This window comes from Myxocyprinus asiaticus, chromosome 50 (assembly GCF_019703515.2).
Source record: "Myxocyprinus asiaticus isolate MX2 ecotype Aquarium Trade chromosome 50, UBuf_Myxa_2, whole genome shotgun sequence".
In the NCBI taxonomy this organism is placed as follows: Eukaryota; Metazoa; Chordata; class Actinopteri; order Cypriniformes; family Catostomidae; genus Myxocyprinus; species Myxocyprinus asiaticus.
In genome coordinates, this window is record NC_059393.1 from 12,560,825 (window position 1) to 12,682,720 (window position 121,896).

Sequence of the window (121,896 nt, forward strand, 5' to 3'; positions counted from 1 at the left end):
ACGGACATGCTGACTTGTTTTATGTGGAAAGGGCTTGGTAGGCCGAAGGGGGCCTGTGGTCTGATTGTAAAACATTGAAGAGGAACATGTTAAACCTATTGATACAGCCACGTCAGGAAATCCCCCCTGGAGGTTGTCCTTAGTTTTCGCATTAGTTTCCATTAACTGAAGCCATTATGGTCTGGTTTTGCTTCAGCTGGAAAAATTAGGCCTAGTGTATATCAGGTGAGTCATCAATATGCAACAGAAAGCAGGGGCTGTTCACACACTATGCATTGTTTTTCACACTCCGTGTTTTTGCATCCTTCTGTGCTGTTTTTAAATGTTTCTCTATGTAAACATGCACTCAACGAACATGTTTTACTGTTGTGTCGCACGTGAGTGTTTTTAAGACACCATTTCAAGTTAAAAGAACTTTGACTTTTAAAAATCTAGAGTCGAGACATCTTCTGTTCCATTTGTTGCGCTGTTTTTTTGTTTGTTTGTTTTTTACAAATAAATATGATCTGTCTGAAGATGTTAAAATTAAAATAGGAACATTTTTAATTATGTAGCGAAACAGTCATTTAAAGCATGAAAATAAAAAGCAGGTCTACTTCAATGAAATTATTTGTTGTTCTTTGAGTCAGTTATGCACAAATGAATTGCACTTTTTATTAATTCAGGAAATGTAAGTTTTATTATACCTTTGAATGTTAGATCCACACAGGGGCCAAGTTTCCAGAACCAACCCAGTCTCATGAAAATCCTTACATAGTTTACGAGTTGGCTGTTTCGTATGATTTCGTTCATATAAATTTGTATGATTTCATCACGTGCAAATGCCCGGATGTCTAATGAGTAAGTAAGTGTGAGTTTCGTGCACGAGGTGTTTAGGACATGCTTATTAATATTATGCCCTTACCCAAACCCCTTATCTAAACCTAACCGATCAGGGTGTAAACATGATAGGAAGCTGTTGTGTGTGACAGAAGCAAGTAATTGTCGAGTATTAGATGGAAACGACGTCCAGCGACGTCATTGACTTTAGTGAAAGTCGTACGAACTCATACGAGTGCAGTCGTACAATACCATACGAATTAGCCCAATTTAGAAAAGTCATATGAATCCTTACGATTTCACCGTGAGAGTTTGTAGCCAGAACAGGATGCTATTCTCACTAGTCTGCATCAATCAAAAGAGTTCTGACTGAAAACAATAGACCCTTGATGAGAAGGAGAGAACCTGAAAGAAACTACTTTGAGAGTTGTACCCATGTAGTTCTGGAGTCTTCAAGAGTCAAGGTAAAGAGCCCTATTACTTCACAGCCTATTTCATGGATGTCAGTGGATATCATACCTTTTGAGGGATGACTCAATTTGTTTTCCTTTCTTCCTCTCACCAAATCTATGTTTTTCCATTGTAGCTATGCTTTGTATGAGATTTGGATACATTGACGCAAAGGTAATTCAGCAAAGAATTTTACCTGTGATGTTCTCAGAAACAGAAACGGATAGTTTGATAAATTCCTGTTGCACTTTATTCTGTTTTGAATACTATTCTGATGCTAGTGAAACTTTGTAATACGGCACTTTTCATACCACTGTCTCCTTAAGATGATTCGCTTGTGTTTGCCTCTTTTGTAAGTCGCTTTGGATAAAAGCGTCTGCCAAATGAATAAATGTAAATGTAAATGTAAAATACTTGTAGGAAGTTCAAATTTCCTACATCTAAAACTCAATGGATGTGTTATGTGCTCACAACCCACATATTAAGAGACTGTATTCTGTTTAAATTTAGCACCAACCATCCCCATTTTCTGTGCTGTATTGCGTAATCACAGCTCTTTTCTGAGAATATTTGAGTGTGTTAAAGATTTTAAAAGAGAGGATACTGGTGTGACCCTTGGGGTCCATGTACAGCTGAACAGGCTGTGTACCTTTTCCTGTTTGGATCCATTTATCTTGTCCAGTGTTATCAGGTCATCAGCTGTGTCTGCGTCCTTTTCGCTCACGCCTTACAAAGGTGTACTTCAGACATTTTTTTTCATATTTTACACCTAGACTTAATTATAACATTTGATCACAAATGAGATTCTATGCACACTGTAAACCAAAACAAGTTCAATGCATTAATTCATTACCTCAAGGTAATTTAAGTGATAGTTCACCAAAAAAAAAAAAAAAAAGAAAGAAAAAAAAGGTCCCACTTTATAGTAGGTGTCTTTGACTACTATGTACTAACATTAAAATAAATACAATACAATGTATTTATTGTGCATCTACATGTTCTGCAAATTTCTCATAATATTCACATTTGCTGCTACTGAGGTTAAGGTACAGGTAGTTTTAGGAGTAGGGGTAGGGTTAGGGGTTATGGTTTATGGCAAGGGTTGGGGTAGGGTTAGTTTTAAGGTTGGGGGTAAGGTTAGCAGTGTAACTACAGATGTAAATATAGCTGCAAGAAGTGATGACAGGACCAAGCACAACTGGTCCTTTTCCACCCGGTTTTGGAAACAATGCAACGTGGACATGCATTTGACATTTGACATTATTCTAAACAATTTTGAAGCAATTTGGGTATATACAAGAGGACTATTTTAAACTCTTTTGTAAGAGCCACACTTCCTGCTGCCAGGTGGTGGCGCTATGACCGTGACCCAAAATAGTCACATCCATGTGATTAGCCCCCAAGATTAAACATACGTCTCAAGTTTTATCTAAATCACACATTTCACACAGAAGATTTGAGACACTTCCTGTTTCCCAATTTTCACCATTAATTTAATGCCTCGTTATGGCAACACCGTTCGATATATCCAAATCTGTTCGCAATTTAGCATCTTCAGTGTATTGGCATAATGTTGCCTAAATGTGGTGACAGTCTCACAAATCACCTAGGAGAAGTATTTAAAAGTTCAGAGACTGCAATATTCAAAAAATCCTTTTGGGTGGACCTAATGACTATAATTATGAAAGTTGTCTGGTTTGATGAGAACTATATATGTACAATTTTGGTGACTGTAGGTGAAAATGGGGGTGCTACAGAGGCCATCTTACATACCCATTTGAAAGGGGGCGCTACAGACAACACATACTGTATGGACACAATAAGTACATTGTATCAAATGCTTAAGTACATAGTCATTAAAGACACCTAATATAAAGTGGGTCCAATGAAAATTGTGTCATTATTTACTTTGTTCCAAACCCTTCTTTCTTCTCTGAAACACAAAAGGAGATGTTAAGCTGAACGTTGGACTCAGTCATCATTCACTTTCATTGGATGTTTATATATATATATATACAATGGAAGTGGATGGTGACAAAGTCCCTTTCAAGGCAAGTCAGTCTACTTTGTGGCCATCATGGAATTTCCTATTTTCTAAGGAATACAAGCGACGTAAAAGTACAGCTTGGAAAGACCGGAAAGACCGAAATCTCCAAAACTGTTGGTCCACATTACAATCAATGAATATATTTTAAATCATCAGTAATATCTGACTACAATGGTATGATAAATTGTGCCTTTTTAGTTCAGGTCATGCTAAAAAACTAGATTTTTTTAGGCTGGTCCAGCTAATGCGCATTCACGCTCTCGAGTTAACTAACAGGCAAAGTCTGTATCGATTGGCTCTTTTAGCTGTAAGGAGGGACCCCGTATTCTACACCCGTCATATTGGGTGTTTCAGCTTCTCCCATTCATTTCAGTACAAGTGCTCCTTCTCTGGCTAAACAGTCTCTGATGGTGACTGAACCTATAATTAGAACTAAATTCTAGAAAGTAGTTTCACCCACAAAAAGAAAGTTCACCAACATGAACATCAGAATGTTGACTTTAAATGTAACACCTATTTAAATAAAACTAAGTAACACTAAATAAAGCTAAAACTACTGATTCTAAATTACAATTTACACATCCCCTTATTAGCGCTCATGTTTTATTTTTAGATTTATATATATATATATATATATATATATACAGGGTTGGGAGGGTTACTTTTGAAATGTATTCCGCTACAGATTACAGAATACATGCTGTAAAATGTAATTTGTAACGTTTTTCGTTAGATTACTCAAGGTCAGTAACGTATTCTAAATACTTTGGATTACTTCTTCAGCACTGGTAGATTTTTTCACTTGTTTTGATTATAAAAACTCTGCCAGTACAGTAAGACAAAATACACGTTAAAAATACATTCTCTGAAAAATCTAAATATCTTATGCAGTGTTGTTTCTAAAACAAGATAAATCAAACTGATCTTGTTTTAAGGATTTTTAGATATTTTTACAGGAAAACAATAAAAAAATATTATCAAGAATATGATTTTTGCCCTAATATCAAAGGTTTTACTAGAAAGAAATTATAATCCAACGTGAATTTTCTTGATAGAAAAATATGATCGTGCCTGGTAACGTGCTTGTAAAATGGCTAGAAATAGCATTTTAGTTTAGCGTAAAGCTGACAGTTTACACAAGGTTTATTTCTATTTCTTCTGCTCCAAACTTACTTCAAACTTACTTCTCTGTCTGCTCGTATGAATGTAACACATCATAAGAAAGTGTTTCACTGCTGTTCAAATGCACTTTGGATCACATCATTTATATGTATAAATGTTTACCATCTGAAAGAACTAAATATTAAATGAAACAAATGACAATAAAATGCAAAGTAATCTCTTCAGTAATCTAAATACTTTTTGAATGTAACTGTATTCTAATTACCAATGATTTAAATTGTAACTGTAGTGAAACAGTTACTTATATTTTGTATTTTAAATACGTAATCCCATTACATGTATTCCGTTACTCCCCAACCCTGTATGTATATATATATATATATATATATATATATATATATATATATATATATATACATATACATTTGCAGCAGCCCTATGGGTCAAATTCAATCAGTACGTGTCCTCAACTCTGACAAGTTAAGCAATAAACAGCATGGAAAACAGTACATTTTGGAGTTTAATTGACACATTAAAATGTTTAGTTTTGCATTTTTAAACCTCATATTATACACTTCTTTAGTAGAACTAAAAGTGAATATTTAAAAAATATATATATATAACTACATTGTTGTCATACATAGCACATCGGGGTTTATGATGTAGATTCAGAGGCACCAAAAGCAGCTCTTCACAAAACAAGGTTTAAATGTCATCTGCTTTGATGGATAGGTTCCCATTGGTGTCCCATGGGTTACAGAGGGGAAGGCAATGGGGGAAGAGTCTGCCCCCGGTCTCCTCTGATGTCTCAGTAGAGGGATGAATGGAGCTGAACAATGGAGGAGGAGAACCCTCGGTGAGTCTCACTTGTACTGTATATACGGCTGCATGTGGCATTTGCAGGAAGCCAAGACTACAGGGTGTGGGGCCATGCTCTCTGCAAAGATCAGATTTCCACATTTTTCCCTTCTGCCACACCTAAGTCCTTAATTGCATGGCCAAAGACAAAGTATTTTGAGACCACACCATTGCAGCCAGGACCTGGATGTTTGATTTGGGCCAGAACCAGAGTTTTGGTTGAGATCGGTTGAGTTGCGTGCAGCCGTTCTCAGGAGGAGGGAAAGAAAATGGGATTATTTGGAAATCCGTGCTGGCGACTGAGAAGAATAGATTAAACATTCAGTAGAAGACATGTTTGAATGTCATTCGAAATGTCTGGAATGCAACGAGACAGGCTTGTTCTTTACTTGTCTGCAACTGATCTAACTATAATACATGTATATCTTGCAATGATTTTATTTTTTCACAACATCTCCATATTGATATCACCCTGAATGTGAAATATGAGTGTGAAGTGGATTGCGTAAGATCGTCTTTTTCATATAAATGCAAAGGAAATAGTGATTCAAATCAACACATCAGTATAATCAGATAAAAAGAATATAGGGGCTGTATACATCTTGCATGAGAAAGCCTTGGTTCCTCAATGTGAGTAGCTTTCATCCAATTCCTTTACCTGCATGTCTTTGTTCCTGCACTCCACTTGTTTCTGATCAATAAAGGTCTATTTTCTCCCACACAAGGTTTCCCATTCAATACATCTGCCAGAGGTTTTAAAAACATAGAAGCATGATCCATGTATTATTGGCTGTTACCATGATCTATCTTCCCAGATACCTGCCATTAAGAATGAGTTTTTTTTTATTTCCTGTATACACCATTTATTGACTGCCATTGGTGAATGGCACTCAGTCATACTCTGCAAGATGTGTGTTGAGAAGCACCCCACCATCATCAACCAATGAGAGTGGCTTTTGATTTGGACCATGAGTTTTGAATCTACAAGCTATAAAAAAATAAAATAAATAAATAATAATAATAATAATAATAATAATAAAAAGGCTATTTTAACACTGGCTGTCGTTATGATGGCGTAGCAAAGCCTACTGTTTTTCTACAGTCATGGTTTAAGTTTTTTTCCAAGTTCCCTAAACCAAGCTCAAAATAATCAATTGTAACTCCAGAGCTTTATAGCTATATGCACCAATGTTGGCACAGACCTTCGGAATGTTCTGACTTGGTGTGATGTATCGTTCCTTACTGGCAGACAATCTTTGAAAAATCCCATTGACTTACATTGAAGGAATGTTCAAACGGGCCAACGGAATGCTTGTTAATCAAAATACAACTGTCAAAATTTCTAATGTAAATTGAAACATGCAAGGCCATTAATCTTTAAGGTGCTCTTTCTCTTTTTCTTGCTGTTCTTTATCTGTCTGTCTGTCTGTCTATCTGTCTGTCTGTCAGTCAGTCCACCTGTCCATCCATCCATCTGTCCGTCCGTCCATGTATCTATCTGATGGTATGTCTGACTATCTATGAGACAGTCTGTTTGATCTATTTAGCTTGCTTGCTGGCTGTTGGTCTAACTATGATTTTTGCATAACCATCAAACTTTAAACATTTAAAACTACTTTAAACTTTCAGTCAAGGCTTTGTCAAGTTATCATCAAATATTTTCTTGACAAATTTTACCTTTATTTACCAAACTCTAACTTCTGGTCTAACCACTATGTGGTTGAGAGGAATTGGAATAGTCAATGCCTAATAAAATTTGTCATGGTTGATTAGACGGACAGGTTTGACACTATTGTGAAAAATGTGATTTGAATATTTAATCATGTACTGTATAATATGCTGACCTAAACTGACTGGTCAATACTTATGTAGCAGAACCGCCGATTTGAATGAGAGTCAGCAGTTAACGAATATCCTTCGTTCCTTTTGGGACCTCCTACACACTATACATTTTATTTCACTGGTGAAGAGGTTGTCTTTGTGGTTGGCAAGCTTTAACACATTTCACTGTATTCTGAATAATTCATGATTTTATTATTAAGAATTGTTTTTCTTTAAGAGAGCTCTATGTCTGTATGTCTGATAAACCACTTCATTCATGCATTCAAAGCTAATTTTTCATAAAATACATCCCTAAGACACCACAATTTTGACATTTAAAGCGAACAATTAAGCCATACATGTTTCTATTACAATTACTAAAATCTGATAATTAAATCAGAAATGTAGTATTGCAATTCCTCCATTCATTTTGCCCAGAGGTCTTGACTCGATCACTTGCAAATAGGTGTATTGACTACATGAAAATATTCAGAAGCCTGCATCTCCTGAATGTGCTTAGCAGTAAGGTTCTTGACAGTCAGCAGAACAAATCGGGAGCGTTTTGTCCCTGTGATAAATTGAGCGCTCTGACAGGCCACTTCACCCCCCCTGCCTGAACGCCACAATTTGTTCCCTCCAGAGGCCGAGAGACGAATCTCTGCAGGTGACAGATTTATTGGTATCCACATGAGGCAAAACACCTCAAAGTCTCTGTAAAGGCTTCGGACCACTGCGAAGAGGGATTGAACCCCCATTTATATCAAGTTAAATATTTAATTCATTTCATCAGCAGGTAGGACTGAAGACCTGGAAGCCTGGATTTTGTGAAGAACAACATCATTTTCATTGAAATAAGAAATTTGAACCTATAATAATAGGCAATAAATGCCCTTAATGGATTTTTTTTTTTTTTCTTTTTTACCAAATTATAAATGTTGCAGTCAGTGGCAGAAAATAACTTTTTAATTAAGTGGTGATATTACATAAGAGGTTGAATTTTTGTCTGCTAAAATTGGTTGCATTACATAATCAATTTACAAGTTTGTTCAACCACGATCAAATTATGCGGTAGCTCAACTGATAGAGTGTTGCACTTGTAATAAATAGAATACCAGGTGACAAGTAAATTTAAAGTGTCATAGAAGCATCACAAAATGATATGGATGCTTCAGCAGTTGCATTTTTCATCTGACATTATTGGTTAGGTGGTAAGGTTTAGGATTTAGGGTAGGGAGGTCATTTTTGTTGATTTAAATCTTAATAGAGCATCATCCCATGTAAAACCCTATGTTTGGGAGAACAGTTAACTTATTGGCATTTTACAGCGGACTGCCACGATAAGTGTAAGGAACTACGTATATCAATGTGCTAAAATATCATCACAGTTCAAATTTTTTATGAGATCAGGCTGTATTATTATCTTAACCCTAAACCTAAAGCCCCAAGTATTCTTCGGTTTTGCATGAACGCTAGACATATGCGTACAGGGCAAGTGATGTAAATTTCGTCATCAGCAGAGTGTTCGAGTGCAAAACAAAGTCAGAATCAATTAATTTAAATATATTTCCTATAATATCTTAACAATTATGACTGTAAATAAAAAACCACTTCTGTCACTTTCAGTGGCATTTTTGCCCCAAGTCCTGAGTGATTTTAGACCCTGGTTGTAGTAGCATGTCAACAGCGCAAGGCGCAGCATACATTTGAATTTTCATAGTGTAGAGAAACATGAAAAACCTATGTGGAGGATTTCTGGGTGTCTGCAGAAGCTGGAAGTGATTTTTATTGGGCACTGGAGCTCAAATGAATCAGTGTCCTTTTTTTCATGCGTGTTGGCCCACTTTTGAGTTCACAGGTGTCCCGGCCACAGAATCCACCTCTGAGCATGGCTCTAATTAATGGTGGTGGAGCGCTCTTAGAGAGAAAGGACATGGGTGGTCCTCCTCACGCCACCTCAATCTGTTCCCAACAGCCACGCAGCTCTGAAAATATACAAAACCCTCCCCAACCTTTTGGACCAAGTTACCCAACTCTGCCAAGCATCTCCCTTACTAAGCCCAATTTACATTGAGATCCCTTGAAATTTGTAGTCCAAACTTCCGTCAAACCTAGACCACATCTCAATCTACTGTCTAGAACTTGTCATGCCAGGGATTTGAATCTGAGGGAGGGAAAAATGTGATTGTTTTCTTCGTAAGGCCAAATTGAAGACGCATGTTTGAATGGGGAGGGTTTCCAGATCTAGAAGAACGGGTCTGCTGCCAAACAGGAAGAAGAGGCTGTGGAGAAAAGGAAGAAATAAGAGTGATCCTCAATGCAATGCCTGCCCATTTGAGCCAAAACAAATACAACCCCACGAACCTTAATGACATGATGTCAATAGTGTGGCTCTTCAGAATAAGCCTCCATGAAGACGAGAGAACATGATACTTTGTATTTTATATAAGCATGTGAGGTTTCTGTCAGAGCCAATTGGAAAATGACTATTTTTAATTTACAAATGAAATATTCCACAGCACGTAAAAAGTAATTGAAATCAGTTAATCTACCTGTAATGTATGTAGTTAAATGTAATACTCATGTTTATTACAGCTGAAAATGTAATGTTGGAAACTTTTCTTACAGTGCATATGGGTAGCTGACATAATTGTTTTGGAAAGTTGACATGTCCCATTGTGTGACGTGCTATACTCCATCTAAATGATTTTAACAACATTTTGCTAATTCTGTTCATTCTTCGTATATTAAATGAAATTACAAAGAATACTTGCACTTCTACTATGCAAAATTGTCTCATTTTCCAGTAAAAAAATATATCAACAAGACGCAGAATGACATAAGGTATTTTTTGCTTAAAAAAAAAAAAAAAAAAAAAAAATATATATATATATATATATATATATATATATATATATATATATATATATATATATATATATATATATATATAAAACAAGAAAATATTACTTAGGAAGATTTTGTATTTTATTTTATTATTATTTTTATTTGTTCAAAATCATTTGTCACACTCCAGGGCCTATTTAAAATGAAATACCAAATTTATAAAAATTTTGATATGAACATTTATAAGAATTTGAATCTAAAATCTTGATGTTGATTAAAAAAAAGTCCACAGACACATTCTCCATCAACTCCCCATAAACACTTGAGCTTGTAACTTCCACCACAACTGTTAACATCTCTCATAATGAGCAAGGCTTTGCACTGAGACAAACACAAGACATTATGATATGTCTCAACATCTCCCATGTGTCTCAGAGGTTTGCAGTAAGCATTATGAGGCAAGCAGGAGACGCAAATCTCCCAGGGCTTTCGTGTCTCAGAAAACCTCCTAGAGAGAGAGAGAGAGAGAGAGAGAGAGAGAGAGAGAGAGAGAGAGAGAGAGAAAGAGACGTTATTCTAATGGGTTAATGATCGGCTTTCAAGTTAGAGTGCCATTAAACGCAGGGCGAACTGTATCTCTCTCTCTCTCACACACACACACACATTTTCACTCTATCCTGCTAATTGATGAAGATTCTTCCCTATCAAAATGGCCCACCACCATAAATGTCATTGCAGTGTGTTGCACTGTTCAAACAGTGGCCCTGTGTTAATGGTTAGGTAGGAGTATTTGCTGTGCATTAGTCTGTACCTGAGCCGGCACAATAGTGACCCTTGATGATAGAGGAAGCAGACAAAGAGAGGATGACTAAATGAGGTCTGAGTGCTGCAGAAAGTCTTGTCAGTGCCGTCCCTCAGGAAGAGGTCAGCAAACAGAATGTTTCAGTACGTTAAACACAGATCATTTCTTGATGGTTGTAAAAGAAAGAAGTTCATCTGTGCTATAATTAATCAATAAGGTACAAGAGGCCATGATATATTGTAAATATCGTTGTGGATGAAGGGCGGACAGCATACAGCAGACTAAGTGCATTGCAAAAAAAAAAAAAAAAATAGAATAGAATAGAATTAAATATAATAGAATAATATTTAAAAAAATTAAATATCTTAACATCCTTAAAACAAGATAAATTTAATTGAGAAGCATAACACTTGTTTTCAGCAAATATGTCTTCAGTTAAAGGAATGTTCCGGGTTCAATACAAGTTAAGCTCAATCAACAGCATTTGTGGCATAATATTGATCACCACAAAAATAAATTCGACTCGTTCCTCCTTTTCTTAAAAAAAGCAAAAATTTGGGTTACAGTGAGGCACTTACAATGGAAGTGAATGGGGCCAATTTGTTTACGTTAAAATACTCAAAGATATTATAGTTTCAAATGTATAGTCACAAGACATAAAGGATATGAGTGTAAACATAACTTTAGTGTGATCAAATTGCTTACTAACTTTTTCTGTGTAAAGTTATAGCCAATTTTACAACTTCGTTACCATGACGATGTAATGTCAACAAACCCTAAAACCCTAAAATGACTGTAAAAATGACAACTTAAAAACTTTACAGCTCAAATAATATGAGTATAACATAAGAACTAATGTAAGTGCTTTTATAAAATTATAAGCTTCACATTTCTGTGTTTAACCCTCCAAAATTTGGCCCCATTCACTTCCATTGTAAGTGCCTCACTGTAATCCAGATTTTTGCTTTTTTAAAAGAAAAGGAGGAACACGAGGAAATTAATTTCTGTGGTAATCAATATTATGCCACAAATGCTGTCGATTGAGCTTAATTGTATTGAACCCGGAACATTCCTTTAAGTTTATTAATTCAAGATGTATTCTCTGAAAACATGCCTTTAAATGCATTTTTGCTTTTCAAGTATATTTATGTTGTTTTAAGAATGTTTCGATATTTTACAGGAAAATAAGACACAATAATGACTAAAATCATTATTTTTTGTAATGTACAGCCTTTTATAAAATGGTTACATACTGTACAAAGACATACATTTTCATTATTAATTGTTAATAAAACAATTCTTTTATTAAGAAAAATCATTGCTACAATTTAAGGCACCAGTTTAAGAGCACTATACCATAAATTATAAAGTCTGTGCGCATGGCCATTAAGTTTTGGTATTTTTGTGCAAGCATGTGTTAGGTCTAGGCGCAAGTGAGTTTGGCGAATTCTCACGCCCAAAGCGCTAATGGGCTGAGTCAAGTGCACTTTAATTCTGAGGTTCTTCTCCGTTTATTGAACCATCTGTGTCCTATTATATAGTCCATTCTATGTCAAACACCAGCGATATAATCAAAGACAGCACATTCTTAAGAATTTTGTAGTGTAAATGAACTGTATGCAATGAATTAGAAGAATAGAAATATTTCTATGACAGTGACACGCTCCTTTAATAAGCATAGAAAATGTGATGCGGATGTACGTTCCGTTAAATTACAGAAGTGTAATGTTATTAATAATTTTTAGCAACTGAGTCACAAATCATGGCTAGTACTAACAGTGATTGTATTGATATGCTCTTCAATTCTGCTGGTCGATTTTGATTTTGAAACATCACATTTTTTACCAAAAATATTTCTAAATTCAAATTACACTTAAAACGAAACCAAAATATAATCAAAATAACTAAGTGATCATAAAAATCATACCAAATCCTAACATTTTACCCTCTCCACCGGCCTCTTTTGCAGTGAGTTTGTTCAGTGAGTTTGCACATGAACTTTATTAGTACTTTAATCTCCAAAATGAGTTTAGACATTGCGCTGAAAACAGACATGCTTTTGAAACGTCTTAACGCAACTACCTATTTCTCAGGGAAATAGCAAATTGCGCTTTGCGACACTTCATTTACACACAATACACGTTTGCGTGCATACACCCACAGATAGTGCAAACACTCCCACTCACACTCACTTGCACTTTGTGCTGGCACGAAAATTGCACTTAAAATCAGCCCTCTCACCAAAATTGGATAAGACGTTGAACATGGGCTTTGCATGCAGCGCTGCGCTGCGCTTTGCACACTTTGCACGCTTACAAAAACAGAGCCCATATTCCCTGAAATGTAAACTTAGTGCTCTTGTTTTAATGGATAGTTCACCTAAAAATGAAAATTCTGTCATTATTTACTCACCCTCATATTGTTCCAAACCTGTATGACTTTCTTTGTTCTGCGGAACACAGAATGAATTAATTTAATGAATGTTCGATGACTGAATTCAATACAGTGGCAGAAAATAGTGACTCAATTTAACTTTTAATAAAGCAAAAAAAGTGTCATAAAAGTAGTCCATTCGACTCATGTGTCTAATACCAAGTCTTCTGAAGGCATATGATCACTTTGTTTGATTAACAGACCGAAATTTAGTTCTGTTGAAATCTCGTTATTCACTCTCAAATCAAATCAAATCTTTAAATAAATCTATAAACAGAGCTAAAACTGCAAATAGCGGATACATCAATAGCATCAACATGTAAGACACATACAGCAAATGCAGCGTACAAATTAAAAAATTTGCTGCTGTTAACCTTGCAAAGTTACTTTTGTTGGTGTAACCTAATGTAGTAAGGTTGATTCAGTCATATTATATAAAATATTAGAATAAAACCAGTTATTTTAGATGTTACCACATGAAGAACCTTTTTAAGGTTATCTGACAAAACATTTTTACAATGCAAGAACTATCCATTTTTAAATTCTTTTTAAAAGCAATTTAAATATGCTTTAATAGATTCTCAATACAATCAACATGAAGTGCTAACGAGAAGCCAAATAATGCATAAATGCGTGTTGCCTCCACACTGCAAACCTAATAAGAGGGCACGTCTTGCCACCTTCCCTACCTTATTGATCCCGGGCTGTTATGTGCAATTAGCTTTTATTAGACCTTACAGTTGACACAAGCAAATATCATTGAATATGACAGAATGGATTTACAGTATTGGCAGGGTGATAATTGCCCTACTAGGCGTTCGCAATGCGAGTCCTTGGGAGGCAACAAAAAAGGAATATCTTAATGTTTTCCTGATGTGAGCAGAGGAGACTTAAGAGGCTTCTAATAGCTTCCTATCAGCTCTGTGTCATTAGCAGAGTGCTGGATCAGGCTATTGTGAGGGTGTAGGATGAGGCTTTCATGCATCATCGGCTTGGATTTTCCATTCTGCTCTGGCTGGTTCAGGAAGGGAGAGATGGGGTGGGTTTACAGGGGACTATTGCCCTGCTCAGGGGTCAGGTAGAGGTGACTCGGCGGCCTGTCAGAGTAGCTCATTCAGGTATGATTTAAAGCAAACATGGTGACATTCAGCAAATTGGAAAGGATTTGGCCTGTTGAGTTGTTTGTGTGTAGGCCTATAATTGAATATGTAAAGTGTTTAAGGGTGCTTTCACACTAGAACTTTTGGTGTAGACCAGGGCTATTCAATCAGAGGCCCTCAAATAATTTTTATCTGGCCCTCCATTTCATTTTGATAAAATGGCCTCGCAGTCTGATCATCAGAGTGCTCTCAGCGCAAAACTCAGCGGTGAGTTTAACAACATTCAGCAGCATGTGCAACAGCATTCAGCTGTCATCATTTAGTGTACAGATCCGGATTGGAGCGTGCATGTTCAAGCTTTCCTGGCCATAGTTCAATCACACTGCTTTCCTGAACATAACAAGCACAGTTTAGGTGATCATGTCTTATTCATGTCTTATTCAATATATTTATGCAAATTGCTTAGCTGCAGTGTGGAGTTCGATCAAATCTATAGATGTAAAATATATCACCATGGCAGTTCATATTAAACAAAAGAGAAATCAATGATGAAAAGCAAACATTCAAATAAAATGCACAGAAAAGTGCTTTTATTCTCCATTCTTAATGTGTTAAAAGGGTGTTTTTCATCTGATCAGGGTCTGTAGTGCTTGAAAAAGTGACAATTTAACTGCATACATTCATATATCCTGACTTTTTAAAGTAAATCATAACCTATTTGTTAGTTATGAAGTCATGTTTGTTCTTCAGCCAGATTTTAGAAGGAATTTATGGCCAGACTACCCCTGACTGTTTAGATGTAAAAACACACAGTATTTGTAGTGTTTAGTTTTGATTTTCATGTTAACATCATGTTACTTACACCAAAAGTACTTTCTAAGGTAAATACGGAAAAATGTTTGGCACCCGTCACGTTTTCATTTGGAAAATCTGGCCCCCGCAAGAAAATATTTGAAGAGCCCTGGTGTAGACCCAAATCTGTTTGACTTTAGAGTTTGGTGTCCAACATGACACCATTCATACAGGAAGTCGACAAATTGGTATGGAATGTTCCGGTGCTTGACAATGACCCTATTGTGACGAGTTACTGAGAAGTGGCATCTCCCATCAGACATCTTTGGATCAATTCAGATGTTTTTACTTTTTCCTGTGGTGCTACTGATAGCGTGTTACGTGAGAAGCCTCAGAGACATGGGTTCTGGCCCCACAGAAACCAGAAATTTTCAGTGGGACCAGTTCACCTAATCAATGATGAGTGCGACTCTGATGTTGTATTTCCCCTCTAAGATTAAATTTTTACTTCACTGATGGTTAGGTTTAGGGTTGGGGTTTGGGTTAGGGCGTATGGCGTTACATTCATACGAGCAGACAGAGAAGTCAGTTTGAAGTAAGTTTGAAGCAGAAGAAATAGAAATAAACTGCGTGTAAATTGTCAGCTTTACGCTAAGCTAAAATGCTATTTCTAGCCATTTTACATGCACATGTTACCAGGCACGATCATATTTTTTTATCAAGAAAATTCATGTTGGATCATAATTTCTTTTTTTCTAGTAAGACCTTTGATAATAGTGCAAAATTTATTCTTGATAATAATTTTTGTATTGTTTTCTTGTAAAAATATCTAAAAATCCTTAAAACAAGATCAATTTGATTTATCTTGTTTTAGAAACAACACTGCATAAGATATTTAGGTTTTTCAGAGAATGTATTTTTAACTTGTATTTTGTCTTACTGTACTGGCAGAGTTTTTATAGTCAAAACAAGTAAAAAAATCTACCAGTGCTGAAGAAGTAATCCAAAGTATTTAGAATATGTTACTGACCTTGAGTAATCTAACAGAATACATTACAAATGACATTTTACAGCATGTATTCTGTAATCTGTAGTGCAATACATTTAAAAAGTAACCCTCCCAACCCTGGCCGTATGTCTGTTAGTTCGACTTTGCAAAAATTGGACTGGTTTGATTTCAGTTGTACTGAAGCGTTTCAGTGAAATTTTAAAAAGACAAATTATTGTTTTTGTCTGACTGAAATCGAACTATTAAAGTGCATGTAAATGTACCAAGTGAAGCTTCTCCTGGTAAGGGAACACTGGAATCAAATTCAGGTTTGGACCAAGCAATTGAACCAAAAGTGACAACAGTCTAAAGTGCCTGTTCAATATTTTTAAAATTATTAAACATTTGTGTGTTCGCAATCTCAAACTTCAGCTATTTGAAAAACTTTTCTTGCTTTTTTTATATAAATCTATTCTATTAGTGGATTTTTGACAAATTAATTGAGATGAGAGTAGCAAAAGGACATGAAATGATGGCGAATGCGGATTGGAAAGTGTCGCATGCCAGATTCAAATATGCATTGCCCACATGAGCACCACAGTTCAGTGGGTTTTAGTATAGACTAAGCTAGGTCTCAGCTGTATTCATCTCATAATCAGGGAATTTTTCACTATTTGTACAACCTTTCCCATAATGTGTTCACAAGGGAAAATGGTCAAAATCATCACAACATCTTTGAATGGGAATTTTCACTCCCACACACAACCTCAGCCTGTTGATCCACCTCTACACTCCAAACAATTCTCACTATTCACTTGACATTCCATAAAGCTAGTATATTCTTCCTTTTTCCACGTGCCGTTATGTTTTGCGTACGATCGAGCAGTCTAGCCTTTTAAAGTATACACTTTTGAACGCAAACCGATATGGACGCATTTCACACACGTGGACTATGACTGCTTTGAATGCGGCAATAGCACGCAAATACGCAGGCTGTCGGATGACTAGAAAAACTGGGCTGCACGTGGACGGTATGCACGTACTGTGCTAATGACCAAATTTATGTCACACACTTTGTGCGAGATGTAGAGGCACACAGAAATTAACCTTACAAAATTACTTTTGTTGATGTAACCTCATATATATTGTGTACATATGAGATATCTATCAGTCACTATTCAATCCCAGGATCATGATCAAACCCGATTCCACATGTCGTAGTTCAGACAGTAACTGTGGTTGGCCCTTACTGTGATTCTGCTTGTCGAACTCATTTTGTTTTGACTCCAGCCTCACACTTACTTTGTTTTGGTCTTCGTAGCGACTGCAAACACCTGACAGAACCACAAGCACTATTGTTCCACTAAACTCTTGAAAATAGAAGCATATAGGAAGCAATGAACAATGACTGTTGCTTGACCCACTAATGGATCTAGCAGCGGCACAGTGTTTTCTCTTTTTTCTCGTCCTCTGCCAGAGACGACAAGAAGAGAAACTGAGGAAAACATATGGGGTTTAATTAAACAAAGGACAGATAAAACAGGACAGATCCGATCGGAGGGGAGCACACATTCCTTTTGCTGGGAACATGTGTTCTTGGGGTGTCATGCTGCAGGAGTACAGGGGAGGAATGCTAATGTAAACACATGGCAGGTAGAAACACGAAACAAACATGATAAGCAGACCATATGACTCAGAAATGTCGTGGCACACATCCCAGCCCTTTCCCAGGCTTTTTAGGAGCTGTTTACTCTCACGACAATACTCGACAACACTCACTCTCTCTGTCTCGACTCTCGGTCATCCTCTGGATCTTACCATTCATTGACAACAGCCAGGGAAGGTCAACAAAACATGGTTTTCACACAAACCAGTGCGGATTATGATGGCTTCCTCCACCCTAACACACATATACACACTTCTCACTCATCTAATACTTCACAAAACAAAGCATAGTGCTGTCATGGCCAGGAAATATCTACTGAATTTGAGCGTCCCACGCCCTTTGGCTTTTTTTTCTTCTTTTTTTCCCCCCATGTAGCTGATTTTCAACAGTTTTGAAATGTGTGAAAATTTAGTTCATGACATTTTACGCTTCTTTGTAGTTTGGGCCTGTCAACATTTTATCATACACAGCATTTATGGATAATCACAAACAGATTACTTGGAGAATTACACATTGACAGGTGTTTGGATAAAGAAGCGCACAGCTGTGGAAATGATTTCATAGCTCATCAATTAATGACCCATAAGTGGCCAGTGCTGTAATTTTAACACATTTGTAATAACATGGAAATACAAGTGGGAGATAGCAAAAAGAAATATTTTTAACTGCCAATCATTGAATACAATAGATACAATAGAAGTACAATAGATTAATTAAATCAAATGACCAGGCCCTTACATAATCAGCAGATTTTTATTTATTTATTTATTTATTGATGCATTCTCTGTTGATTTTTTATTTGAATATGCTTAATTAATATATTTAATATCTTACTATTTAATATTTATTTAGTATTTTAAAATATTGAAATATGGTAAAATGTGTTGAACAGTGCTCTACCCTCTTACTGGTAGCTTTACTACCTGCAGATCTTTATCAAAAATATATAAGTGCCACACCTTTTGTTTACTAAATTATAAAACAATCACATTTTGGACAATGATTTATATAGAAAAATACAATTTAAACCACAGCAATAAAAATAATTTACAGCTAGATGTCACATGCCATTGTCACATTATTTTTATATTCTTTTTTTTTTTTATTTTTTAAATAAGTTACTTTATTAATTAATTCAGTAACATACTACTTCATTCTATCTATCTATCTGTCTATCTATCTATCTATCTATCTATCTTTTCAGAATCTGAAAGATCAATATCATATCAAAAATATTTCTACTGAATAAATCTGACTTTACTGTATTGCACAAATGAAAGTCACATTTTAGAATCAGATGATCAGATCATGTAAAAATAACTCCTTAACTGCATATTTAATTTTTTACAGTGTAAAAATTAAGAAATTGTGCAGAACACCACATTATTTGAGTAAATGTAAACATGTCTCAACCCAAATACATTATTGAGCATGCCTGGCAGTCAGAGTGCAAGATTTCATTAGCTCCAAAACCCCTCTCCTCCACGACTGAAACCTTGACCCGAGCCGCGTTATACTTAACCATGTTTTATTCTGCTGTAAAGAGCTCTGTGTTCAGTGCAGGGGTTCATCCAGCATTGTAAAACATGGCTGAGGGGGAGAAAAAAGTGAGCGGGGACAGGGGTTAAGTTGACAAATCCCCTAGCTTTGAGCCTCAGTGGGCCGATAATCTCTCTGGTAAGCAAAGAGCTCTCAGGTACCCCTTCTGTTATCAGCGCACGTCCACTTATGGTAGTCAAGATAGCCTCACTCTGTTGTCTTCTCCCTTGTAGCTGCTGTGGGGCAGTGACATTAGGGTCATTAGGTCCCTTTGCTTCAGTCAACAGGCCTGTGTTTGCCAGGCCACTTGTCCCGAGACACTTTGTCTTTTGACGCCAAATTTAGATGGCTTTGTTGCCCCTCACCTTGCACGAAATTGCTCCTTTGTGTTGAGTGTCGTACATCAAGTGAAAGAGAGAGCAAAAGAAAAAGAGAATAATAATTAAAACTTTGACTTTTAAAAACTTTCAAGAAAGTGCAATAGATTTTGAATTTGATATTTAATCAGAAAACAGTTCAGTGAACAACTTTTAAAAAGGAGGAGAATAAGTTTCCAACTGTAGATCTTTTGTTGTTGATGTCAAAGGCTCTGCATCCAACTCTACAATATTTTTAAATGTTATATTAACATGCTGGATCTACACTTGAATGTAAAATCTTTGTCCTGAAGGAAAACCAAATTAGAACCAGTGATATAGTCTAAACTTAGGCCTCAGAACCAACTTCTAATGGGTATTATAACGTTTAACATTTAAAACAATGTAATCTGTTAGATCTAACTGTCTCAAAGGAATATTCCAGGTTCACTATACAAGTTAAGCTCAAACGACAGAATTTGTGGTATAATGTAGATTACCGCAAAAATTAATTTTGGCTTGTCCCTCCTAATCGATCCAAAGGAAAACATTTGGGTTACAGTGAGACACTAACAATGGAATTAAATAGGGGCCAATTCACAAGCGTTAAAATACTCACTGTTTTAAAATTATAGCCACAAGACATAAACAATATGTGTGTAAACATGATTTTAGTGTGATAAAATCACATACTAACCTTTTCTGTGTAAAGTTACAGTATATCCAATTTTATAACTTCGTTGCCATGACGACGTAATGCCCTAAACCCTCAAACGACCTTAAAAATGGCAATATAAACTGCTCTACAGTTCATATATTACATGAGTTTTAACAGAAGAATTAATGTAAGTGCTTTTATAAAATAATAAGCTTCACATTTCTGTCTTTAAACCCTCCAATAACTGGCCCCATTCATTCCATTGTAAGTGCCTCACTGAAACCTTCATTTTTGCAGGAGGGACGAATAGAACTATTTTTTGTGGTAATCAACATTATGCCACAAATGCTGTAGATTGAGCTGAACTTGCTTCCAGCCAATAAGTAAGTGCAATATCCTATGAGTTTGTTTGCATTTTTAGGGATGGCCTGTCTCTCATAACATCCTGGAACATCTCCAACATGAATTAGAAAGCATTATTTTAGTACAGTAATAAAAGTCTCTCATACATGAAACGTTTCAGAGTAAACTAAATCCTGCTGAGCACACATGCCCATCCTGATACTTACAGAAACAATAAAACACGCAAACTGTGTGTGCTAGTGTTTTGTCAGTATAGTTCAAAGTTTGCGCCTGTTGATGTGTTCTTTTGATCTTGCATTTAACCACCTTTCTTATTCCATTCAGTCACTGGTGTGGACGGCAGTTTCAAGTCTCTTCTTTGCCGGTTAATCATTCCTTCGTTACTATCTGTCCGCTCTGGCTTATCTATCTGTGTGTCGCTTTATAACTGGCTGTTATCAATCTGTCTGACTCCACATGATCTAGGCAAACCTATCAGCCCCAGAAGTTTTGAATATTGTAGATTAGGTGAGATATGACTGCAGGTTTAGCACAGGTCACAGTGAGGGGGGTACAAGAGGTGAGTGGCATGTACGAGAGTAAAGGGAAAGATGCCAGGGTGGTGGTATTGTCCAAAAAGACCACTCTTTTCATAACGGAAAGTGAACGTTTAGTGGTAAACCTTACAAAGTCTGATCTTGGAAAAGAATGGAAGACTTTTATGGAATATAGTTTCAGAGGATTGCTCAGGTGGACGACCTGCTGTTGCTCTAAGTGTTTTTTGTTTTTTTTTCTCCCAACTATGTCCACTTGTTTTAAGAGTGAATTAGGACAACGTGACTCCTGTAAAGACTTGGGTAAGGGGTATACTTGTTATCTATTTCCTCTGTTGAAAGCTGTAAGAACCTATGACCCTGGTACCTGCTTACAAAAGAGTAGAGTTAGTTGGTAGTAATTACATTATGAATTTGTCTTCAATATAATATTTAAAAGTTTCTCAAAGCACATGGCCAGTCAGTGCCTCTCAATACTTAAGTTGTGACTTTTCCAATCCTGCCTATTATTGGTGTCCATTTGACAGATTTGAACTGGCCTTGCTGTTTGTTTATTTTTTCTGGCTTTGAAATATGTTGAGCTTACATTGAGCTTAAGATGTTACATGCCTGTTGACAATTTTGTTTTCTTATTAAGGTCTTTATTACTACTTTTATTACCGTCTTAGGGCTTTATTTATTTATTTATTTATTTATTTATTTATTTATTTATTTTAACCAGGATGCAGTTTGTTTTTGCATGCTAGCACATAAATGTCTTTTTTTTTTTTTTTTTTTTTTTTTTTTTTTACTGATAAGACGGCAGTCTAGCTGAAAATATAGCGAATATATATTAATAATACTTTAGGCTTAACAATTAGAACATTATTTTTATTATTAGCCTATTGTCATTATTATTATTATTATCCTATTATATTGCGGCTATGTGTAGCCTATATTTCTACCACAAATTTCATGGCTTTTAGCGTAAGAGAGAAAGAAAGAAACCCTTTAAAATAATTATCCAGGACGGAAGTTCCACCTCAAAAACGTTCGACCTCGGAAAAATGATAAATAACATTAAGTAGGACTAAAACAATTAATACAAATGTTTTCGTGAATGGTCAAAAGTTTAAAATATGAAGGAAATAAAGTGTGTGAGCTTGACGTCGAAGGGAAGGAAAAATAATAATAATAAAAAATAAATACAATCGCAAAAAAATATAAAAAAAATAATAATAAAAAAATAAAAATAAATAATAATAATAATAATAATAATAATAATAATAATAATAATAATAACAATAATAGCCTAATAATAATCGCGACCGTTGTAGCAATGTGTGTAAGTTTGTGTTGTGGCGGGCGTAGTTATAAGCTATTAAGTGATATTGTTTCTTTATATACGACAATTATTTTCGTTATGTCTGACCGACAATGCTGTTATGTTATGTCTATCGTGTTTTTATGATTTTATTACATGACTTCAGCTCTATCCTCACATCCAGATTTCATATTTAGGCAACAGTGCATTAAGCGGCGTTTTATCAGTATATACATTTTATTTTTATAATATTCTTGCAAAATAGCCTATGCGCATAAAATGTTATTATAGCCTAATAAATACAGCCACAAATGTATTCTTCCAATACTCAAGGCTTTAATTCTTACATTTGTGGGTTTTTTTTTTTTTCTTCTGCCGTGAATTCAGCCTTAAATGTTATTTTAAGAGCAAAATTAAAATTTGATAGCGAAAAAAAAAAAAAAAAAAAAAAAAAGCGTCTAAAAACCCTTTTCTGCGAAAAGGTGCAATTTTATTCACGCATTGCATTAATTTCTTATAAGCACTTATTATTGTATTAAAATGTAGGCTACACAGAGATAAACACCTAACCCTCCGGTATATGACCACATACCTCCCGGTGTTCCCGTACTCAGCGCTGCCTGTCTCGTAATGTTCAACTATATTCGTTTTTTCCCTCTCTGTTTCGCGGCGCTTTGAGCTCCACGGTTAGTTTTATTAAACAGCTGTTGTCGCGCAAGTGAACTGGAGGGCAGAGGCGCTGATACTCGAGCGCGATTCTGATTGGACAAACGAGTGACGCGAGCGCACTGATCGCGGCGCTGATTGGTGGAAGCGCTGTTAGTGCGGCGTAAACAAAGCAGCGAGGAGCGGTTTGAACTTCATATCTCTGACATTATCACAGAGCGCGCGCGGAGGAGGGGCTCGCGCAAAGTTCCTGACAGTTCGCGCAGTCCGGTTTAAAGACCCGCTTCATATTAGCTGCAACGACCACCCGAATAGATAGACTCCGCTATAGTTCAATTAATCGTCAGTATGGATAGAAGTGAGAGTTTTAATTTGCTACATTTCTGTCTGCGTTTTCCAGCAGGTAATTAGATTATATAGCCAACGAGCTGCGTTTTAAATGTTAAATTAGTTGTTATATTTGCGGCTGCACGTGACGCGTCCATAAAATGAACTTACACAGCTGGTGCGCTTGTAAACAAAACTAATAAAAGAAGCGCAGTCAAATTCAACACGTCTAGTAGATCCACACACGCAGGATTTCATTCGGACGTCTGGACGGTGTTTTTAAGAGTGTCTGGTGTTCCTCTCGCGCGCAGGCGGACCACCGGACGGAGCGGCGCGTGCTCATCATCGGCTCAGCAGAGCTGTCATGCTGCCTAAATTCGAGTCAGAATCTCTGGGACTCGCTCGATCGCATGGGGAACAGGGGCATATGCCTGGAAACATGCAAGGTAAGGGATATAGCCTACCATTGCTTTACATGTCACGCTATATGTGCGCCATCATGTATGCGTATAATTGCACGAGGCCAAAATAAGCTTCAGTTTTGCTGCAAGTGGGCATTCGCTTACTTGTTAGATATTTTGTTGACGAACATGCATAACTTTGCATGCAAAAAATAGCCTATAACTTGCACTCGCTCTGTTTGTAAACTCTTAACTCATCTGTCCCTGAAATTTAGCCCCTTAAATATATATCAAATGACCAAAACCTAATTTAAACACAAAACAAACGTTTAACATTCCAGCGAAATAAATATTGTAATAGAGAGCTGACTCAAGCTAAATTAAGAAACAGCGTCAAATGTAGGCTAGTGTATAAGCCTACACATTGAGCTTCAAATGATTGGGTGAACTATTCTAACATAACACAACATGATCTCGAATCACCTGCCAGTGAATTTTGTCCTATATAAAACAGAGGGGAAAAACGAGACCTGGACAAAACGAAACCATAATAATGACTATGACAGAGCTCAGCTTACTAAACATAAATCTGTAACTAGTCCAAAATATCACATATTAGTTAAACGGCAAAACCGTCATATGTTGACCAGAATTCGTGCACATAAAAATCACATAACTGCATTTTATTTCCATGCAGCCTGCAAATGAGTGGCTGGAACAGTCGCTTATATGCTTATGCTCCATTATTATGATTGGGGAGTATATTAAAATGAAAAGTGAGAAAGACAGTGAATGCGAGACAGAAAGAGAGAGAGAGAGAGAGAGAGAGAGAGAGAGAGAGAGAGAGAGAGAGAGAGAGAGAGAGAGAGAGAGAATTTATGCATGCATTTGCAGAAGTGTTAAGATACATTGAGAGAACTTCAGCTCAAGAATTGGTTCTGTATTAGTAAGACCTTTAAAAATAAGTATTTTTAAAATTCAAAATTCAAAAGATAAAATTCTAAGTTAGGTTTTATGCTGATCACACGTCACAAAACAAAGAACGGTTATATAGGCCTGTAACGATTTTTTTTTTTTTTTTTTTCTGAATCAAGGAACTTTCCCGCCTGGCATGTATTACAGCCACATTTTAAATAATAATAATAATAATAATAATAATAATAATAATAATATATATATATATATATATATATATATATATATATATATATATATATATATATATATATATATATATATTTCAATTAATTAATTAATTAAACCGAATAGAGAATTAAGACAATGGAAATGTGGAATTGTTGCACATATGTTTAAGGCAATTGTGCAAAATTATTTGAAAGCACTTGTTGCATTCCGTTAAAGACACTGGGGTAAAGAAAAGAAAAAAAAAACACAGACACACACACACACACACACACATACACACACACATCGAAATAGCACAAATAAATCATGCACTCCTGACTATATTAGAAAAATAAGGAAAATTACTAAACGAAAATCTGAATGCATTTTGTGTTAGGCCTTTCCTGAAAGTTTTGCGTTGATTTGCAACTGATCTGACTGTTTATTTTTCCTGTGGAAAGAAAATCTATGTCGACAGTATTTTTTCCCTATTTAAAAATAAATTCTCGTATGCTGTAGAAATTGATGGTTTATTTTTTTAAGCTGCCACAAACTGCATCACTTTCGCTTAATGTTAATGAATAAGATTAAAACGGAATAATTGCAATTAATAGATATAACCTATTTATAAATCCTTTGGAGAAAAGAAAATAGTCTCAGAGATGCCCCCTCCAAAATAAAAAAAAATAAAAATAAAAAAAACACACGATATACAGTATTTGTTTTATTTTGGTAGCGCACAATGCTCCTATATTTAAATGTTGTTTTGCTTTTATTCGCCTCGTGGCTAAACGTTCAGCTCCAGCGCGAGACAGCAGCATCTCTTGCGCTCCCACACCAATTTATGAGCCATCATGAATATTAACCAGATCGAAACTGAAGTTTTGCTCTGTCTGCGAGACTGCGACCATGCATCCTCCACACCCAACACCAAGCTTCGGCTATTTCCCAGGGACACTCGTTTTTCTCCAAACTGCATATGTACACTTTCAGAAAATTCACTCTTAAGGCTACGATTTAAGAAAGCTTACAAATGTTGCCTCGTGATTCCTCTATTTTTATTACAGACTTGTTTGACAAACTGCCGGCTACATGTAGAAAGTGTCGAAAAGACGGTTCAAATAAAATATGTGCACATTAAGTCAGTTTCGCTAATTAAAATGAGTAAGTACTGAGTAATATTCATGAGGATGTGTAACTAATGCGTAGTTATTTTGTAATTACACGTTATTAATGTTGTCATAACATAGTAATAAATTATAATAACCCATCATGTGTATAAAAGACACTGTAAAACTCAAATTTTGATTGTGATTTTCAGCCCCCCAGTTTAAAATGATGGACTACTCCTATGATGAAGACTTGGATGAAATGTGTCCAGTGTGCGGAGACAAGGTGTCCGGATATCACTACGGGTTACTGACCTGTGAGAGTTGCAAGGTGCGTAAAATCATCAACACCTAACCTATGCCATTTATTTATTAAAATCCAATTTTTGTTCATAAAAGTCAATTTAATGCGGGCTTGCCAGAGTGTATTGCAGAATAATAATTTAGTTTTATGACTGGCTGCATATTTACTAGAAGAAATATCAAGATTTGGTGGAATTAGTTTTTGTTTTTGTGCAATTGAAATCTGTTTTTTTCGGATGCTGCCAGAGGTTTGGAGATCAGAAACTGCATGGACAGTTTGGAAAATGTAGTTTCTTTGTCTCACACACATGCATATACACTGAATCACATTGTCCCCCTCAATGGTGATATAAGCCTAGACTTTCTTTTTTGACAGATCTCAACTGCAAACATCATGAGTAAATTACTTGCGATGTAAAACCGTGTCTTTGAAAGTTTTGATTCTTAGGATTCCTTTTATGGTTTTGTTTTTGCATTGTAGGTAACCAATAATGCTTGCTCCTTACATATTTCATTTCAAATTTGACTTGTTCTAATGATATAGGCTACATTCAAGGTTATGCACTACATGAACTCCCTGCACCATGTTATGGGCATGTGTGTATTTGTCTGTATAAGTGTGTGCTTTAGTGGAGTTCTGTGCAATATTGATCCTTTTAAGTTTTAAATGGGGCAGAATCTCAGCGGTTTTGATCAAGAATAAGTTAATACCTTTCCTCGTTTGATTCTCTCCTGCCCTGAAAATGAATTCAGAACTGTTGCAAGTGGAATCGTGGAATCCTGCTGCTGTAATTTATGGATATCATTTAATGGATTTTTTCAGTTGCTGTTTTTGGTTCTGTGGTATAAATAACGGGATGGGAGGCTGGAAGTTCGACAGGAATTCGTTTTAAAGAAATGTAGATATTTGATACTTTGTTTGGAGGTTCCACTAAAACAAAAAGTAAATAATAAATATATGTTGTCTGTACTGTGTTAAAGCAGTTGCTGCAAATGCAAACTGACAAAACCTTTCAGTGGAAATGACACAAATTCTGACTTTCCTTTTGAAAGATCTTGTGGGGAATGTTATTAAATAGTCAACGCTGAAATCAAATAGCTTTATGGAAAGCAGAGCCTCTGGTTATAATTACTCTGAGCTTACTCATGGAAACATGTAAAATATGTTGTATCAGTATGTCATAAAGCTAAATGTTGCTGAAATGCATCTTAATATTAAAGACGATATCAAGTGAGTCACTAAAAGTGAAAGTAGCTCGAAATCGTCATTTTGTCCAACTAAACTCTCTGTTTAGTTGATCATGCACATTTCGGAATCTGTTTGCGATTTTCTTTCCAACCTCGTCCTGTATTTCTGTTTGTTCATGTCAGTGTGCGTGTGGGTGCACATGTCAGTTTCTGTGTGGGTGAGTGTTTGTGCATTCGTGTGTGTGTTTGTGTTTCTACAAGTGAGTGTTGACTGCTGAGGGAGCAATTCTCTGCCCGTGGCTCTACTTTTATATGTGTCTACTTGTGTGGCTGTGTGTAACACCTCTTTTTTTCAGTGTGAATGGATATGAGCGTTCGTGTCCATGTGTATGTGTGTGTCTGCAGTTGAATAGCACATTAACAAACAGCGGAGGTCAAAAGTTTGACATCTTCATTCACCTTACTCCGCAGGGCTTCTTCAAGCGTACGGTGCAAAACAACAAGCGCTACACATGTATAGAGAACCAGAGCTGTCAAATAGACAAGACCCAGAGGAAACGCTGTCCCTACTGCCGCTTTCAGAAGTGCCTGACTGTCGGCATGAAACTGGAGGGTAAGAAATCTTCTCAATGACTCTGTTAAAGTGAGAGTTCACCCGAAAAATGAATTGAAATGATAGAATTTGCATTTTTTGGGTGAACTATCCCTTTGAGATCTCAGTTTCTGTGCATTTCTAACTAAAAAAACACAGCTTTAGCTCTTTAACCGTCTAAGAATTCTACCCAGTTCTTTGGAGTCCTTTCCTCTCAGTATGTAGATATACAGCTCCAATGACTATTAATTGTTTAATTGCTGGAGGGCAGAATTTTGAGCACTGTCTTTTTATAGCTAGCTGGCTTTGATTTGCTGGCGCATGCTACCAACAGGATACAAGGCCCTCCAGCACCCTGTCAGACCATCCAAAGAAATGAGCGCTCGCTAAGGCTCGTTTTGATAGTGAAGGAAAGCTGCAGAAATGGAAATTGGTGGCGAAAATGGTGTTTTGAGTACAAACCACACTTGTACGTGTTATTTGTACTGCTCAAATCTGAATTACAGCTAAAAAAAAAAAAAATACAATCAAAATGATTTCTAACATAATGTAATTAGGTAAACCTATAATATTACTGGTAATAAAAAATACAAATAAAAATCTGAAAATGTATAGGAGTGTATAATTCATGCCTATCATTAGTACACTGGGGGGGAAAATTAATGTTTACCAGAAAAAATTTGCTTCATGTGGTAGCACCTTAATTAACTGGTTTTGATTTAAATCAAAAATATAATTTAACATCAATAAAGTAGCCTGAATACATTCGGTTACACCAACAAAACTCATTTTAAGGGTTAGATCAGGTAAAAATTGCTCATTACGGCAACAATTGCAGGTTTTTACCATGTATTTTAGTGTGACACTCCCTTTTAGTGGCACACATTTGTTTTGACTGCATATATTTATGTCCTAAGTTCTATAAGAGTGTGCTAAAAATGCTAGTTAACACACTGTAAATGTGAAAATTTGGAATTGTTACCTTAGGCACAGTTATTTCTACCTAATCTATTTCAATTGGTGTAAATTCCACCATATGATATTTTTGAATAAAATCTTTTAAGTTAGATTTTACCACTTAAAGTAAAAATTGTAGGTTATTGGACCAAACATTTGTATAATTCATGCTCAAAACAGTTATGCTTTGTGCAAATATGAAGTTGTGATTGCTTCCTAAATAGATGGCTTGTGTCAAATCTTTCTTTATGCATTATCAGAAGCTTACAGCAAATAGATCTGAGGGCAATACTGGGCATTACTGAATGACTAGCAAAACAACACGTCCATGTCAGTGTGACATAGACAAGTGCCCTTCTATGTCTCCATGGAAGTTCCATTATCAATACAGATTAGAAAAGGCTGTTGTTTTAAAGTTTTAGAAAAAGCATGGCGAGCTATCTTACGTGTTATGTCTTCTGAGGAAGGCCTTTAATAGTCTTCCCTTTATTTATTTGTAGCTCAGACAGTTACAGATTAAGAAAGATAAAAAAAAATGTTACCTTTAGGTTTAGGTTAGTGCAATCAGTGTCATTGCGGACGAAGCCGAGGAAGTGAAATAGACTTGCCTGTGCGTTTATTCATTCCATATGAGTGCAATGTTGTGCACAGTGGAGCGTAAAATACTTTAGATTTCATTAAGTGTCTGTTATTCATATTAAGGACCTTGATGAATCAAAGGATCTGGCAAGGATTTACAATGGATATTCAAAACATCGCCACACTTTGCATAGTGCACTTTGTCATTTTTGGGGGCGAATGCTCATTCGCCGTCTCGGCTTCAAACCACTGGCGGTGGTGGCAGCTAGCTGTCCCATTACTTATGCATAGGCATCATAGCTATTCATGTGTGCACGTGGCACGGTGCACCTTCAGAGTAGAGCTCCGACGGACATGACAAACTGTGTGTCAAGAGCCGGCCAGGGGAGGCATTCATATGCTGGTGATAGGACAGGGATTCTCGCCCAAGCAACGCTTAATATTCCTGTATATTAAACACACATAAATCAGACAGTAAGAAGCGCTTGACTCTGCGCTACGCTGCCTGGGCGGGCTTCGTCTGTGGAGACACAGAGCATGCACAAACAAACACAATACCAATAGACTCTCAGTTGAAGTAAATTAGATCAGGCAACTGCTTTTATTACCAAGGCAATTGCTTTTAACACAATTGAGTAACACAAATTGGTTTTATATACAACTCACACACACATAGGCACACTGAATGTAGAGGCTACAAAGGCATAGACTTAAATCACAAACAAACAGACCTACAGACAAATGGATGCATTCCAGTTGACATGGAAATTCAAGTTGTTTAAAGCAGTTTGATTTATCGAAAACTATTTTAAACATAGTGTTTATGACATGGAATATTTGTAACTTAAAAAATCCATTCATAGGACCATTTTAAATTAACTATTGGAAATAAAAGGTGATTCAAAATGGTGAAAAAAATTGCAGGGAAGAAGTCCACCTGGTCTCAAAATAATGATGTTATATCTACATTTTCGCAAAATGATTTTTATGTGGCTCATGTGGCAGTTTCCTGGTGAAATGAGCACTAGAGGCACTACAACACTAATGACTTTTATTCTTTCATGAGTAAAAACAGCATTCAGAGTAAAATGGCAGATTATCTGTTCATAAACACTGGTACTTTTCACCCTGCTTCTCACACAATGCTATATTATGACATCTGAATACTTTTACTATAGTGCATGACATAAGGTGTTACATTTTAACGTTTGCATTACGTAACCAACTACATTTACAGTGTGATCAAATTGTGCGTTCGCTCAACTGAATGCAGTACGAGTCCTGAAGAGCACACATGAGTCGAAACTGTCGTAGAAGCGGCACAAAATGACATAATTGATTAAGCAATTGTGTTTTTCACATCACATATACTTTTTATGACACCATCAGTTTTGTGGATTTAAAACTTGATAGAGCCGTGGTTCCCAACCCTGTTCCTGGAGGCCCCCCAACTCTACACATTTTGGATATCTGCCTAATCAAACATACCTGATTCAACTCATTAGCTCGTTAGTAGATACTCCACAACCTGAATTGGGTGTGTCAGATAAGGGATATATACAAAATGTGCAGTGTTGGGCTCCATTAACAGGGTTGGGAACCACTGCGATAGAGCGTTAAAACCTCATCTGTTTGAGAGAAAATATAACTTGCCTTTAGCGCCTCACAGTGGACATTTCACCTGGGAACTGTGGCGGTACAGAACCAAGTAATATAATTTTTTAAAAATGTTGCCGCAGTCACGTAATTTTCATGAGATCAGGCTCAAAGAAAAGGTGACACTATACATTACTCACATAAAGCGTGATAATTTGTACCTAAAATTTTGAATTAAAAAAATTATAATAGACATCAGACGTTATTTTTCAATAACCCATATAAAGATGGTTATCACAGCCATAACTATATGAAAATCACACACAAAGCAAAGTCTCTTCACTACACCCCTTCTGTCTTATGCCAGAAAATCCTATGACATGCATTAGATGCTGTGAGAAAAAATATCAGATGGAAAAAAGTGGGGGATGGTGACAGACTAAGCATGCATGTGTGTGGATGGGGGGTAAGGGCATGCATTCATGATGTGAGTCTCAGGTCTACATCTAATTGTGATTTCCCAAAAGGGCCTACTATTAGTTTCAAGCTCATTAATTACCCTGTTGCTCAGGAATCATTAATAGTTAAACTTACCACTGTTTTTTTTTTTTTTTTTTTTTTTTTTTTGTGATCGTATACATTTTTAACAACCATTAACAACCAGCAAAACATCTCACCCAAAGTTGCTTTGGGAACATCCTTTGCTTGGATTGTACGAGAGCTGTCAGAGCTCCCTTTCTCGTTGGATCAATCAGTTCACACACATGTGACAACCATACACACAAACACTCACCGCTGTGACAAGGACCATTAAAATCACTCCCAAGGCAGCTGTTGGACCCGACCTTTTCTTTTAATTGTTTTATTTCTTCTTGAGATATTAAAGGGTCTAACAAGCATGCTCACACTGGTCAAGTCCCCATCTGAGAGTGTGTATATGTCTGCAAATGTGTGTTCACATATGTTAGTGTGTGTTTAACACGCTGCTGGAACCTCCAGCCATCCACCTGCCGACAACGTGGAGCATAGAGAAAAATAATTAAGCATAAATAATTAACATGGGATCCAGCAGACTAAAGTAAAGTCTACTGCCCTGTGGCGTGGATCAAAGCTGCTGATCCACACGGGCAATGGACCGCTCTTCGTCTATTTGCAATAATGATTATGCCGTCCACTTGACTTTGTCTCGTTTCGGTTTAATATTGAATCATTAGCGGTGTTTCTCTCCAAATTGTGTCCTCTGGCTCGATTATGCTGAGCTTGCTCTAGGTCTAAGCTTTGAAAAGACGGGTCACATGGGTAGCAACACATACTAACACCACGGATTGTAAAATTCACACATAAAAATGACACTGATTACCTGTGGCAAATAAGTAACCACTTTATAAAAGTGTATGACAGGCTAAAGCTCCATAATCAGACTGATCTCACTGTGAAAGTTTTTCAGCTGAAATCGATCTGTGCTTACCGAAATTCGAAGCACTGCCCCCAGTGGCCAAAGCTGGAAATGTTGTTGAACGTATGGGCATGTTTGAGCTCCAGTTTCCAGGTGAATTGTCCACAGAGTGGTGCCAAAAAACGAGTTCCAAAAGCGAGTTGTATTTGTAACTGGTCCTGCTCGACCTGCTCAGAGTGGAATTCGAACCGGTGTCAGCTGGCATGGGAGGCGGGCGCGCTAACGAGGAGGCTAAAGGCTACAGCCTCTAGCATCAGTCGCTAGTGAACCTCTTGAGGACAGGGGAGTGAAGTTTACACATATCACACAGCTATCACATACCAGCTGGCTCCCGTTACATATATTTAGTATGATGTAACAGTCAACATGAATGCATATTTTATCAACCACATGCCCTAAACCAAACCCCAACCATAAACCTAACCATCAGTAGAGTAATCTCTGATTACCTGGTTTTCATAGCACTAGAACCTTTGTCTCTGAGGCTCATGTAATCAGTCACTCCACAGGAAATGGTAATCACATTTGAATTGATGCAAAAATGGCTGATGATGACCAGAGATGGCGCTTGTCAGTAATTCAGCAGAATAGGGTCGATGTCATGGTATCGGAACATTCGTTAGCAACATGTTGACTTCCTGTGTGATTATGTTGCTGTGATACGGAATCATTTCTCTGCTGCAGTTCAGATAAAATCCGATCCTAACTTCAAAAACCTCTTGTGCTGAGCTATTTTTTGTTGCTTTTTAATTTAAAGGAGCTATAAGGGATTTCATCCATTTGCTAACTTCCGCCAACTTCAACAACACAACCTCTCTCCAAAAACACCACCCTCCAAAGTCATGTCAGCAAACCCGAACGTCAGCAAAACGCTTTACAACCAGATTGATTGGCTAGTTTTCTGACTGCCTTAAAAAGAGCAAGCTGGCCCCCTGAGATTTTATGCAATTTCTCAGGACATCTAATTTAATGATACCTGTAAGGTATAAGAACATTTTATGCATGGTGTTCTAAGAAAATCTCTCAAAGCACCTTTTTATTGTTTGGTTTGTAAGAAAGAGAATTTTGTGTTTTACTCATGCATTAACATCCAACTCATCCTTGTGTTTTGGCTTTTATAAGCTGTGAGGGCCGATCGAATGAGAGGAGGTCGGAACAAGTTCGGCCCCATGTACAAACGAGACCGGGCTCTCAAGCAACAGAAGAAAGCCTTGATCCGGGCCAATGGACTCAAGCTAGAAGCCATGACACAAGCCATGCAGACAGTCCCAGCAGACCTCACCATTACCTCCGCTATTCAGAACATCCATTCAGCCTCCAAGGGGCTTCCACTGAGCCACCATCACCACCACCACCACCACCACCACAGCACCTCCAGTGCAGGGCTACCACCTGCAGACTTTGATCGTAGCCCCTTCGTAACCTCCCCGGTCAGCATGGCCATGCCACCACACGCCGGTGGCTTGCAAGGCTACCAGGCGTATGGCCACTTCCAGAGCCGCACCATCAAGTCAGAGTACCCTGACCCCTACACAAGCTCACCAGAGTCCCTCATGGGCTACCCATACGTAGAGGCCTACGCTGGTGGATCACCTCCCACCTTCCCCCACCTGGTGGTAGAGCTGCTCAAGTGCGAGCCGGACGAACCCCAGGTGCAAGCAAAGATACTAACGTACCTGCAGCAGGAACAGGCCAGTCGAGGCAAGCACGAAAAACTCAACACCTTTGGCCTCATGTGCAAGATGGCAGACCAGACACTGTTCTCCATCGTAGAATGGGCAAGGAGCAGCATCTTCTTCCGAGAACTGAAGGTATGTGAAACTTGTGGTGGTCCAATACCTTATAATTCACACCAAGCTTTCAACTGTCATGTGATCTAAGAATGTTTTCACACTACACTGCAAAAAAAAAAAAAAAAAAAAAAAAAATTTTTTTTTAAAATAATTCTAACTCAGTATTTTTGTCCTGTTTTCCAGTAAAAATATCCAAACATTAATTCTCAAAACAAGATAAATTTACCCGAGAAGCAAAATATCACAATATACTGTGACTTGATTTTTACCAATAGTGTAAGAAAGTTAGTCACTTAAAGGTGCTGTAAGCGATTTTTTCATGGAAAAGTGTGCAAAAAATGTTACTACTCCCTTAAAGATATGAATGAAATAAGTGTCCTGAGATATCTTACCAGTCTCAGTGACAGCTGTAGACTTGGTAAACAGCAAACAAAAATGTGTCCGCGGACCACATTTTCCCATCATTTTGCTCGTTCTCATAGTGTTGTATTTGGAGATAATTGAGGCTATAATTCATAATGTTTGTCCGTTGATGTCGTTATTGTGCCACTGTTGAATTTGACAGCCACAGGAACAAACAATGCTGCTCTTTTGCTCAGTTTTGGTCTCTAAATTAACTTTGGAGTGCGGGGTTTTGGAATGAAGGGGCATGGCTATTAAACATGTGAAAGCTTCAGAATGCTAAAATCTCTTACAGCACCTTTAAGTCTTTTTTTTTTCTCCCCTTTTTCTCCCTAATTTGGAATGCCCAATTCCCAATGCGCTCTAAGTCCTCGTGGTGGTGTAGTGACTGGCCTCAGTCCAGGAAACAATTTTGTTTCTCAAGTAAATTCATCTGGTTTTAAAGATGTTTATGTATTTTCACTGGAAAACAAGACAAAAGTACTGATTCAGAAAATGCATTTGGTGTGGACCCGAGTCTGTTTGATGCCAGATTTGAGTTTTGTTTTGTTAGGAAAGCTGTTTTTCGAACTTGGGTTCAAATCAAGCAATCGAATCAAGTATGAGAACAGCTGAGTTTATAAACACTTTATTAAGTTGAATCTGCATAGTGTTGTGCATCAAAGAACAGATGCATGTGTTCCCAAGATTCAGAATAACCTCAACATAAGTTTATAAGCCAAAAATTACAGTAGTTCAGTGAGAATATGGTTCTTATCTAGCTTGAAATAAGAACATGCTGGTGAAGTTTTTTTTTAGTTTTTTTTTCTATGTTTAGCATAACTCACTTGGAACCATCAGTATAAGTAGGAATGTCCAACCCGACATTACACTCGTTGGACTATTAAAATGAATGAAATGTTCCTCCTTGACTCGACAGCTAATTACTTCACAGGTTTCCATAAATAATGGCAGAGTCTCAATGTCAAGGCTCTTTGTGAAGACTATTTGTGATGGCCTGAAAAATAAATTGTGCATGTTGTGTATTTTTCAGATGATTTATTGATATGCAGTGATCTATAATTGACAGTTTACTACACTAGGCAAGTCAGGTTTCTTCAATTTTTTTTAATTTTTAGTTGTTTTAACCTTTTTTCACAATACATGTCTACCTGACAGAAATATTGATGAGATTGAGAAGACTGAAGTTTTTACTAACTCGTGCATGTTTGCGTTAAAGAAAGATCTTGGTCGTGAGGATGCTCTTTTTTACCTCCCCATGACATGTTTTGATTTGCGACTGGGAAATCCAACAGCACTAGTTTCAAATCATTCTTTTTGTGCTCATAGAACCACTGGTATATTATTGTTTTCCTCTCATTGCATTCAATAGCTCATGAGACGTACTAGAATTCATACTGAGGATTTTACAGTTTTTTGTGTGAAATATATTTTGCGAATCCAGACAAACAGCGGCTCTACTTTTATTTTATTTTTTTTACTTATATTGGAAATACTTATTATACTATAGTACTACTCATTCTAAGCTCTGATTCTTGTGATGGATGTCCATCTGCTTTGAACGTTTTAATACTGGGATGCGTTTGAAGCCAAAGTAAAGAGTCACTAATGTCTATAACTTCATTCGCACCTATTGTGATTTTGCAACAATCGTTGTCGAATAAGAAAAAAAGCAGAAATAAAAATACTGACAGAATAGCCAATCAGGTGAAAATAAATACCTTTCAGAGAACAATAGGCCAAAGTGTTTTTGCTGTCAACCATTTTCAGACAGATGCATTTGTTTTCATATGCCTTTATCCCCAGGTGTCTTTTGCCTCTTCTCAATTGGGCGTGACTTTTTCTTTAGACAATATTGTTTTTAAAAAAGAAAAAGAGAATCTGATACAAACCAGGGGCAATTTTGTATGCATGTGGGTGGCTTTGTACACCACATTTGCAGCTGCAAGGTGCTTCATTTTTGTGGTAAAAAATGAATCAATTTTTTTTATTTTTATGCTTTTGCTATAAAGCCGAATGGTTACGCTCTTACCTGTGCTCTTACCTATAGAGCTTTACTATTCATTGTTGCTCTTTAATTCAAGCATTCTATTCCCACTTTAGCATGGAATAGCATTTGTGTATGGCTAATTGCTGTCTGTATTACCTCTAATTGTGTTTGCACTTTTGCTGTGGTGGAGTAGCTTATCCTTGATGTTCTGACTACTTTCTCGCCCTGGCTAATAGTTTTTTACAATAGTTGTTAAAAGAGACAAGGGCGTAGCTGTTGAATTGACATTAGCGGACATAGCGTGGCAGTGAGGTTGTAATTAGCGAAGCTCTCATGTGTTCACACTAAATCGTGCATAGCACTAACTAAACAAAAAAAAAATGTAGCACTAGAAACTCTGAACCCACTCCTGACTCTCATTAGCAAACACTTGTACAGTTATTGTTCTCTACAGAACTTTGTGATGTTGATGGAGGTTTATCCCATATACCCTAACGTTGTTGTTTTAACAAGCTTCATCAATTAAGAGCTCAGATAAAGAAGGAATATCAGGACAAGAGCTATATATTTGGATTTAATGGAAAAGATATGCAGTAAATGCACACAGTGAATAGACTCGCCTTACATTCATTCATATTTCCTTTATTAAATAAAGATTGCATATTGTATAGCAAGCGATTTAGAGCTATTCATTCACAAGTCCACATTGAATATATGGGATTCAAAATCTAATTTAAACCTGGATATAAACTGAAAGAAAGTTTTAGAATCTTGAAAAAATTAAAACAAAGAAACCTAAAATGAACAAGAAATATTTTAGATTATGCACTATTTCTAGGTCACTATTTAACAAAGCAAATTTGAGACACTGGTCATGCACAAAAGGTCAGATTTACTGAAAAAAAAATGCATATTAAATGCAAAATAGAAGCATTTTTTGGAGACTGAGTTTTTTGAACACCAGTGAATGTAAAAATACTAAGTTGTGGATTTGTCACTACGTGCTACAGATCAACATGCTGATAATTAAAAATCTTCAGATGCATTAGCGATGCTACAGTAGCAGTTGTTTATGTTTATACAGGAGTAAAGATTTCAGCACCTGTGTTTACATCAGTCGCAACTAGCACATAATATGTTAGCATGTATGTGTGCATGTTGCATTTGTAGCACAAACACAGTCAGAGGTTGAATAGACAGTCACACACCTGCCTGTAGAGAGGTCACATGAATTATACAATATCCAACAGTTTAGGTGGGGAAAAAAACTAGAAAAGTTGTTTGCTAATATGCTCCTAGCATGCTAATGACAGAGCTGTTGGTAGCATATAATAAACACAGGATATACAAGTGAATATAAGGCTTGTCTAGGAGGGTGGTGAGTCACGCTATAAATATATCTACATTTACAGCACTATTATTAGCCTTGTAAGAACAAAAGAATTTCTCTAGTAATACAGCCGGGTGCGAAACGTCTGCCAAGTGTTTAAAGATTTAGTTTCCATAAGTTAGACGTCAGTTACACCTCTCATAAATATTTGGTCATGATGGGATCTCTGAAGAGAGCTCACTATTGTATTCATACAAATGAAAAAGGAACATTCTGATGGCCATTTCTCACACTTGGGTAAGGGCGAAGCAGTAAAAGTTAAGAAAAGAGAATGAGGGCGAAGAATTTATTCCGTAGCATAGCTACCAACTAACCACAGTCTTGATATATTTCATGGCAAGAAGAGCAAGATCAACATGAGTTATTTTAAGTGGCTTTCATTAAAAAAAAAAAAAAAAAGAAAAGAAAATGCCAGAATTCATAGGTCAAAACGTTATTTTACAGTTTTTTATTTTACTATTAAACTTAGCTTTAATACTGTACTTTCTGTAAAATAAACACCTCCAAGAGAGTTCGCTAATGAAATCATTGTTGTATAGAAGCTAACTCCTACCATTATAACACACACTATATATCCTGAATATCGCAATTTATTTTGTTGCTTTCTGTTATTGTTGGTTTAACTTTTTCGGCGTGTTTTACGAAAGTGTGTTTGCATAGCAGTGTTACAATGCTAATTCACCTATCCATGTGCATGTGCATCACGTGTTTGTCTTTGCGTTTGTGTGTCTTTAAAGGTGCGTGCCAGTGGCATCCCTGTCCGGCTGGTTTGTCATGCTAAGGGTGGGAGTCATGTATGGGGGGGCGGGGGGAAACAGATGCAAGCTTCCCAGTGTTTGCATGGACAATATGAGCTGGATTGGTCCTGGTGTGCGCGCCTCTCTTCCCCTGGCTCTGTCGCTAGCTGCCCGACCCATCTTGTGGGGAGTGATTCACGTCCATAGAGAGCTCACCATTTCATTGTAAACCACAAGCCATTGTTTAAAGTATAGGATGCGTGCACTTAGCTTTCCTCTTCACACAATAGCATTAAAACGCACAGATTCACCATAGCATTTACAGTTCTTGTGAGGATTGCATATCATTTCTGTTCTATCACAATGTACTTGGGAAAATTTTATCACCGCTGATATTGTGCCACAATCCAAGCTCAAATGTACTGCCTTAAATGTAGTCCTCTGAGCTGATAAAAGTCAACTGCGCAAAACTTACAATACCCTGACATGTGGCACCAATATTTATTTTTATTCTTTCACGGCTGCTCTGGGACTGTTAGGCACATATTTTTTTCTCTTTCTCTCTACACTGAATTGTACGACAATACCAGGCCTGCCATTAAGTAAAGGAGCACTGTATTTGGGCCTTGTTCTCCAACCAGCACCCAGCCGTGAGGGTTGTGCTTATTGAAAAAGCAGCTGTATGGGGAGAGAGGAGAGGAGATAGAGGAAGTGCTGACTCCCTATGTCACTTTCGGTGTTATAGTGAATGGGGTATAGAGAAGAGCTCTTGAACGTTCCCTAGATGGTGACCATTCATTGAGGCAACAGTATGTCTGGCTGGACTGGGTGTTTTGTGTTTGAATTATTTTTTTAATTATATCTTTAAGCTTGTAACCTTGGCAAAGGTGACTATATAATAAAAAGGGTTTAAACTAGGGCTGTCAATTTAACTCGTTAATTTAGTGCAATTAATTCTATAAAAAATAACATGTTAAAAAATTTACTCCCTGAACCGTATGTAAATTACTAAATAAAAGTTCTTTTTTTTTTCACATTTGAAGTACATTTCAACTTGTTTTTAGAAGCAGCATCAGCAGGGGGCAGTCAGCATGCCTCAACAAACCTCATAGGCAGTGCAGCCACAGAATTAAAGCTGATCTGACAGAACACATTATTGACCACAGGATCAAGCACAACAGAATGCAGGGATCTCAGGATGTGATTTTCACAGTTTCAAGTACTTTTTACATGACACAGTGTCCTAAAACGCAGTGTTTATGACACAAATAACAATGAGAGGCTCTATAAGCATCCGTCTGACTCATATGTACAAGGCCGATAAATAAAAAGTAGTGCAGACGGAATGCAAGAAAGAACGTGTCCTGAGAGAACATGTCAGATTGATGAACTCAACTGCAAAATGGATTGCTGTGGACTCTACAGGCTTGTTCAATGATATTTAAATAAAACAAACAAGTAGTATATTGACTTCTAATCAGTGCTTTACTCATCTGCCAAAATAATGCAATATATTTCAATCTGAATTATAAATATAATATACTATATATATATATATATATATATATATATATATATATATATATATATATATATATATATATATACTGTATATTATATTTATAATTATTTTATTTATTATGTATTATTTATATTGAATTTTCTTTATTTTGTGGGCCTTTCTCAGCAAATATTGATTATGTGATTAATTGTGAACAATTTGAACAGCCTCAACATAAACTGACAGCCTTAGTTTAAACATGATTTGTTTTTTGTTTTTGTTTTTTTGTGTACTGGTTATATGCTGCTTGCAATAGCTGAATAAGGCTATATTTGGAATAACATGCTACCATACTACTCTTACTATTACTATTTCTGTAATACTTTATATAGTATGCATACTCTTCACAGTAAAGAGTGAAAATCCCAGGAGATCAGCAGTTACAAAAATACTCAAACCAGCCCATCTGGCACCAACAATCATGCCACGGTCCAAATCACTGAGATCACATTTTTTCCCCTTTCTGACAGTTGATGTGAACATTAACTGAAGCTCCTGACCCGTATCTGCATGATTTTATGCACTGCACTGCTGCCACATGATTGGCTGATTAGATAATCGCATGGATGATTGTTGGTGCCAGACGGGCTGGTTTGAGTATTTCTGTAACTGCTGATCTCCTGGGATTTTCACACACAACAGTCTCAAGAATTTACTCAGAATGGTGCCAAAAACAAAAAACATCCAGTGTTTCATCAGCAGTTCTGTGGACGGAAACACCTTGTTGATGAGAGAGGTCAACAGAGAATGGCCAGACTGGTTCGAACTGACAAAGTCTACAGTAACTCAGATAACCACTCTGTACAACTGTGGTGAGAAGAATATCATCTCAGAATGCTATTCTGAGATGTGGGTTGGCGCTGTTTTGGCGGCATGAGGGGGACCTACACAATATTAGGCAGGTGGCTTTAATGTTGTGGCTGATCGGTGTGTGTGTATATATATATATATATATATATATATATATATATATATATATATTGGTTTTCAGGTGAATAATTTCACCCTCCATTAATATGTTTTGTGCCATGCAACACTTTTTTTTTGTGTCTTTTTTTTGTTAGCCTGACAGTCCAATTTTAGAGATGCAGGTCAGAGACTGTAATTTCCAGCAGCCCTCGTATCTGCAGAAATTAATAAGGCGTTGTGGTCATGATCTGTGAACTTGTGCATGATTTATGTCATCCTCCCCACTTCATCTCCACATATACTACCAGACCGGTCACAGCATCTCCTCCCTCCCTCCCTGTGACTCACCGACTGCTTGAGGTCAAGCTGCTTCCTGGGCTTCCTGACAAACAGCCTCGGCGTGAGCGGCGCCGTGGCACTCGGGCAGAGATTTGTAACTGTGTCCCTGGTCCACTGAATTTGAATTATTCGGCTTGAGCCTTGCATCTCTTTACATTGCTGTGTGGCGTTGGGGGGGCTAGGGGTTATTGTCATAGAGGAGGGTTGGGACATGGTGGGGGGTAAGGGGGGTTAAACAAGCCCCAGAAGCAGCACCAAGGGTAGGGGTGCGTGGTGAAGGACAGGGGGGGAAACAGGTGGGAGGTTAATGGCCCCTGGACCGGATCCACCAGCCGCTCAGACTTGATATATGGGCTTTGAGCCTGGTGCAGGCGTAGGCTTTCAAAGATATATTATTTCATTTGAGACGCAGCATTCTCGTCCCTGTATTTGTCCACTGATAGATGATATCCCCTGGCTGGGCGGCAACCACAATTGGAGATAGTGTGTGAGTTTTGGTAAGGCCTGCTCCTATACATATTTTCTCTCTCAGTCTCTCTCATTGACCTTTCATATTCTCTTGTCTCTACACTTGGCTGTGGGCAGGTCTTTTGACAGGCAACTTTTATTTTCTAAAGCTGCTATTGCAGTAGTAACAATATCTGTTTGATCAGGAGAGATGGGCAGCAGGAGAATGCCCACAAAGGCCTCTTTTCATTTATAAATAATGCACAAATGGACAAAAAATGCTGTATCTTGTCATGAATTCTGGAAGAATGTGGTGTTTTGGAATTTATAAATATTGCAGCTGCAAAGACCAGTTTTTAGCCCTCTAAAGATACAGGTACCATCAACATTAATAAAAATGTGTACCGTGTATTAAAGGTGGATTATGAGGAGGTAGCTTACAGAAAATTTGTGTAAACATTTACTAAGTTATATGCAGTCACGATATTAAAACTTTATAAAGGTTGTTTGCAATTATAAGCGTATTATATGATGTAGCTAGACTTTTGAATAGAGTTTAGTTTGGTTACTTTGCAGCTGATTTTGATCAAGAACCACATACTTAGTCTGACCGACATGTAAAGTGACCAATTACAGTTTGTTTTGTTTTACATATTGTTTCAAAACTGGTAAATCTGAAACTGATGATGCCTCAATAACAGACTGGTATAAAAAACTTCCGTCCAAAAATAATGATGATTTCTCATCAAATCATAAAGTTAAGCTCAATATACAGGTTTTATTACACAATGCTAATTACCATACACACACACACAAAAAGATTTGCATTTAAATAAAAAAATAAATAAAAAAGACAAAATTGCAGTTACAGGAAAGGCACTTAGAATGGAAGTGAAAGGGGCCAGTCAGTAAACGTTAGAATGCACACCGTTTCAAAGATATAGCCTCAAGAAATAATCTTATGATTTTAGTGTGATAAAATCACTTATTACACGGCTCTCTGGAAGAATTGATTCTGATTAGTAAATGGCGCCATCTAGCAGTCTGATATTTCTCAGTAACAACCGCACATTCATGGATCAGACCGCTCATCCGGGTAAATACGAGCCTTCAGTCCTGCTTCTCGGATTACTGTGAGATCTCTACAAGTAATAAAGCTAATAAAATAATTTCAACTTAAATCAATGTTTCATGTGCATTTATTCATTAAATTGGTAAGTAGTCTTGTAATTAACTGGATAATAAGGATTCAGGCGGTCATTTTCACAGAATAAACACCAACGCAAACTGGAGGTGGATTTCAGCTGTTCAGCGATTTCTTTCTTCTTACATAATTTCAACGCAAATCAATATTTATGTCAGGGTGACACAAGCCCCTCTGCGGTCATGATCATCCTGTCAGGGTTTATTTTGCAATAACAACCGGCTGACTGTACATTGTCCCTTACTTACAAACCTTGTGTGTACAGTTAAATCCAATATTACAACTTTGTTGTCATGACGACGTAATGCGGTAAACCCTGTAATCTGGTAAATGCTGTAACGCCAGTAAATCCCTACATTTTCACACAAAAATCATGTTAACACGTATAATGTTTGTCTTTTGACTATACTTCTTAAAAAGTGTGTATTTTAATGTTCATGGATTGGCCCCATTCACTTCCATTGTAAGTGCCTCACTGTAACTGTGATATTTGCTTCTTTTTTTTTTTTTTTTTTTTTTTTTTTATAAATGAAGGACGAGTTCAAATATTTTTTGTGGTAATCAACACTGTGGTGCTCTTAAGTCTCTCTTTCTTATGCCCTAAAAATGGAGGAAGGATGGAGGAAGGAAGTTCGTACACTTGTTAAAAAGAGAGACTTAGGGTACAAACTCCCCTCAGGGCCTATGGGGGACCCCTGAGAGTGGTTAGAGTAGTCGGAGAAGAGTCTGTTCATCCACTTGTTGCTTTGATGAGGGATAAAAGCCTGTCATGAACTTCTAGTTCCTGCCTAAGAGCTGATGGACTCATACCACTCCTTCCATTCCTCCACCTGCACTTTGAAATAGGAAAAAGGAAAGAGAAATATAGAAAGGTATTTTCTTTTCTTTATCTTTTCGGTGGCGTGAGCATTTGTAAGCCCTTTGCACTCGAGAAGGGGACAAATGTTATATATTATCTTGTGGCGATTAAGGTAAAAGCCTTTTTTATTGGCTACACTGGATGCTTGTTAAAACCAGGATGCAGAGTGAAGCTACAAACTAGCCCCAAAACACCCCAATAAGACCCGAGCCGACAGCAGACAAACTGTACTGAAGAGGATGATTTAATGGCAAACAAGCTCGCAAATCAACTCAATCAGCATTTTACCCCTTACATTCTAGTCGAAAAGTAAAAACGGCCACACATTTTCCCTCATAAGTGAAAATAGTTTTTTCAACAGAAACAGCATTTTATACAAGAACTTCAATTTCAACCTTGTATGTTTTTAAGTGCAACAATATCAATATTCTTCAAATGAACAATCAGTTTCTTTTGGTTTTTACTCAGATTTTACAGTAGTTGTAAATGCCATAAAAAATGGCGACAAGCCATGTGATTTTTTATTTTTTATTTTATTTTTTATTTTTTTGATAGCGCATGGCACTAATAACACCAAGAACATGGGTGTGATTCCCAAGGAACACACAAACTGTTAAAAAAAAAAAATAATAAAATAAAAAAAAAAAAAACATTTTACCATTAATGCAAATTTGTTTTGGAAGCGCCTACCGAATGTAATGTACACTGGGATTTCTCTAGGGTTTAAAGGAATATTCCGGGTTCAGTACAAGCAAAAATCGAGATTAAAGTGAGGCACTTACAATGGAAGTGAATGGGGCAAATGTTTTGAGGGTTTAAAGGCAGAAATGTGAAGCTTATAATTTTATGAAAACACTTACATTGTGTATTAAAGCTTTTTTGAGCTTTAAAGTGGTTCAAATTGTCATTTTTACAGTCGTTTTAGAGTTTTAGGGTTTACAGTGTTACGTTGTCATGGCAACAAAGTTTTCAAATTCAATATTCAGAAAAGGTTAGTACGTGATTTTATCACACTTAATTCATGTTAGCACGCATATTGTTTATGTCTTGTGGCTATACTTTTGAAACAGTGAGTTTACATTTACGGATTGTCCCCATTCACTTCCATTGTAAGTGTCTCATTGAAACCCTGATTTTTGCTTCTTTTTTTTTAAAGAGTCAAAATATTTTTTTGTGGTAATCAACATTATGCCACAAATTCTGTCGACTGAGCTAACTTAAATTAAACTCTGAATATACTTTTAATGATACTCATCGTAACGCTACCACATTTGCCCAAAGTGAATGACATCGAGCTTCAGTCAGGGTTTAGCATTTTCCTCTCTATACATATTCTCTTCAATCCATACACCTTGTAAATTAGATTTGTAAAGCAGCTGTAATTGTGTGCCTGTTTTACTTAATGGGTTTAGAAATGAATCCATAAAGCACAAGTGCTGTCTAAAAGTGAAACTTTTACGTGCATATTTGCAAGAACAAAAAGTGTTGGCTTTCAACTCGTTAAACTTGTGTATGTTTTTTTCCCCTATCCAGATCTACTGTTGCTCTGTCCTTCAGTGTTTAATTAACTTGTAGTAATCAGTGCAGGTTTGAGGTTTCTAATGTCTTACAGCCTTACTTTCTGTCAGCAGTTGTCTTGGACATCTATTTTTGCTTCTTATTTACAGCTGTCTATTCTGGATGTGCTGAAAGGTCCCGAAGACAATAGATAAGGACTGTGGTCAGAAAGACAGGGAGCGTGCGGGCTAGGCTTACACTTATATTTAACTGTACTGTGTGAATGGATTCGCTCCCGATGGACGGCATGTGCAATTCAGCAGGATAACGTTATACACAGTTATGAAGAAATGTTTGCCAAGGCGTCAAAAATACAAAGCCACCTGTTCATTAAACTTGCTTATATCTTTTATTTCTGCTTCAGTGTAGGTTAAATCGCAGACGCTGGCAGTGCCCACCACTTTTAAATGTTTCCAAACACATTACGTTGCAGTGAGCCAACTTTCAGAATAGTTTTCGTAATAACATTCTTTCTTTATCCTGACCCCCTGAAAAAGATGAAAAGAACGTTTTCACGATTTCTGAACTACAGGAGAGGAAAATATTTCAAATTCGCAACAGACGAATGCTCGAGGCAGGACAAGTAATTGACGTGTTGACAGAGGTTTTAAAACTCGAGAGCATTGCGTTACAGTGGTGTAATGCCATAAATGGCAGGTTGTGCTAGACGGCAGGGACGTAATGCTTCTCTCAAATTGTGTGAACTGGCTAGGGACTTTGAATTCTTTCTTTACCTGGTAAAAACTCAATAAAGGATGGTGGTCTGCAGCTGCACGCGTGAGACATTTTGGCATGAGATCCATCCATCCATCCATCCATCCATCCATTCATTTTTTTAATTTTTTTTACTCTCTGGAATACTTGATTCTGATTGGTCAATCATGGCATTTTGCAGCTAAGTATGTTTGTACAGTATAATGACTGTTAAACTGTTTAATTTAACGTTGTCCCAGAACTAATTTTATTTTGAAAGTAGTTGTGTAGTAAGTAGAATAATGTACTGTCAGCTGGCCATATTTACAAAATATAAGACCTGATCTTATTTTGTGAAAAGGGTCAATGATAAGGCTCATTTTTTTTATTTTTTTTATTCACAAATACATTAAAAATGCAATTCACACAAAACAGTTACTTGAATACACCTCTTAAACATGTTTTCTATTCAAATAAACATGTTTTCTATTCCTGAATTGCAAGTAATTTTGAGATTTTTCTGGGGCTTAAAGGGATAGTTCACCCAAAAATGAAAATTCTCTCATCATTTATCTCATGCCATTTCAGATGTGTATGACTTTCTTTCTTCTGCGGAACACAAATAAAGATTTTTAGAAGAATGTCTCAGCTCTGTAGGTCCATACAATGCAAGTGAATGGTGACCAAAACTTTGAAGCTCCAAAAATCACATTAAGGAAACATAAAAGTAATCCATAAGACTCCAGTGGTTGAATCAATGCCTTCAGAAGTGATATGATAAGTGTGGGTGAGAAACAGATCAATATTTAAGTCCTTTTTTAATATAAATCTCAATTTTCACTTTCACTTTTACATTTGAAAGTCAAATGTGGTGCCTGTTTAGTTTCATTTTCATCTGAAAGTGAGTGTTAAGTGGAGATTTAGAGTAAAAAAAAAAAAACATATACGTTTCCCCAGACGAGAGTAAAGGGGGGGGGGGGGTTAACAATCCCTTTAAAGAAAAAAATATGTCATGTGGTGAAACCATCCGGGACAGTAAAAAAATAAAAATCTAATTAAGAACTGAAATTATGGAAAAAAGAAATGTTGGAATACTGAAATGTGTTCTGTGGAATTATCTTTTATTTTTATTTCTTAAAAAAATAAGCAGTGAAATAATTTTGTTTTAAAATATTATTAATATTTGAAAAAACTTTGTCTAGAGAATCAGAGTAATTTGGTATAACCAACATGTAGGTTGCCATTTTGTTGTCATGTTACAAAAAAAAAAAAAAAAAAAAAGCAGAGGACCCCTGTGTGTGAAGTTTTCAGATATTTTGATATTTTATGAAAATACACATTTTGTTCAGATAATATGGTGTAACCATTTGGAGAAAACCATTTGATGTTCTTGCCTGGAAGTCATGATATTTCTAAAAATATATATTTTACCTTAAAAACTGTTTGAAAACTTTTTTGAAATGAATAAGTTGTGTACATTCATGTATTCAAAGGTATTTTAATACCTTTTACTTAATGGTTAAACTACATGACATTTTTAAATTCATTAAATTTTATTATATTTATTTATGTATATATTTTTTGCAGAAAACGCTGTAAATGTTTTACATAACTGTATGAAACCAAACTGACCACAATTTTGCATTTCTAACTTGACTCGTGTGTTTTAAACTAGATTTTAAAAGGAATTATAATTTGTATCACCTCGGATAACCTTATTAGTCAATGATCCATAATTACAAGCAGACTGTACATTATCACTCACATATTATACTGTAATATTATTTTATATCTCCTATGGTATTTAAATAAATATCAAGTTACTCCTTGAGTGCCATTAAATGCATTGGTACATAAATACTCTAAAAGCTACTTTACATGGGGATCCTGTACTTAAAAAGAATGAACCACCTGAATCTAAATGTAATTTGAGAGATCAGGTCTTTTCTGCCTCAATAAAAACAGATGATGTTGAGACATGACATTGTTACTAATGGTGATGCTTCAGTCACATGCATAAAGTCACTCTGATAGGCGACTGCATCTCGCAGCTAAATAATACAGGAGTCTACCTGAACCCACTTCCCAACAGAGCCAATCAAGACTCATTTACTGTTGTCTGTCAGCGTGTCACATAAAAGTCATAAATATTGACAGCTGTCGCCAATAAAGATGACCATAAATCGTAAAACTGAGGGGAAAATACGGCATGGGGGGAAATAAAATCAAATAAAAATGCGCCGATCATTCTAAACGCAATGTGTGTGTGTACCTTGCAGATTGAGAACGTCGATCGATTCCAGCTCGACACACCGAACAGAACTCATTGTGGATTTGGAGAGCATTATTTTCTCACTGAGCTGCAGATGGGGGGTTGGGGGTAAAGTAGCGAAGTGTGTGGTACTTCAGAGAGCTTTCCCTCCCATGACTTCATGTATATTTGGAGACTAATGTTCAGCTGAATAATTGATCAGGTCTGCTCTGTGTTTTTGATAATTAGTTGATAGCTTCTTAGCTTTAAGCCCTCTGATCCACTGGAAGAGTCTTGTTTTTACTCTGTTTTTTATTTGAAGCTGTTGTTTTGAGCTCAGATGGACTTAAGGTGTACTGATAAATGTCCCAAGGTTCGGCAAAGAAATGAAAGGTTTTCTTTTTTTTTTTTTTCTCATAACCTAATTTCATTATTCCATTCTCTCTTGATTGTGGTGTTGCTCAAGAGGCTTATTAGAGTTTTGTAAAGCATGCAGACAAAAAATTGGCCTACAGTTGTATTGTATATAAAATATCTGCTCAATTACTTAATGATAGGCCCTCACTTTAATGCTCATAAATTGATTAATTTGTGTGATTCATAGAAGAGGCAGCGTAATCATCACTAGATAATTCTGAACAGTTTAAGTGAAAGTTTGTAAGCATATATTTCCGGTTTTAAAAGCCGTTCTCAACAGCCTCGTAAAATATCCAATATTAGCACAACTTTGACCGCATATCAGTTGAATTATATATAGATGTGCCAAGTTGTTAAACCAGACTGATCACACTGTAAATTCGGTGCCAGTAAGTCGAAAGTTTTGCTACTATAATCAGTCCAAGATTACTGAAATTTGAACCACTGCCCCCAAGTGGCTAAATACGGAAGTATTGTTGAAACTCACCATTGTTTATGTGAACGTGACTACTTCCTGGTTTCTATGGGACAAGAACCTGTGTCTTTGGGGCTGCTCGCACAACCCCCTATCAGTAGCTCTAGAGGGAAAAGTGTTCATGCTGGAATTTTTGCAGAAATGTCTGATCGGGGGAATGACGCTTGTCAGTATTTGGCTGAATGGGGTTGATTTCAGGGTACTTTCGGTAGCAACAAGTCGAATTCCTGCTTGATCATGTTGGATAAACGGCCTAAAGTTAGACTAATAAACTTGATGGATCAATTAGTTTATTGTGATTGTAAATAATATTAATATTTATGAGTATTTAACTGGTCAAGAGACACACTCGGGAGATTGTTAACACTGTGGAAACTGATCAATCTCCATTCCTCTCCTCAATCGATCATACGCCTCCCCTTTCCCTGTCTTAACAGCCAGACACTCTGCCGACTTGGTCCGTGTCCACTGCTAGCCTTGGACGAGTCCCAAAACTGCTCACCTGCACACTAATACATGAATTATGCCCCCCCCCCCCCCCCCCCCCCCACACACACACACACACACACACACACAGACACTCAAAGACAGACTACCATGAGGTCTCAGATATAGCTTGTACAACGAATGCAAATGTTTTCCCAAAAATATTTTATGATGTCTCAGTTTACATTGCTGTCAGGCATACGGTGAAAGCATACATAATCTATGCGTCCCATGGACAGGGGCGTAACAGAATCACCGGGACAAGATTATAGCATGAATTGCTTTCATTGCAGAGAGTTTGTTTGAACTACATCCAGCCTTCATTAGACTAGTGTTCTTTAGTGCATGGCCATAGTGCATGATACGTTCAAAATTAAAACAAAAGGTATATTTTGGCACTTTCTGACAATACAGCAATACAAATACAATTAAAAGTATTCACAAAATGGCTGAGAAAGGTTCATTTAAAAAAAAGTTCTAGCATAAATTGTTTCCAGATCCTACTTGATTGGATATTCTGTATCTAATGCAACAATTTTTTTTACATTTTTACGTGTGACTTTCAAATACTTTTAAATACTTTTTGTGGCCATTATATTATTAATAGTTACCACTTACTTTTGAGTATCATTTGTACTCCTGACCAGATTATAGGTCATGTGTATGTATCAAATATGTAGGCTAATAACAACACTGTACATTTTTAAAGTTCTGCAACACTCTCTTCCCGATATCCTGTCTTTCTCTAAGCTATAACCCATATGAAACAACGTCTGACTCTAAAATAAGTCCACAGAGCAAGAGGCAGAGATGCCAGGCAGCTCTCGGGTATGAAGCAATGCACCCGCAGCGGCTGGTGGCCACCTGCTCAAAGTCCCAGCATGCTTATCAGAGACGTGGCAGCACAGAGCAGTAGAGCAAACAGAGGCCCTGCCATGACAAACAAGCCGGGAGATTTCCACAAGATCAGGGAAAAGCGAGGCCAAATAAACCAGGCCTTCCAGTCTCGTGCGTCCAGAGCACATTAGAGCAGCTCCCACGGGACGCCTGAAAAGGAAGGCAGAATGTGACACCTCAGCACAGATTGTTAGCACTTCCTCTGCGGATTCTGGGACACTTAGATGATCTCCCATGAGTTTAACTATACATTTATAGCTTTCCAAATAGGCAGTATTAGTGTAGGGAATCTATTGTCTGATCATCAAAATTACATCATATTATCACTCTACGATGTTGACTTAAAAACATCACGGACATGCGTCAACTACCTAAATAGTGCCCATAAATGTGCTCTTCTCAAGTGTTCTTTGCAAATAAGCTACATGGCCCGTAAACATAATTGCAAGTTGATTAGTACATTTACTATTTAGTGATTCTTGCTAAGGCAACGCTAAGTATTACATTGCACTGCACTGTTTGTGCTATTGTTATCAACGATACCTCAAATCATCTGGCTTGTTGAGGAAAGTTGTACTATTTTTGCTTACCGGACAATACAATGGCCGAAACTCCCTATAAATCACTCAGAATACCTTAGCAATGGCTTCACAAATATTGGGAAATTTGTCACGTGCAAGCACCAAGAAGAAAATGTAAAAATCGATTTTCCCCCCTTTTATCTTATATTATTTTTTAAAAATGAGTAAGCCATATGTAGTTCCCAATAAAACATGGTGAAAATGGCCCAGCAGAAGAAAAAAAAAACAGAGGAAGTATGCGTACCAGCACATGAACAGATGTCCACTGAAGACATCTTAAAGCTCACTGCCTGACAGCACCACTGATGTGTACTTCAAACCTCACCTACAGTTTCCCAACCAGCCACACTGATCCACATCCAAGAGGTCAAAAGATTTCGGATGGGATTTATTTCCTTTTTTCCCCCTCATTTCTTTTATTTCTCCTTTCCTTGTATTTATGCAAATGGTATTCTGGACCACATACTCGCAGTCTGCCTCAGTTGAAAATAAATCATTCGTTTCATTCTGTTCATTAATGGACACTCAAGGAGATCCTATTAATCTGTTCATTAGGGCACTTCAAAAACAGAAAAAAATAAAAAATAAAATACTTATTAAAAGCAGTTCCAGCTGTGTAAGCTTGTTACTGCGTGGCTTAACAATGCTTGTGGCACTCTACCAAAACCATGTGGGATAAAAAAAAAAATTGCTTGTGTTTGGCAATTCGGAGTCTATTCTATTATCACTGGTCAATCATTTTGGGCAATTATGTAAATAAATATTACTTTTGGATATGCAACGAGACATATTTGCACATGATTTAAATGTTTTCAGATTCAAACTTTTTATTGATTCAAAACAAAACAGAATAAAGCATAATATAAATGCACAGAATCAACTTTTAACCCCTATAAACCCCCACTGTTTCCCCATCCCCCTCCCAGTTCCCAGCACTGTGGTCAAAGCCTAGGTTATATACATCCAGTACAAACACAAAAATAACACATATTGAGAAAATAAATATACAACAATCAACAAATAAGAGAGAAAAGAAGAAAAGAAAAATTCCACAAAGGATACAGTTTAGAATTTAGACCATAATCGCATTTCTCTCCACATGTTCTTCACTGAGAGCCTTCCAGAAAGGACAGGTATTTGCACCTTTTCTTAACATACACATCTATTCTGCCAAGCTGCTTACAGTATATGACATCTTTTCAAATTCTGCCCCCCTACCCAATTTGGTGAACCATTCTTGAAATGAGGGAGCACCATTTGACTTCCATCCTCTAAGAATTATCTGTCTGCCAATCATTAGTTTGGGCCCATCTTTTTGTATATTTGTCACCTATTTTAATAACCGCCCCCTCACCCAATATACATAGTCTAGGGCGGAAAGAAATTTGAGTGTCTGAAGCCTCACATATAAAATTCTGGACTCTTACCCAGAATTCTTCAATCTTAGCACAGAACCATCCTCCAGCTGACATCGCCAGCAGGTAATCTTTTAAACCAAGCCTAAATAATCTAGAGAAAGTCCAATAGAAACGATGCAGAATCTTAAACTGAATAAGGCGTACCCTTGCATCCCTAGACATAGTTTTAAAATTTTAAAGAATTCTTTCCCACTCCCCATCCTCCAATACCAATTATCGACAAAAATTTCCATTGTCGAATAGTCGTTTGATCTCATTTAACATAACATCTTATGAAACTCTAATGATGGTGCGCAAGAGCAGCACTGCACCTCATGCCTGACTGAGGAGAGGAAGGAAGCACAGCTCACAGTCCAGATGCACTGTGATGTAAATCACAAAGTATGAGGGAATTATACAAAAATACCAAATAAGTAAATACAGAAGCACTCTCGTTGTGGAATAAGCAGAGCCAGAGCTGCTGCTCCTCTGAAGCAAAACTTGCGTGTTGAGCGTCTTTAAAGGAAACACCCCAGCATTACATCTTTAATGCAGTTATATTTAATGCGTTATAGCTTTATTCAAGTTCAAATAATAAGGAAGCAGTTCGTGTTAATAACTACAAACTCCAAAACTGGCATTTCTCTTTGCAGTCAGCGCCTCTTCTATGAGTTGCGCAAAGTGTCCCGATCTAAGATGGAGAGATTGAAACTGCATCCAGCTGATGAACACTCTGTCGCGGGGACACTCGTCCCTCGAGTGCACGCTTGCTGCAGTTAGATTATAACGTGATGGCTTGTGACTTATTGAATCATAATATATGTCACTGTGCATTTCTTATTAAGCTTTATTTAGTAAGAGAGTTTGTTTTTTTTGTGAGTTAAAGATGGATTGAAGTGAACAAAAAGGTGAGAGAGTGTAGTCTTCGCCCCATTATACACTGCAACAAAATACGTATTTGATTTGTTTTGGTTTGTTTTCCAATATAAATATCTAAACCTCCTTTAAAACAACGCACATTTACTTTAGCAGCTATACCGCAGAAGAAAAAAATTGTTATCTGAGAATGTTGAATATAATATTAGAAATACTAATATTTTAAAATATCTAAAAATCCTTTAAAAGAAGATGCATTCACCTGAGAAGCAGCATATAAGATATTTAGACTTGCTTTTAGAGAATAAATCTTAAATATAAGTATAATTTTGTCTTTACTGCACTCACAGAAGTATAACCAAGTGAAACAATACACTTATATTTGTCTCTTAACGCAAGTCTAAATTATCTTATGTTGCTTCTCAAGTAAATGTATTTTAAATGGAAAACAAGACAAAAACACTTGATAATAGGATTTTTTTGCAGTGAATTTTTTACTGAATTAAACTTAATAAAAAGTATGTTTTCCTTTAATAGAGTGAATGTCATTTAGAGGTATTTTAAAAAGATCTTTATTGTTAGTAAGCACATTTAATACAACATTTTAAGTCGGGCACAAGCTGAATAGTCGGTTAAGAGCTAATGATTAATCATTGCAATAATCGCCCGAATAGTCAAATAATCATTCCAGTAATCGTTAGATTAGTCTATTATCAAAATAATCATTAGTTGTAGCCCTAACACCAAGTTCACATCTCTTTTATATAACCTCTTAAGAGCTATTAAGGCCCCATCACCAAGACTCTGAATCAACAAGGAATAACTGACGCTTCATGCCCTTTTCCATAGGCCGTGAGCACCATACAGAGGGTGTCTGCAGCTTTAGGGAGCTGTATACTACCACCAAAAATAGTACAAAGTAGATGGTGCAACTGTAAATACCTGTAAAATTGAGACCTAGAAATCCCAAATTGCTGTGTTATATTTTCAAATGATCTCAAAGCTCCGTTTTCATAAAGGTCACCAAGTGTAGCAAAACCCCTCTCCAACCATTTTTTCCAACAAAAGATGGACCTGTTAATACACAATTTGGAGTTCAGCCATATGATTGAGGAAACATTTAGGTAAGTATCAAAATTGAACATATGGGAAAACTTTGTCCATACTGAATGTAAATGTGAAATAATGGGATGCATTTTCACTTCACTAGGCAATTTGATACAAATATTTAGCAATGGTGACATTGGGGCAAGGACCTCTTGTTCAGTGTTGTACCAGGGAGGGACTCTCTCAGGTGGAAGAGACCAATATGTCAGGTGTCTGAGACTAAAAACATAGCACTAAAACAACATTTTAGGGAGGTCTAAACCTCCTTTGTCAATTGTAGAGGGAGAGACTGTTGTAGATATTTGAATATGGGGATAAAATTCATTTTTATTACATTGAACTTCCCTGCCATAGACAAATGTAGTGAAGCCCACCTATCCACATCACAAGAGAACCTTTTCATTAATGGGTCAGAATGAACTAACTAAATCTTCCAAATTTGCTGGAAATAAAATGCCTAAATACCTACACTGTAAAAAATAAATAGTTGAGAAAATGTAAAAAAACAAGGCAACTTGATGCAGTAAGGCTTTTGAGTTGTCTCAACAATTGATTTATAGTTCTTCTCAGTAATGATACTTTGTTTAGCCAACCTAAATTTGTTCGTTCATTCAGTGCTGATTATCTTATTTAGCTAATAAAGATTTTCTTGTCACAGCAACAGAAACAGCAATTACTGTAGTTGAGGTAATTTATTTTTTTCTGTTTCCTGGATGAAAAAAAAAATAAATTAATTTAACAAATAAAGTATTGTAAGTCACCACATTATGCAATTTTAATGATTTTAAGTCTATTTACGAATGACAAACATGGACTTATTACTTTATCAGTTTATTTCAGTTTTAAGCACATATGCAAATTGTAACAATTGTATCAAAAAATGAAATGTAGTGAAATGTTATAGAAATGTTCATTTAAATTGTTAAGAACAATTTAAACTCAAATGTAGACAACATGGGAATACTTGTCCAAATTTGCTTCAAATGACTTTAGAACAATGCATAGACAAACGGTGCATCCAAACACCAGATCCATAAACATTCAAAACAATACCAAACTGCACTTCCGATCTTCGTTTGGGACTTGCTGACAAAAAAGGTATACAATGCAGTCCAGTTTTGTAGTATTCACTAACTTTTGGCAATTCCAACATTACCATTGCAGCTAAACATAAATGCTCCACTCATTTAAATGCCTTGACTGGTTCTTTTTAAATGAGCTTGAAATCTCTATTTTAACTGGAATAAAAAGAAAGAAAACAAAAAGAAAAAAAAAAACTGTATCCACACAACACTACAAGGCATAAAGTTTGTAAATATGAATGTCTTTTGAGTAAAACTGTCCATTTTAAACATTCTGTATCCAACTTAAAAGCTTTTTGTTCGTAACCAACAATAAAATGCAGGGTCTTGACAAAATAAAAAATTCAAAATCTAAACCTTTTAAATTCAAAACATTTAAACAACTGGAAATATTGGTCCAATTATGCCTCACCAACAACCATTTGTTTTTAAAAGAAAGGACATGCTAAGTTTTCACACCCCAGATTTGGTATCCAAACTGTACTTCAGGTCTTTGTTTGTGACATAAGGTATGCCACCACACTGTCCCGGTTTCACTTATAACAGTTTGTTTTTAAGAGAAAGCACAAGTTGGGTGCATCCAGACCCTAGCTCCATGAACACATTCTGAATGGTATCAAAAGTGTACTTGAGATTTTTAGGATAGGAAAAGTTGAGTGCATAGAAAAGGCCAAAAAGGTATGCCAGAGCAGTAGAGGGATCAGGGAGATCTTCCAGAACTGGAGATTATTCCTCCAATAAAACAACAATATTCTGGATCATTGGTGATGTTGTTTGGGTGTTATCTTCCAAAACATAGAGAATGCCAACAGAGACTCCTTTTGTCCCATCTTCAGTTTCCCGTGACACAAACACAATAAGAATATATTTGAGCATAGAAATAAAGTTGTTATAGTGTTTTATCCACACACACACACACACACACACACAAAACATAAATAAAAAAAATAAAAAAAATAAAAAAAGCAAGTGGGATTTTAATGTTTTATGAACGGGTTATGCATTAGACTAGTTTTCCACTTTGTAGTAGATACTGCTAATGATAAAATCATTAAGCAAAAGTGAATATTATAATAAAACACAACACATAAATAATGGCAAGCCCAGGTCTAGAACAAGTAAACAATGAGCAGAAAACACCAAATCTGAAAACAGTTTAAACTAGGGGTGTCCACTCCTAGTGGGTCACTGTGCTGCTGCATTTAGCTTTAACTCCAATTAAACATATCTGAACCAGCTAATCAAGGTCCTCATGATTACTAGAAACTTCGAGGTAGGTTGGAGCTGCACTCTGCAGGACACTGGCCGAATAGGAGCAGGTTTGGACATCACTGCTTTAAGCCTTTTGAAATCTTTGATACATACTTTACATTTCTTGAATAACTTGGTTGGGTCCTCTCAAAGAAACAAAGGCAGGCCTTCCAAAGCAGCAGTCCTTCTGTGATTAACAATGTCTGTCATCTTGAAAAACATACAAAAGAAAACCAAATAGCCAAAGTATGAAAACTGTGTTTATCATCAGCCAAACTAATGTAGATCAAACAATCAAAACACTTAAATATTGAAATTGAACTTGCCCTTTCATCAAGTCTTTCTAGGAGCTCATAGATGTCCTGTCCAAAAGCTCCTTTTCTGGCTCGGTAAAGTTTCAGGAGCTTAGGTGTGTACTTGTCAATGGCTGCCATGAAGACTCTCAGAAGGTCTTTGTTGGTGATGCGGAAAAATTCCTCACAGATCTGTTTATAACAAACAATTAAATTGTATTAACAGTAATGAAACTTAAACAATAATGAGTACACATTATTTACTGTGATCTAAACACCTATTAAGAAAGAAAAAATGACTTAATTACCTGTTCTTAAAAAAAGAGTGCAGGCCACCTCTCCAGAACCTCTACAGTCATTGGTTGTTCTTGGACCACTTCATTTTTACTGAGGGAAAATTTTAGTTCCATTTTTTCACTTATGGCTTCCATGTTCCTTCTTGCCTTATTTTTTGTCTTCCACCAAGAAAAGACTTTGCTGTCAGTGTGGTTGCATGGATGTTCCGGGACATGATTGACTTCTCCATGCTTTGCCTTCTTCAGGGTGAAACTATGACCATTTCCATCATCTTTATGCTTCCTGTTCACACTAACTTCATTGCAACCTGCCTCTCACAACTTTGCCCGATAATTGTTTAGTTTGCTCTTTATGCTAATCAACCATCCCTCATAACCCTTTCCTTTGCCAGGCTCCTTAAGGCAGGGATACTTGGAAATCAGTGCAGATGCAATGGATGCAATTTCCTGGTTGTAAGGATATGCCTTTATGTCAAAAACAGCCTGCACAATTTTGTCAAGAATCTCAATTTTCATGTCTCTAGTCACATCAGTGCCTATTTTTGTTTTTTCAAATGTCTCATTCCCATGTCGTAGCTTTAGCTCAACATCAAATGAGAGAGTTGGTATGGGGAATGGCAAAGGCCATTCTGAGGCAGTGCGTAAATACCTTTGTACAGAGACTGTGGGGCTGTGCAAGGATCCTTCAGAAGAGTCGAGACTAGCAGTATCAAGAGATGAGAAAGATGGAAGGCTGGTGGTTTCAGGAAGTGATGACCTGCACCACTGAATATGCAAGACTGCTCTTTCACTGTGCAGTTCTGAGATCTCAGACAGGTTGCAAAGTGCATTCCCAAAATCAGGGTCCTCAAATTGCAGAAAAAACTGTCCTTGTAGTTGCAGCCTCTCTCGAAGAATACTGATGAGAGAATCCACTGATTCAGGCACTTTAGGAAGCTGGACTCGCCAGGCTTCAGTGGAGGAAATGACGACTCACAGTAGTAAAGCCTGTAAATCAAGAAGAAGCCAGTTTAAATTACTTAATTTAAAAATAAATAAACAAACTTGGCACATACCATTATAAGGCACGTTCAGTGCTGCAAATATGTTTTCAGGGTCACGAACACTTTCTCTCCAAAACTGTATGGAATCAATGGACATCAACGAATGAAAAAATGTTTCTCACTACAAATCTCTCGGAATTCACACAATTCACAATTAAATGTTGAAAGTTCTCGATTGACCATGTCACTGATGTGGTGTGATTTAGATAGGTGGGATCTTAAAGCACCTGCAGTTCTAAAGACACAAACGCACTCCGTATGAATGCAAGGCCAGTTGGAAAGTCTTCAGTGATGCAGCTGATAGTGCTTCAGAAGGACATCTTCACTTGAACTGCTGAATTTGCAGTTTTTACACTGCATTAAGTCTTTGGATCATCCTGTAAAATTGGAAATTATCAGTTACAATCTTTTATTATTAAAATCACAACCTTATAATAATTAAAATTATTATAAAAATAAAGTTAAAATGCAATATATTTAAGAGCCATATTCTACACCTTTAGAGCATATTTTACCTTGATGCCCCCATATTTAAAATCATATGTGAACCCTCACAAACCAATTATGTAAACAATGATAATAACAGACCAAACAATGATGATAATGTACAAAGAAATCTCTATGAACTTTTTTTAAGAGTCATCTGTTCTAATATATATATATATATATATATATATATATATATATATATATATATATATATATGAATTTAGGTTCAAAAACTCTCAGAAGTGTCCAAAAACTTATGAATTAAGAAATTAGACTATTGTAAACCAGTGAGGACTATGGATATTGATTTGCTGGTATGGCCAAATAACTATGACATTTATAGTTAAAATACTGTAAATGCCATTTTAACGATGGAACCGCACATAGAAACGGCTAAAATATATTTAAATAATATAAGCACTTTGCGCCGGGATCCTGATCATTCACTGAATTGCTTAAAAGAAATGATCTAATTTCCGCTAATCTGGATCTCAGAGGACTTTAATGATCTAATCCTTCTGACACAACCATCAAAAATGTTTTAATGCCGTTTTTGCACTTACATCAAACCTTTGTTTAATTGGATAATATAATTATAAATACATGTCTACATTTATGAGTTAAGACTTCGTTAAAACTATAAATGGATTATCCGCTGTCTAACAATTTGCATTTTTTAACCTTACACAATGATTCTTATGACTAATAACACACCGTCAGGTTGGGAATATGCAATTCATCGCATGTATAAAATTAAAAGTATTATTATTACTCACCTACAGCCGTATGGCAATATGTAGATCCTCGAAGAATCAGGATATGAGAGAAGTCCAAAATGGCATCGAAAAAAGTGAAAATGAGGAGCATGCACAAAATGGAGAAGGAAACCCCGTGCATTGGTGCGATTTTCGTGGCTCATCACGCATGCGCGAACTATTTCAACATCAGCGTTGCAGTTCAACATAAAAAATTTTGTCCAGAAAACTTTGTTCAGATGTTGCTCTAACATTTTGGAGAATATTGTTGGACTAACCTGTATTTTTACATAGATTCACAGTTATTCACAATTCCTAGTATATGTGACTCAAAAAGTACAGTATGCTGGACAAATGTTAATTTCATTTTGTACAGTGTAATGCCTTGCTTGGACCACTGAAAAGTGCCAGGTTGGAAAGCCGTGCTGTCAGAGCAAGAACTTCCGATTTACACCAATTCAACCTGTATCCTGAAAATTTGGGGAAGGAATTAATAATGTTATGAAGGCTAGGCATAGATCTACTAGGGTCGGAGACCAATAAAAATATATATTATCTGCGTAAAGCAGAAGTTTATGCACCACACCTCCTGCAACAATACCCAGAAAATCATTCTCTTTTCTTAGTGCGGCTGCTAATGTTTTCAGGGCAAGACAGAACAGCAAAGGGGAAAGAAGACAACCTTGACAGGTTCCCCTACCAAGAGAAAAAAATCTGAAATTAATCCATTAGTCTGCACTGCTGCTAACTATTGTATATAAAGTAACCTAATCCACCCAATAAAAGTGTTCCCAAACACTTTTGCCTTCTCGGCATCAAGTGAGATAGCAGCGATCGGGGTCTGATTATTTGCTACCAACCACATAATATTTATAAAACATCTAATATTATCAGAAGAACTATGACCACAAATAAACCCCACTTGATCTAGATGTATAATAGATGCAATTACTCTGCTTAATCAATTAGCCAGAATTTTAGACAATATTTTTACATCTAACTGGATCAGGGAAACTGGACGATAATTTTTACATTAATTTGGGTCCTTATCTTTTTTTAAGAATGAGACTGATCAGGGCTTGCATCATGGTTGGCAGTAGTTCACCTTTCTTTAATGACTCTGTGTAAACTTCTAACATACAGTAAGTGGAGCCAGTTCTGTGACATAAATCTAAAAAAATCTGCAGCAAAATCATCTGGCCCCGGTGCCTTACCTGTTGGCAAGGCTTTAATTACCCCAACAAGCTCCTCCAAAGTAATATCTGGGTCAAGAAAGTCTTTTTGATCATTTTTCAATTTAGGAAGTTCTAATGGATCTATGAAGTTGCTAATATCCTTATCAGTAGACATGGAGCTATAAAGATCACAATATAATTCTTTAAAGGCCTTATTAATATCTGTGGCAGAAGTAAATATATTGTCTCCAGAAGACTTCACTGAAGGAATGGTGGAAAAAACTCTCTCTGTTTTATGTATCTGGCAAGAAGTTTCCCTTGTAGTGAGAATCACCCTGGCACCAAATGAAATTAACTGGGCCTCACACAAGACTCAGGGCCATGTTACAGTGGGGAAGGAGCTGGATTCCATTTCAACAGCCTTGGACACAAAGGAGCTGAGGAATGCTGATCTCCTGGAGGCACCAAGAGGGTTCTTGCAATCTGGAAAATGCAGATATACAGCCCTTATGTTGGTGCAAGGTTCATCATCTGGAACACACAAATGCACAAAACTTGAAGAGAAGGTTTGCTCGTCAGAGCTAAACCTTGTCGCTGTATTTATCTCCCTGGTATAGGGATTCCAAACTTGGCATGTAATAGTCTCTTGTAGTGAGACTTGGTACTTGGTAGATCTTCTACTGTCACTCAGATGGACACTGAGAATGTTGAGTGATCTGATATCCTCTCTCTCTGGGAAGCGGAGACTTAGCACATTGGATGGTTTGTATTCTGTTACATCTCCTACCACTCAGGCCAGAGATTCAGAATGTTGATTATTATTCTGTTATTGCTCCCGAACTCGAACAGCCAGGAGCTCAGAACAGAGAAGTGATATAGAAGTGTATCCTGTTAACGACCCTCTGGACGGGACTCAGGACAAAGGTGTTTTAGAAGTGTATCTTGTTAATGACCCTCTGGACAGGGACTCAGGACAAAAGTGTGGTCATCCAGAGGATAGCTTTATACCTTGCTGATGAGAAGGAGATTTCAGTTTGGCGCTTCTTGTTTCAGGGTTATGATTGGCTGCTGAGATCGGAGGGGGCCCACACAGTGTGGCTCACCCTCTCTTCTCTGTGTGGAACATATGCATATTTTAAAGTACATAGTTAGACCAGTGTCTTTAAAGTCTCATCTATGCATTGTTACTTTTCCAGACCTCTTCAAAAATACTGAATACTTTTCAAAATACTTTTTTTGAATATATAGAGACTAAACATGATATTAAAAGATTAAATATTATGCATGCATTAATTTATACCACCATAGTTCAGTTTGTTTGAACTATTGTGCTAATTGAACAACTGCAATTTACATAAACAGTTCTGTGAACAAACATGGAGTGGATGTGTTGCAGCTGGTGTCCATGTTAGGAGTAAAGTTTGTGTGTAAAGATTTGTCTTTGTGGATTCTTTGTTTCAGCTTTTGCCACATGGTAAGTTAATGTTGCTTTGAGAGGTCTTGAAGAGTATTTATGGTCCTTCTCACCTCTTAGAGCAAACCTTGGGATGGGGGGTTTGAGAGGTTGTTAAAAAAACACTTATGGACCAATGAGAAGTTAGTGTTGGCTTCGAGTCCACTTTAGTCGAGTCCGAGTCAAGTCCGAGTCTTTAAACAATCGAGTCCGAACTGAGTGTGAGTCCAAAAGGGGCCGAGTCAGACTCAAGACCGAGTCCATAATAGGCCGAGTCCGAGTCCGAATGAATCTGTTCATGAATCTGAATTAAAACTGTAACCGTAAACTCTACATCAATATTTTAAGCTTATTTTAAACTTCACAACTAAGAAAAATAGTTTGTCAATATAAATGTAACAAAAACACCTCTGTTGCATTTCATATATATATATTTTATGAATAGCATCCTGCTGAACAGAGTTCAAAGTGGTTTCAGAATGAAAGCATATGCTTTAGGTGTATGAAGACAAAACTGTCCTTCAACACAATTCTTATTGCATTTGTTGACATTTCAATTATTTGTTGCTTTTTTCCCTCCACTCAAATATAGACTAAAGAAAGTGAAAGCTGCGTTAGTCATTACAACAAGAGTAATTATTTCGAATTTTAATTTTGTTTTTATTCCTACTTTATTTTCAATTTGTCAATTCAATTTAATTTAGTTTTATTTAAAATTATTCCTATCTAAATAAATAATAGTCTATACTGAGATTTCTTTCTGAATCTTTTTTCTCTATCTGCCGACTGATTTGGGAAAATACAGCACATACAAATGAGTCAACACAGTAGAAATTAGCACTCGCTGAGAAGTTACGTCTCATGATTTGACTGCAAATGTTACATCCAAAAACACGGAAAAGCCCACTGATAATATTAGGGCCATGTCATCACGGACATGATTTTCTATTTAATTTGCATGAAACCGCACAATGCAGGGCATTTCTGCGTGCTGCTCATGTACCTTAATCCCTGATATGTCCGTGTGCGTCGCGCAGCAGCTGCCGCAGAAGATTAAAAAAAAATAACATAAGGCTAATTGATATTTGCTTGAGCGGCAGCCGCGTTGGTCTGCAATCAGTCTGAAACCTTTAAATACCAACCAAAGAAAATTTCATTGAGCTCTTCTTTAACCGCAAAAACATGGAGAATAATCATTTTGAGTCATAAATTTAACAGAATTGTCCTTCAAAAGTGTCAGAGATAACCAACTAAATTAATCTCGCGACATGAAGTTTAGCTTCATACACAAACTCTGTCATCGAATAATACATTTATTTTATAGTCTATAATTAAATCATAAACAAAACATTTCACTGCCCAAAATATTATTGTGCATGGTTGAATGTTGTGAATGGTAGACAAATGCTACATTTACATTTATGCATTTGGCAGACACTTTTATCCAAAGTGACTTACAGTGCACTTATTACAGGGACAGTCCCCCTGGAGCAACCTAGAATTAAGTGCCTTGCTCAAGGACACAATGGTGATGGCTGTGGGAACTGAACCAGCAACCTTTTGATTACCAGTTACGTGCTTTAGCCCACTACGCCACCACTACTCCACAGATTTTTCAAAGCTGTAAAAGAATGTATTTTAAGCAGCTCATCAATGCTTTGAAAATAGTCAATCAATAATAAATAGGTGCTGTTTAGAGTTGCTGTCTGCTTTAGCAATAACACTTTTTTCCTCCAACTATTTAAAAAGTTACACAGTTAATTCATCAAGCTATTATGGACCAGTTCAAGCTGACAACATTGCGTGGACCACAAGAGACTACAGAAGTCTACATGTGTAGATACATTACGCCTAAAAAACGTAATATCCAATATTAATACTATTTTTATGTATTTTTATTTCAATATGCTGTTTTTAGTAAACTGTGAGAGACATGATGTGGGTGACTTGACTCAATGAAGTTCTTGGTTTTAAGTTTTTAACCACGATGAAACCACAGTGCGAGCACCGTCTTGGCTGCACAAACACCACACGCAATTTTACCAGTTGACAGGTCGCGTGTAGTGTGAAACTGCCTTGTTTAGTTTCTATTACATTGGATACATACCCGTCTTTATATTTTCATTGTGCCAGCCAACTCGGTAGTCGATGTGTACATGTGTATGTGTGTGTGCGTGTGTTTGCTTAAACACAGTGAAACAAACTCTGACTACATCTATGACTTCAGGGGCTAATACAGCTGCATGCAGACAGAGATGTGTTCAATAATTTTGCATCTCAAAGGCCCTGGTCCGAGTCAAGTCCAAGTAAAAATGCATCTGAGTCCGTTACAAGTCCAAGTCCATTCAAATTGGACTTGTGACTTGGACTCGAGTCTGAGTCTAAACTCGAGTACTATAAGAAGTCATTTCCAACATGTTGCAAAGACCGGGGCCTTACTTTCTGAAGTATCTGGTAGTTGTCCAAGCAGCTTATCTGATGGCTGTGCTTGGCATTTGTTTGTGTTGGTCCTGCCACGATCCAATCAAAATGGAGCCACTCTTCTTTGCCTTGACAGTTAAGAGTGGGGCTTTGCCATAAATTGGCTCCTGGAATGTCATCTGGTCCAATTGTTCACCACTTCCTGCTTTATCCCCTGACTCAAAATATGTCTGTCTTGCCCTGATTAACCAAAACTCTACCTTCTGTGACAAAATAGTATTGTACCTATACTTTAGCTGAGTCAGCTCTCTAAGACCATTGGATGACATTCGGTGCTTCAGCTCTGTTTTAGCACTTTTAATATTATTTTCCAATTCCATGAATTCCTGTGCTTTGAGTCCTGCAGAAGGGATGTATTAAAGCGCCATCTATATTTCTTTTCTCTATATGCGGCAGCATCTCTAAACACACCGTAGCATGATCTGAAAATAAAATGCTCCCAATTAAGCAGTCAGTGGCAGATGGAATAAGTGACTTAGATATATATTTAAAAAAAACTATTCTAGAGTAAATCTTATGAACTGAAGAAAAAAGGGTGTAGTCCCTCCCAGATGGATTCAGAAGTCTCCAAATGCCTGTAAGACCAAGATTTTTTCACATCCTCTGTTGTGTCAACATTGCTTTAAAGGGTCTACACACCTTTGCATCACTATGTCTCTACGAAAAACCATATCATAAAGGATCCCAGCTGCTTGTAACTTTACCTCAAGATCTATAAAAAGTTCTGATCATCAGGACACATAAATATTAGCCAAAATAAGAGTTTGCCCCTGTATTTCAGCCAAGAAAATAATGAATCTTCCTAAATTATCCTTAGTCTGCTTGAGATATTTAAATTTTAAATGCTTACTTATCAATGTGATGACTCCCCTATTCTTACTCGAACAGGCACTGCAAGACACATGCCCACCCCAAGCCCTGCCAAGTTTTTCAAATTCCTGGAAGAAAGGTGCGTTTCTTGAAGGAACACTATTTATATATTTTTTACGCTTAAGGAAAGATACAACCTTCCTTCTTTTAATAGGGTGCCCCAGCCCATTAACATTTCATGTGGAGAAAAACATTTTACCTATATTAAAGTGTGACATATTGACATGTAAAGATAAATTGTGTACCCAAGGCAAAATTATATAGACCACTTTCCAACATTGATGTAACCATCAAATCCTGAACAACCCACAGAACACACACACAAAAAAAATGTGCTTCAACTCTGCACACAACAGTTCCAACTGGCATCCATCCCCCGGAAATCCGACGGTCCATGCACGCTCTCAAGATTTTCCGCAACACTATTGCTACCAGATTGCTCAAGTCTGGTGTTTTTTTTATTTTTCACCCCTTGTTTTGTTTTGTTTTTAACGTAAACCATGCCATTAAATTGCACAAAAATTTATTCCATAAAATCAACCCTAGAAAATAATCACATTGAACCCACAAAATGAACAAATTAACTCAACAAAAAGTCAATAAAGAGAGAAAGACAAAAAAGAAAAAGAGTAGAGCGAGAGTCAGTGGACAGCCAACATAATAACAAACCCTCTCAGGCTGCATTTGTAAAATGCACGATGTGTAGTCTGTATTGTTGAATGAGTGCAGGCAAAATTACCCACTCACACCATTGATTGAACGAAGGCCATAACTTGTCATGGGCATGTGAAAGTCTTGTGACCGTCCTTGGCGTCAATTCTCAGCTTAACAGGAAAAAGCAGTGCGAAGCTTACCTTCTGTTGGTGCAGCAATTTTTTAAACTCTTGGAATCCATCCCTTTTCGCATGTGTCACCTTAGCAAAGTCCGGAAAGACCATGATGTTATGGTCCTCCCAGCACAACTTGCCTTTATTCCTCGCAACTCGCAGAACAAAGTCTCTGTCAGCCGATCGCAAGAATCCTGCCAGGATAGATCGGGGTCTATCACCCGCCACAGGAAGCTGACCAGAAACTCTGTGGGCGCACTCATTTCAAGCTGGTGGTCTGCTGTGTCAATAAAATTCTAATAAGCCTGTCCAAAAACATCACCATATCTTGACCTTCCTTTCCCCCGGGAATTCCAACGAAATGAACATTATTACACCTGCTCTGATTTTCCATACCCCACACGCGTTCCACATCAGCCTTGGTAGCAGGCGGGTTAGCCTGTAGCTCTCTTTCGGCCGACTCCAGAAACTCTACCCGTTTTCAACATCGTCCATTCTTGTGATCAGGGTGGAAAGTTTTGCCTCCATAGATGTGATCGCTCGACGTATTTCTGCGAGGCCCTCCAAGTCGGTCGAGATTTTCGTCAGCGCTGCATAAATGTTCAAAATATCCCGAACTACCTCACGAAGCTCGCTGCCACTATCGACTGGACCTCTGGCATCCTGATCCAATGCGGGAGAACGCAAGTGCTTTTTAATGTTCCCACAGGCTGATGATTTTGAATTTTTCAAAATCCTGCCCTCCCAGCACAGTTTAGCAAACAAAACTATTACAGTTCTCACTGGTTAATATTACTTAAAAGGATAACTGTAGCAAAGTTTAAGTAGCTTCACATGACTCCTCGATTTACATTTAATGTCTGTAATTCTTTGCAAATTATCATGATGCGTTCATTCGCCAATTTCCTCAATACCGTTCAAAGTGCTGTTGAAACAGACAAGGGTTTGTCTTCAGGTCTTCTGTAGGAGCAGTGCGGAGTGCTCAGCAATTGATCTAGCAATGCCTGATTGACTGTAAAGGAGTTAAATTGGTTTCTTGGAGGATACACATTTTTTATCATGAGTGCAGAGAAAGCTGCTTGTAAAAGTGCTGATTTTTAAATATTTGAAGGGCACCATGTAAAGAAAATGCAAACATTTGAATTTTGTTTTTTTTAGACTGGGATACCGGAGATATTTGAGAAATGCAAGAATAACTGCTATTTTTGTGATGTTATTGTTAAATTTCAGTATTGTAATATGGAGTCACAGATTTGATGCTGGGTTTGATTTATTTCTTATTCAGACAAACAAAAGACATCTCAGGTTGTTAATTTAACACCTCTAGTCTGAAATCTGAAAAGTGTTGTTTTATTTGGCTGACCTCCAGGTACTTTTCCAGCACCTTACACCACTAGCTCATCTAGATAAACATTAACACCCTATTGCCATCTTAATTTTAGCACATCACGATTATACAGCTAAATTTACAATCTGTTTTTCTGTATTTAATTTATTTTCGTGGTTAGGGATTGACTCCATTTCATAGAATGTGGTCATTGAAAAATAAAAAATAAAACAAGATTAAAGAGCATCATATATTGCCAGTGTTGGCAGTTTATTTGAAATGGAAATATTATTAATCTAAAATACAATGGGCCTTCTTTATGAAACATGAGCAGAATGAATTTCAGAGTAAATCATTCATTAATCCATTGAATTGTACAAAACAATTTACATAAAAAATGTTTTACATACAATTTACGCAGAAATTCATACTTGAGTTTCACGAATAAGGCCCAATGAATGCAAACTTTCAGATGAATTTGATTGCCTTTATAGTAAAACAATGAACATGCTACTTTCAGTGAAAACTGTTCATAAAACCATTCTTTCGTAAATTGTTTCATTCAATAAATTTTTATGAGCGATTTACACAGATATTCAGATTATCAGATATTCAGAATATAATAAGACCCAATAAACACAAACTTTCATTTGTATTTGATAGCCACTGTACACTGAATCAACAAAGAAGCTACTTTCTGTGTAAATTGTTTGTAAAACCATTCTTATGTAACTTAGTAAATATTAAAACTATGTTTAATTCAGTTTTACAGATGATTTACACAGACATTCCTACTGCCCGTTTCCTGAATAAAGGCCAATAAACACAAACTTTCGGATAAATTTGATAGCCTGTATAGTGAAACAACAAAGACGCTACTTTCTGTGTAAATCGCTGGTAAAACCACTCTTACATAAATCAATTCTACGAACGACTTACACAGAAATTTGTTCTGCTTGTATTTCATGAATGAGCCCCAATAAATAGTTTTATTTGTACTTGAAAGCCAATGTCTATTGAAAGAACTAAGATGCTTCTTTATTTCTAAATTTTTTTGTGCAGCCATTTTTGTATTAAATTGTTTAATACAATTTTATGAATGCTTTGCATAGAAATTCGTTTTGCTCGTGTTTCATGAATGAGGCCCAATAAACACAAACATTATTCAGATTTGAAAGCTATTGTGTATTGAAAAACTACTTTGTGTAAATTGTACGTAAAGCAATTCTTACGTAAATTATTGAATTACATTTTACTAATATTTCCACCAACATTCATTCTGCTCGAGTTTCATGAATACACACAAACTTTGTGCTTGATAACCACTGTATGATAAACCTAAAAAGACACTACACACAGTGCTTACAGACAACCCCAATGTTCTTTTATCTGGTTGTTTAAAAAGACCGAGCTTGCTTGTTGTAAGCACATATCAAAGCCCAGTTACATATAGCAGTGACGGCGCGACGGGAAGTGAACTGACATGTAAACAGAAGTAAAGATGCACTTTAAAAGGTCAGAGATGCCTTCTCTGCCCATATGATGTGTCTCTGGCATCGCCCCGGCCTGCTGTGTCTTCCCTTGCTTTTGACTAATGGCACCCTCATCCCTGTTTGATGACCCAAACAAGTCGGGCAGCAGAGGCCCAGTGGGCAAAAGGCCTTTGATGAGAACTCTTGTCAGAAATCAGACTAAATGACAGGTTCCTTTGTTGCGCAGGCATGTTTGACTTGCATGACAGAGATTTGTCCCTATGAAGCACAGATGTGGAGAAGTGCCAAGATGTTTTAACAGTGCCAAATGAATGATGCATAAATTAGCTTCTTATATTCCAAGGATTTGTATAAGAAATCAGGGTATACAGTGTCAGTCGTACAGTGACACAGTTAGTATAAGTGATGCAGTTTAGCAAAAAATAGAAAACAAAAATTTTATAAGATGATTTGAAAGTCTGCAAGATATTCAGGGCATTTTGAGACTTTTGGATTGACACTTCGTTCAGCTGATTTTGTTGTGTTTGTTATGACTGAAAGAAGCACAAACTACAGTTGCGAACAGCCAAAACAATCAGAAAAAGATATCGATGGAGCCTCCCAAGGTAACACGAGGCGTTTTGTTCACGTTATCGCTGCCTTGAGAAACCGCAAGTCTTATTTTCACGTCCTTAACCCCCTCACTCTGTCACAGGAGTTTCTTCAAAGATCTTTATTTTTCTACCTTATTTTTCTTTCATCATAATCCTTTTCATAAACCTTGTGTAAACTTTTCACACGGTTGATTTGACAGTCAAAATTGCTTTTTTTTTTTAACTGTCCACATTGAAACATTTCACAGGTCCGGGACTACATTTCTTCACTTTTCCTCATTCTTTGTGGCATTTAACTCAAAGAGCTCTTTTCACGTAGTCTTGCGTCTCGGTTTAATAATTGACAGAGAGAGCCATGAGAACCCAAGAGAGTGACAATGAATGCGTTGTTAGAGCAGTTCACCTACCAGCTGAAAGCACATCAACGTCCGTGCTCTCAGCCGCAAATGCTGGTGTAGTCCCTACGCTAAACATGCTACTTAATCATAGTGGATAAATGAAGCCATATCACTAGACAAACAGATTAATTAGTAACAGTGAAAAATGGAGACATGTGTTGGGGTTTGGCAAAGTTCACATGAGAATAACCTCTTGTGACCTAGAGACCAATATAGGTTTTGTTCTGGTTGTATGAGTTACATTCGTCAAGACTTATCAGTGGCGAGGCTTGAAATAACCCAGTGATAAATGAAAGAAATATCTGACTGAACAACTTTTGTGACAATAATCACAACCCATTTTACTTCCGTAATTTGACATATTTCCAAGTAAAACACAATATTCAATGTGGGGGGAAAAAAATGTAGGGAGGGATTTATTCATCAGGAATTGATTTGTTTGTGAAAAGTGGTCTATACTGTATATAACAGGTTGGTGGCGTCAGCTAATAAACCGAAAAGTCGTTTTAGCAAAGAGCTATTACATTTTGATGAAAGTTGTTCACATTAAGACAAGAAACTTGTAATATGAAAGTACATAGGGTCACTTTTTGTCTTAATCATGGAATACTCAATGTTCAATTCAAGTTCAACTTGACAATTTTTTCTTTAAAAAAGCAAAAATCGTGAGGCACTTAAAATGGAAGTGAATGGGGCCGGTTTTTGGAGGGTTTAAAGGTAAAAATGCGAAGCTTATAATTTTATAAAAGCTCTTACATTAATTCTTCTGTAAATGTTTTTTATTATTTTGGATGTAATATTGTTTAAATAATTGCTTTTACTGTCATTTTAGGGTTTTAGAATTTGCAGCGTCGTGTTGTCATGGTGACAAAGTTGAAAAATTGCATATAACTTTACACAGAAAATGTTAGTTATGGATTTTATCACACTAAAATCATGATAACATGCAAATTATTTATGTCTTGTGGCTATACTTTTGAATCAGTGAGTATTTTTACATTTATGGATTGGCCACATTCACTTTATTGTTAGTGCCTCACTGTTTTTTTGCTTCTTTTTTTGTTTTGTTTTTTTAATAGGAGGGACAAATCTAAATAAATTTTTGTGGTACAATGACTGTCCACTTGTTTGTGGTTGGAGGTTTTAAACTTGTCCAGCTACTTAGCAACTTTGTAACTTATCTAAAGTCCACCTACCAGGGGTTTGCGAAACCCTAAGGGTCTGAAATGGAACTGCAGGGCATCTATCTAATCTATCTATATATATATATATATATATATATATATATATATATATATATATATATATATATATATAGTGTTTTGTTCATCCATCCAACTCTGCATTTGTTGGCCTCTTCGCAGGTTGATGACCAAATGAAGCTTCTCCAGAACTGTTGGAGTGAACTCCTCACCCTGGACCATGTTTTCCGGCAGGTGATGCATGCCAAAGAGGGCTCCATCCTCCTAGTCACGGGGCAACAGGTGAGTGGCCACAACAACTCCCCTCCTGTAATCTGTCTGGCTATGTCAGGCCCTCCCCATAGATCTCATCAGGCTTTTTTGCCAATGTGGATCAACATCCTTTAAAGTGCCATTGACTGCCCCGACCACTCCATTAAAAATAGATTATGCTTAGGTATAAACTAATGTGGCCAGAATAATCAATTGTGCACCTCTTATCAAGTGTGTGGTGAACGAATAAATAAAATGGTTGGTTAAGCATGCACGAGTCATCGTGGTGAAGATGGGATAAGAGAAGGGAGAGAGACACAGAGAAAGACAGACAGGCAGGGAAAGCAGAAGATATGTATGATTTACCTCTTTCGTCTCGGAGGACCAGCACTGGATGGACGCCTCAGGCTCTGTTGAATCTCTCCGTACACGAGGACCTTTAATTCTGTCTTCAGCTACAACACATGCACACTCCCAGAAAATTTGTAAACTGCTCATAAATAAATATGCTTCTGTCCACCTGTCAGTAAGACATGAGTTTAATTTTTAATTATGTGTTTTCCGTCCACCCTCTCCTGTTCACAACAAAGTGATCTCCAACAGTAGTGACAGCTCAAACATAGGGACTGATTCAACACTTTTCAAACAGTTTGAACAGAAGTACATTATGGGTGTTAAATCATAAATATTAGCGTGTTTACATGCATGTTCTTTAACCGATTATGCGTAATAAGCTGACAATGTTTGTAGTCATGTAAATGCCTTAAATATCATTCCTTTTTTTGGGGTAAGGTCATGAGAAATTTAAACAATAAAACAATCGACACAGGTAGATTTTTGCCCATTACAGATTTCACATTGCATGCAAACAACCTAACCGGCATTCTTCCCGGTTAATACAATGTTTGAAACATGATGTCATATATTTTGAAGTCAAAAGCAATAAATAATCAAATGATTTCAAGTCTCATGTAAAGGCAGTTCCCTATCTGTCACTCACTTGACGTTGTGTCGATGTAGTGACACTAGGGGTCGCCCTTGGGAGCCCCAAACACCTCTGATCTTTGAGAAAAGGCCAATGGGAATTGACGAGTGGAATTTGCATGCCACTCCCCCGGATATATGGGTATAAAAGGAGCTGGTTCGCAACCACTTATTCAGATTTTTTCTTCAGAGCCGAGCGGTTGTGTTCAGCGAGCAGAATCCCTCTGCCATTCCATTCACCTCTAAAAAGCTGCTGGATTTACGGCGCATTACAGTGGTTTCTCCCCCTCGTGCACCGGTGGAGTGCAGAGAACGCCCTTGGGCGCTTCAACAGTCTAAAAGAGTATATATTCTTGCAATAAAAGAGTATATTTTCCCTACTAAAAGAGTGGCACTGACGGAGAGCGTCTTTTTAAAGATGCCTTTCCATCTGTGTTTAATTCCTGGTTGCGGTCGTTACCTCTCCGCTTCCGACGGCCACGATCTCTGTCTCACATGCTTGGACGCTGCCCACACGGAGACAGCGTTCATGGACGGGTTGTGTTCTCACTGCGGGAACATGACCATGGCAATATTGTGGTCGCAGCTTTCCTTCATCAGAGGGAAAGCCACCTCAGCGGCTACCCGCCTCTGTCCTTCTACCTACAGGTATGAGGCCGCATCTGTTAGCACTGGGGGCAATTTGGGGACCCCAATGGGAGCCGCTCCGCCGGGTAACCCCCAACGGACCTCCCTTTCCCCAGCACGCTCGTTAGCCCCGGTCGAGTTCTGGGATGAGACCGCCGGCTTGTCTCAGGGTGAGTTCACGGTCTCATTCGGGGCTCGTGAAGTGGATGAGCCTCGATAGCAGCATCGGAAAGCGGGCTGGTTCAGTCTGACGCCGAGGATTCGACTGGCAGGCCGATGCGGAGCTGGCGGCTATGCTTGCCCATGCGGCTGCGAGTGGAGGGCTAAAGTGGAACCCTCCACCCCACCCTGAACCCTTGCATCTTGATGATTCGTTCCTGGGCTCGGAGCGCCGCTCACGGCCGTGCTCCGCCCCAGTCGCTTTCTTCCCGGAGGTGCATGAGGAGCTCACAAAGTCGTGGCAGGCACCTTTCACTGCCCGGACCCAATCTCTGAGCTCATCCGTTCTCACTACCCTCGATGGTGGGGCTGCCAGGGTGTACTCGGCAATTCCCCAGGTGGACAAGGCGGTTGCGGTGCACCTGTGCCCGCAAAGTGTCGCCACCTGGTGGAAACGCCCGAGACTCCTGTCCAGGGCCTGTGGGTTTATGTCGTCACTGGCGACTAAGGCTTATGGTGCCGCTGGACAGGCCGCCTCCGCTCTGAACGCCATGGCTCTCCTGCAAGTGCACCAGGCCAAGGTGCTGAGAGAACTGCACGAGGGTAATTCTGACCTGGGATTGATGCAGGAGCTGCGCTCGGCAACTGATCTCGCCCTCTGGGCGACAAAGGTCATGGCGCGGACTCTCGGGCAGGTGATGTCCACCTTGGTGGTCCAGGAGCGCCACCTATGGCTCAACTTGGTCAAGATGAGGGAGGCTGACAAGGTATGGTTCCTTGACGCCCCCGTCTCCCAGGTTGGCCTATTCGGCAACACTGTCAAGGACTTTGCGCAGCAGTTCTCGGCAGTTAAGAAGCAGATGGAGGCCATCCAGCATATCCTGCCCGGCACGGATCAAGATCCCACACTCCATCTGCTCGTCGCCAGGGGCATCCCCCTGTGGCAATGGCACTGACTCCGCCACATTCTGGGCCAGCGGCCCGGCGTAGAGCCCCCCGCAGGAAGCAGACACCCCCGTCTCACGGCCCGCTGCCAAGAACCTGAGGAAGGCTTCAAAGCGCCCCTGAGACGGGCGACCCAGGGATGTGGAGACCTGCTACAGGCCTGGAGCTGGTAAGCAGACCACTCCATCCCCCGGTGGAGGGCCAGGGGGAGAATCTTTTGTTGCCTTTTCCTTTTGTTTCGCTGCATGCCCGAGGGGCTGCGGTACCCACATTTTTAGAAAAAGAGCGGTTTCCTCATTCCCTGGGTCACACCCAGTGTTTACGGCCGTCGTCATCACGATTGCCGGACACCACACATTTATGGCAGGCACGGCGCTGTGGAGGCGGGCCCCCTGCCCCCTGCCGCGCCCAGCTGCGGCACAAACACACCAACGCCTGGGCGGTTGTGACGGATTAGGAGGATGGTTCCCCTCCTCCTCTGATGCTGACAGGTCCTATAGTGGGTACCTGGAACCAGGTAAGGGCTTCGATGTCCCCAGACTCAGCACGGCCATGAGCTCGGGGTTCGAGCCCACTCAACGTGGTGCCTCCAGCTCCGCCCCACCGCGAGGCCCCACCCGCCGGTACGTCTGACGCGATTTTCATCTTGGTTCCCCTCGCCCGGAGCTTGGAGGCGTGGCTTGTGCTCCCCAACCCGTCACGATGGCTGACAAGGACCATCTGACTCAGCTATGTGATTCAGTCGGGTTCAGTGGCATCCTCAGTGAAGGGTGAGAATGCCGCTGTCCTGCGTGCGGAGATAACGATCCTTCTGCAGAAGGATGTGATAGAGCCTGTCCCTCCAGCCGAGATGAAGAAGGGGTTCTACAGCCCCTACTTCATCGTACCAAAGAAAGGCAGTGGGTTGCGGCCAATCTCAAGCACAGGTAGACCTGTTCGCTTCCCGGGAATCCTCCCACTGTCCGCTCTGGTACACCCTGACTGAGGCTCCTCTCAGCACAGATGTGCTGGCACACAGCTGGCCCCGGGGGTTATGCAAGTATGCGTTCCCCCCAGTGAGCCTACTTGCACAGACCCTGTGCAAGGTCAGGGAGGACGAGGAGCAGGTCATCCTAATACCACCCTACTGGCCCACCCAGACTTGGTTCTCGGACCTCACACTCCTCGCAACAGCCCCTCCCTGGTGAATTCCCCTGAGGAGGGATCTCCTTTCTCAGGGACAGGGCACCATCTAGCACCCACGACCAGACCTCTGGAATCTCCATGTCTGGCCCTTGGACGGGATGCGGAAGACCTAAGTGGCCTACAACCCGTGGTGGTAGACATGATCACTCAGGCTAGGGCTCCCTCTACGAGGCACCTGTATGCCTTGAAGTGGTGTCTGTTCGCTAAGTGGTGTTCTTCCCGACGCGAAGACCCCCAGAGATGTGCAGTCAGGTCAGTGCTTTTTCTTCTTGCAGGAAAGGCTGGAGGGGGGCTATCCCCCTCAACCTCGACAGCGGCTATAGCGGCGCACCGCGATGCAGTTGACGATAAGTCTCTCGAGAAGCACAACCTGATCATCAGGTTCCTTAGAGTTGCGAGGAGGCTAAATCCTCCCAGACCGCACCTCATTCCCTCATGGGATCTCTCCATGGGCCTGCGGGGCCTGCAGGGAGCCCCGTTTGAGCCCCTGGAGTCAGTTGAGCTAAAGGCGGTCTCTTTGAAGACTGCCCTCCTGACTGCGCTCATGTCCATCAAGAGGGTAGGGGACCTGCAGGCGTTCTCTGTCAGCGACACGTGCCTAGAGATCGGTCCAGAATATTCTCACATGGTCCTGAGACCCCGACCAGGATCAGGTGGTGAACCTGCAAGCACTGCCCCAGGAGGAGGCAGACCCAGCCTTGTCATTGCTGTATCCGGTGCGTGCTTTGCGCTTCTATTTGGATCGCACGCAGAGCTTTAGGTGCTCTGAGCAGCTCTTTGTCTGCTTTGGAGGACAGCGGAAAGGGAGCGCTGTCTCCAAACAAAGTGTCGCCCACTGGGTCGTTGACACCATCGCTTTGGCATATCACGCCCAGGGTGTGCTGCCCACCATGGGGCTACGAGCACTACCAGGAGTGTGGTGGCCTCCTGGGCCCTGACCAATGGCGCCTCTTTAACAGACATCTGTAGAGCAGCAGGCTGGGCAACACCCAATACTTTCACGAGGTTCTGCAATCTCCGGCTTGAGCCGGTTTTGTCCCGTGTGTTGTCAGGTACGAACAGGTAAGTTTGCGGGAAAACTGGCCAGGTGTACCACTTGTGTACAGTGCCTTTCCCCTCCTGGAGGGGGAGATGTGCGGCTTTTACCCCCCTGCTGTGTTCACAGGTTTGTGGACCCTGGATGTCCTTCCTCCTTAGCCCTGTGGCAGGCGAGTTCGCGGAGAAATTCAATGCCGGCCCAGTACGTGTGCTAATAGACCCTGTACTGGGGTAGGTGCTCCACATGTGCTGGTTGCCTGTTTGTAACCCCGTGTGATGTATCTTCCGCGAGACGGTTTCCCCATTGGTAAACCTGCATCTTCCTTGGGCAGAGTCCCCCTCTGCCACTGGTCGCCATGTTTGTAGAACTCCATCCCCTATGGGTACGACCTACCATGGGGACTTCACCACATAAAACACTGCCAACAAGACTCGGTAAGACCATGTGATGTATTTCCACACAGTTGCCTCCCCTTCGGGCAGGGTGTGGTCTCCACGGTGTCTTCCCCTTGGGAAAGGACCCCCCCCCCCCGATGCGGCCACTTATGGCCCCCAGCTGAACGATTTCCACTCTTTTTTGGGGAGAAAAAAGAAGAGAAGAGGCCACGACTGGGGCGGCCTGTCCCCATTTTGGGCAGTCGATTTGTCCCCGAGGTGCGGGGGACTGTACGACGCTCGTAGGAGTGTTGGGGGAGGTTACGTGATGGCCAGGTGCGCTGGCTACGAAGCACGCAATGGTTTGCCCGTCTCGCACCGCCAGTCCACGTAACACAGTTCAGCTAGTTGTGGCATTTCGTATAGGGACCCCTAGTGTCACTACATCGACACAACGTTGAGTGAGTGACAGATAGGGAACGTCCTGGTTACTTTCGTAACCTCCATTCCCTGATGGAGGGAACGAGACGTTGTATCCCTCCTGCCACAGCATTGAACTTCCTGCTGAAATGGCCGGGACCCTGTCTCGGCTCCTCAGCACAAAACCTGAATGAGTGGTTGCGAGCCAGCTCCTTTTATACCCATATGTGCGGGGGAGTGGCATGCAAATTCCACTCGCCAATTCCCAATGGCCTTTTCTCAAAGATCATAGGTGTTTGGGGCTCCCAAGGGCGACCCCTAGTGTCACAACATCGACACAATGGCTCGTTCCCTCCATCAGGTAAGGGAGGTTACGAAAGTAACCAGGACGTTTTCTTGCGTTGTCAAATTTTTTGTCAAATAAGCTGATATTTGGCAGTTATCAGCGTATTGGTGTGCATGTAAACACACTCTATGATAAATATGACTGAGATATGGACGAGGTCATCTAAAAAAATGCCTGTTGCACAGTGGAAATGCCTGTTGCACAATGGATCATGGCACAAGATGTGGCCTAGTGGTTTGCACACATGATCTGATTTATTAAGCCTTGGTGCCCACATGAGCAATGTGAGTTTGAATACAGCTTGCAACATTTTCTATTTTTTTCCTTCTTCTCTGAAATAGTTACTGTACTAAAACAAAGGTTAATTTTCATAAGGGATGGATAAAGCTATTGCAAGGGAACGCAAACTATTGTTACGGATGCAAAACTATTTAAAAATAAATTCCCTCACTGTCCTCTAAGGGGCTCCATATCTCTAAGATGTTTCTCTTGAGTAAAATACACAAGCAATCACCCAAGTGTCCTATAGAGTTTCAGAGGAGATCTGAACAAGGTCTCAAACTACAGTATGCTCAGATTTGTCAAGATACTAAAATCTCCAATCTCACCAATTTTAAGATTGAAATGCAAAGTCACACACTTCTCATCAAATTCTCCCAAAACTAAATTATCTGCACTTTGCTATCCATATTCATTTTAGAACTCTACACTTTTACTGCATGTCAACATGCATGTTTCCATTGTTATTTCTTCAAAGTAAATTAAGGAGAAACAGCTGAGGTAAAGTTGATACATAACTGAAAACTCCATTAATATTGTGCGCTATGAAAAAGTAACATGGTAGCTTTAAAATTCCACTCTATGCAGGTACATTAGGCGTCACATCTGGAGATCTTTGAGGGTTTACTGTGCCGTTGAATCACTATCTTTGATTACCGCAGATTGGATTGTGACTGCTTTGCATAACACACTATCTATGTTTGATTAGTGAGGTCTGGCTGAGGGTTGGGGGTGGGGTGGAGGAGGGCCAGACCGTGTTTGCATATTTTGCCTAATGAACAGCTGGTGCTGAAAAAAAGCCTTTGGGGAGAGAGAAGGCAAAGATTGCACAGTTCATTACGCCCTATTATTCCAGAGCAAACCACTGACAGCCTGACCAAATAACACACCCATAGTTATATGCCCAACAAATAAATGCTCTGTATTTATTTCCACAGTTATTAAAAGAATATTATCATTCAGAGGAATCTAACTTTAGATTGCCTCCAAGTTAAAATATGCAGTGGCTAATAGTAGATCAAATCAAATAGATAAGTTGGTGTTTTCTGTTAAAGTACTTTAAAGAGATAGTTCACCCAAAAAGAAAATTGTCATTATTTATTTACCCTCATGTGTTCCAAACCTGTATGGTTTAAAGGCTGTCGATGACAGTCAACTGAACTGCTCGCCTCGTCTCTTGTCTTGTTTAAGGACATGTGTCATTGTTTCTCGCTTTGAGTTGGTATGGCAGCAAAGCACTGCGACACATGAAACTGCATGGGCGGCTTTCCAATATGTCACAGACCCACATTTTCCCCTCCCACTCCTTTAAACACGGTTTCTTTCACTATGTCTATCTGTCTCTCTCACACTGAAGGTCCCAGACCTTCAAGAATAGGAATCAGCATAATCATAATCTAATTTATACAGTGCTTAGTCTTTTGTCAAGATCAAGCATTCACTGATCTTCGCAATGTTGTATGAATGAATTAGAAAATATTACTACAGACTGTTTGCTTAAAGTTATTCAGTAAGGTCTATCTCACTATGCAAAAATTAGATGTACTCATGCAGATAATTTTTTTTTACCAAATGTTTTAATGTTTTATGTTTTTTTGCCCTGAATTTTCAATAGCCCATTTTTTATTATTATTCATGTATTTTTCTTTTTATACTTATTTTATTTATTGTAAATTATTTTACATTTGAATTATTTTATGATATTATTATAATCATTTATTTTTATAAGAATAATAGTATGATAATTTTATATTAGAAATAATAATTTATATTCATATTTTAATATTTAAATGTTTATACTTAAAATTGCAGTAAAGAAAAAGTGTAAGTATGCGAGCCCATAGCACTAAGAACAGGTTGCTACTTCTTGGGGTACATGGGCAGTTTGTTAAATCCCAGTTAATTTACAAATTCAGCAGGTTCATATCATCTTTGCAGAGAATCACGAATTGCGCAATTCTCAGCTAGGACTTTTAAAATTCCACTCATCATATTTACACAATAAATAAATTCTAATCCGCCCATGTTTTTAATTGCAAATCCAGCTCAGAGGGAGCTCTCCTTACGCTTAGGAGGCCCATCGTCTGCCTTCTACCAGAAACCCTGGCGTAGTCAATTATGGTAATGAATTGTCAATAAATATAAAATTTTTATATGGCCTGCTTACAGTGAGTGGCAGCTAAGGACTTGCCTCCAAGACAAATTTGCTGCTGCTGCAGATATTAAGTGCACCTGAAAGGGGAGGAGTGGGCCACGGGGGTCCTGCGCGGGGTTCGGCCCGATAGCCTGGGGGACCTCCGGGGGCCTCCTCTCATTCGCGCCTCTCTCCACCCCTCCTCCTCCCTAGTCTGGTGCAGGGCGCTGGGGTCCGAGAGTCTGGGCACCAGGGATGGAAAAACGTGCAGCTCTTCCATGTTCAGTTTGATGCTGATTATCATTCAGACCTTACCCTGGCGCACTGTCCCTGCTGTGAGGAGAGCAGCTCAGCTATGCTGGGGAAAGAGAGAGAGTAATACGAAGCGTAGAGCTGCCAGAGCTGGTTACTTGCTTACTGCAGATAGAACAATTCTGCCAAGTGCAATCTGGCTGAAGTTTGGCTGAAATTTTAAATTAAAATGACTGTGATTCAAGAAATAGAATTTTCAATGAACATCGAAGGCTGAAAAAAAAAAAATCCCTAACGTTAATGCTTTTTTTATTAAATATGCACTGTGAGTTCCGGCTCCAAACAAATCGGAGTGAACCACATCAGTCTGACATGTTCTCAAAAATAAATTCAAGAATCATTAGTGTTCCTATTTATAATCCATGCATGATGAAATGAATGGCCAAATCCATAAAAGATCCAAAAAGTAAAGAAATTATTCAAATGAATGAAGTAAATGTAAAAATTGTGTTAGTTTTTTATATACTGTATATATAATTTAAAGGTTGAATATTGTTACCTACATGTCCATTTCATCATGTTTGGATATGTGTGTAAGTTTATAAGGCCATAACCACCATTGAGATTGCGAGGGGCACATCCCCCTCAATATTCAAATAGACTGTGGTTGATCAATATTGTTTTTTCAATTAATAATTCCAAAAATTTTACTTGCTAGGTATTGCACAAACTTGTGGAGTCCATGCCAGAGTGCATGATCTCAATAAAGCAAAAGGGCAACAGACCAAATACTAAGACATTCTTAAATTCATCTACATTTTTCAATTAAACTTATGCTGACAATATAATATAAAGCTATATGGAAGTAGCAAAATGGAAGCATTTTCACAAGTGGACTCTTGACTTCTGAATGCCACTGTACGTACCAGGGATTGTTTGGAATCTTTATAGATGTGCCATGTTTCTGGTGTTAATATAATTTGTGTGTGTACTCTCAACCCTTTTTCTTCAGGTGGATTATGCCCTAATTGCCTCCCAAGCCGGGGCAACACTCAACAACCTCCTGAGTCACGCGCAGGAGCTGGTGAGCAAACTGCGTTCCCTCCAGCTGGACCAGAGGGAATTTGTCTGCCTCAAGTTCCTGGTGCTGTTCAGCTTGGGTGAGTTTATAGAGAGGGATGGTGGGTAGGAGAGAAGTGGGCAATGGCCTCTGTGCATTGTCCAAATCTCACTTGCTTGCTCCCAAGGTTCTTGAGGGACCTTGGGATAAGCCAGGAGATGCTATTCACTTCCCCTGTATGATAAGACCATCATTATTAATGCCACGGTTTCACTCGGATGCCCTGTCTTGCCTGACTATGTCGGACCAGTCTCGTATCTTCAAAACCAACTGTTAGGAGACACATTGTAGGAGACACCAAAACTGTTTTAAGGTCAGCGTTAAACTGCAGCCTTAGCCAAACCCAAATCCAACCCAAATATCTATAACTATTCTCAGTCCATCCCAAATGTGGCTGTTTGTTAAAGGAGTAGTTCACCTAGAAATTATGACTGAAAATATTAAGACCCTCATGTCATTTCAAACATGTACGACTTGCTGTCCATATGACTTTTTCTGTGGAATGCAAAAAAAGTAGTTTCGAGGGATATGACTTGTTTGCTATTTTAGTTAGCTATTCTCTAAAAAATGTCCCCTCAATCATGGCTCTAAAATCTTATTTGCATTTGTGTACAAATATAAACATGGCATGTCATGATTTGTTGCACCAGGTTTGGATCAGTCGTAAAATGCGCAAGAGCCAATGACGTCAAATGATGCTGCAATTAGTGAGAACTGTTCCTTTAAATCAATATTAAAGTGCAATATCTTGAAACAGATCTCGTTAGTTGCCATGGGTATTTAATAGGCAACAGTAGCATGTTATGATGGTTTTCTTCATGGATTTTTGTCATGCTGTATCTGTTAAATCCAACCTGGTCTCATGACAAGTTGTATTAAAAGTACAAGATGGCGAAACCGTAAGAAGTCCCCACTACTCCCATAGAGGAGAAAAATTTTTACCAACGTATGATATTGTGATTTTTCCAAGGTTTAACCCCTAAGTCAAACCTGAACCTAACCATAATGTCTGACATCTAACCCAAACCCTCAACATAAGCATGATTTGAATAGAAAAAACATTTTGTGTACCATGGAAGAAAGAAAACATCTGGGTTTGGTACAAGACGAGGGAAGCATATTTCAAGTTTTTGGCATACATCAGTCAGTTGTGCTGGATAAACGTGGAATAACAAAATGTGCTAAACCAATGTTTCCTTTCTTAAAAAAAAGTGTTGGATAGGAGGCTAGCTAAAAATGTATGCCTGAATTGTTGTATCAATTTGAAATTCTGTTTGTTGATTGGTTGGTCTCTATGGGAATAAAAGTCACACCTTTTCAAAGGAGCCAAATCATATGATATCTTACGATTTCGCCATCTCGTTCAAATTATTACGAGTTGTCATGAGACTATGTTGGTTAAATCATTACATGGTATATAAACAGCACTTCACTGTTACCAAGACACATAATTTCTGCTAGAAATTGCAAATGTATACAATCAAGGTCACAGATTCACTGAAAAGAAGAGCACACAAATGTAGAATTTTGCCCCATTGGAGTTAAGAATATCGGGAGGTCATTTGCTCCTAGAGTATTTTTATAGATATATGTGGTGAGTGCATCCTGTTTTGCTTTTACAACTGTCAATAACTTTCAATGCATCAATCATAAACTGATCAAACCTCTGAGGTTAAGGTAGCTCTTGCAACCAATTTACAAAATATGCAGGTCTCCATAATGAAAGACTAGCACTGGGCATCTGTTTGGCCCCTCAAGAACATTCTGGAATATTGATGCCCACCATCCATATCAACATCATCATATCAGTCGCAATTCCTCTGTCGAGTGGATACGGATAAGAGACAGAATTTGATGTGTATAAGGCGTGTGTGCTTTGAATCTTAGCTTTTCTGTTTGCCATGTCCCTGAACTACGAGAAAACACAGAGTTGGGTGGCTACGCCAGTTCCCCCACCTCATCTTGAGAAGGTTCTTCACATCTTACCTACACCAAAGACCAGTGCAGAGCATTCATGAAACTCCCACCCAGATCCCTCAGCCTTGCAAAGTTTATGTTTATGTTGATAGGGTTTGTGAGGCGGAGGTTGTTTTGCCATGGCAGAGGTTTGGGGGGGTGGGATTTGGTGTAAATAATTTGGCAAAAACATCATCCATAATAAAACTCTCACCTGAGGGGAGTGTATCGCCCCAGGCACTGCCCCACGCTAGCAGCTAGCCCCACCCATGTTGTGTGCGAACCCAGAGAGGCTAAAAGAACTGAGCCTGAAGATCATAGATGGCTACGATTAATAGTATCCTGTAGGTGGGGGTTGACGGGTGCTTTTTGTATGTATAAGTGTGTGTACTGAATGCGAAAAACACTTTTCCAGTTGCTATTTAGGAGCCAGTCAGAGGTTAATTAAATGAAGCATAAAAATGTTGTCATGGACAGAGTGCATTTTCCCGCAATGGCAAATGTGAGGTTTTAGTCACAAGCTTTTTTACAAGCTATTGCATGCATATGTCACCAAGGCGTCTATTTGATTTGAGCATTTTTATCCAGATGTAATTCATAGAGCTTCTGCTCATCTTCGATACATTGCTAGAATGTTTTTACAAAGTTTTCGCAAAAATTAAGGCCGGAAACATGCTCTTTAGCCAATGAATTGCAAGTGCACAGTCCCGTTGTACATGTGCGTTCTAACATTACTATAGCTGTTACAAACCTCAGTACTCAAGGGGGCGATACAGTTACCATCAAATGTTTGTACTGTTAAACCAGATTATTAAAGTAGCTAGCTTTAAAACATGTTTAGAAGATCTAATATGCTCAGCAAGATTTTCTTCAAACTGTAGCTTACCTGAAAAAAAAAAGAAAAAACTGATCATAGAAGACATGAGAATGCAATACTTGCGTTGCTTTATGAATTGCGTTCTGACACATTTCAAAATGCAATGACATGTGCAACTGAGCTTCCATTGCTAGATGTGCCTGCATTCATGTACTTGAGTAGAGTATATTTCAGGCCTTAGAATATTTTTAGAATTTTAATTAACTCCTTTTAAGACATTTACCAGATGTTTGTACGTAAATACTCTTACAATAAAAAAATAATGCTTACCAGGTGATAATCTCTTTCACAGACATCTCAAATAGTTTGTAACTCAAGTGTATTTAAGTGTATTAAAGACATAATGAGTAGAATATGACTGTACAACACTTTAATGTTGAAGATATTATCCATTTTCTGTCTCTACACTTAACGATGTCACTGTAAACATTTATGTTTATGGAGCCTGTTTTTTTTTATTTTTTTTTGCAGGGGCAGTTAAATTTGAATAAACCCAAAAACATAATCAGATAGCAGGTAAATGTGCTGTTAAACTCAAGGCCACACACAGACAAGCTCAATATATGCCTGTCTGGCCTCCATGACATTAGATCCACTGTACTAGTTACATCCTTTAAGCACAGTCTCTGTATTGAATTTACAAATGAAGCCTTTTAACGGAAATCAAAGTCGCATTTACCCAAGTCTGACATGCCGTTCTTCTCCCCACTGCTCTAAGTTAGTGTTCGTTCTCTATCAACATGCCCAAACCATCGCAATTTGTCACTGTCGGGTAGCCCATTGGGGCTCTTTGTAAAGCTAAGTGTCAATAAAGAGGAGGACAGACATGAGTTGACCTGGGAGCAGTCACTTGTCTCCTTGATTCCACCTGCTTGTCAAGAGGACCGATTGCAGTCAGCCGATCACTTCTCACACTTTTCCGTAGCAGAAGCGTCTCTATCTTTTGAACTGTCAGTCTCCATGTTTTGAATAGATGCTCGGGGTCTAGCTGGAGCTGAAGGTTTTATCAATGGTTAAATAATTACGACCAGGGCATTGATTTCCTTAACAGCAGGAGGGTGACTGATGTTCTTGTTGAGGGGGGGGGGGGGACATCTAAATTGTATAACTGAAATGTCGGTGTTCATCTCAGGAGTCTAATTTCTCCTGAGACGTTTGCAAGAAATGCAGAGCAGTTGCGGCTGAGCAGTTGAGTTAGTCAAGAAATTGTGGCCTGCTGTATTCAGACTGATCACACTGTGAATTCGACAACAGTAGGTCGAAAGTTCTGCTGCTGAAATTGGTCTGTTCTTTCCAAAAACTGAAGCACCCCAGTACCCCCAGTGGCCGAAGCTGGAAGTGTTGTTGAATGCATGAGCACATGTGAGCATCAGTTTCCAGGTGAAATGTCCAGAAAGTGGCGCTAAAAGCGAGTTGTGTTTTTAGTTGTAAATGATGTAATACAGTCAACAGGAATGTATATTTTATTAACTCAACCCAAACCCCAACCCTAAACCTAACCATCAGTAAAAGGTAATTTTAGAGTAAATATGCAACCTTCGAATCATGCTCAACATTGTTTATGCGAATGTGATTATTTCTTGGTTCCAACAGGACCAGAACATGCTTCTCAGTGGTTTCTTCAAAGGAAATGGGTTTATGCTTGAATTGACGCAAAAATGTCTGCTGGGTGGATGGCACTTGTCAGTAATTCAACTGAATAAGGTTGATTTCAGGGTACATGAATTTTCGGAAGCAACATGTCGATTTCCCGTGTGATCATGTTGACTCTGGTTGAAGGTCCACAACAGAGCACATTTTGTGAAAAGATTCTAAATAACAGCACATGATTGTTAATATTTCGAAACAAAAGACGTTTTAACAAATCAAAATTTTCATATGCTAATGCAATTTACTGTGTGTACCTTAACAATTTGGGATGGGCCAAGTACTCAAATGCTTAGAGGTAAGAGCAATAATTCACTATGACAACAATAATTATGTGACTTTTTCAAAACCAATTGACTAGAGTTGGTAACGTCATGGTTACTGGTGTAACCTCCGTTCCCTGATGGAGGGAACGAGACGTTGGTGTCGATGTAGTGACACTAGGGGTCACTCTTGGGAGCCCGAGACACCTCTGGTCTTTGATAAAAGGCCAATGAAAATTGGCGAGTGGTATTTGCATGCCACTCCCCCGAACATACGGGTATAAAAGGAGCTGGTATGCAACCACTCATTCAGGTTTTACGCTGAGGAGCCGATATAAGGTCCGGCCATTTCAGCGGGTAGTTCAGCGTTGTGGCAGGAGGGACCAACGTCTCGTTCCCTCCATCAGGGAACGGAGGTTACACCAGTAACCATGACGTTCCCTATCTGTCACTCACTCGACGTTGGTGTCGATGTAGTGACACTAGGGGTCCCTATACAAAACGCCACAAGGCTGAACTGTGTTACGTGAACTGGCGGTGTGTGGTGGGCAGACTTGCTGTGTGCCTCATAGCCAGCGCACCAGGTCGACACGTAACCTCCCCCAACACAGTTATGAGTGTCGAACGGCCCTACTTGGGGACAAGTCGACTACCCAAAGATAGAGACGGGCTTAACCCAGTCGTGGCCTCTTTTCCCCTTCTCTTTTTCCACTCCCTAAAAAGAAGGGGGATTATCCGACTGGGCCGCCAGGTCTAGTCGGGGGGTGTCCCTCCCAAGGGGAGGACACTGCGGAGACCACACCTCGCCCCAAGAGGGGGGATATTTAAGTGGAAGAATACATCACATGGTCTTTCCAACCATGTGGAGAGCCTTCAAGGTAGATCCTGCCCAATGGGGGAGGAGGTACTACAACATGGAGACTGGGGCAGAGGGGCTCTGCCCAAGGAAGACGCCGTTTGCCAGCAGGGAAACGAGCTAGCGGAAGATATAGATCGCATGGGGTTAGCCTTACAGGGAACCGCCACATGCGGAGCACCTACCCCAGCACCGGGCTCTTAGATAGCACGTGTACTGGGCCGGCAGTGAGTCTCTCCGAAGACTCGACTGCCACAGGGCTCGGAGGAAATCAACCAGGGAACAACTTTTGTGAACACTACTGGGAATTAACAGCGCACGTCTTCAGCTCAAAAGGAGGTGGGAGGCGCTATGTGCAAGCGATACACCCGGCCGGCTATCCCGGGCTTATCCGCTTGTGTTGCGTGCCACTACCTGGGACGAAACCGGTTCCACCCGGAGGTTGTAGAACCTTGCAAAGGTGTTGGGTGTTGCCCAGCCCGCTGCTCTACAAATGTCTGTTAGAGAGGCACCTCTGGCCAGAGCCCAAGAAGCCGCTACACCCCTGGTAGAATGGGCCCGTAGCCCTACCGGGGGCGGCATGTCTTGGGCGAGATATGCCATAGATATGGCATCAACAAGCCAGTGGGCGATCCTCTGCTTGGAGACAGCGCTTCCTTTCCGCTGTGCACCGAAGCAGACAAAGAGCTGCTCAGAGAGTCTAAAGCTCTGCGTGCGATCCAAATAGATGCGCAAAGCACGCACCGGACACAGCAACGCCAGGGCTGGGTCTGCCTCCTCCTGGGGCAGTGCTTGCAGGTTCACCACCTGGTCCCTAAAAGGAGTGGTGGGAACCTTGGGCACATAGCCCGGTCGGGGTCTCAGGATCACGTGAGAATAACCTGGACCGAACTCTAGGCACGTTTCGCTGATAGAGAACGCTTGCAGGTCACCTACCCTCTTGATGGAAGTGAGCGCAGTCAGGAGGGCAGTCTTCAGGGAGAGTGCCTTCAGCTCGACTGACTGCAAAGGCTCAAAGGGGGCTCTCTGTAGGCCCTGAAGAACTACGGAGAGGTCCCATGAGGGAACGAAGAGCGGTCTGGAGGGATTCAGCCTCCTAGCGCCTCTTAGGAACCTGATGATCAGATCGTGCTTCCCTAAGGACTTACCCTCAACTGCGTCGTGGTGTGCTGCTATGGCAGCAACGTACACCTTCAAGGTGGAAGGGGACAGCCTCCCTTCCAACCTCTCCTGCAGGAAGGAAAGCACTGCTCCGACTGCGCATCTCTGGGGGTCTTCGTGTCGAGAAGAACACCACTTAGCGAACAGGGACCATTTCAAGGCATACAGGCGCCTCGTAGAGGGGGCCCTAGCCTGAGTGATCGTGTCTACCACCGCGGGTGGTAGGCCACCTAGGTCTTCCGCGTCCTGTCCAGGGGCCAGACATGGAGATTCCAGAGGTCTGGGCGCGGGTGCCAGAGGGTGCCCCGTCCCTGAGAAAGAAGGTCCTTCCTCAGGGGAATTTGCCAGGGGGGAGCTGTCGCGAGGAGCGTGAGGTCCGAGAACCATGTCTGGGTGGGCCAGTAGGGCGCTACCAGGATGACCTGCTCTTCGTCCTCCCTGACCTTGCACAGTGTCTGTGCAAGTAGGCTCACTGGGGGAAACGCGTATTTGCGAATGCCAGGGGGCCAGCTGTGTGCCAATGCGTCTATGCCGAGAGGAGCCTCGGTGAGGGCGTACCAGAGCGGGCAGTGGGAGGATTCTTGGGAGGCGAACAGGTCCACCTGAGCCCGACCGAATCGACTCCAAATCAGCTGGACCACCTGGGGGTGGAGTCTCCACTCTCCCCTGCGGGGAACCTGCCGTGACAGCGCGTCCGCTGTAACATTGAGGTTGCCCGGGATATGAGTGGCTCGCAGCGACTTGAGGTGCTGCTGACTCCGGAGGAGGAGACGGCGGGCGAGTTGTGACATACAGCGGGAGCGCAGACCGCCTTGGCAGTTGACATATGCTACCGCTGCCGTGCTGTCTGTCCGAACTAGCACGTGCTTGCCCTGGATCAACGGCCGGAACCTCCGCAGGGCGAGCAGAATTGCCAGTAACTCGAGGCAGTTGATGTGCCAACGCAGCCGCGGACCCGTCCAGAGGCCGGTGGCTGCGTGCCCGTTGCAAACAGCGCCCCAGCCCATCTTGGAGGCGTCTGTCATGACCACGATGCGCCTGGAGACCAGTTCTAGAGGAACACCTGCTCGTAGAAACGAGAGGTCGGTCCAAGGGCTGAAAAGACGGTGACAGACCGGTGTAATGGCCACGCGGTGTGTCCCGTGGCGCCATGCCCGTCTCGGGACTCGAGTCTGGAGCCAGTGCTGAAGCGGCCTCATATGCATCAACCCGAGCGGGGTGGCCACCGCCGAGGATGCCATATGCCCCAGGAGCCTCTGAAAAAGTTTCAGTGGAACCGCTGTTTTCTGTTTGAACGCCTTCAAACAGGCCAGCACCGACTGGGCGCGCTCGTTCGTAAGGCGCGCCGTCAGAGAGACTGAGTCCAACTCCAAACCGAGAAAAGAGATGCTCTGAACCGGGAGGAGCTTGCTCTTTTCCCAGTTGACCCGAAGCCCTAGTCGGCTGAGGTGCGAGAGCACCAGGTCCCTGTGTGCGCATAACACGTCTCGAGAGTGAGCTAAGATTAGCCAGTCGTCGAGATAATTGAGAATGCGAATGCCTACCTCCCTTAACGGGGCAAGGGCAGCCTCTGCGATCTTCGTAAAGACGCGAGGAGACAGGGACAGGCCGAAAGGGAGGACTTTGTACTGATACGCCCGACCCTCGAACGCGAACCGCAGGAAGGGTCTGTGTCGAGGAAGGATCGAGACGTGAAAGTACGCGTCCTTCAGGTCTACCGCCGCGAACCAATCCTGATGCCGGACGCTCGCTAAAATGCGTCTTTGCGTCAGCATCTTGAACGGGAGTCTGTGTAAAGCCCGGTTCAGTACTCGCAGGTCCAAGATTGGCCGCAACCCACCGCCTTTCTTCGGTACGATGAAGTAGGGGCTGTAAAACCCTTTCTTCACCTCGGCTGGAGGGACAGGTTCTATCGCGCCCTTTCGTAGGAGGGTAGCGATTTCCGCGTGCAGAGTAACAGCGTTTTCGCCCTTGACGAAGGTGAAGTGAGTACCGCTGAACCTGGGCGGGCGCCTGGCGAACTGAATCGCGTAGCCGAGTCGGACGGTCCGGATCAACCACCGCGACGGATTGGGAAGTGCAAGCCATGCATCCAAATTCCGTGCGAGGGGAACCAAGGGGACAACGTCGTCGGACGTACCGGCAGGTGGGGCCTCGCGGCGGGGCGGAGCGCGAGGTGCCACAGCACGTCGTGGCCGTGCTGAGTCTAGGGACATCGAAGCACTTACCTGGCTCCTTGTGACCACCCCCGGAACAGCCTGGGACGGGGGAGGAAGAGGCCTGTCCTCGCGACCCGTGGAGGCTGTCACATCGGGGGTGGATTTGTGCCACAGCTGGGCGCTCGGGGGTGAAAAGGGCACCGCTGGAGCGCCAATCCTGCAAGATAAAGCCCGTGGACGGTAGTCGTGGTGACGACCGTACACAACAGGTATGTGACCCAGGGAGGAAGGAAGCCGCTCTTTTGTTGAACTGTTGGGTACCGCAGCCACTTGGGCGTACGGCGAAATCAAACGAAAAGGCAACAAAAGATTTTCCACCCGGCCCTCCACCGGGGGATGGAGTGATCTTTCTACCAGCTCCAGGTGAGTGGGTTCCCTCGTCCCTGGGTTGTCCGTCTCAGGGGCGCCTCGAAGACCTCCGTGGGTTCTTCGGTGTCGGCTGAGAGACAGGTGGCGTCAGCTTCCTGCGGTGGGCTCCACGCCGGGGCCGGGCCGGAGGGGCGGGCTGCGGCGGAGCCGGTGCAGTCACCGCAGGGGGACGCCCTTGGCGACGAGCAGACGGGGTGCGGGGTCTTGAGCCGCGCCGGGGCAGGATGTGCCGGATTGCCTCCGTCTGCTGCTTTACCGTCGAGAACTGCTGGGCAAAGTCCTCAACGATGTCGCCAAATAGGCCCGCCTGGGAAATGGGGGCAGCAATGAACCGTGTCTTGTCGGCCTCGCCCATCTCGACCAGGTTGAGCCACAGGTGGCGCTCCTGGACCACTAGTGTGGCCATCGTCCACCCAAGAGACCGCGCTGTGACCTTCGTCGCCCGGAGGGCGAGGTCGGTCGCCGAGCGCAGTTCCTGCATCAAATCTGGGGCGGAACTACCCTCGTGCAGTTCTTTCAGTGCCTTGGCTTGGTGGACCTGCAGGAGAGCCATGGCGTGCAGGGCAGAGGTGGCTTGTCCAGCAGCGCTGTAGGCCTTGGCCGTCAGGGACGACGTGAGCCTACAGGGCTTGGAGGGGAGCTTAGGGCGTCCACGCCAGGTGGCGGCGCTCTGCGGGCATAAGTGCACTGCGAGCGCCTTATCCACCGGGGGAATCGCCGTATAGCCCCTGGCCGCCCCGCCATCGAGGGTAGTGAGAGCGGGGGAACTGCGGAGCCGGGTTCGGGCAGTAAAAGGTGCCTCCCACGACTTCATCAGCTCCTCATGCACCTCCGGGAAGAATGGCACTGGAGCGGGGCGCGGCCGGTCTGAGCGGCGCCGCGAGCCCAGAAACCAATCATCAAGCCGCGAGGGTTCAGGGGAGAGCGGAGGGTTCCACTCTAGCCCGACGCTCGCGGCCGCCCGGGAAAGCATGTCCGTCATTTCGGCGTCGGCCTGTAACTGGGCGACCGTCCCCGAAGGGGGAAGCCCAGCTGAGGCTTCTGCGTCCGACTGGACAAGCCCGCTCTCCGACGCTGCGCTCGAAAGCTCATCATCTTCGCGGGCCTCGAACGAGAAGCCAGACTCGCCGTGCGACGAGCCGGCGAACTCGTCCAGGAAGCCCGATTGGGGCAGACGAGCGTGCTGGGGAATGGGAGGTCCGCGGGGGGGAACCCGGCGGAGGCGATCCCATTGAGGTCCCCAAATCGCCCCCAGCGCCAGCCGCGCTGACCTCAAACCCGTAGGTAGGAGGACCAAGGCGGGGAGCCGCAGGGGTGGCTTGCTTTCTTACAAAAGCAAGCCGCGACCGCAACGTTGCCATGGTCATGTTCTCGCAGTGAGAACATGAGCCATTCATAAACGCTGCCTCCGTGTGGGTCGCGCCCAGACACGAAAGACAGCGATCATGACCATCCGAAGTTGAGAGAAATCGACCGCAACCAGGAATAACACACGAACGGAAAGGCATCTTTAAAAAGACGCGTCTTTAAAAAGACGTTCCGTGTGTGCGCTCTTTTAGAGAAATATATACTCTTTTAGAGGGGAAAAATGCTCTTTCACAAAATATACTCTCTAGTTTTTCTGCCGAAGCGCCCAGGGGCGTTCTCTGCAGTGCACCAGTGCAGAGGAGGGAGAAGCCGCTGAAATGCGCCGTCAGATCCAGCAGAGGTGAATGAACAGTGCTATTTAGCTCGATGAGCATGACCGTTCGGCTCCGAAGAGAAAATCTGAATGAGTGGTTGCATACCAGCTCCTTTTATACCCATATGTTCGGGGGAGTGGCATGCAAATACCACTCGCCAATTTTCATTGGCCTTTTATCAAAGACCAGAGGTGTCTCGGGCTCCCAAGAGTGACCCCTAGTGTCACTACATCGACACCAACGTCGAGTGAGTGACAGATAGGGAAAGACAGCAACTGAACATGAACACTGCACATTATTCTTTTCTTCAGAAACATCTAGATGGATAACTGATGGAAATGAATGGAAGAGAATGCAGTCAAACTATTTTTAACCTGAAACATTGTCTTTAAAATGTGGCTCTTCTGGCTGCTGTGGAAAAAGTAAATATGCTGCAATGACTAATGGAAATCCTCCAACATGCCACCATCCCACCCTGATTACTCGGCCGATTTATCTGTCAAGCAGTCAAAACATCTATAGTAAAACCAAGGGTGTACGATTTGAAAAGTGGGGCAACACATTAAGGCGTTGATATCTGAGAAGCACTAACAATCTCCCAAGAAATTAAGAATGAACAATAAAATGATAAAATATGGCCAGAGGGTGATTTGTGGACAAAGGTGGAGGTATAGTGTAGGAGCTTGCCTTCATGAACCCCCTTTTGCTTAGATTGGAAAACTGCACCCCCCCCCACCCCCCACCCCCCACCCCCCCGTGCTGTGAGTGACTAACCAACTGTAACATAACATGTTAAGCACTCTACACAACCAACAAAACCCAACAAGTGATAAGCTCTTTTGACTCTCAGGTGCCTGAGGCCAGGCTCTGGGGATCTCTTGCAAACACCTCTGAACAACACATCATAAAGCCATGGCATGCATTCATGGAGTCCTTTCTTTTTTTCCCCTCTCTTTAAAGAAGCTAAAAAGGATGTTCCCACCTAGGTAGGCTCTAATTAAGCTGGCCTGTGTTGTTTCCTTGATCTAAATCGATAAGTCTACCTTTGTTCAAAGAGAGGAGTGATCAGTAATGTATGCGCAAAGGGCTCATAAGAGGTGCAAATATTCATTTCCTGAAACAGACCAAATAATTTGGAAGTCGGTAGGGATTGATTAACATTCGAGGGCTGGAACGGTTCAATATTTACGCCTTGGAGACCCCTGGCTGGGGCCAAATAATGGTGCATAAAACTGCAGCTATGTCTTAATTAAATGCAAGATAATAGGGGCAGGTATTTCTTGTAAGCCAAGCAGTTTGGCACTGACAGGTTGTAAGTCATGTGGAAGATGTGAGGCCTAGGCCTGATCAATACACATATAAAGCAAGTGCATGTGTGTGCAGCCACCCTTTGAAAACACAGCATGCCAAAAGGAAGATTTTATTTCTCAGAGGTTTTGCTTTCATAGCTTAGGAGACTCAATGGAGTTCTCTTCGTTAAAGTATCAACTTTGTCTCAAATATTTTTTCTAAAATGAGACAAAGTTGATATATGAAAAAAAAAAAAAAAAAACATTGACGGCAAAGATGTACATGCAGATAAAAAAAATACTAATGCTTTCAATGATTTGTGACAGCCCTTCCTCGATCTGACCACTTAGTGTATCAAAATAAACACAGCCCCTTCCCATAAACATTGTTGTCGCTAAACACACTTATTTAGATTTCGCTCAAAGGTGAAAAACCTTCTAATCAATCCTGAGTGCTCTGATATTTTACAAATCTGAAGTAGAGGAGGCAGAGGACCTGTGCAATGACCCTAATATTTAAGGGTAATTTTTTTTGCCCACTGTCCTTTCATTCCACCCGACAGAAATCAAAAACTTCACTTCTGCCGCAATGGCGAGAGGCTCTCTTTGAGACGGCACCCTCATTAGCGGCCTTAAGAGGCTTTCAGACTTTATCATGCTTTAAAAGCCACTGATATCTGCCACATCTGTCTACAAAGAGCAACACGGCGGGCTTTTGCTTTTAAAGGGAAGTGAAAGGATGAGCTGCACTTTACCTTTAGCACCACTAGCTTTTGTCATGCATTCAGCGAGTTCGCCGAATTCCAGCCATTCCGCTCTGATTTCGACATTTTGCTTGTGTGTCATTGCTGCAAACTGTTGTTATCTCGTCAGTTTATGCCTCTTTTTGTTCTTTATCTGTTACTACACATTATTTTATGATTAGCTTTAAATTGTAAACAACTTTGTGCTATTGGCACTCATTAGCTATTAGCGTCATTATCAGAATGTCTACAAATGCCTCAGATAATGTTTCTATAGGGAACGGAATCTACATCTGTGGATTTACTCTTGATAAAGGCACGATTTAATCTATTTGGGCGTATTATTGACAGATAGAAATTTTACTGTTATGTCCTCAACCCTGCAAATCTTGCTTCTCATATGTTTGATGTAATGCAAGCAAAATGTCCATCACTGTTCAAGGGATATTTTCTCTAAAAAAATAAAAATTCTGTCATCATTTACTTACCCTCAACTGTTCCAAACCTGTAAGGGGCTGTACACATCGCATTTCTGCATCCGTCCATGCTGTTTTTCAATTGGTTTTCTATGTAAATGTACATTAAATGGACATCTTTGACCACTGCTCCTTGTCTCGCTGTTTTGTTTTTTTGTCAGTGTCTTGCACAGGAGTGCCATGTTATTTTAGAGGCTGTGTTAAGTTAAAAAGAACTTGATATGTCTTGAGACACATTCTGTACTTTCTGTTCTATTTGTTGCACTGTGTCAAGCTTTTTTAGTGTTAGAATGTGTTTGTATATATGACCCCTAAGACTTTCTTTCTTCTGTGAAACACAAAAAGAGATGTTAGACAGGATGACAACCTCATTCACCATTCACTTTTATTGTATGTGTTGGTCGACCAAAATATCGCTGAATTATTAGCATCTGCCGATACATTTTTACATTTGACTGATAAGTTTTATTAACCGTAGATGCACAAAAATCTATTTTTTTAAGATTGATTTTCTGTTTATAAAAAGTTTTTGTGTGAAATATTGAATAAATTTAATGCTTAGTAAAAGATTAAATGTAATTTTTAGCAATTTTATGTTCATGTCATTCACTATCATGCAGCCTTAGCTTTCTGTTCTTGGCTGATAAAAGTGGAACCCGACGTGGTCTTCTGCTGTTGTAGCCCATTCGCCTCAAGGTTCGACATGTTTTGCATTCTGAGATGCTATTCTGCCTTTCTGTCAGCTCGAAACAGTCTGGCCATTCTCCATTGACCTCTCTCATCAACAAGGCATTTCCGTCCGCAGAACTGCTGCTGACTGTATGTTTTTTGTTTTTGGCACCATTCGGAGTAAATTCTAGAGACTGTTGTGCGTGAAAATCCCAAGAGATCAGCAGTTACAGAAATACTCAAACCAGCCCGTCTGGCACCAACAATCATGCCACTGTCGAAATCACCGAGATCAAATTTTTTCCCCATTCTGATGGTTGATGTGAACATTAACTGAAGCTCCTGACCCGTATATGAATGATTTTATTCATTGCAGTGCTGCCACACGATTGGCTGATTAGATAATTGCATGAATAAGTAGGTGTACAGGTGTACCTAATATAGTGGTCGGTGACTGTACATTTCGGCATTATAATCTGGCTACCCTGCTCTTAACATATTGGCATCGGCCATTAAAAAACATATTGGTTGATAAAAAAAAAAATGCAATGAAAGTGAACAGCGACTGAGACTTTCATGCTGCCTAACATCTCCTTTTGTGTTCCGTAGAAGAAGAAAAAAAAAGTAATATGGGCTTAGAACAACATGACGGTGAGAAAATTCTGAGAATTTTTATAATTCAGCCTAATAAATTTAAATATGGCAAAATGTGTTAAATGGTGCTGAGAAAACTATACTGGAAGCTGTAAGTTTAATGAAATGGCAAGCATAAAATTCTGTGGACATCTGTAACGCTTTCTGCAGTGTTCTGCCGATGCAGATTCCATTTGGGCCTGCAAATTACCAACAAAATCTCACAGTTTTTAGAATATCATTACATCTGGTGTGAAAATTGTATTGATGTGTTGTTAAAAGTTTGGTTGAAATTTTCCCCACTTCCAGAAACACTTTTTTATTTTTTTACATTTCTCAGTTTTCCTTTGACAAAAGCCCTGGATGAAGTGATTGAGAATACAGTGAGCTATATGTGCTTGTTCTCCTTCTCTCACTCATCTCACAACTCTTGCTTCTGTCCCTTTGGGTTCCTCTCTTCCTCTGCCTCAGCCAGACCCTTATTACAAGCTGTCAGTTTATTATAAAACATTAGGAAAGCAGAGGGACACTTGCTGTAACTGTCTTATCGATCTGGGGGATAGATTCTATGATTTAACACCCAACCCTCCCATATTTCCACATTCTCAGCCTCCTATTAAACCTTGTGCTTTCCTTTAGCTATTGATGTATCAACATTAACTGTTACAAGCAACTACAGAAAATCAATGACCAACTTTTATTACTGGCTGCATAACACGCTGGCTGTCCCACGCTACAGTACTTAGCAGGCAGGCCAGACCCAGAACATGCCCTACTCATGTCAGGTGTATCCTAAGTGATATCTGCACTGGAAATATCAATCATATGAGCTCCGACTTCTCTCTGTCTGCTTTTGCAGATAGTTGCCCCACAACAGAGTGCTTGGGTGCCATTTTAATGAAAAAGCCCAGCATTGCTACAAGATTCACCGCTAACAACTACTATCAATATCCTTTATCTTCGGGAATTTTGCATTTAATTTCGCTCCTTCGTAGTTTGCACTTTTAACAATCCAAAAGGTATACTTTTAGCTTTAACAGGCAATACTAATTCATTTCAAAGTATAATGAGTTAGCACACTATGAAATAATAATAGCTTGCTGTTTCTGTCTATCACGTGAATTGAAAGGGATGCATTTGAAAAGGAAGGGCCTAACAGGAGCCATGGCAAAAACAGATCACCTTAAAAGATTTATGAGACTTGCGGTCCTGCTGGGACAAACATATACAGGCTTTGCTTTTCCGATCAATGGGCTGAAGTTCATTATTCACCCTCACCGCAACCGTGCTTTGCGTGTTTACGCATTGTAAAGGGGCCTTGTTGTTGTTGCCTGTGCATATATGAGAATTTCTTCTTCTCTTCAGCTCTTACGTGACCAGAGGTCTCTAGCATCTCCTTAAGGTTATCTTAGCTCGTATCGTAGCATGCTACAGTGCTAATATTGCACCATGGGTGTATGGTCTCTGCTGATGCTACCTTATTCAGTGCCAATTAAAAGCACAACTTCTCAGGGCATACAAAAGATTTTCCCAGGTCTTCAGACTAGCCCGGGACCTTTCTCTGGTGAGTGACTGCCTAGCCAGTCTGGCTTAGAAAACATGAACTGGATGTGCCTATTGATCAGGGAGCCGCCAGGTCTTATTTAAACATTGCAAACAAACACAGATAAGGGCGTTACACAAGCTCCAACATAAACTCCCCCCTTCCCAGCATGTCATTTCTCAATCAATCCCTTAGAAAGAGTTCTGTGCTGCGGAAAACACAGCCCCATCTTTCAGACCCCATGGACATTTAGCAGGTCAAACACACACTACACAGCTGATCAGACATGCACCTTTCCCCTGCAAATACTACTGCGACATTTGTGTGTGTGTGTATTTACAGTATATATATATATATATATATATATATATATATATATATATATATATATATATATACACACACACACACACACACACACACACACACACATACATATATATACACACACACACACACCGATCAGCCACAACATTAAAACCACCTGCCTGATATTGTGTAGGTCCCCCTCGTGCCACCAAAACAGCGCCAAACCGCATCTCAGAATAGTATTCTGAGATGATATTCACCTCACCACTATTGTACAGAGCGGTTATCTGAGTTACCGTAGATTTTGTCAGTTCAAACTAGTCTGGCCATTCTCTGTTGACCTCTCTCATAACCGCTCCGTACAATTGTAGTGAGAAGAATATCATCTCACAATGCTATTCTGAGATGCGGGTCGACGCTGTTTTGGCAGCACAAGGGGGACCTACACAATATCAGGCAGGTGGTAAATACACACACACAAAAACGTCGCAGTAGTATTTGCAGGGGAAAGGTGCATGTCTGATCAGCTGTGTAGTGTGTGTTTGACCTGCTAAATGTTCATGGGGTCTGAAAGATGGGGCTGTGTTTTCCGCAGCACAGAACTCTTTCTAAGGGATTGATTGAGAAATGACAGGCTGGGAAGGGGGGAGTTTATGTTGGAGCTTGTGTAACGCTGATCGGTGTCTATATATATATATAAATATATATTTACACACTGGCGGTGAAAAGTTTGGAATAATGTACAGATTTTGCTCTTTTGGAAAGAAATTGGTACTTTTATTCACCAAAGTGGCATTCAACTGACCACAATGTATAGTCAGGACATTAATAATGTGAAAAATTACTATTACAATTTGAAAAAAAATGTTAGAACTTCTTAAACTACTTCAAAGAGTTCTCATCAAAAAATCCTCCACGTGCAGCAATGACAGCTTTGCAGATCCTTGGCATTCTAGCTGTCAGTTTGTCCAGATACTTAGGTGACATTTCACCCCACTCTTCCTATAGCACTTGCCATAGATGTGGCTGTCTTGTCGTGCACTTCTCACGCACCTTACAGTCTAGCTGATCCCACAAAAGCTCAATGGGGTTAAGATCCGTAACACTCTTTTCCAATTATCTGTTGTCCAATGTCTGTTTCTTTGCCCACTCTAACTTTTTCTTTTTGTTTTTCTGTTTCAAAAGTGGCTTTTTCTTTGCAATTCTTCCCATGAGGCCTGCACCCCTGAGTCTTCTCTTTACTGTTGTACATGAAACTGGTGTTGAGCGGGTAGAATTCAATGAAGCTGTCAGCTGAGGACATGTGAGGCGTCTATTTCTCAAACTAGAGACTCTGATGTACTTATCCTCTTGTTTAGTTGTACATCTGGCCTTCCACATCTCTTTCTGTCCTTGATAGAGCCAGTTGTCCTTTGTCTTTGAAGAGTGTAGTGTACACCTTTGTGTGAAATCTTCAGTTTTTTTTTCTATTTCAAGCATTGTATAGCCTTCATTCCTCAAAACAATGATTGACTGACGAGTTCCTAGAGAAAACTTTCTTTTTTGCCATATTTGACCTACTATTGACCTTAAGACATGCCAGTCTTTTGCATACTGTGGCAACTCAAAAACAAACACAAAGACAATGTTAAGCTTCATTTAAAAAAACAAATAGCTTTTAACTGTGTTTGATATAATGACAAGTGATTTTCTAGTACCAAATTAGCAATTTAGCATGATTACTCAAGGATAAGTTGTTGGAGTGATGGCTGCTGGAAATGGGGCCTGTCTAGATTTGATAAAAAATTACTTTTTTCAAATAGTGATGGTGCTGTTTTTTACATCAGTAATGTCCTGACTATACTTTGTGACTTATTTGATGACTTAAGCTTGGTGAGAATATAATGATGATTTTTCTACAGTATATTTGATCTAGAAAATCAAACATCTGTCAAAGCAACAGGATCACAAAGAGATTCAAATGCCCTGTGTTCATCTGCAGGTCATATGAAAGCAGTTATGCCATTTTAGCCCTAAAAATAGGCCACTGTAACCAGAGCCAACAGTTAAACGTGACAGCACAAATGAGTCGACAGGTGCTGCAGCCCTGTCTCTTGTTCTCCTTTTCGTGCACCTCTCCTTCTTCCCCCCTTCATTGTATTTAAGGCAACAAAGCCATGGAATGCCTGCACTGCCTTCTCATTGGAAAAAATGCCCCATCATCAGTCTTCCTGTAACGTAAACCTGCACGGCCCTGGCAAGTGTGAGGAACAAGGGATGGTGTGTGTGTGTGGTGGGGGGTGTCACACTTCAGGGACAAATATAGAAATGAGAATTAATCTAAACAATAGTCTCACTCACTCCTAATGGGGAAAATAGGTTTAATAAGAATGGGAGGAGAGGCCTGAGGTCACTAAGAGACACTTGTGGTGTGAGTCCAAGCAAGGGCCGCGTGTGTTGTCTGTCTGCACTGGGAATGTTGGGAAGAGTGGCGGAGTGGGGTGTTGTCTATTCCTAGTTATTTCCATGCTGGGACACTGTCTTCATGTTGAACTATGTGCAGTCACCTTCCATTTTATGATTCTGTTGTTGAAGGGTTTGTGACTCAACTCATTCATGAACATTTAGTTTTTAGCTAATTTTCGCCTAGTTTTCACATGAGCACCATAGCACAGCGTGTTGGAGCATGTTTGCTAACTGCTAAGTCACAGGACTGATGTTCAAAATCATTTCCACAGTGATTAAATATTAATGTATAAATACTTTACTATTTAAATATTTTTTCACATTGCGGTAATGAGAATTGGAGGGTAAAATGTGCGTAACTGTCATTAAAATAATGTCACAATGTAAAAAACAAATTAATGGCCCAAAAAAAGCTTCATTTTCTATTTTCAAAATACACTAACTGGCCAAAAAAAAAAAAATTGCAAACTCTAATATTTTTGTGGACCGCCTTTAACTTTGATTATGGCACACATTCGTCGTGGCATTGTTTGGACAACCTTATGCAACGTCACAACATTTATTTCCATCCAGAGTTGCATTCATTTATGGCTGAGATCTTGTATTGATGACGGGAGACTCAAACCACTCCATAAAGTCTTCTTCAGCACATCCCAAAAACTTTCAATGGGGTTAAGGTCAGGACTCTGTGGTGGCCAATTCACATGTGAAAATAATTCCTCATGCTCCCTGAACCACTCTTTCACATTTTGAGCCCGATGAATCTTGGCATTGTCGTCCTGGAATATGCCTGTGCCGTCAGGGAAGAAAAAATCCATTGATGAGATAACCTGGTCATTCAGTATATTCAAGTAGTCAGCTGACTTCATTTTATTGCTGCATAATGTTGCTGAGCCTAGACCTGACCAACTGAAGCAACCCCAGATCATAACACTGCCTCCAGAGGCAAACTTTGACTTTTTTTTTTTTTTTTGGCCAGGCAGTGTATAATTTCCTATTTGTTCCTTTTGATTTTGGAGTAAAATATGGCCTGGGAATTTTCTGGAAAGGTTTTGTGAGAATCTGCCTTTTATCAGTAAAAAAATAAAAATAAAATAAAAAAAATAAAAAATGATTCTTGGCTAGTTAAACATGCAATAAGCCCCAGACAAAGATCTGGCTATGCAAGACTAGTTATTAGCCTTTTTTTTTTTTTTTTTTTTTTTTTATGACAGCAAGGACAGTTGAGTGAGGACAGTGGAGACATCACCAGCATGAGTGCCATAGCACAGCATGTTGGAACATGTTTGCTAACTGCTAAGTCACAGGACTGATGTTCAAAATAATTTCCACAGTGATTAAATATTAATCATTATTGCCCTCAATTCTTCATTGGACTGTTGGTTTACGATGTTTTATACTTATTCAAATAATGAAGTGTAATAACACCACACTGCCCCCAATTCAACTACAACTCAAGTCATGCACATAGTTATTTTTCCACAAGAGCATTTTTTTTACTTCAGTGAAATTCAAAGCACTGAAAGTCGAATGTATCACATCTTAAGTTATGATGTTATTTTCTCACTTTTATCCAGCTTGCCAGTAGTTAAGCTAAAGCTCCACAAATTAGCTTAGCTTTGACAGGAATCATACAAACATGTCTTGTAACATTACCCTTGAGGTAAAGGAGCCCACAACTTCTAATGTGGCAGAATGAATGAAACAGGAATTTACACTCCTATCTCTCATAATATTGAAGCAGCTTCAGCATGATATGAAAGAGTAGACGGAGAGAGAATCAGGTCAAAAAAGATGTGCATGCAATGATACTTTTATCCAAAACAACATCAAATACACCATCAAAAAAGAATGCAAGAAATGAAAAAAGTCCAAATGAAAAATGTGTGTCCCAGGCAAGAAAAAGCAGGAAAAATCATGCTATTGGTTAACTGTCCTTCACTCAGAAAATATACATCCCCAGGCACTGTGTTGAATTATTAATTCAGATTTGTCAAAAAAAGGGGGTAGAGTAAAAAAGGATAGATATTGATGGAAGCTTGGCTTTAATAACCTCATTAGGTGTGTGGTTTCCACTATGGACTGCAGGTAGAGTTTTGGGGGGATACTTGACCCCTGAATGATTTTCTGTCACTTTATTATAAACAAGAAGAGCTTGATGCACACCACCCCAATTCCTGTGAATGTAATCAACTGACACGAGGGCATGTTGAATGCAAATATAAAGATTCTGAAAAGATGCTCGAAGGCTGCTCGTGAGAGGCTAAGGATGGCCTTATGGCTGTTTAGCAGTAATTCGCCTATAAGAATGTTTTACAGATGCTTCTGAAAATGAGCAAGAAGCTCTTTCAAGAAATTACTGAGGACCAAAGTCATATTTATCACCTAACCCTAATGATTTGCACAAAAAATCTAATTGTAATTATTTTGAAAAATATTGTGATTTCAATTTGAACTGTGTTATGATTATTAACATTTAAAATAATAATAATAAAACAAATGTAATAAGTGTTTCATTTTGACCAAAATTAAGTCTTGGGCAATCATGCTCTACTGCCAATAATAATACTGTTCAAGAAAGGGTGTTCACACTTGAGACCTCTTAAAAAAGAACCAGACTAAATAAATAAAAAAATACAGTGAAATATAGAGGGGGAAAACAGATTCACATCACCTTCACTTTGTATCTGTTCACTGAATACCAGTTTTTGTCCACTGTGTGATATGGTCTCAGCCTACTTTTATCATTATTTTTTGGAACCCAATAATAAGTTATTATTAAGTTAAGAAATTATTATGAAAATCTATTTTTGGATAATATCAACAAAAATGATTCATATAAATATTATAAAATAGTACCAAATTTTTATATTTTCTTAACCTGAATGTGGCATAGCTATGCGGGCCTTTATTTTGGCGGTACACTGAAGGAAGACATGCAGAAATGCAATCCTCCAATCTCCTATCCACAAAAACCCATTGTTATGAAGTTACTTTAGATTTGGATAGTAACTTTTAGTGGCCAAGCATGTTTGGAATTACACAAATGTGCAATTAGTGAATCAAGTGCGCTGTAAATTCAACAGTGCTTTGAGTATGTGTGAATACTGTACAGAAAACAGCACTGCGCACATACAGTAAGCGCAGCGAGCAGCGTGCAGATTAGTTATTTAATTAAACCGCAGCATTTGCGGTTTGATAATCGCACTACATCATATTGCAATTTCAATTTTATTTAGATTAATTGTTCAGCCCTATGAGAAATACAATAGTAAAAGTGTTGCTTGCTTTAAGCCGGCGCCACACTAGCAGACTCCAAACAACTCAGTTTTGGCTGAGTGTGTCACACTTGCCAAATGTTTTGCTCAGATCTCACTATCTTAAGTAAGAAGTATGACACACTTGCTGATTAAGAATAGTGGATGGGTCATATACATACAAACTCACCGCAACTCTCTCTCTCTCTCTCTCTCTCTCTCTCTCTCTCTCTGATTCCCTGCCACGTGGAGATTGCCGAAATAACAATAGGAGTATCGCATGAACATAAACAATTGTAATAGTGTGATATAGGATGCAATTCATGGAGTAAATTTACCCTGTAAAAGTTTGTGATCGTGTATTTATCCCCTCAAGGCTTGCCGTAGAGTGCGTACGTATGTCCATATGCAGCTTCAGTGAGTGAAGAAATTACGTTCAATAAAAACAGACACAGTCCTGCATTTCCTAAGTCATTTTAGTGTGGAAAAATGCTTGGTGGCAGAATCACTATGGATTACAATCAGCGTTTGTGATAATGATGTGCACGGTTACCATTTTTAACATTTGATTAACCGCAATGTCTCATGAATGGTTAATCAGCTTTTCTTCGGCATTTGGGACGAGGGAACAAAGGACGTTAATTGCAATGGAATTTCCTCAAACACTACTCAAAATGGCACAAATAAAGTGCACAGTGAGCTATGAGTCTAAATAGTACAATACATACATCTTCAAATGATAAAATCTTACATTAAAAGTAAAAAAAAAAATAATCAAATCCTCACTGCCAGTATATGCGCTCTGCACGGTTCTTATACAGCTTTCTGAACATGAGGTTAAAGGCCACTGCTGGTAGAGTAGATCATGTTTTACAGCAAGATAAAGTTGTTATAAAGTTAATCCTTCAGCAACAGATACTAGACAGACAACTGACACTTTAAACACTACAAACTTTAGATGAAACAATTTCAATGATTACATAAAGAGCCTTGTGCATATTGTACTATAAGAGAATTTTAGCACAGATCATTATCGTTGGTTCAGCCTGAACCTGCTATTCCTCGAAAGTGATTGCACCAAAAAATAAGTAGATGTAAATATATTTTCCCTCACCTTAAGAGCAGGCAGAGTGCCTTTCAGCTAGCATTTGTAACAAGAAACGCTTGCCCCAGCTTCTCGTGTTTATTTCATAACACCTAAGGCGTTTTATACCCTGCCTCACCGCGTTAAGTGCGCAGTTTCAAAACCATCCTAGGGCGACCAGGATGTCTCTTCTACCTGCTTAGCACCACAGTGACGGGCTTACATTTGGCTTAATATATCCCCAACAGTACTAGTCCTGCTTAATTCTCTTTCATAGTGGTCAGAGTTGACCAGGGACGAGCAGATTGAGCCCTCACATCCCTTCTGGCTTTTCGTGGCTTAGACAGGAAGAACAACCCTCTGAGAAATGAGTGATGAACTGAAGTCATTTACATGCAACATTAACAAGAGATGAAACGAGAATTTTTTTTGAAAGTTTCAGACAGAAAATTGTCCTCCTACTGTTTCTCCTTAAAGGGATAGTACATCCAAAAATTATTATTCTGTCATCATTTACTTGGCAAATAACTACATAATTATAATTTTAGGTGAACTATCCCTTTAATGCTTACAGTTGATTGATTTAGTGAAAATTGTAGAACCGAAAATTCCCCTAAAAAAAACCTTTCAACTCAGCATTTAGACAGTGTGTAAATATTATCAGTGGTGACCTAGCAGGCATTGGCCATGAGTGGCGTTTCAGGGGCCGGATCAGAGGGGAAAACGGGTCTTCGCCAACATACTCTCCATATGAGGTCATCAGAGTTCATGCACCGCCCCATTTCCTGATTGGTGTCATGCTAGAAGTGACGGTAATGATGAATAAAGATTAAATTCGACATGCTTGATTGACTAAATGATTACAACATGCAGCAAACAAATAGGGAGGGGGTGTTCAGAGCAGGATTCCGGTTGTTTTGCCCTTTGTAATGCAGTGGCTGTACTCATGAAGTTCTGTACATACTTTGCTCCAAAGGAGTAATAAATTCTTACAAACATGCAACCCATACACAATGTCACCCTGACAGCATTGCTCAGTTGTATGTTTAATTGCCCTGCTCTTAAACAGTGCTTGTTTTTAATTAGCCTCCAAGAGGAAGTCATTTATTCCAGTGACATCAGGCAGCTAGAAATGTCAATGGATTCATAATTTGCCTTTCAAATTTCATGTTACGATTTAATCGGTCATTGACTAAACTATTAGAGGTGAAATTCCATACCCTTGTGTGTCTTTATTTGCAGTATGCATACAAATTGTAATCAATATGGCATTATTGTAGTGAGCTGATGAGCATCGTAACAGTGGCGACGCATCTTTCGAATAAAGGTTTCACTATACATATACAACACGCAAAATATTTGTGCATCTTGAAAACATCACCGTATACAAATGAATCTACATCTCGTGAGGGCTTTTGGGGTTTGCTAGCATAAATTTCTAGTGGAATGATCTTTTTCACTTAGAAAATCTATGAGTGGATATGTGGGGTTGTCTAGCAATGAGTGCTAGTCAAATGAACAATGTATTCCTCAGGACCTAAGGGTTTAGAGGCAGGCTCCATCCCAGCCCTATTGCACACTAAGGCTGTTTTATGAAGAAAAAAAAAGAGAGAAAAAGTTGATAATTAGTCCCACAGTGGCTAAATGTTGAGATAGAAGATAAGAGTGCTTACCATGCGATGCTTCAACTTGACTGGATGGCAACTGCTGCTTACAGATTTATTTATTTATTTATTGTGCTTTTATTCTCTCTGTCAGCAGGGCATGATTAAGCATTTCATTTTGTGGTTAAATTAAACAAACACGTTAATTCACTTCTCGCAACATGCCTGTCTTGCTTGAGGTGGAAGAGATCAAGCCATTGTCATCGATCAGTCGACTCTTTTAACACCCCCCCTCCATGCTTTAGTTTTTCATGTTCAAAAGCTGCCCCATAATAATTAGCAATTAAAATGTAACTTTTTTTAATCATCTTTCTTTAATTAATCTGAGAAAGACTGAGCCACAGCAAATCTCAGTTCACTCTTAGAAATTTTGAGCGAGAAACCATGGTAACTTGCTTTGGGAAGTAGTGAACTGGTTCATTCGAATGGTTTGTTTCAATAAAACATTTCAAATCTGTGTTGTTTATTGTTCCAACATTATTGTTAACAATACTGTTAAGAACATTATTAATGATAAAGTTAATTAGGGCTGGGTACAGATATTGTTTTTCCAGTTCTATTAGATTCTGATTCACAAGCTCTCGATTTGATTTGATTCCTATTTAGATTTGATATTGATTCAAATGGGTATGTCCCTTTTGCATACATATGAAAGAAATGATTTTCCAGCTAATGCTGTTAATTATAAAGGGGACCATCTAACTAGTTACATTATGAAAACATTAATTTTACTTAGTTTTTCATCATTTTGGTCACATTTTGGGTTTTTAGAAATAAACAAATCCATGTATTCAATCAATGAATAACATATTATATTTCATATAATTTTTTTTTTACATGTTTATTGTATAATTGCATAATTTGTACTTTTTAAAAGTATATACATTAATATGTTGAACACGTGTTAAAACCGGTACTGTCTCTTTAAGAAAACCAGCTGTTCTGTAAAGAGCATCTGTAAATGAGTGCATGTTAACGAGAGAGATTCAAATGAAGATCGCAATGCATCGACCAAATCATAAAAAAGAATTGGATCAAAAGAACAATTCATTCACGAATCACTAATGGAAATATATATGTGATCATGTTAACCTAGTCAATTTAATAAAGAGTAAAAATCAAAGCACTGCATTGAAAGGCTGTGAAATATAGAGGAATTCCACAATCCAAACAGGTGATATGGGACGCACTATCCAAGTTTCTCTCTACCATGTTGTCTTGACTGACAGGTCTAAGGACTGCATTGTTTGTTTACTTATTTTCGTGAGGGCTAAATCACCGGAGTGGAGCTAGAGATTTGTAATTGGTCATCTTCTGGTAAACCCCTCCCTTTTCTTTGTCCTGATTGCGCCTGCTGGTGTCACCCAGGGGTCAAACATCCTCACCAGTGCCATGAAGGACTCACAGCTTGTTCTACAGACCTCATTACATGCTGATGCAGTCACTTCCCCCCTTCTTGCCCTTTTGTCTCTCTCTTTTTCTGTCGGGTGAGGCAGTCCTGATTATTTTTAGGGGAAAAGAGAGCAGGGAGCGAAGTGTCAGCTGGCTCATTAGTTATGGCTGGGTGGGTCAGAGTGCTTTTTAACAATCGTTTGGAGTTGCACATGGACCCCAGCAGTCTCCATTAGGTGAGATGACCACACTCCCATTCAACCCTGGGTCAAAGGGATAAATAAAAGATCACATGAGGTGGCCCCTCAAACCTGATTAAATAGAGCCACACGCCAGGGATTCATTAGCAGTTCCTGCAGCCATAAAACCATCCACACCCTCATCTGGAACTCAGGAACACATGCAGCTTGCAAGATTTCTGTTATCGTCATAAATTAAAGACATGACAAGGAAAATGTGAACATCTGATTTGGAGCATGGAAAATTAAAGTTAAATTGTTCTTCCCTGCTGAAGAAATGAGAAGGCATTTCAGATCGTGATTGTTTTTTCATCCTTGGAGATTGATTTTTCCCCCAAAATTAATTCTGTAGGTAGTTGATGCATGTCCATTAGCTTTTTTTTTCATCAAAACTTTAAGTTAAAATTGTTAACTTAAATTGTTTTACTTAAGTTAACAAAGTAAAAATGGTCATGCAGTGTGTGGAACCAAAAATTCCATGTAGTTTCTCATTTGAAAATTGCATGCATAATAATTATAAAAGATTCTGCGAAAATGCTGTTTAAGAATTATTATTTTAAATAAATTATTATGGTATAATTATTTATAATAAATGTATACTATAAAAATACAATAATAAATGCAGAATATAATTATTATTTATTATAGTAACGTGAACTAAACCATTCTTAAGTTGATTTACTCTCTGTAGTGCTTTCAAAATATTGAAAATAAGTTTGTTTGAGCAGACCAAAATAGTAACATTAGCTGTTTGGGCGACAGATGGCAGATGGGGGAGTATTAAGGAAATCTGTTTGAAAGCATCATTATTTTGTGCATTTCCATTTGATTCCACTTGTGGTGCAGAATTTGCACACTTTAACAACCATACAATCTCATTTCAGATGTGAAAAACCTAGAGAACTTCCATCTGGTGGAGAGCGTCCAAGAACAGATCAATGCCGCATTGCTGGACTACGTCATGTGCAACTACCCCCAGCAGACAGACAAATTCGGCCAGCTGCTGCTGCGGTTGCCGGAGATCCGGGCCATCAGCCTGCAGGCGGAGGAGTATCTGTACTACAAACACCTGAATGGTGACGTGCCCTGTAACAATCTACTTATAGAGATGCTGCACGCCAAACGTGCCTGAGGACTGGCGGCAACACGACCGCAAACCTTTCGTCTCAACGCATCGCACGCACTGCTCCCAGCACCACCTCAGTCAAGCGTCATCGACAGACATAGCCTTTGAATAATGAAACGTGCGTACGTGAGATGCGCACTGACTGAGTGGGTTTGCAATGCGCCAGACAGTTCGTACTGGCTCTACGGTTTGTAGATAAGAAAAGGGAAGATGAAACCTAAAAGCAAGCGTTTGGCTCAAGGGGCAGATACATTTCTGATTAAGAAATGAAATGAACCAAACAAATAGTGTTTTAATGACCTCTTGGCCACCGATTTGTCATAGTGTTGTCGAACCATGACTGTCCGTCCTTATTTGTTCTTTGTGCAGCTGACCTTGTGAATCAAAGGTCAAATTTACACTCAGACTTAAGTTGGAGGGTTTAAGATTACCGGACTGGGCTTTCTTTCATGACTTAAAACTGGTTTGCCAGCATTGACCCAATGTTTCCATTAGGGCCTGGCCATGTGCCCCCCAATCCTCACTCCCTCTTGTCTGTTTTAAGGCACACAAACTGGGCCAGAGCCAGATTTGTAATGGACAACCAGCCAGTGCCCACATCTGTGCCACCCACAAAGACTTTATTCCAACCCCTCACCAAAAAATAAGTATTTCTATTAAAATTGGCAGTCATTTCTTCTTCTTTGTCACTCTGAGGCTGAGTATCGCAAGCATCTTCCTTCCAAAAGTAAAAAAGAGAAAGATATCCTCATGACATTTTCATTTATAGGTGCAAAAATTTTACTTTTTTGTTTTATTGTAACATTTTTTGCAGATTTTTGCAGTTTTACGGGAGAAAGGACATGGGTTCCAAGAACAAAATACAGTCTCAGAGGCAGAATGAAAAAATACTGCCTCATTCAACACAAGACCAAAGCCTGCAGAGAACAAAAATGAAAAAAAAAAAAAAAGTGAAACAACCAACCTTAACTATCAGTATTAATAATTTGATGTCACAGTCATGTGAGTCTTGCCTTATTTCATTTCCATGTTAGCTAACAGTGCTGATGTGAACTAAGATATGTAAAATAAAAAGTACATTATATATATATATATATATATATATATATATATATATATATATATATATATATATATATATATATATATATATATATATATATATATATATAAGTATTAATGTTATACAATTGAAAAGAGATAAGAGGTGTTTACATTTGTGTGGTCATGTGGGAGATAACTGTGATGCATAAAATTGCAAAGCAATGATTTCATATAAAAACAACAAAACAAAACAAAAAATTTCAGAAAAGAATATATTCTTTTTGTTTGCTTTCTTTGGTATGTACAGTTTTCGTATTTCTTGACCAGTACTTAATTATGTCGTGAGACACTAAATCAGAGAGGAATCTCACTTAATACTGAGTTTCGAAATGTTCTTTTTTTTTTTACGTTATTTTTATTCTAATTTTTGCTGGCTTACTTCTGTGGACTTCTTTCATTGTAGAACACCAGTTGTTATGTTCTATGTTTTAAATGTATGTCACAGGTTAAGCTTAATTTATTGTTTTGGTTTCATCCATGTGTTTAAGCACAGTAGCAAGGGGTCAAGACTAAATGTATTTGTTTACTGTAGCACGTTTTTAAAAATGTAGTTAAGGAGGTAAACAATGATCGGAGTGATTTACATTAAACGGCCATTAGTCCTGCCACTGTAAAATAACAAAAGCTGTAATGAATTGATCTGGTGCAACTTTTCTATCGTAAGATTTCAATGAATGTGTTCATTATAGCCATCTGTGTTCTATACCAAAGACAGCGTCTGTCCTTCACCTCTACTTACCTGTTTGCATCACAATGAATGGATGAGAGCTTTGAGACTTGAGGACTACCGTTTTTTTTCCTGAATGGTTAATTTGACTGTATTCTGTAGTATATATACTGTAGTAATTGGTGTTAAAGTCAACATGGATTGAAAATTGACCCTATTTACTTTCTTAATACACGTCATCGGTCATATTATGCGTCATTTATCAGTGTATGTTACTCCAAAGGAAAATGTTTGTATTCGTTACCTTTCAAAATGTAATTATTACATCAAATGACTTGATCCGCCTCTGAAACAACTTTCCTTTCAGCTGATGTTATCTAGGCTAGAAAGTAATCCGGGTTCAATACAAGTTAAGCTCAATCTACAGCATTTGTGGCGTAATGTTGATTACCACAAAATTTAAATTTGATTCTTCCCTCCTTTTCTTTGAAAAAAAGGGCAAATATCTGGGTTACTTACAATGAAAGTGAATGGGACCTTCACATTATTTTAAGAGATCTACAATTGACTACAAACTTGTATTCAAGCCCATTTTTCACAATATAATCAGTCCCCAATGGTTATAAAACAGTCACAACCTACATTTTTTTCTTATTAAACATCTTTTTTTTTTTCACTTGGAAATAAGTCTAATTATGGAGGTAAAATTGGCTGACGGTTCTGTTTCATGTTGACTTTAAAGACTTGCAAGTAAAATTGTTAAAATTAATGCAGAGCAAACAATTGAAAATGGCTGTTTTCGAGTATTCACATAGTGAAATTTTTTTTTAAGCATATCTGAATATAAATATAATAAGTGTTGATTTAAAGACCCATTTATGATTTTACAGTGAAAATGTTCATCATGGCGACCATGTGAGTATTTGTACCACCAATTCTTCAAAAGTTTTTAAATGATGTGAAATCAGCAAACATATTTCTGATGTTACATATCAGACCCCATCTCAGAACTACATTTGGTATCAATGTAAAATGATTCTTTCACACTAAAATGCTGGATTTTGTTCAAGCACAAAACTGCTTTAATCATTGCTGCATGGCATCTTAATGAAGGACTCTTGAACCCCCATTTGTACATATGGCCACAAACGTCTTTATCTATTCTTGGGCAATTGATTTGTATTTTTCTTCCGTCTTTGCTTAGTTTTGTGATTCTCTACTGTATTTTGTGTGATCAGACTGACAATCTTTATAAATTTAGTGCCCCCTCATTCCCCACTACACCCCACCACTAAAGTTCTGTAGCTGCCTTGGATGTCTGCTTACCTGCCTGAACGTTTGGATTGGGATTCTCTTATTTTGTGCGCTGGAAGCCACAGTCAGACCCGTAATCTCTGATGTCACCTCTTGCCATAAAGAGTTTGCATACAAGCTCTTGGAATCTTTCCATCATATTTTAATAAATGACTATTATGCCGAGGGTCGTCTTGTCATTTCCCTCTCTTGCAATGAGCTGGAATAATCCATAAACAATAAAACAGTAAACAAGAATAGGCATCTTTCTTCTGTACATCTAGCAACTTCATACTAATAATATTAACATGGAAAGATTATGCCACAATAGACTGGTGTAAAACATGCATACAGTAGATCCACAGATGATACAGAGCAATTCTAGATTCAAGGTGAGTGTAATTAGGAACTAAAACACATACCTGATGATACTACTACACCCTCAATCAGATATACACTACTGGTGTAGTCCATTTCAAAAAATAATTTTAATTAACATTTTAGGTTTGTAAAGAAATACGTACATAGGCACAACTGATATATGTCTGCAAAGCATTTAAGCATGAGCCTTTATTTTTATTTTTATTTTATTTATTTTTTTTATTTTTTTTTAGGAATAGATTAAAGGAATATTTCACCCAAAAATGAAAAATTCTCTCATCATTTACTCTCACTTTCTTTCTTATGCTGAACTCAAATGACAATTTTTAGAAGAATATCTCAGCTCTGTAGGTCCATACAATGCAAGTGAATGGTTACCAACATTTTGAAGCTCCAAAAATCACATAAGTCAGCATAAAAGTAATCCATATGAATCCAGTGGTTAAATCAATGTCTTCAGAAGCGATATGATAGGTGTCAATATTTAAGTCCTTTCTTACTATAAATTCACCTCCTGCTAAGTCAATCTCCACTTTAACTTTCACTTTTACATTCTTCTTGTGTTTTTGGTGATTCACATTCTTCATGCATACAACCCCTACTGGGCATGGAGAAGATATACAGGGGATTGTCCCAATTTCTAGCATCTTTGTGCACGAACTTACGTATCATATTTTAAGGGTTTTATTAAATCACTCCACCAGGCCATCTGTTTGTGGATGGTAAACGCTGGTGCAGATTGATTTAATGCTCAATAATTCGTAAAGCTCACGTAGTGTTCGTGACATAAAGGTTGTGCCCTGATCGGTGAGGATTTCTTTCGGAATCCCCACCCGGGAGATTATTTTGATGAGTGCCTCTGCAACACTGCGTGCTGAGATATCGCGCAGAGGCACTGCTTCCGGATATCGCATTGCATAGTCCACTAGGACCAATACAAAGCGATGTCTGCATGCTGACCGCTCTAATTGCCTGACGAGGTCCATTCCAATTCTCTTAAAGGGGACCTCAATCAGCGGAAGAGGGCGCAATGGCGCTTTTGGGGTGGCTAGTGGATTCACCAGCTGGCATTCGCGGCATGCCGCACATGCCCGGCCAATAAAAACGGGCTATTAGGCAGTTCAGTGTTTTTCTTTCCCCTAGATGACCTGCCATGGGATTATAATGAGCCACATGGAACACCATGGTCAAAGGCATGCTTGAGGCTTTCATCTCGTGACTGCTCCAAAGGGAAATCCCCTTCTGGAAATCCCCCGAGGATGGGAGGGGCTGCAGCCTCTCCCCCCCTCACGTCATCCTGATGTGGAGAAGATGAAGATGGCCCTGGCTCCGCCTCCCCTGCCAGAGCATCGCACATCTCACGTCTCATTGCTTTAGTGCAGGACCCATTCGCGCATATTCCCTTTAATACATTTCTAAATTCAGGCCAATTAGTCCACAAAATCAGCGGATGGTTGAGGCGGGAACTAACTGTGGCCTCCACTCTAGGTTTTGTTCCCTGAAATTTAATAACAAGGGTCACCACAGGGTAGTTGTGAATATCCCCATGCACACACTTCACCCTCACCATTTTAGCTCTACCCAAAGCCTCGCGTTGAACCAAGCGTTGGTGGATAGTGGTTTGGTTACAACCTGTGTCCACCAATGCTTGGTAAGTAACCCCTTTGACACTTACCAGTATCTGATACATTCCAGCTGTTGGGCAGCAAGCTGGGCTTCCCCGGACAAGAGCGGAAAGAGCCTGGCCGCCCACTGGTCACACGGCCAGCTCCAGACCTCAGCCGTCCACTCAAAAAGGTCGAGGAAAGCCTCCGCGTCATCTTCTGCCCCCATCTTCATTGCCAAGAAGTGTTTGTAAAAACACAATTGTTCATTGTTAGTTCTTGTTAGTTAATAATGCATTAACTAATGTTAATGTATACAAATTTCAATATATATATATATATATATATATATATATATATATATATATATATATATATATATGTGCAATACATATAATGACTCAAGATGGCGCAAATGACTCAAGATGGAGCTGAGTATGGCTGCTGCGTTGCGAGCTCCGACACAACATTGTAGTGTTTTGTTTGTTTTGTTTACAATTCTTATGTTTTTTGTCTTGGATGTTGTCTGCCTTATTGTCTACCAGACTCAGCCATTGCACCCGAGGGGTTCTCCGTGCACCGAGCGGACAGAGCGAAAGAAGGTAAATGCAGAGGTGGTGGTGTATGTTTTATGATCAACAAATCCTGGTGTGATCAGAGGAATGTACATTCTATCAAGACTTTCTGCTCTCCTGATCTGGAATTTCTCATGCTTTTGTGTCGACCATTCTGGCTACCGAGGGAATTCACAGCGGTCATTATCGCAGCTGTGTACATCCCCCCACAAGCCGACACAGACCGGGCACTCAAGGAACTGTATGGGATTATAAGCAAGCAGGAAACCGTGCACCCTGAGGCCGCGTTCATTGTGACCGGGGACTTTAATAAAGCCAGTTTCAAATCAGTCGCACCAAAATACCACCAACACATTAGTTTTAACACATGAGGGGACCGGGTTTTGGACCATTGCTACTCTCCCTTCCGGGACAGCTACAAATCCCTCCCCCACCCACCATTTGGCAAATCAGACCATTCTTCCATTCTGCTTCTGCCCGCTTACAGGCAGAAACTGAAACAGGAAGCACCCACCCTCAGAATGATCCAGTACTGGTCAGACCAATCAGACCCTATGCTACAAGACTGTTTTGATCATGCGGACTGGGAGATGTTCCGGTCCGCCTCTGATGACGACATTGAGCTTTACGCTGATAGCGTAACGTGTTTCATCAGAAAGTGCGTAGAGGACGTCGTTCCGACCAGAACAATATGGATCTACCTGAACCAGAAACCATGGATTAATAGCGATGTTCGCTCAGCACTTGATGCACGGACCTCCGCTTTTAATTCCGGCAATGCGGAGGAGCATAAACAAGCCAATAAACAATCAGAGAAGCCAAACGCCAGTACAGGGACAAGATTGAAGGACAGTTTAACACCACCAACTCTAGAAGCATGTGGCAGGGAATTAATATCATCACGGACTTTAAAGGGAATAAAAACTCTGCCGTGAACACCGCTGCCTCTGTCCCGGATGAGCTAAATACTTTTTATGCTCGTTTCGAGGGAAATAACACCGCCCTCTCACAGCCGAAGCTACAGAGGTTAGTTCACTCTCCGTCTCTGTAGCGGATGTAACCTGATCCTTCCGATGGGTGAATATCCGCAAAGCCGCGGGTCCAGACGGCATTCCGGGCCGCATCATCAGAGTGTGCGCGAACCAACTGGCTGGTGTTTTTACGGACATTTTCAATCTTTCCCTCTCTTTGTCTGTAGTCCCTACATGCTTTAAAACGTCCACCATTGTGCCTGTTCCAAAGCATTCCAAAATCACTTGCTTAAATGACTGGCGTCCTGTTGCTCTGACCCCCATCATCAGCAAATGCTTTGAGAGACTAATCAGAGATTACATCTGCTCTGTGCTGCCTCCATCACTAGACCCATTGCAGTTTGCTTACCGCAACAACCGCTCCACTGATGATGCCATTGCATCTACAATACACACTGCTCTCTCCCACCTGGAAAAAAATAACATTTATGTGAGAATGTTGTTTGTGGACTACAGCTCAGCATTTAACACCATAGTGCCCTCCAAGCTTGATGAGACACTCCAGGCTCTGGGCTTAAACAGCTCGATGTGCAGCTGGATCCTGGACTTCCTGTCAAGCAGACGTCAGGTGGTTAGAATGGGCAGCAACATCTCCTCATCACTGACCCTCAACACTGGAGCCCCGCAGGGCTGTGTTCTCAGCCCACTCCTGTATTCCCTGTACACACGTGACTGTGTGGCAACACACAGCTCCAATGCCATCATTAAGTTTGCTCAGGAGCACAACTTCTCCCTCAACATCAGTAAGACAAAGGAGCTTGTGGTGGACTTAAGGAGAAGAGTAGAGAATACAGTCCCATCACCATCAATGGAGCACCAGTGGAGAGAGTCAGCAGCTTCAAGTTCCTGGGTGTCCACATCACTGAGGAACTCACATGGTCCATCCACACTGAAGCCGTTGTGAAGAAGGCTCATCAGTGCCTCTTCTTCCTGAGACAGCTGAGGACGTTTGGAATGAACCACCACATCCTCACTCGGTTCTACATCTGCACTGTAGAGAGCATCCTGACTGGCTGCATCTCCACCAGGTACGGCAATAGCACAGCCCACAACCACAAAGCACTGCAAAGGGTGGTGCGAACTGCCAGACACATCATCGGAGGTGAGCTTCCCTCCCTCCAGGACATATATACCAGGCGGTGTGTGAAAAAAGCTCGGAGGATCATCAGAGACTCCAGCTACCCAGGCCATGGGCTGTTCTCACTGCTACCATCAGGCAGGCGGTATCGCAGCTTCAGGACCTGCACCAGCCGACTTCATGATAGCTTCTTCCCCCAAGCAATCAGACTTTTGAACTCTTGATCTCCCACGATCAAAATACATCAGCACTGCACTTTATTACTCTTACTCTTACATCTCACACCGGACTGTCATAAATTATATTATTATTATATTATATTCTCTCTTAACAACACACTGGCAACTTACTATCAACCGACAGCCTGAATGTCAATACAGTACAATACAACCTACTGTACATTTTATATATACTATATATACTTTTTTTATTGTATAATGTGTATTCTATATTGTGTGTATTGTATACTGTACATTGTATGGTATTATTTGTATATTGTGTTATGTGTAATTATGTGTATATTAGATTTTAAATTGTGTTGTAAATCTGATGTTTATTGTAAATTGGTATATGTCCCATCACTGTCACGACTACTATGTTGCTCGGAACTGCACCCAAAAATTTCACACACTATTGCACTTGTGTATATGGTTGTGTGACAATAAAAGTGATTTGATTTGATTTGATTTGATTATATATATATATATATATATATATATATATATATATATATATATATATATATATATATATATATATATATATATGTTCAAATGAACATCAACCAAGATTAATAAATGCTGTTAAAATAGTGCTCATTGTTCACATTACCTATTGTAGTTAACTAATTTTAATGAATACAACCTTATTGTAAAGTATTACCATTATATTCTTTAAATTATTCATGCTAAAACTTAAAAATAAATAAATAAAAAAAAAAAGCATCTAAGGTAAAACATTCAGAAAAAAATAACTGTGAAGTTTACACTGGTAGTTGTTTTCCACACAATTCTATATATGATGGAACCTGGTGTCAGAGATAAAATACAAATGTAAACAAACAATATATTGAAACATATAAGATATTGTTTACACTGATGTCAATAAACAGACAAACTATCTTCACTTTGCCAAACACAAGACGAGAAGAATGGAGAATGCTCTGGAGGTGAATGGCGAGATATCAGCTCAGCTTCCATGGGAACTTGGAGATTGCATTCATTTGGCACGCTGCCTTTAGTTTTCGTTAAATGCTCCTGAAAGAAAAGACATTGCTTTATGTATCATTACCATAGGCTAAATAAAAAAGTGAAAAACATTTTTTCAAAGTGAATGTTTTCCGAAATTGATTGCAGTCTTCTCTTGGGGTTTGTTTCGTTTCTTTGTTTACACATTGGTACAGTAAGTAGATGTCTGTTCTAAACAGTTTCTAAATGTGCACAAACTTAAATATACAATGACATATTTCAAATGTAACTGAGAATATCAACTATAGGATTCCCACATCATGAAATATAGATGACATTTGTTAATCAGAACTTCATTATGAAGCTATAACTCTCTCACAGTAACAAAATGTATTTCCACAATACAAAGTACAATCAAGCAATTATGATTGAGCTGTACTGAAATATTTGCAGAGGCATACAGAAGCAGTTCTTTGAACTGTTTATATTGAGAAAAGTCAGAGAGAGGGTAGCAACATTCGTCGGTTTGGGCTTTATTGGGCCAGAACTCTGAACCAACACAACCGCAAGATTTATTGAAGCCCTTCATTTTAAGAGCTGCACGGCTGAGATTCAGAGTGAGAACAGACTGCATGGTAGCACCACGTGTATGATGCTAATTCATTCAGACAACTGCAATCCATCCAATACAGTAGTCATTCAAAGACAACCAGAGATTAAGATTTTATATATTCCTGGGTCTGATCATTATTCTCACGGGTTGATGAGATCACCATGATCATAGTAAACATAAGAAGAAGCTTTGAATCCAGAGTGAGTGCAGTTCATAGGTGATCATGAGGATTACTGCAGAGAGGGTCAATTACCATTAGCACTGTGGTTAAAATGTTGGAAATTGCCTAAAACAGCAATTCTACCATTACAATCCACCAGTGTTGCCTAAGAAATTTCAAGTATCAACTGAACTCGCAATCAACCTTATTCACGCTAGCGCCATCTTTGATTTTTAACAGGAATGACAACGAGGCTGTGTAGGGCTTTACTGGTTGTTTAGATCAGTGTTACTATCAGAAATAATTGATAATTATTTCTTTAGTTATTAATCAATATTTTAATTAATTAATTGAATCTAACTCATTAAAACCTCATATGGGGCTCCAGTAAATGTACTGCGCTATGTTTAGGAGCGGGTTTGGTTATTAGCAATAATTAATAATTATCAAAGATAATTATTAATGATTAAAATCAATAGAACATTGATGAGAATCAATGTTAGCTTTTTTTTATTCATTTAATCAACAATTATCAAAGATAATCACTAATCATTAACATCGAAGAAACATTAAAAAACAAAAATTAACACTAGCTTATTGATCATTCAAATTCAACAATCATCAAAGATAATTATCAATTATCAAAAATCAATAGAATATTAATAAGGATTAACATTGATGGGGCACCACCCTGGAATCAGGGACTAATAATCAGATAGTATAACAGTCTCAATATTAGATTGTTTTCTTAGGAAAATCGACATCCGAAGAATATTGATTTTCAGGGAAAAAAACAATGAATGAAGGCTTGAATCCGAGCACTGACATCCCGTCAGCATGACACAGGTGTATGCAAAACAAACCAAAACACTTCTCTTTGTAATATAACAAAGTTTATTTATGCAGTAATATCAATTAATAATTAATACAATGCAGTCAGTAAACTTCCGACTTACAACTACAAACTAAACAGTGATATGATTAGATATGGAAATCAAAATAATCCTATAACACATAAGGGTGTGTGTGTGTGTGTGTGTGTGTGTGTGTGTGTGTGTGTAAGGTGGGACACGCACAAAATGGCAGACGTGACTCTCGTGGAGAGTATGTCACGCAAGACATCCGGCCAGAGAATATGGCCGCGAATGTGGGCGGAGAGAAACCAGTCAATGGCGTCTACCTGTTACTGCGTGTATCCGCTTGTACGATAGCTTAGGGACAAAGCTGAGCTTTATCACGAAGCTATCTACTAGCCAAAAATGTGTCCAAGAATGTTTGTGAGGGATCGCGCGCACGTGTGTGTGTGTGGTTAGTACGAGAGAGAGAGAGAATTAAGTGATGGTCCCAAAGCCAATTTCGCGATCGTGGGAGAGAAAGCAGCTGTTAGTTTATCACTCAGAGATGCGGTGGACAGCTCGTAAACCGTTCCGTGTTCTTTGATTCTTTAATGGATAAACTCAGTTTGCCGGTCTCACCTGCGATGGCGGAAATGCACAACAGCCCAATGTGGTTGGACCACAATATAGCAAATCAAATTTGTGATAATTAATACCCTGAGTATTAATAATGAGCGGACATGGCAGTCCGTAAACTGTACAAGCAAAAACCTTGGTACACAAGAATAACACACTATAATATTCTATCTCTGCCCAGACATAAACCTCTTACTTGAATTGCATGAGGATGCAGAATTTATGTTCATCCGTCCTTTAACTCAGACTCGGTTCCTCGAGGCTCGGGTGATGACGGGAGGCCGTTTTCTCGCTCTGTCAGCAGGCGGAATCGCTGGTGGAGAAATCAGCGACATCGACTTGATTGAAGATGGAAGAGAAATCTTTTATCTCTTCACTTCTGCAGGCAAACGGATGAAGATGCGGATTGCTCGGCAGTCTCCTTCGGATCTGTTAGAGTGTTCGGTGGAACACAGAGTAATCTCAACTCGTCCAACGAGATGGAGATTGTATGGCCACAGTTTCAAGTCGGACGTTACTTCCTTGTG

The 121,896-nt window shown here is 39.4% G+C and overlaps 1 protein-coding gene and 1 long non-coding RNA gene across 3 annotated transcripts; one reads left to right on the forward strand and one right to left on the reverse strand.

The window, feature by feature from the left end:
• Positions 1-18,481: 18,481 nt before the first annotated feature.
• LOC127439326 (uncharacterized) lies at positions 18,482-23,173 on the reverse strand. The gene is made up of 2 exons (XR_007896904.1): positions 23,087-23,173; positions 18,482-19,663 (listed from the first exon to the last, which is right to left on the reverse strand). It is a non-coding gene; the product is annotated as an uncharacterized LOC127439326 (long non-coding RNA).
• On the forward strand, positions 20,971-111,276 carry LOC127439292 (nuclear receptor subfamily 5 group A member 2-like). Of its 2 annotated transcripts, none has more exons than XM_051695532.1 (7): positions 20,971-21,494; positions 26,335-26,453; positions 28,085-28,226; positions 33,916-34,604; positions 72,352-72,471; positions 82,198-82,345; positions 109,963-111,276. In XM_051695532.1, exons 1-7 carry the CDS (start codon positions 21,173-21,175, stop codon positions 110,208-110,210), a joined length of 1,788 nt encoding a protein of 595 aa, XP_051551492.1. In that variant the 5' UTR covers positions 20,971-21,172; the 3' UTR covers positions 110,211-111,276. The 2 variants fall into 2 exon arrangements, with proteins under 2 accessions (XP_051551492.1, XP_051551493.1); XM_051695533.1 differs by lacking the exon at positions 20,971-21,494 and adding an exon at positions 23,386-23,933.
• The last annotated feature ends 10,620 nt before the right edge of the window (positions 111,277-121,896 follow it).

Coding starts and splice junctions, on each gene's coding strand:
- LOC127439292 (XM_051695532.1), top strand. CDS start 21,173: ATGACTGCAGGTTTAGCACAGGTCACAGTGAGGGGGGTACAAGAGGTG. Junction 21,495..26,334: donor TGACTCCTGTAAAGACTTGG/GTAAGGGGTATA, acceptor TGTGATTTTCAG/CCCCCCAGTTTAAAATGATG. Junction 72,472..82,197: donor TCCTAGTCACGGGGCAACAG/GTGAGTGGCCAC, acceptor CTTTTTCTTCAG/GTGGATTATGCCCTAATTGC.